The sequence below is a fragment of the Polyodon spathula genome, chromosome 7 (genome assembly GCF_017654505.1).
Source record: "Polyodon spathula isolate WHYD16114869_AA chromosome 7, ASM1765450v1, whole genome shotgun sequence".
NCBI lineage: Eukaryota > Metazoa > Chordata > Actinopteri > Acipenseriformes > Polyodontidae > Polyodon > Polyodon spathula.
In genome coordinates, this window is record NC_054540.1 from 17464338 (window position 1) to 17591237 (window position 126900).

The following is a 126900-nucleotide window of genomic DNA, read 5'->3' on the forward strand; positions in this document are numbered from 1 at the left end:
AGAGATGTTTATTTTTAGTTTTTTCTTCCAGTTTTAAAACGTTACCCAGAACTTAAGTTTCTTTGCACAGTACAGCACTAAGCTTCCCCTTCTGTGTGTGTGTGTTTAAATTTGTTTTCTGAAATATTTAGTGAGCATGGTAACTAAGCTATCTAGATATTAAACTGGAAAATAATCAACTATAAACAACATCTGAATATGTAAAGTATACCTTTTTAAATAGAAAAATGAATGGATGTATTTTTGTCAGATAAAATGTTTTAATTACCATATATAGACAGTGTGGCCTATAATATTTGGAATTGACTATGCAGTTTTGTTTAATAATAAAATCACGGTATGGCTTCCTGTGCAAGTGTTCTATGTTTCCTGCTTTCCCTATGGTCTTCTAACTACTACAAGTTAATTAGCTGGACAAACATGTAATACATAACTTTTTAATTATTGTATAAAACGGTGGCTGTGTGTTTCTTATATTTTGAACATACTGCAATAGATAAAATGTTCATATAATATAAATATGTTACATCTAAGGTTGCAGTTTAACTTCTTGATTTCAGAACAGCTGAAACACAACCCAGCTATCCTACACAATACTAATCAATAGTGTGCTGTAGTGACTGTGTTTATAATATCTGATTTTAATTTTGTGACAAATTCATCAATACTTGTTTCTTGGGCTTACATGTGTGTCTGTAATTGTCAACATCATGTCTATACTGCTGAGGAGCTTTCAGCCGATCAGTGAGTTTTGTGTGCTGTATGCCAATTCCCATTCATTGTACTGTATGCCAATTCCCATTCATTGTACTGTATGCCATTCCCATTCATTGTACTGTATGCCAATTCCCATTCATTTGTACTTTTCTTGTCAATATTGGCATGGTTCACCTCACCAGCCTCACTGGTCATGCCCCTAATGATTGCATACATCAGATCTAGCAACAGTAAAGTCAATTCAAAACAGTGAGTGGAGAAAGATTGTTCACAAGAGAAAGGAGGGGGTAACAGAATAAAATGCCTTTGATATTCCAGGTGAATTTCTTAGTGTGACATTTTGTAATTCAATTTTTTAGTTTTGTCTTAAGTGGTTAGTTTCACAGACTGCAATTAACACTCATTTTGGACTAAGGTAACATTAGAATGTCCTAGATTAGTGCCAATAGCGGTCTGTGAACCCATCCGATGGTGTTGTGTGTTTTTTGGGTTTTTTTTAATGCAATTTGACAGACAGATATGCTACAGCAGATATTTAGGACTGCTACTTGAATGGTAAAGCAACAAGGCTTCAGAGGTGCAGCCAGCTGAGATCACTGAGATAGGTTGATACTGTGCCACTGACAACCTTGTGAGTTAAATTAAACTAGTATTACCCCTGAAAGCCAGATGTAATCAAAATTGTGTTCAGAGAATGTAGTGTTGGGGAGCATTCAGGCTGTTCAACTGAGAAGCAGCTGTAGCACTGAAACTATTTAATTAGTTATTCTGGTGCTTAGAGTAACTAGTCCGTTATTTCCTGTTTAAGACTGGAGGCTGAATTCCCTTGCTGTATACAAAGATGTTAATGAGAAAGGATATACTACAAAGTGGCTTTTAGTATTACTGTAAAACAGCACCACATATCAGAGGTTTTGAAATGTCAGTATTGATTTAAAAAATTAAAACTGCAAGATTGGTGATCTGAAAGTGTACCGAATTGTTCACAAATAACAAACTCAAAATAATCAGATTCTCTCTAGAATAGCTGGCTTTAAAACTTTGGTAAGTTCCCAACAATATGATAAACAACTAAAGTGGTAAATATTAAAATTAATTTAAACATTTTTATTCTTGAGATATCTAGTGAATTGGATAGCTTTCCTTTTTTAACCATTTATGTATGTATTTATTCATTCTGTTTATTTGAATTGTCTGCATGTGTAGCACTATGGCTCATGGTAACTAAATGTCTGCTAAACAGGTCCCTGTCCAGGTCTTGAGGTCCCAAAGGGTCAAATGAACCAAGTTGTATTACTATGTTGAGATGCCCCAAAAATAACCCCGGCAACTGCAGGGGTAGTTTGTGATTCAAAAAAAGCGGTTACACGTTTGTTTTTGCCATGTTTTTTTTTCACCGCTCTTATAGCTGCTGCTTGTTTTTTTTAACAGTGCGAATGAGCTTCCGGCATATGACTCAGTGGAAGAGAAGGTAAATAAAAACGACTGCAATGACCACTCCTACTGTATATGTAGATATTGCTCTGTTTGACTTCTGTGCTTAAATTTAACACGGGGGGGGGGGGGGGGGGATTAAACCTTCTTGTTGTAAGGAACTAAAATACCACAAAAGCATGCACATTATTGCATACCTTACCGTGATTGTGCTAATTGTTGCTAACACCCTTCCACTCCTTTTGACGATGCGTCATAGCAGAGCAGATTGAGTTAAACCAGCAGTGAATTATGTTTGAAGATACTTGAAAATGGTTGATGAAAGGTTAAGGTCGGTTCCAATAGCCAGTGCAATCCATAATTTTGTTTAAGCACCTAATTAATCATACTTTATTAAAGCTACAAGTACACACTACATTTGCGAAAAAAAATCAGCTTGGAGCTGGTGACCTTACTGTCCACTTAAAAAAAAAAAAAATAGTACCTTGTCATATAACTGTTTATACAGGCATGTAGAGATTTATTTATTTTGTACTCCGTGCAAAGGTACCTGAATATTTTTATGTTGTCAGATGTTAATTAGTGAAAGAATGGGGAGTGACGACTAAATTTAATTGTTAATTTTAATTGTTAGATGCATTTACTAAACTTTTTTTTTTTGGCAGCAAAAACTTCAAGAAGTTGAGAGAACTACAAAATGGTTGAAAATGATGAAGAGCTGGGATAAATACAAGAACAGTGAAAAGGTAATTTGAGATTCAGTTGTCCTCTTTTGTTTAACTCCTTTTCCCCACCAGTAAGTGTGTATTGAATCTTTTTTTTCTGTACTTGTACAGTACATCTCTAAAATGTGTTAAGTAGGGTTTCAGACACCTATTTCTCATTCTCATCAAATTTTAAATGTCAGCTCACTAATGTGTAGCAATTGCTTTATTTCTGAAGTTATGTGTTGGTGAATGTGGTATTGACTTTTCATTTAAGAAACTATAATGTAGAAAACAAAGTAGGCTATGCATTCAGGAAAAACAAAACATTGATAATTGGTATAATATACGGTGTTTCCTTTTCTCCTTGTAACATTTAGTTATTTTTGCAATATACAAATCAAGGCATACACTATTTTCTTATCTAGGCATTAGACAGTGTTACTGTGATGTCATCAGACATTATTGCTTAATAACAATGACAAGTGTTAACCACTGTACAATGTATCCAGAGTTGAATTTCGTGAATTCAATGTACCTAACAATTTTTATACCCGCAATGAATGTAATTTGTTGAAATGCCTTGTGGTTATAATGCAAATCTGTAAAAATTACTGTCTTTGCTACAGCTTTATAGCTGCCCTTCAGTCATGGAATATAAATGTTGTGCTTTGTATCATTTTCAATTCACTAATTAACTTGAACAGTATATCTTTTCTAACCAGTTTATTTTAGGAATGCCATCATATTGATAGCAGCAATGGTATTTCAGCAAGTTAGTATGATCTGGTTAGTTTCATTGATAGGATATTGCCTTATTACACATCCTGCTCTAGATTGATACATTTTTTCATTTCTTTTAAAATGTGGAAATAAGAACATATGTAGTATACTGTAAGCCATACCTATTTTACAAAATCTTTGCCCTTTTCGTTTTCATGACCACAATGGGTGGTATTTTCGGTGGATCACACCACTGTGATATAAACTGTGATGTAGAAGTAGACATCAGTATGCATGTATTTTTTTCTATTTTTCTGAATGTTACTGACAAAGTTGGGTGGTGTCACCTGGAATATCAAAAGCATAAGAGGAAAAACAAGGTGCAAGTTCATAAAACCCCACCAAGACCTCTATTATAAATGCCAAATTGCAGCAATGTTTTTTCATGGATGACTAATTTGGAGATAGGAAACTGCACTGGTTAAACTTTCTTAAACACAACGCCAGACTGGACAAGATGTTACAAACGCTCGTCTTTAACGCCTCTGAGGGAATTTTTTGGGTTCAATCCCCAATATGATGTAAAAAATATTAAAACAGTAGCGATTGTGTTAAAATTACAAACAACAAGCAGAGGCAGAACTCGATCTATTGAAAATACTTGTCTTTTGGGGGCTTGTGTAATAATTATAAGTACACTTACACTCATGGTGTATCCTCTATGCATCTAATTTTCTTTCAGCTTTTGAGAAGAATATATAAGGGAATCCCAATTCAGCTTCGAGGGGAGATTTGGGGTTTGCTTCTTGACATACCAAAAATTAAAGCTGAGAAGAAGGATTTTTACGAGGTAAGTCAACCGTGAAACATACAAATCATACAGTAGCTGAAGTCTGAAACCATACCAGTGAGTTAATGTGAATGTACACACCCGCTTAATATGAATTACTCATATCCAAATGAGAAAATAGTCATGGTGTGTTTAACTCTTAGGATTGCTTTACTTTGTTGGATGTCATCAGCTATGCAGCCAGTAGTGTATCTCTCTAATAGTTCTGTCTTTTTTTTTTTTTTCTTTTAAGAAACTAAAGCAGAGGGCAAGAGTGCTTTCGCCAGATATCAGGCAGATTGATCTAGATGTGAACCGCACGTACAGGGACCATATCATGTTCAGAGATAGATATGATGTAAAGTAAGTTGTTTGTTTTGTTGTTTTATTTATGTGTAAATATTAATTATACTAAATATGACATTTTCTTTAGGAGGGCTGGTGTAAAATAGACTCCTACTGTATTTAAATATTTTTATTATGCTGAACTGGTGTGTGCTACCATTCTGAGTAGCAACACTTTTTGAAGTACATTTTCAGAGAGGAGCAACACTTTTTTGTTTTTAATGTTGCAACATAGCAAGGAACTACTCAGATCAGTAATTAAACTGCTCTTTACTACAACTGATTTGTTTCATGCTAGTTTTATAAATACATAAGGCCCAGCATATTTAAAAAATGATACAGAAATCCCAGTGGTGCAGTCACGTGAACATGATAGTTACTCTTTTATTTTTATATTTGCAACTCTCAAACTAATATGCTGCAGAGCATTCGATTTAATTTCATTCTAATAAAAGTATCGGTGAAGGTAAAATAATTTACACTTGGCTCTCACCTGCTAATGTGACATACAAAAGATAAAAACAGAAAGTAGGAGAAAAGTACCTGTAACTCATGGATAACATCATAGAGAAATGGTGCTCCTCCAATCGGTTCTGTCGACACAGAAGAAATCATTAGAAGACAATGAAATTGTCTGAAGAGATTAAGTAGAGGGACATGGCTAACTTGACTGTGGTGCTTATTCACAGAACTTTGAAAGGAGATGCTACAGCGATGCAATAGGTGGTTTTGGAGTTTGGAGCTGCATCTCAAACTGGGATGGAGATCTACAGTAATTAGGACTTTTTTAAAGGACAATAGATTTTTATTTTGCCACACTCCTTCAGTCATGCTTTTTACTCTCCTGGCCTAGCCATAGTTCATTTGTGCATCTAGTTCTAGGGAAGGTATAGTTTTAAAAAACTCAATCATGTTACCAGGAGTCAAATTAAGTATGGTGACAGCTTTGAGATTGGAAACTGTAAAGACCTCCCCCTTGTGCAGACTGCATGCATGGTGTTACAGTGCAACTGGGAGTAGAACTATTTTTGGTTTGATGAAAAGGAGCTTTCCCTAGGGCTTTTACAGTGCCTCACTGTTTTTGTATTTTCCAAGGCATACCAGCAATAATTGTGGTCTTATAAACAAGTGCCATTATTAGTCCGATCATGCTCTGTGGAATAGTACCAGATTTGCCTCCTCACACTGATGGCTTTCTTCCTGCAACACAATAAGCGCTTGTTTCATAGCAGAATAATATGTGTTGAAATTTACTGTAAATAGAAATTTGAATGAGGGGGAGGGATAAACTATCCTAAATGAATACTGAGTTCAATGTACAGTATATGATATTAATACCAATGCCTTAATTTATATTGCCTCCTTTAGTTGCCAATTTAAAGCAAATGTTTTTAGATTAAACTGAACTAAAAAAAACAAAAAAAACAAAATTGCTGTATTAAAAAAAATCAACCTCTGCAAAAAGCCACTTTTATATTTTATTACAGATATACATGTGTTCATGTATTGACATTTTAAAGTAAAGAAAATAAATAATGAAATTGAGGTTATAATTGACAATGTAATTTTCTAAACCTAATTTTCTATAACATTGTTTTTTTTATAAATGCTTTTCAAAGAGAATCATAATTATCTGCCAATTTTGAAGGAAGGGATTGATTACCTTACGATATGTGTACTCATTTCAATATAATTTTCTGTGAAGCGATTGTTTTTTTGCTTTGATATTCCACCATGAAATAGCATTTTGTTTTTCAAGTGCTACAGGAAGTTGTATTTGAAACATGATTGATTTTTCCGGTGGGATAATCTCTTGTACTTTTTTTCTCTCAGTCACTAGAAAATCTTTATATTGAATTGGTGTGCTCTTGGTTCTGTTTCAGTTATTATGTCATGCATAAATATATTTAAATCTTTATCTATTCATGGTTATTCAGTTTAATTGCATTACATTAGTAATGTACAGTTCAAGATAAAGTACCTAACCACTTTAGTTACATAGACATTGCAGTCTCAATAATTCATAGTCATGATTCCTGTGAAAATGAACTTGCTGTCCCTCTGGCAGGGGATGCAAGTCCCAGGCTGTCTGTTACTTTACTTTAAATGTATTTTCCAAGGCTTTCCCATGTAGAAGTAGCTTTGGACATACATTGACTTTGACTTAATTAGCTCGCTCTGCAGCCTTCAATATCACAAAACCAAAACCAAATTAAAGTTCATTGTTTGGCTTAGGGTGTTCGTAATAGTCTTGACAGTTCCCTTACTCAGAGCTGCATTTAGTTCTAATGTCCAGGCCCTAACAGCAAATTACACTGTCGTCTTGGTAAAAGCGCTGCTGAAACCAGTTCCCTGACGCAAATAGCTTTAATGTTGTTTAAACTATTACATTTTTTTTATCAACTTTTAAATTAATGAATAAATAATATACCTCTATGTTTGTTGTGAGTTAGTGTATATGCTGCGATTCTTGGGTTTGAACTGTGGTAGAACTTGTTTTTTATAATAAGACCTTTGGACATCCAATTTAAAACTAAACTTCCTCTCATGTTTTTGTAATTCCCAGGTTTCCTTTCCCAAGTAAATTATTTGATAATTCTTCTTAGAATGTACAAAAGCCCCTAAAGTAGAAATAATGTAGCAAAGTTGTTGCCATAGTGATTGCTATCTTCAGATTTTTTTGTTTTGTTTGAGGACATTCAGTAGGATCTATTGCTTGTCTTCAAACCTTAATTGAAAATATATTTATAGCATCTGTTTGTTGCATCAAATGATGACTATTTTATAGAGGTAATTAAATACAAATATTTCTTTCTTCACAGACAACAAGCGTTATTCCATGTTTTAACTACATATTCCATGTATAACACAGTAAGTGAGATGTTTGAGTCTGTTCATCTGTATCCTCTTTAAATATTTAATACTATGATTTATTCAGCATTTAGAAGCCTACTGTTTTTCTTATGGAGAAAATTAATTGAAAAAAGATATGTTGCTATCAACTAAATAATCTTTGGCTTGCTATCAGCGGAAGGCTCCCATCTATCCCAGCACGTATGTTCCATTGGTGTAGTTAATTATGTTTTTGTTTATGTGGGTGGGTTCCTGTGATTGCTATCTAAAAACACTTTATTGTACTAATAACATACTTTCTGGTCTGGCTTAACAAATTTTAGGTTTGAAGGTACTGATTTAGACCCAGGTGGCTAATTATGATTAACTTGCAATATTGGATTTCTATTCACAATTGAATAATAGTGGACCAGAATCTTAATGTTGAAACAGTCCAAAGTATTGCAGTTCCGATAAAACAAGGACCAAATGTACTGAAAGAAAAAAGAAGGAATTACTTCCTCTTTAGGTGCTTATTAGGTCACTTGTGGTGCAAAAATGTGCTTTAACAAAATATTCTGTTGTTGTTGCTTGCAAATTAATAATTTTACTGCACAATATGGTCATCCTCCACTCACTTACAAAATTAATCTTCACCCAACATTTAGTTTTTTTGACAGCATGTTAATCCAAAGAACAGTTTATTCTGTTTTAAATATGGAATAAGGTCTACAAATTTAAATATTTCTCACCCACGTACCATTTGTTATTTGGTTTCCAAATCTTGTATTGTTTCTGTTTTTCATTAATCCATGAAACATATTTTTAAAAGGTTTGAGCTCTGCGTGGTTCATAGCAATATTTTCTCACTAAAAGAGTCTTCCAGTTTGTTCCCCATAGCGGCTGTTTGCGTCATCAATGTGAGACTAATTTGATTGATAATTGAATAATAAAGGTGAGGGAATGATTTAGTTTTGTAAACCTGTTCAGTGGCTTTTGCAACTGGTTTTATCCAGGTTTGACTGTATTTTTAACTGCATGTAGAAGGTTTATTTGATACTGAACTTTTCTCTCCCTGTTTGCACTGTAGGAAGTGGGGTATTGCCAGGGAATGAGCCAAATCGCAGCTTTGTTGCTCATCTATATGAATGAAGAGGATGCCTTCTGGGCCCTTGTGAAACTTCTATCTGGTCAAAAACATGCAATGCACGGTAAGCATTTTGAACTGATACTTCACTTTGCCAGTTTGTGAAACTGCAGCCAATGCTGACTGTATTGCCTTACTGAAAAGAAAAAAATACTTCTGGGAATAGAAGCTGATATTGTGTAGTTCTAATTTTAAGTGATGTAGTTTCACATCCAAAATAACATTTAGTCCAGTCTGCTTGCATAAGCCCAAGAACAGTCATCACCAAGTAAGCTGGGTCTTATTTTACCACAGCAATATGATTATTATTGGTAAACCGTGGCCTGCTAGTTCAGGTATAATATTGTATTAATAGAACAAGATGCAATAAAATGCATGAGGCAGGACATTTTGGAATGAATCTGTATTTGATAAATGCTGCTAAGTTGTTTAGTATGAAATGTAAAGCTAGTATATAAATACCTTTGCTTGGGGAAAATCCATAGGAAGTTGGCACATAATTTGTTTGTCATTTCTTACATTTTACAGTAAAAATGTTGTCACAAAGCTGGCACTAAACGTACACTTGATTTGAGAAAATGGTTGCATTTAAAATGCTTTGGAGCATACAGTACTGTTTTGGACATCCTAATTTAATCAGAATTTTGAGTACATTTAGAATAAATGTTTCTTCAGTAGTAGACGTTGTATCACTTCCAGGCAAGAGATTTTATTATGACTTTTCACTGGAAACAAACAAATACTTTTTTTTTTTTTTTTTTACTTACCATTGTTTTCTACATATGGAGCATGGGGATACATTCATCTTCGTGCTGTTAAACAAGAATTCGTTTTGAAGAAATAATTTTTAAAAAGCTGTAGCAAGTAATTTATTACTAGCCGGCTCCTTCCCTCACCCCCTTAGGGATGAATATGTACGTATTACAAACCAGACAATGTCCACCCAGTTGTGATGGAATGTACAATAACTCCTGGAATACAGTTATACAAAGCAAAGGTGTCCTACACTTTTGGATTTCCTGGTTTTCTACTGTTACAATTTGAACTATATTAATCTGTTCAATAGCTACTTGGCTTCACCCAGATCAAATACATGTTTCAATTATAAGACGTACAGGACCAGTACTATGGGGAATGCATTAAACTGCATGCATGGCTCATATATTAGATCAATCATTGACTCTGGCATTGTACTAAAATGGCAATTCTCTTCTTTCACTGCTCTTGTCACCTGAGCAAAAAATAAAAAATAAGAGATACACTGACAGCAGTTTTTAGTTCCATGCAGGGTTGGGGTCAATTCCTTTTTTCAATTTCTATTAAAATCCAATTTGATTCCCATTCCTTTTATGACATAGCCCATTGAAAAAGTTGCTCACCAGTTAGTAAAAATAATATCTGTATTGTTAGATAACCAGTAAGTTTCAAAGCATGCATATACATATATTCACAGTCATAAAATGTACAGCAGGGGGTCTCTAATGCATTCTAAAAGCCCCTATTGATTGAATATTTCAGAAACAGACATTTTAAACTCGCAATTGTCTGTGTCCTTCAGTTATTTTAAACAATCTGTACTGTGAAACCTGTTATCCAAACTAATTGGGACAAGAGGGTTTTTGTAAAATCAGTTTATTTAGGTAATTGACAGTTCCAATTACGAAACTTCCAGAAACAAATTGCTTATATGTTTTTAATATGTACAGTTCTGTACGAAAAGCAGTAATTAAATTTCGCATGAACGATCAACAGGGGGCTGTTTGGAAACCAGTAAAATTGTGGATAGTCTGGATAATGACAAAGGAAAATGATGATCCAGTACAATACAGAAGTTAATTATCTTATACTTTAATCTTTTGTGCAGTTATATGCATTATGTCTGATAACGCCAAATACTAGGAAGGGGTTGTACAGTTTGGGAAATGCCACAATACTCGATGGAATTGGCGTTTTATCTTTGACTGTGTCCCAGTATGCTTTCTGATACCGGTAGAATTAATTTATTTGAGTTTCCAAAAATTGTCGTGTCAAATGACATGTTTCAAAACTGCTGTCGTGTGTGTTTTTTTTTTTTTTTTTTTTTTTTTTTATTTAGCACATATTGTATTGTAATAAAATCTAAATATAGTTCGGAAAGGAAAATTTTAATTTTTTTGTATTCATGAAAAAGGGGTTCCCTATCAATACAAAATGTAACTTGGGTATTTACCCTTTAAAGACCATAAAACCTGGGCTCTTGAGTGGGGCATCCAGTAAAGGTGCTCAGCATGGAGTTCAGGATGCCCTATAGCCCGGAGATCGTAGGTTAGAATCCAGGCTATATCATTGCCAAACGTGACCAGGGGTTCCCTGGGACCAGAACACAATTGGCCGAGCAGTGCCCGGGTAAGGAGGGCTTAGGTTGGCAGGGCAATCCACGGTTCACCAGCGACCCCTGTGGCTGTCTATGGGTCTGCAGTGGAGCTGTGCAGATCTGTGTTATCATCCTGCACTATAGATCTGGTGGCTTCACTGTGGATCTGCAGTGCGAAAAATGGGGACATTATGGCATCGTGACTCATTCAGCCTGCAGCAGACCCTACAGAATGCCAGAGTTGTGTCAGTGTGTTTCCAGTATGGGTACAAGTGTGTCGTTTTTCAAATGTGGTGCCTGCCCAAGGGTTTTGACCCTATGACCTGTCCCATGGCAGTGATACTGCAATTCTTATAGGACAAAGAGGACATTAAAGGTCTATTTGGCAGCTATTTTGGCTTGCCATAATAAAATTGATTGAGTCTCTCCAGGACCTAATTTCCTGGCGGAGCAATTTTTAAAGGGGGCTTGGCAGCTTCAGCCGCCTATGAAGGACATTGTCCTTCATTGTAGGCTTAATGTGATGCTTGAAGCTCCTCTGAAGCCCCCTTTTTGAGCCCTTGCATTCAGCGGAACTGAAATATTTGTCTAAGGGTGAGTGAGATGCAAGCTTTTTCAATTGCAAAAGCCTGCTTAATTTTTGCAGAAGTCAGTGCTAAGTTAAACTTTTCCCCAATCCTGCTTTTTTGCCGAAAACTCAGCATTATGTTATGGGCTAAGTTCCATGGGAAAGCTCCATCTAAACAGAGGCTGTCAAAATGGATCACAGTCACAATTAAGCGAGTCAACTTGCCCCCTGCCGAAAAGCTCACTGCCTATTCCACCAGTGGCATGGCAACTTTGTGGGCTTTGTTCCAGGGCGAATCTGTTAGGGACATTTGCGGTGCAGATGTGTGGGCTACTCTGCATACTTTTATGCGGTTTTATTGGCTGAATATCGTGGATCCACAAAACCTTGGTTTTGGAACGAGGGTGTTAAGGGCTGCCTCAGGGTCTACCCTTGCAGCATAAACATAGAGGAGTTCTCCCTCAATTTTATAGCCCCAGCTACTTCTACTGGGGTTCCTAATGGTAACGCGCAAGGTAGCCTTGGCTTAGCCTTGTGGCATTCTGGCTGGTCTGCAATATTGCCTTGTGACAGCTTTGGTATTCATACCCATTAGGTAATGGTTACATTTTGTACTTGATAGGGAATTTTAGGTTATTATCATAACTTCCCTGAAATAGAAATGTAGCCCTTAACATTCAAGGTGGCCTGCGTTGTTATTGCAGCAGTCTTGGAGGAAAAATGATGATGATGTTATGTCAGCAGTCTTTTCATGCACTAGGGGGTGGGCGTGATTGCGTCGCAGGCACTGTGTGCAACTTTGATATTTTTAAGGATAAATACCCATTAGGCAAAGGTTACATTTCTGTTTCAGGGAACCAGGGTTATGATAATATCCTAACAACGTCTCATAATCTTAAATGGCATTTTGAATAAGACAATAAGGCTTTTATGATAACTAACTAAAAAGAAATGTCCAAATTCAGGGTTTTTTGTTCCTGGATTTCCAAAGCTCTTGAGGTTTCAGGAACACCACGAAAGGATTTTGAAGAAGATGATGCCTAAACTTAAGCAACACTTGGTAAGAGTCTGAAACATGTGTTTTGCACAGAGGCACTGAAAAGACTATGTATGTGATACTTACACCTTAACTAGGTGGTGTGAAAATTATGTGTCTCATTTTGTTGTAGTACAGTGAGTGCGTTAAACCAGCAAACTTGTTTTAATATCTGATTTGCATTTTTTAATTTAAACTGGCAAAGCACTATTTACTAATCGCTGCCTTGTCATGGAACACAAAATAAAAATGGAGTTACATTGAAGCTATTTATATACAAAACAAGATAAAGGAACATCAACAATCAAAGTGTTAATCCCTGTGAGGGCTTGTCGTTGTCCAACTAGGTGTATTGGATTACATTTTTGCTTCCTGTAGCCTGCTAGTATTTGTATTATGTAGGTAACATTTTAAAACCTATAGATACCTAGTATGTGCATTTTTTCTATTGTTTTTTTTTTTTTTTTTTTCACATAAGTGCAGGAACACAAGTAGGTTTTCTGTATTTCACTGTGCTTATTTTCACAGGACAACCAAGAAGTTTTCACCAGCCTTTACTCCATGAAGTGGTTCTTTCAGTGTTTCCTTGATAGAGTAGGTTTTCTGTTTTTTGTTGTTCTATTTAAAAAAAAAAAAAAAGTAACTATTTAAAATCCTGGGCCCCGTTTCACAAAAGTGATTTGCGACGATTCACGTTCGCAAGCACCTTGCAATTTAAAAATTGGGTTTCATAAAACTTTCTCTGGGCTGCGACATCGCAGATTTTCACCAGAAACCTGCTTCTACCAGACAGCAACCGCAAGTAGCAATTTTAATGGCAGATCCTGTTTTATGACATAACGTGCCGCTCATACTACTATCTCGCTGTGGAACTGTACACTTTATTGAACAGATTTCTCAGGTAAAACATTCTGATGACAATATGAATTGATTGTCAGACATGTCCCCAAATAAAGACTAATAAAATTGTCAAGGTAGCGAGTGTGCTTAGCTGGCTGCATAACGTTTCGGCCAAAAGCCCATTTTCAGCTGTGTAGAAAGAAACTGACCCCTGCATCCACGCAACCTTATCGCAAGCACAGGACTTTAGTGAAACAGGCCCCTGCACAGCGCATCTCAGGGGTTTATTGTTAAGTGAGTCAGTACTGGAAATGCGCTGGTAAAATCTGCTGTTCAGTCTGTCTTGAATATAATGGTGGGTAGCTTGGGATATTTTAATTCTAGTCTATCTTCCCCACAACAAGGCTAGGTTTGTTTATTGCAGCAAGTTCTTTTGCTGCATCTCCTGAGATCTGTGAGACTTCCACACAGAAAACGGGGAATCAAGCAGAGTGGTCAAGCGCACATAGAAATACTGTATTCACAAAAGTGTGTGTGTGTGTGTAGAATGCTTGAATAAAAGGCATGTTGTGGTATTAAAAATAACTTATGGAGGTAATGTGATGTGTCCAAAGTACAAGTCAAATTGATGTAAACTGGTCTTACAATACAATCCAATACAGTCATAGAACATCATTGTTGTTGTTTATCTGTCTTGCAGACTCCCTTTACTTTAACTCTAAGGATATGGGATATCTACTTACTGGAAGGAGAGAAAATCCTTACAGCCATGTCTTACACTATCCTTAAACTCCACAAAAGTAAGATTGTTACCAAACATAGTGCTTAAGAAATACCTCATTTTAATCTGGTCAATAATAAAAATAGGGATTTATTTTAATTTAACTATGCTATATGTATCAGGTTATCAGCCTGTACTTAAAATGTAAAATGTATCTGTAAAAGCAATTATTTTGTTAGATAGATTGCTGCTAATTTGTAACAAATTGTGGGGGTAGACAGTAATTCCTTACATTTTATATTTACTTGTTTCGGTGGCAACAAAAGTAGAAAAAAAAACAGCTTTAATATCCTTGATTGTGTTTTTCTCTTAAGAGCACCTAATGAAGCTGTCAATGGAAGAGCTAGTGGAGTTCCTTCAGGAAACACTGTCCAAAGATTTTTTCTTTGATGATGACTTTGTGATAGATCAGCTTCAGAACTCTATGTCAGAGTTAAAACGGTCAAAGTTAGAACTGCCACCACCAGGTAAGAAATTTGTATTTGTTCTGTAGTTCTATTGAGGTACTTATGCTTTTTTTTTACTTTTCCTTTCAAGTGTGAACATGATCCTGACCCTCCCTAATAAAGCAGTAATACTACATAAGTGTTTTTGCTACTAGATACTGCTGACTCCTGTAGAAAAGTTATGTTCGGAGGCTTGATAGTCCAGTGGTTAGTGTTACCAGGAGTTTCCCAGTTCAATCCCAGCTCCACCACTGACTCTTTGTGTGACCCTGAGCAGGTCACTTTTGTGCTCTGTCCTGAGTAAAACCAAGGTCCTATTGTAAGTGACTCTGCAGTAGCAGTTGTGATACACAGTTCTCCCTCTAGTCTCTGATAAATGACTAATTAATAATGTGGATTGCATTTTATTGTAGTCTGCTGACACAGTTACTGCACCAACTATATACATTTAAAAAATGACACACAAGAAAGCACAACTAAATTCAACAAACATACTGGTACAGTCTAAGTAGCTGATGGTATTGTCCTTTCTTTCCATGTGGAGCGGATCAGTTCTGGACCCTGTCCATTGTTGTCTGCTTCTGCAATCAGAGAAAATACTTAGACCAAGTTACAATGTAGGGCAATGGAACAATCATGCATGTTTATGCTATAAGCTGGGAAGAGCTAAGCTGGATATTTATGTTGGTAATTCACTTGCAGGCTATGAAACAGGTCTGGTATCTGTTTATCAAGCCTGATCAATTGTGAAACATTGTATAGGAACTTCAGACCTGTCCTTCACAGGTGGAAAAGGACATTTATAAAAGAAGCAGATATGGTCTATAAAATAAATAAAGATTTCTGAACAAATGCAGTTTAGAATGATTCTTCTCTTCTTGTACAACTTTGCTAATTTATGCATTTGGATAGATTAAAGTTATCTACAAACAAATCCAGGAAGGATCTTGCCATAACTCCACTAGGTGATACCGGTGTTTGTATTTCAATTGGTTGGTCCTGAAGTGGATGGTCCTGCTAGCGTTTCATTGTGAAGAATAGACAGTTTGTAAACCATATTCAGTAACACATTGTTGCATATTTTAATGTCAGTTAAAAGACAAAAATTAGCTTTAAAGGGTGCATGTAATGTTATTTACTGCTATACATAAAATGTGTAAATCAATATGTACAAGTCATCTAACACAAGCCCTCATCACCTACTAAAATCAAATACCACCTTTTGTTAAATTGCTTTACTCTATTTTCATTAACTTCCTTTCCTGATTCATTGCCAGCCTACAAAAGTCTTACTCTGCCTGGAAGTCACACGCCCACGTACAACAGCAGCTGGTGGGCAATACTTGTATGGTTTTACATGTTTGCATCATTCATTTGGCCTATTTGTTACTGCCATCTTGGAGATTGCCATTTCTATCTAGTCATTCGTATATTTCACTGCTCTCCCCAAGAATAGCAATAATAGATAGTTTGATATTGGTCATGACAGTTATCCTAGAATTACCATAGACAGTGCAGAACTGTTCTAGCATCATCAGAAAAAAATAAATAAATAAAAGCAGACACTCGAACTGCTTTGGTACTGCAGGAGAGTTTCACTTGACTTCACTGCACTATGTTTTGCTATAAAGTGTGCTCAAATTTAGTTTGAGGGGGAAGAGTACGCTTGTCACTTTGCAGTATGTGGTGCTTTGACCATGACCTTCATTTGAAATGGTTCACTGTCTGCAGAACTGGCCTACATATGTCCTCACGATTCCTGTTTTGCCTTTACAACCCAGCCTGTGCCTTTTTAATGTATACAATTTAATATTTTGTTGTGGGAAAACATAAAAGCCCCATTACAATTAATCATTCCTTTTTAAAATCTAAATTTAAAAAATGTCTAAAACTTTGGCTACAGTACATCAGCCAGCACCATGCATGCATCACATGTCTTAAAATGTTGTGCTTTGTGAATTTTTAAACATTCTTAATTTGATTAGTATTTTGCATTTTGTTTCACTTTTTTTTTTTTTTAAGAATACATACAGTGGTAAAGAAACAAAAGTTGGATGACTAACTAAACACTTCAGGTTCTAAAGTAATAAACTGGATGGCTACGCTGTTTACCAGTAACAAAAACACTCCTAAATGCACACAGTGCCTTTTGCCTACACAGGTCACAGCTTTCACACAGACTTCTTCTCTACAAACATCTGACCTGCTTTTATATAGGGTGTGCTCCAATTAACTTTAGGTTAATTAGGGAAACCTAGTTAATTCCAACCCCATGGCATTCTAGGGGATGTAGTGCTGCACCAGCCCCTGGACTACATCTTTCCTCCCCCTACTCTGCCACATTACATGCATACATACAGTCACTTTATTGGAATATAATGAACTTCGTGGGTTTCAGTTTGTTTCTTTTTAACCACACTGTATCATCATTTGTAAATTCTAATCCGTCAATCTGTTTGTTTTGAATTTGATTTAGTTTTTCTGGCACATGCTGTGTACTTAGCCATTGTAACCAATAGAAAATGAAATAGTTTTTTTTTTTTTTTTTTAAATTTAATACAATTTAAAAGCCTAATTTATGTATTGAGAAAGTCATTCAAGGTTTTAGTGTATGCTTTCTATGTCAGTGCTGTACTCCAGCTAGGTGTTTATTGCACCATGATGCTATGTTTGTAATTGTTTTTTGGTGTTTTTTTTTTTTTTTTTTTTTTTTTTACTCTGTAGTGATTGCTATTAATTTGCATGAAATGTGTATGTTAATGTTGAGATATATTTGTATCTGTAAAGTTTTAACAATTTGACCTTTGTTGTTGGTAATATTTACATGCCAGGTATTCCATTTTTTTTTTCTATTTGTTGTTTTATAGGTAAAGAGGATGAAATTCCTAAGAAGCCACTGGGGCAGATGCCACCAGAGCCACAGCCTGTCATCTCAAATCATATTGTCAATGGGCAGAGCAACAGTGCTAAGTCAGAATTGCACTCTCACTTGAGGAAAAAGTCCTCTCCAGAGAAGGACAAGGAGAAACCTTCCAATGTCAGGGGGAGAAAGGACTCAGTTGAAAAATCCACAGCTAAGCAACAAAAACCTGATAAACATGAAGGCCGGGCTCGAGGTTCATCAGAAGCAGAACTTCATAAACAGCATGGTGTACCAGCACCTCAGACTTCAGGTCAGGACAGCTCTAGACAGTTTAACAATGTAGCGGCTAACCATAACTCAAATGCTACTTCAAGCACAAGGAAAGACTTTGCACCCAGATGGAATAAACCTTCTGAAATTAAACTTGTGGAGGCAGCTGCAAAGGCTGCTGCTGATGGTAGGAGTAGGGCTGTGAACTACAGCATTCCAAGTTCATCCAGTCCAGATGAAGCACAGATTTTTTTTGTGAGGCCAAAGACTAGAGGTTTGATTGTTGATGAAACCAAAAGGGGATCGAATGCATCACAGTATGATAATGTGTTTGGAGCTGAACACGACTTTGAAAACCGTGTAGATGGACTGCTGGAAAGGTCCACTACACGCAGTCCAAGAAATGAGTCCGCTTTTGTCAATCCGTCACTGAAATCTGGTAGTCCAACAAAAATGTTGAACAGCGTCAGTGTCGGTGGTCAACAGAGATCTCACATGCACACAGTACAGTCTGATAGTCCAGACCAAAGATTCCATGGGAAACCCCCTCCATCTTATTCTGTTCCTCCTGGTTATCATGGAAACTCTCCAACTCGAGCACAGTACAACTACAGCATTGATGTCAGGCCTGACGACAGAAAATATGGTACCATGCTGCCCACTCCTGCAGACCTATCTCCTGAAAAGACATATATGAACTCCTACCCTGTTAATAGCCATCAGTTTTCCAGCTCTTCCAAGGCCAATCGTATTATGGTCACCCCTGCTGACAGAAATGCACAGTATGATTCTGTAAATTCCAGCAACTATTTAAGACAGCCTACGAAGTTGGTTGGTGTGTCAGTGTACCCACAAGTGGACTATATGCAAGAAAAAAGGAAGCAACTGAACCAGGTTTCTGCATACAGACAGGAGCACCATGGGCAGCAATGGAGTCAGGAGGTTGATGCTCGGTACATGGGAAGTGTGCCAAGGTCACCAAGCTTTCAGAGGGCACAGATGGACCCAGTTCAAGAGTTTAACTATTCTGCCGCATCTATAGATGCTTCACTTCGATACAGGACTCCATATCCAGAACCACCGGCTCAGAGTAGACCGCTGCACCAAACCTCTTTGAATACACAACACTACAGATATCCTACAGATGGGCATTCAGCGCAAGAGTCAGCGCTGCTGTGAAGAATCATTAAGTTCTAGTATCGCTATAAAGCAAAGGCAAACAGTAATCATAGAGATTTTATTATGTTTACAAGCAACATACTGATCTGATAATTACGTGACAGAAACTCTAAGTGTGAGTAAGATATTTTAAGTAACTACAGAGGTAATGTTTCATAGTAAATTCATAGTTGGGAACAAGTTTATCTAAAATGTGGTTAGAATTGTATCAATGCTTAAGCTCTTTTCTAGATTCTGGAGAACTATGCTTTCCTAGTAACGGTAGCAAAAATTACCTGGAGGCCAGCTGCTGAAGTGTTAGGTGACACTCATGTTTGTTTTTTAAATTAGCATTCAGTGTTCTTTTCATAAAATATTTTGTCTTGTGTTCTTGGGTGTAAATGTCAAACAAAAGGAGGCTGTCTAGATTGAAACTTCTTTATTCAAATATGAATCTTTGTGAGATAACTTGGTGCAAAGTAAAAAAAAAAAAAATCCAAAAATCTAAGCGTGATTTGTATATATATTGTGTGTGTTTTTGGTAAGAGGGTATCCTGCTGAGCCATGAACCATATGTGTGGACCATATTCATTACCAAATAGGTAGACATGTAATTCACATAAGCATTAAGTTATCTCATCCAACTAATTATGTTGTCTCATAGAACTAATATTTTGATAAACATTACATTTAACGCAGTTACATTTAATAAACAGTGGGCTAGATTCTCAAAAGCTATTTACTCCAAATTTGTCACTGGTGCAATTTTTTTCTGAAAAGAAAAAAAACACTTCCAATTCTACAGTGAAAAAGAAACGTAACTACTGACAAGTTCCTGTGTTAAAAGTCTTAGTTGTTTATTGCTGGTTAACTTTATTGGTTGTGTTTCTCCTTTCTGAAATAAAACATGTGCTGCTGATGATTTATAGTAAAACATAGTTTTGAGAATTTGGCTCATTGTGTCTTTTACTTTGCAATGTTCTTTGTTTAAAAAAAAAAAAAAAAAAAAAAAAAAAAAAAAAAAAAAAAAAAGGTACATTATCTGAAAATATTTTCAACAATTGTATGCACATTATTGCTGCTGTTTACTGCTTGTGTAAATGATTTATTGTTTGCCTTCTTTTAAATTCTGTTTTACTGTAAGGAGTTCAGATATGTGCAGATATATTTTAAAATGTCAAACATGTTGTGTTCGTATTGCTTTTGTAAACCTCACACATGGAAACACTACATGGCACCATTTTTATATAACTGAATATATTTTATTTTAACTGAGAGGAATTCATTTTCTCCCCACAATATCTTTCATCCAAGAATGGTATGTCTTTTAAATTTATTTTTAGTTATTAGGACAGAACAATCTGTGTGTTTTTTTTTGTTTTTTTTTAATTGATTTAGTGCATATAGCTTGTGCTAATGCCTAGTTCTGTTGGCTGACATGATGTATCACCCACCCAGTAAACTTTAGTTTAAACACAGTGATGTTCAGGAAGGGTGTCTCTCAGTTGAACAAATGATAAAATGGTACAGGGGTGATTTTTTTTTTTTCTCTTTTTTTTTTATATAAAAGGAACATTTTACAAATAACTTCAGACATTTCATTTTTGCTGTTTTTTATGTAAAATAAAATGGAAATTAACCCAATGTTTATTAATGTTAGATTGTATTTCATCATGTACAAAATGTATTTTAAATTAAAACTGACGTTTAGATTGTGTAACAGCAAAATGCAAAAAGTTCATTCCTCACTCATTTTATTTTCCTAATAAAAAACAGGTTAATGTAGTAAAAATCTAATTGGCAAAACAGCTTCAACTTGTTTTTGTTCATAAATAGAGGGGTTAAAGTATTTACTGTGTGGCGCAGCTGTAAGGCAGCTAATGTATCTATTCCCAAATGTGTGTGTGTGTGTGTGTGTGTGTATGTCTATATATATATATATATATATTTTTAATGTATAAAAATTACATATTACACACTCTTACACTGAGTGTACAAAACAATAGGAATACCTGCTCTTTCCATGAAATAGACTGACGAGGTGAATCCAAGTGAAAACTATGATCCCTTATTGATGTAACCTGTTCAATCCACTTCAGTCAGTGTAGATGAAGGGGAGACAGGTTAAAAAAGGATTTTTAAGTGTTGACACAATTGAGACATGGATAGTGTATGTGTGCCATTCAGAGGGTAAATGGGCAAGACAAAAGATTTATGTGCCTTTGAACAGGGTATGGTAGTAGGTGCCAGTCCACCACCTAAAGGACATCCAGCCAACAGGCCAGTGGTCGAAAACGGCTCATTGATGAAAGAGGCCAAAGGAGCCTGACACGAACTGTGTAGAGCAACAGACTGGCTACAGTTAGTCAACTGACATGTCCAACATTGGTGCCGAAGGACCCATAAAAGAATGCACAACTCGTCATACCTTGACACGAATGAGGTATGGCAGTCGATGACCTAACAGAGTTCTACTTCTTTCAGCAAAACACAAGAAACTGTGGTTGCAGTGGGCTAAGGAACAAAAACACTGGACACTGGAGGATTGGAGAAACATTGCCTGGTCTGATGAATCCCAGTTCTTGTGGTTTCATGCTGATGGGAGGACTAGGGTATGGAGAACACCACATGAGTACATGCATCCACCATGCCATGTGTCAACATTGGAGGCTGGTGGTGTGGGGTGTGTTTTCATGGCACACATTGGGCCCCTTGATAAAAGTGGAGCGACGTTTGAATGCCACAGGATATCTGAACATCACTGCCAATCAGGTGCATCCCTTCATGGCAGCAGTGTATCCATCTGCTAATGGATTTTTTTTCAGCAGGATAATGCCCCATGCCACAAGGCTAGGATTGTCCAGGAATGGTTCCACGAACATGACAGTAAATCCGGCTTCCTGCAGTGGTCAGCCCAGTCACCAGATCTCAGTTCAATTGAGCATCTGTGGGATGAGATGGAACAAGTTATTTGGAGTAGAGATCCACTACCAGCCAGCTTGACACAACTGTGGGTAACATTGGAGTCAACATGGGCCAGCATTCGACACCTTGTAGAGTCCATGCCCCGACGAATTGAGGCTGTTCTGAGGGCAAAAGGGGGTGCAACTCAATATTAGGAAGGTGTTCCTAATGTTTTGTACACTCTGTATATAATAAATTGTGGCAGAGTGGTTTGCAGTGCGCAGGTGTAGAGGTGATGTGATTACGAAACAAGACAGACAAAAAAAGTTAATGATCCAAACAGACGTTTATTTTGTAATCCCAGTCTGGCAACCATAAAGAATAATCCTAGGCAGAACACAGCAATGTGTATTGCACTGTCCCAAACATAAGAACATAAGAACATAAGAAAGTTTACAAACGAGAGGAGGCCATTCGGCCCATCTTGCTCGTTTGGTTGTTAGTAGCTTATTGATCCCAAAATCTCATCAAGCAGCTTCTTGAAGGATCCCAGGGTGTCAGCTTCAACAACATTACTGTGGAGTTGATTCCAGACCCTCACAATTCTCTGTGTAAAAAAGTGTCTCCTATTTTCTGTTCTGAATGCCCCTTTTTCTAAACTCCATTTGTGACCCCTGGTCCTTGTTTCTTTTTTCAGGCTGAAAAAGTCCCTTGGGTCGACACTGTCAATACCTTTTAGAATTTTGAATGCTTGAATTAGGTCACCACGTAGTCTTCTTTGTTCAAGACTGAACAGATTCAATTCTTTTAGCCTGTCTGCATATGACATGCCTTTTAAGCCCGGAATAATTCTGGTCGCTCTTCTTTGCACTCTTTCTAGAGCAGCAATATCTTTTTTATAGCGAGGTGACCAGAACTGAACACAATATTCAAGATGAGGTCTTACTAGTGCATTGTACAGTTTTAACATTACTTCCCTTGATTTAAATTCAACACTTTTCACAATGTATCCGAGCATCTTGTTAGCCTTTTTTATAGCTTCCCCACATTGTCTAGATGAAGACATTTCTGAGTCAACAAAAACTCCTAGGTCTTTTTCATAGATTCCTTCTCCAATTTCAGTATCTCCCATATGATATTTATAATGTACATTTTTATTTCCTGCGTGCAGTACCTTACACTTTTCTCTATTAAATGTCATTTGCCATGTGTCTGCCCAGTTCTGAATCTTGTCTAGATCATTTTGAATGACCTTTGCTGCTGCAACAGTGTTTGCCACTCCTCCTATTTTTGTGTCGTCTGCAAATTTAACAAGTTTGCTTACTATACCAGAATCTAAATCATTAATGTAGATTAGGAATAGCAGAGGACCTAATACTGATCCCTGTGGTACACCGCTGGTTACCACACTCCATTCTGAGGTTTTTCCTCTAATCAGTACTTTCTGTTTTCTACATGTTAACCACTCCCTAATCCATGTACATGTGTTTCCTTGAATCCCAACTGCGTTCAGTTTGAGAATTAATCTTTTGTGCAGGACTTTGTCAAAAGCTTTCTGGAAATCTAAATAAACCATGTCATATGCTTTGCAATTATCCATTATCGATGTTGCATCCTCAAAAAAATCAAGCAAGTTAGTTAGGACACGATCTCCCTTTCCTAAAACCATGTTGACTGTCTCCCAGTACCCTGTTACCATATAGGTAATTTTCCATTTTGGATCTTATTATAGTTTCCATAAGTTTACATATAATAGAAGTCAGGCTTACTGGTCTGTAGTTACCTGGTTCAGTTTTGTTTCCCTTTTTGTGGATCGGTATTACGTTTGCAATTTTCCAGTCTGTCGGTACAACCCCTGTGTCAAGAGACTGCTGCATGATCTTGGTTAGCGGTTTGTAAATTACTCCTTTCATTTCTTTGAGTACTACTGGGAGGATCTCATCCGGCCCAGGGGATTTGTTTATTTTAAGAGCTCCTAGTCCCTTTAACACTTCTGCCTCGGTTATGCTAAAGTTATTTAAAACTGGATAGGAACTGGATGACATGTGGGGCATGTTGTCAGTATCTTCCTTTGTAAAAACTTGTGAAAAGTAATCATTTAACATATTTGCTATTTTTTTTTCTTCCTCTACGATTTTGCCATTTGTATCTCTTAAACATTTAATCTCCTCTTTGAATGTTCTCTTGCTGTTGTAATATTGGAAAAACATTTTGGAATTGGTTTTAGCTCCCTTAGCAATGTTCATTTCTATTTCTCTCTTGGCCTTTCTAACTTCCTTTTTGACTTGCGTTTGCAGTTCTGTGTACTCTTTCTGCGTACTTTCTTTTTGGTCCTTTTTAATGCTCTGTAAAGTGCCTTTTTTCGCTGAATATTTTTTTTAATTGATCTATTAAACCATTTTGGCAATTTAGTTTTACATTTAGATTTGTCTACTTTAGGGATGTAATTGTTTTGCGCCTCTAGTACTACATTTTTGAAGAACAACCATCCTTCTTCTGTGGGTGTTTTCTCTATTTTACTCCAATCTACTTCTGTTAGTCTCTGTTTCATACCTTCATAGTTTGCTTTTCTAAAATTGTAAACCTTAGCTTTAGTCTTTACTTTTGGGGATTTAAAAAACACTTCAAATGAGACTTCTAAACAATGGGTTAATGTCCTGAAAATAATCCTGTCTAGTAATCCAATAAAAATGTCCTGAAATAATAAACACAGTATAACATACACAAAGACATACACACAATCATAAGTCCAGAGTGAGTGCTGCAAGTGACACAATTAGACATGACAAAACAAACAAACACTAAGGGTTACTTTTTTACTCCCCTTCATGGGTTCGCTTGTAACCGTTTAGCCACGTTCCCTTGGTTAGCAAGTGCAACCGTTTCTCCAAACCGCTTCCTTTCTGGGTGATGACTTGGTGTACCGTAGCACCACCCCCTTTCTAGATGGCTGACTTGCACATTTCCCTGAGATGAATTGTAAGACCATCCAGTCCAGGGCACACTGTTCCCTTTACACAGCGCCCCCACAGGTCGGGATGTAGATTTATAACCAAGATTCATTCTTTCTCTGTCACAATAATACATAAGCTATTTTCTTATGTCCTCTTAGAGTGGTTTTGTATCACTGTTTTCTATTGTATGTGACTAGCACTTCTAAACATTACAATATTATTAATTGGGAAGATCTTGTTTTCAGTATGTCTTATTTTCAAATTCCATTGGTAATTTAGTAATAAGTCAATGAGGTGCATGATCTCTTTTTTTTTTTTTTTTTTTTTAAGTATCCTTATAAATAATCTGAAGAAAGGGGCAGGGGTTTGGTTGTCTCCAGACTATCCCCATTTCAAACTAATTGTAATTAGAAGGATGTTCAGGCTTTTGATTTTATCATCCTACCACATCCACAGCGCACTTCTTTTATTAGCTTTGGGACCAGAGAAATTCAAAACTGCAGTATCCCATAATCCTCTTCTGTTTTATACTAATCTCTTGGCATTTTTTTTTTTACTACATTGTTCTTCTGTTTCGTTTTCTTGCATTTTATTAGAATTGCAAGTCGAATTTGTTTACATCCTTCAAAGATGGAATAAGACTAGCTTTTGTATGTTCATATGGCTTTCTGAACTTATCACATTTCCACCATTTTTTCAAGGAAACATAATCTATAAATACTGGGTCTCTGATTTTAATCAGATGTTGTTACCAGGACTGCCAGGACTGCACTGACATGTTCTGAACCCAGGTGTGTGTTTTCCCCTTTTACAATGTGTTTTAATGTCAATACACACATGCAGTGCACAAGAATCAACACTGTTATATTTGAGACATAAAACGCATTTCAGTATAATTTGTATGAGCTCTCTAAATTTAGAGAGAATTAAGCATTCGTCACAAGAATGAGGCATTATTCAGTTTTAAGTAAAGTTAGTTTATTGAATAAGAATTGTCACTTATTCCTATTCTTCATTCCAACAGTGCCTGCATGCAGTAAGGTGCAAAGGTAAATATAAAGGAGCGTGTTTTATCTTGCATCAGGAATCCATACAGCTTATTCTTCATCCTAGTAAATACATACAAGTAAACGCTAAGTTTGATACTGTATATTTGTGCATGCAGAATAACAAACACTGCTATCATTGAAGTTATATGCTTGCATGTGTTACTATTTTGCTATTTTGGATGGTTTGAAATGTTTATAATTGAAGTTTAAATTGCATAACCTACCGTACATTATAGGTTTTGTACTGGCGCCATCTCCTGAATATAATAAAGACTGCTAGCAGTAATTACGTAGTCCGCCAAGTGTAGGTGTCGCTACTGAGCCTACAATAATTAAATGATGGCTTAGTACGTGCTCTTAGATTTTTGTTCTTTCTTGTTCTTTGGAAAACAAAATATGGCTTCTCCAGCAGTGGCGTTAAAGATCTGTCTTTTTAGAAAAGTGTTGCTGTTTAGCAGATTGGCAACGAAAACATGTGTTTATGATGCTGGGATGAAGAGGCCTCTCGCTACCCACGCTCAGTCTGAAAAACTGACAGCCAGGGTTCAACACAATGGAATAAGGTTAGAACACATAATTAGGGCAGATACTATGTGTGATCAAAATATAAAGTACGGTCCATGCATTGTACTTTATGCTGACATTTTAATAATTCATACTGAAAATACCGTCCTGCTGACGTTAAATATTATATATATATATTATAATATATATATATATATTATATATATATATAAATATAAATTTTATATCATTTAGTTTTACATTTACATTTAAGTATGGCTTTAAATACAGAGCGCACAGAGATCATGGTTGTGGAACCGAATTAAATGGATTCTATTTTTGAAAGCGTGTTTAAAGCGTGACTACTTTCTGAAACATTATTTGATGCATTGTAGAAAGGTTGAAATACTGTATCAAAAAAGCACCGCACATTTCACGGATTTTTACTGTCAATAGTAAAAAATAAAATAAGAACTCTAACTTAGTGGGGTTTTTTTTAGTTGTTTTTGGGTTTTTTTTGGGTCCCCCCCCCCCCCCCCCCGGAAGGGGGGGGATTTGATACACAGATAGTGTGTAAAAAAAAAAAAAAAAAAAAAAAAAAAGTGAAAAAGTGAGTTCGTTTTTTAAACGACTTATCAAGTACTGAGCAATTGGTTCATTGCCCCGAACAGTAAATATTCCCTTTTTATAATCAATTTTTTTGTTGTTTTGTTTTAGGGTTTTTTTTTTATTATTATTATTATTATTATTTTTTTATGGCTACCTTATTTACTCATTTATAAATCAACTGATAATATTTGGGGGTTATACAAGATCCCATACGATTTCTAAGCTTGTTGTATTTTGTTTTTGTAGAAGTATAATTCTAAATAACCCCAAGAAAAGAAATGCTTTGTCGCTTGCCATGCTGAACTCTCTGCAGACTGACATTCTACACGAGTTAGAAAGAGAGGACCTCAGAGTTATCATTATTTCAGGTATAGTTTTGCTACTGGTAAGCATATTGGACAGTACTGGCTTCTTGGAATGTATTGTACTTCAGCAACGGGGGGGGGGAATTAATGAAATCCATTATGCATGTGAGCAAAAGGCACATACTGTAACCCCCAGCTGCCCTTGAAATCATACATACAGTAGTGGTGTCTCTCTCAATGGATGGTTTGTGCTTGGCACTTCTATAAGAGACCCAGTAGAAAGGACAAGCCTCCAGTTAAGCCAAAGGTAGATAACTGGGCACAAAAATCAAATAAGAATTTGTCTGGCAACAGCTTAGTTGTGCCCTGTATGTCTTTGGGCAAAGTATTTTATTTATTTTTGGTTTTTGTAAATGGTCTATCAGATCCTATTACAAAGTTTTTCAAAAGGTTTTGCTGTATCCAGCAGGCTGATATTAATGACGTGTTCAATGTAACATGGTTATTTTGTATCTTTATGTTAGCCCACATTACAGTTAGTTTTGTAACACTTTTGTGTTCACAGCTCATTAAAAACTGATATTTTCTTTTGCAGCTGAAGGGCCTGTTTTTTCTTCTGGTCATGATTTGAAGGAGCTTACCTCCACACAAGGGAGGGAGCATCACAGCAAGGTGTTTGAGGCCTGCGCACAGGTGAGGGTCTTGTTTACTACTGTTCAATGTAAATCATTGTTTATTTAAGAAGTTCAGTAGTGCCTGTTATTGTATTACTGTATTGATAGTTTAACTGTAAACCACCACGCTAGATAAATTATTGTTTTCATTGTTACTTATAGCTCTATTCTCATATCCATCAGGGCTGTATTTGTACCTAAAACTGACCAAATACACACCTCATTACCACCACATACACAGGGGTGTAGCGTACATTGAGGCAGCGACATGTTTTATCAGCAGGAGTCGCCTGTGTTTTGCTCAAAACTCTACTCTTAAATCCCATTATGTCAGCAAAAGTCATGGCCTGTGTGTGGTTACTGCAGTCCCTGTCTGTACCCAGCAGGGTTTAGGACCCAGGGGCGCCCTGTGGCAGGCATGCATTCAATGTGGGAGGCAAGCCCAAATACTTGACCATCTACGATGGCTTTGCGTGCAATAAGCCCTCCTGGTAATAAATAAATAATAATATTGATGCGAATTTCAAGCTTCTTACACAACAGCATAGTCTCACATAATTCTAAGCAACGCTGGAAAAAGGCATACTTTCTATAAATTATGCATGACTGATTTTAACGGTGGGACATGGGAGAAAGAGTGATGTTTCTGGTAAGCACAACACCACCAAAAAGCCAGTGACACTCAGAAAACCAGCTCTTCAATTATAACATCTTTTGTTGCCAAAGACAAAATGGAAGTCAAGAAAGTTACAAATGCAGAGACCTTTGCATGATGTGACTAGTTCAGCAAATCTGTATTAGACATGTTTCCAGACTCACAAATTGCAAAGTATTCTGCAGGAAAGTCTAAAAGTCATAGAAATAAAAACAGGGATTTTACGACAATTGCAGCATCAACTTTGCTTTAGAAATTCAGCTTGATTGATAATGTGTTTATATACAGCCGTAGACTATTAATTTATAACAGAACCAGTTGATAATGCAATGCTTCAGACAGTTGTATTATTGATCTGCCACATAGGCCTATGTGCAGTGTAAGGAGTAATGTTCCAATACCATGTTGTGTATTTTGGCTTTTTTAAATTGACTTATTGAAGCAACTGATGTCATGGACAATCAACTACAGTGGACCTGATCACAAAGTATTGGTTGGTGCCAAATCGTCTACTTACAACTACAGTGCATTAACAACCACAGGGGTCAAGAGAGAACTGTATTGTGAAGCATCTCATGGTTGTTTTTCTGTTTTGATATTCCTTTTTAAAAGCAATTGGAGGGAGCACCATATCGCAGTATATCATTTTGCCAAATAATAAAGTGGATTAGTTGTATGCCTTATGTAGGTATTCACTTCAGTTCGGGCCAATAAGATTTCAATTTACAAAAGCTCCCTTATTTTGAAAACTCGATGTTGACAGGTATGTACATTTTATGGTATTTTTTTATTTGCCATTTCTTCATAACATAACTGTAATCTCAGGCTCACAATATACAAATTTGACAGCCAGGGCATTGAAACTTCACGCCACACAGACATGTTCGCTTCTCATTGGTCAGTTTCCATAGTTATGCCATGCGTAGCTCCAGAATTGGATGAAGAGTATGGATCAGTGGAGCCTGATCCAGATCCGCTTAGTACAACGCCTTCTCGTGATCCGACTCCAGTGAATTTGGATTTGATCCCATTTTTTATTAGTACAACCAGCCCCTGGAGCTACGGGTCATGTAGTCCCGTTGATGGTTCGGTACTGTACGTATTCAAAGATGAAATGAAGAAACCAATCTGTAATACATTTCTTTCAGAAGAAGCCAGCTCTGGGTATGAATGTTTAGTGATTGTATTTCTTATGTTAATATTGTTTTTCTGCTGACAGTCCTGTGTGATATTTAGCTGTGATACATTTTGATAAATCAGTGTTTTTCTTGCGCAATGGCAACGCCTTCCCTCTCCCCGTATTAAATGATTCATAGCTCTTAGTTTTCAGTACTTTCCATGTCTTGTATTTGTGTGCGATGGCCCGATGCCATGGGCTAGAAGAATTGGAGATAATTCTACCCATAAATTCACTGTTTGGCACCAGCAGTTTTAAAATATTTATATTTTCCTAATGTTTCCTTTAGAGAAAAAATCCAAGTACTGTTATTAATACTGATGTGTTGTAGAAGATTTGTAAACGAGGTGGCTGAGTTTGTTTTATTTAAATGGGTTTATTTATTTCTCACCACTTTAACTGCACACTGATGCTCTCTCCAAGTATTGCCCTACCTGGCTTACATTTATAGCTTTATACAGTACTGGCTAGTGCATGGGGCCATATGTATTTGGCACACAGGCTGACTCCCTACAGTATTGTGTTCTGGCAGTAGCAGCACCAGTCTTGCCAGTCTCAGCACTGGCTGCACCAGTCTTATCAGATCCAGCAGTAGCAGCTGAAGTTCCAGCAGTGGCAGCACCAGTCTTGCCAGTTCCAGTTGTAGCATCAGTGTCACCAGTCTCAATATTAACTTCAGTAGCAGTGAACCAAGCGCATGTCTCTCAATGAAGGTATAAACCCATCTACTTATTCATATTTATAAGTCCTATTCTTCTTGTCCTTTTAATGTCACATTTCTGACAATGAATATGGTAATTTTAGGTTGGTGTTTTTTTTTTTGCGGGGAGACAGTTTGTTTAAAAAAAACAAATGTGGGTCATGAAATTTCAAACATCATCCAAGGTGGGTCATGGCTGAAGAGTTAGCGACTTATATTGCTTTGCAGTTTGCATTAATAGTCTCCAGGCTTTATAAGATGCAAACTTTTACCTTCATAACATACAGGATATGCAGGGATTTTTTTTTTTTTTTTTTAGACAAAAATTAGCCTCAGTAAAAACCTGTTCCTAGCTACGCCCTTGCTACACACCTGATTACCACCACATACACGTCTCATTACACCCGCAGTGGAAGGGAGTTATAAAATAGTCTCTCCACTGGGCCATGTAAATGTGATTTGTTAACTCTAGTCATTTGAGGTATATTTTACATTAGGTAACATGGGCCTCATTGTTTTCACCATAGTTATTCCATTCTCAAATACTCTGGGCCTGTTCATCTGTATAATCTATTTTATTATTGCCACTCTTACTAATGATTGTCTTTATAGTTATCGCTGTGTTTGCTGTCCATCATTGTTGTCTCAATAACGTGGGTCAAATTTACAGTTTTAAACAAATCATTTGAAATGACCATCTGTTATCTCCACCTAATTATAGTTATGATTTTTGCATACAGGTCATGAACTTGATTCAAGATATACCTGTGCCAGTTATTGCCATGGTAAATGGCATGGCCACGGCTGCCGGGTGCCAACTTGTTGCCAGCTGTGATATTGCAGTGGCTTCTGAAAAATCCATGTTCGCCACCCCAGGAGTAAACATTGGACTGTTCTGTTCAACACCTGCTGTTGCTATTGGCAGAGCAGTGCCAAGAAAGGTAAGTTTGAAAAGCACCTAGCGACACCTACAGTGTTCATTTGTCTTTTAAAATTCAGGAATTAATTACTGCAGCTGTTTTATTTGAATGTCCCCCAAAATATAACTAGATCATAGAGAAATGTGTGAGTAATGTTTATTTGGGACCACGTTTACAAAATTAACTCAAATGATTAGACTTTACTGATTGATTATTTCATATCTAATTCTAGGTAGCTTTGGAAATGCTTTTTACTGGTGCACCAATATCTGCCCAAGATGCCTTGCTCCATGGCCTGGTTAGCAAGGTTGTACCTGAGGAGAGGCTAGAAGAAGAGACCTTGAAGATTGCCCAAAAGATATGTGACACAAGCAAGCCTGTAGTGTCTCTTGGCAAAGCTATGTTTTACAGACAGATGGCAGAGGGACGCAACACAGCTTACAGCATGGCCTCCCAGGCCATGGTGGACAACTTGGCATTGAAAGATGGACAAGAGGGGATTAAGTCCTTTATTGAGAAGCGCCAACCTGTGTGGACTCACACCACTGACAAAGCACACAAATAATAAAGAAATCCCACTTCTTCATGTTGTGTTTAAATAATATCATTATAAGCACTTTCTTATTATTTTCAGGATTTCCTGAAGTAATTGAAAGCACTTGCTGGTTTAATGCCAACAAATTTTTTTTTTTTTTTTTTTTTCTAATCAATTGTGTGTAGTGAATTTGTTTTAAAAGTTATAGAGACTTGCATTTTTCACAGTCCTTCAATTTAGCTGTAGTAAAGAAAATCTGCTACAGATGTTTCAGAAGGGTTTGTGCAGAATTTATTTTCTGTCATTTAATTAGTTTTAGAAAAAAATAGGTGTTTACTATGTGTATCATCCGTATGTATGTACCAAAGTTATTTGTTCTACCAAAAATGCATTTCATGGTTTTGAGTTTAGTTTAAAAAGAGAGAGAAAAGAATTGAGAGAATGTTGCATCAGAATCTAACGTGTTTCCTTCTACTTTTAGCTGCTAGGGAGGCTTTTCCCTGGAAAATAAGATAAATAAACACTATATGAAATAAATAATTAGCCTTTTCACTGGTCCCCTTTTTATTGTTTTAAAATATTTAGATTCCTTAGCTTTTAACCACATCGACAGGCATCCCATTCTTGGGTACCGTAAGCACCCGTTCGGGAAAGGAAAACCTAAATAGCCAGTTCCCTTTCTCACCACAAGATGGTGCTGCTGCTGCGCTAGTAATTGAAGCCTAATGCCAATGCAGTACATTATTTGGTTTCAGTGCAATATGTTCTGAATACGGTAAAGGTAGAATGTGCAGCAATTGCAACAGACCCACCGGTAAGTTGTGCTTGATCCATGTCCAAAACCTTTATGGTCATAGTTTGTATTATGCAATCCAGGATTTCGAGGGTGTTCCTGGCAAGCTTTAGATGTGCCAAGGTGACTCAAATCACAGTAACTCAACACTGGTTTCCAATGCGCTGGGAGCTACTCATGGAGTGTTATAGTCAATATCTGTTGTATGACATGCATTTTCCTAATATTGTGATAAAGTTCCTAAAGTTGCAGTGTCCTACAAATAAGTGAAATGGAGCTTCAACATAAAACCAGGGCGCATTTTGAGGACCCTAACCTGGGGATCTTGTAATATGCATGTCGTAGTTAAATATGCCTCAGATTCAGAATTTACTTTTCAGACTAGAGAGGCATAGGTTTAGAATAAGCTAATTTGATCACAAGTCCATGAAAAAGGGCCTTTTATATTAAATAGTTATATGTGAATACCAAGTGTTTTGGTAGTAAAATGGCTTTTGCATTTGCGTGCGCCCTGGGTAAGGGTGACTGCTAAGAAATAAATAATAATAAAATGTGAGGCATGAATATCAGACACGTTTTGGAATGAGTTGGTATCAGCTATTAGACCTATACATTTGTGGCATCGTAAAGCAAGTGAAGATGTAATAAAATTGTCTCACAGGAGATTAGTTTAAAAAAAATAAAATAAAATATTCTATCAATATTGGTTCAGAAAAGTAGCTGATAAGGAGAGTTATAAAGATGTTTGCTCTTGATTCACTTGTCTCCTGCCTTGTCATGGATGCGTTTGGCTGTTTTATGCAACACATTGTATTTATTATCCCTCCTACACTTTTGCATATATCTGGAAAACTTTTTTTTTTCAGTTGTCATAATTACCATTATTTAGCATAAGCAAATATCAGATTCTGGGGGAGAAGGGTGTCCATGTATTCATTACCAATTCCACTAGGATTTCCAGAAAAAAATAAACCCCAAACATGGCTACCAAAAATCGATAAAGACAGCTGCACAAAAAAGGAAAAGGATTAAATGTAATCCATGAAGAAAACCTTCTGCCAGATACTGTATAGAACAAACATGTAGTTTTGGTGTATTTAAGAAGGTATAGCTACATGTTGTTCTATAATAAGCAATAGAACGGGTAAATTAAATGTTATTTAAGATCATATTCAAAATATTAGCTCTGGGTACTGTATTTGTGTAATGTTATAAGTGCCAGTATTACAAAAATAACATTAGGGAAAAAAAAAACTAGGAAAATGATATTTACAATGCCTTGCTGGCAGTAGCAGCAGCTGGTCTGTGTAGTTCAGAGTTACAGTGTAGCAGAAAAGTCCTCTGTACATTAAATAAAACACATTTCAAAAGTTTTTAAATCTCTTTGGGGTATAAACTGTTGTGTTTTTCTGTCTGTTAATTCATTTTATCATGGTAAACTCCAGAAGTAATGTTCTGGACATTTGTATTGGATCTACTGTATATGTGGGTGTCACAGCAATATAAAATAGAAAAGGTGCATACTAATTATCTCAACTGTAGATCCACATGGCTGATATAGAGATGGTTTCATCAGACCTATTAAAGCTAAATATGATATCTGACGGCATCACAGGGTACTTTTATAATGCTTTATTTTGAACACAAGGTCAGTTTCTGAAAAATGAGAAAGGAAGAAACCGGAAATCAAACAAGATAATGAATAACACACCCCAATCAAGAATGGAAGTTTTATTCTTATGAATAGATAGGTTACCATGACCTACATTCAGTAGAAAATTACATTTTATTTATTTATTTAAGTGTTTCAGAAGTATAGCCAGCAATAGCTAAGAATATCAAGGTACTGTGAAAAGTGATGTGTATGTGGAATATTTGTACCCTATGTCCGTGCAAAGTTTCATCACATTTGGCACTTACATAAATTATTCATTAGCCCAATCAGAGGTCAGAACACAGCTTACCATGAGTTACATGTGGATTCTCTCAGCAGGTTGTGCTAAGGTAGGCTCATATCAAATATGTCATAACAATTGGATGACAGTCTGATTTATTTATTTATTTATTTATTTTTCTCAGTCACAATTGCTGACCTGCTGCATTTACCTCAGTATCAATAAAAACCTCTGGGTCCACAATCATGCACAAGATGCTATATGAAGCAAAATCTCCCCAACGATCCAAATGAGACAAGATTCAGCTGTCACTGATGTTGTCCTGCTTCAGCTCTCCTCTCACCCATCACCCAAACAACTATAAACGAATTTAAATCATTATGAGAAGTACTTAAACATATTTTAAGTATTATAGAGACAAAGTACCTAAAAGCATTATTTTTGTATACAAGTTCAGTGTAAAATATATAAATATACAAGGCATTTCTGTTTAGAAGTTTGTGATCCCAACCAAAAAATAAATAAAAATACAATATTATTGGGGAATATATTATATATTAGCCAACAGTATTAACCTTATTTTAAAACATAGCACTTCTGTATATCAGGATCCTTCAAATGTAACTTATTTGGGGCATCTGTCTCTTTAACGTAAACATGCAGGCTCGTTTGAAGTTTCTGGAGAGGGTGGAGAGTGGGTTAGTCTTTCTGCGCCTGCGCGTTTGTCTAGCAATAACACTGGTTTAGCTGTCTAGTTGTTGAAACGGGCTGCTATTGAGGAGGTAGGGTTTATAAGCTGTAAACCTTTAGAAAACAAGGAGACGACAGTATTTTAAAGTGCCAATATTTTTGTAAATGCAGCGACTTTGATACTGTTTTTTTTGGGTATAGGTCCAAATAAATCCAAATATACTTTTCCTAGGTAAGTTGCGTTTGAAAATGTCTTATGTTTTTATTTATGTTTTATTAAGGATGTCTGCTTTATAGATCTATTTATTTAAACAATAATGTATTATACAGAGACTTGTAACTTACCTTTGCGGAATTTCACATGCAACTTTAACTATATTTCCTCATCTGCAGTTTTAAATATCCATTCGTCTTTATATATTATAAGACAAAATTTCTTCTTTCAAATGTAACTATAGTCTGTCAACTTTTTTTTGTGAAGTTCATAGTTTTTTTAAATTAAATTATTATACAACTGCTTGCTACTGTTGAAATAAAACACGTTTCAATGTAGGCGGAGGACAGCAGTTTTTTTTTTTTTTTGCCATCTTTGCATTTAAACAAATTTTATTTTGAAATCTTGTGGTTCCCAGAAAGGGTTTGTTTATATGGTGATCTAGAATAATATAGCCTACAAATATTTTATGCAGAACGCGTTATGTTGAAGCTAACTAGTACTGTAACTTATCTGACCGAGTAGTTAATTACCAAAGACGTTTGGAAAAATTGGGCAGTACTATAACACTATCTATCTGTGTTTGTTATCTACATAATAGACTTTGCAGCTTAATCTTATTAAAAGTCATTTATTAGAAATAAGTAAATGGTCTCCCAGATTCAGAACAAACCTATTGCTGTTTGTGTCTACTGCAGTGTCTCAGCAGGTGCGGACGCTGCCGGACAACACAAATTTAGATACTGTAGCTTACCTGTACCGCTGATATTTCTTGAAGTTGGGCGATTTCAAAACGCAGAAATACGTATACATATTTCATCAGACCTATTAAAGCTAAATATGATATCTGACGGCATCACAGGGTACTTTTATAATGCTTTATTTTGAACACAAGGTCAGTTTCTGAAAAATGAGAAAGGAAGAAACCGGAAATCAAACAAGATAATGAATAACACACCCCAATCAAGAATGGAAGTTTTATTCTTATGAATAGATAGGTTACCATGACCTACATTCAGTAGAAAATTACATTTTATTTATTTATTTAAGTGTTTCAGAAGTATAGCCAGCAATAGCTAAGAATATCAAGGTACTGTGAAAAGTGATGTGTATGTGGAATATTTGTACCCTATGTCCGTGCAAAGTTTCATCACATTTGGCACTTACATAAATTATTCATTAGCCCAATCAGAGGTCAGAACACAGCTTACCATGAGTTACATGTGGATTCTCTCAGCAGGTTGTGCTAAGGTAGGCTCATATCAAATATGTCATAACAATTGGATGACAGTCTGATTTATTTATTTATTTATTTATTTATTTTTCTCAGTCACAATTGCTGACCTGCTGCATTTACCTCAGTATCAATAAAAACCTCTGGGTCCACAATCATGCACAAGATGCTATATGAAGCAAAATCTCCCCAACGATCCAAATGAGACAAGATTCAGCTGTCACTGATGTTGTCCTGCTTCAGCTCTCCTCTCACCCATCACCCAAACAACTATAAACGAATTTAAATCATTATGAGAAGTACTTAAACATATTTTAAGTATTATAGAGACAAAGTACCTAAAAGCATTATTTTTGTATACAAGTTCAGTGTAAAATATATAAATACGCAGAAATACGTATACATATTTTAATTAGTGCATGTCCTGTACAATAGTGGACAACTTAATAATATAAACGATTTGATTACATGGTACAGATTATAGTCCCGGCGGAACTGAATGTGTTTTGATTGTCCCCAGTCAAAGACGCATACAAATGATGTTTAGTACTTAAGTGATATATAATTGCAATAACAACCTCCACGTGGGGAAGTGGAAGTATTGTTTCCAAGGTTTCTGCTATTTGTGACCCTGTGATTTGTTATTTGAGAGCACTGAAAGAGGTAACTACAATGCGTGTAATCTTCACATGCAGGGGTGAAATTCTCAACAAAAAAGTGCAGGTACTCATATGCACAGCCGGGTACAAACATATAAAAATGGAGACAGTTTGAGTCCCAATGAATAAGTACTTTTTAAAAATATACATCTTGATACACGATACATTTAGAAACACAAAGTAAGCCTTAAAAAAAAAAAAAAAAAAAACTGATCAATTAACCAATTCACCATAAAACAAGGAAGCTGAAAATACTGTAAGCATTGTAAGCATTGGCAAAAGACACATTTTCATAAAGTAATATCATTATTATGGTTTACTTATGCCTTTTTTTTTAGATGTACATGCAAGTGAAAACTCACATTTAACAAATAAACTCTTCAAAATGTTTTAGAAAAGGGGATATTGTACAAAGAAGAAACACCTCACCGTTTTGGTTTTCGTTTTACAGCCCTCATAACAGAAAATACTAGGATCACAACAAAACAAAACGTTGATCACTATGCTTAACGTGTACCTTGCAAGTTGGGCCAGTGTTTGAAAAGCGTGAAGCACACCTCTATCTGTAGCCCGATTCTGACTTGCTTACCAACTCTGAAGCAGCACTTTGATTCTTTTTTTAATGTTAATCCCTACTATTTATCAACTATGTAATTAATTGTGAACACAGATGTGGATTTTTGGCTTCAAATTCATGTGCAGCAATGATCGTTCAAATATTCAGATGGTTTCTTCACCACATTAAAGAAAATAATTATTACTTCATAATAATGATAATTACTCCGTACCGCCTTTTTCATGTTGCACTAGTGCTAAGGTCTTCTCCCGTTGATCAATGAATGAGCACTGACACAAAGCGAAATAGGCGGAGATTTGTGAAATAAGCCCAAATGAAATCAGATCGTAATGAAAGCTCGGCCAATCAACATGCACTGATTATACTGACGTTAATGGTGGCCAATAGCAGCTAACAGAAGCAGTGTGGAAACAGAATGCGAGCAGCACGAACTTTGCTGGATGAAAGCGCATTTGAGAAACGTTGCGCGAGTGGATGGAATGCATCCTCACTGGATGAAAAGCAGATTAAATAAGTCCCGGTTCCCAGTACCGGCATCAAAATAAGTCCCGGTACTGGTGAATAGTGGCAGAATTTCACCCCTGCTCACCTGTCATTAGAATGTGTTATTAGGACTGTGTCTATAAGTTCCTGCCTCTTGTTTCTTTAGAATAAAAGGTCTCTGGTTCCATCCTGCTCTGCAGCCCTGAAACAAAACCTTTTTGATCAAGACTATGAATGTACTTGTTTGAGCCGTGTCTGTTTTTAAATTGCAGAAAAGTATATGAACACAATTCTCTGTAACACTTTTCATTTTCAGAAGCTTGGTATGGCACAGTGGGCTTGAAGAAACCATTTGGAGTACAATGCCAAGACAGTATATTGACTCCAGTTCAGAAACAATGGAATGTCAGATTGCCTCCAAAACTCGGCTGCATTTTGGTATGAATGGAAGCCACGACGGCCTCAGAAAAAATTCTCTTTCACAGAGCTCCACTCTTGTAAGTGTTCAGACTTATTCATGAGGAGTTCCATTTTCTAAAAGCAATACAAAAAAGTTAACTGGATAATTTCAGTGACAGAAACCCTTTGAATGTGGTATTATACAGTTAAGCTATGTTTTAGGCCAACTCTGACTTTTTTTATATTACCCTCAGTGGTGAATGGCATTTTATAATGCAATACAGTTGGAATGTTTCCTTTTAGTAATTTTATGACTCAGTGGGTTTAATTGGTGACTGTGTGTGTGTGTGTGTGTGTGTGTTTTTGTAAGTTATCCACAAATAACTTATTATCCCCCACTTGTATTTTAGGTATCTGTGATGAAACTTCTGGGAGTATCAGAATTTAGCTTGTAACCTACTGTATTTGTCTTGCTGTCTTGTGATTGGATAATGAAGGCAAAATTTTTACTGGCATCTGAATGTCATACTATTTGAGCACACATACTGTAAATGAAAGCAATGGTATATATTTCCAGGAATATTTCATACTTTAGCGAGCGCTTGAAAATCACTTCAAGGCTCCAGATCGCAAATAGGACTACATTTATTTATAATCAATCAATCGATCTTTATTTTATATAGCGCCTTTCATAGTGGACCGCCATCACAAAGCGCTTTACAAGATGCAGTAACAACAAGAAAAGTCATAATACTTCAAATACAGAGAAAAGCATAATACATGATATACAGTGGAAAGTACATAATACATGATGGTAGCATAATACATGAAATGGTACAATAAATGCACTGGAAAGTGCATAATACATGATAGTAACATAATAGTGAAATAGCAGCAGCAGTTAATAGCAGATATCAGGCTTAAAGAGCACTAAAAGCAAGAGAGAACAGGTGGGTCTTGAGAGTTGATTTAATGCAAGTGATGGTGGGAGCATCAAGCCCCAAAGCTGGGAGAGAGTTCCAGAGAGTCTGAGCCATGAAGCTAAATGAGCGTTGTCCAAGTGTGGTGCACTTTTGCTTGGGGATAACAACCAGGCCAGAGTCGGAGGACTTCAGCTTGCAGCCAGGAACATAGTGGGTCAGAAGGTTAAGGAGGTACTTAAGGACCTGTGTGATGAAGGGCATTGTAAGTGAGCAGGACAGTTGTGAAAATAATCCTGAACTTTACAGGTAGCCAGTGCAGCTGGGCAAGATGGAACCTCAGAACAGTAATTGTGTGAATGTAGTAATTGTTACAGCTGCGTATAATGGTGTTTAAAACAGGATTCGTTTATCTGACTTTTTACTTATCCACTTTGTGGTCCAGCCAGTCATGACAGACTACTGTATATTTATGATTTGTCGTGTTTGCTGTTTGCCGTTATATATTGTTATATATATATATATATATATATATATATATATATATATATATATATATATATATATAGATATATATATATTATAAACATGTGATCGCTTATTGATAGTTATTTAGGTAGATGATTTACTTCAACAAGTCAGTCTTTTTTTGTCAGCATGGGTTTGTATTCTTTTTTTATAATTTGTCAGGGTACTTTATTTTTTTTTTTACATCAAAGATTGTAAAATGACAGCATGAGGAGGAAGAACAGTAACTGGTTTTAAAAATAAACAATCAAAACAAAATGCACAGCTTTTTTGCCGTCATATATATCTAAATAAATCATAATTCAAATATAAAATACTACATTTTATAACAGGGCTTTGCCCTGCCCCTTCTATTTGTGTGCAGGGCTCTTGCTGCGCACAGTGTCATGTGTTCATTGCTGACTGCAAAAATAGTCACAAAGTTTCATTCACGTTCTCAATTTTATCTCTCTCTCTCTCTCTCTCTCTCTCTCTCTCTCTCTCTCTCTCTCTCTCTCTCTCTCTCTCTCTCTCTCTCTCTCATATATATATATATATATATATATATATATATATATATATATATATATATATATATATATATATATATATACATACAGAGAGAGAGAGAGAGAAAGAGAGAGAGAGAGAGAGATTTGTTTTTGGCAGCTTTGGAGTTAAAGGCAGTCTCACCACACCAGGTTATTTTTATGCTTTGGTTTTATGCATTTTTTTTTCTCTTGCTAGCATACTACTTTGAAATTGCATTTAAGTTGTACAGGGTTTAGTTTGAACCCAACAGGGTTAGCTCTTTTTTGTATTTACAGCAGTATCGGGAGAGGATTTTATAGAGCGTGCATTATAGTGTACTGCTTGCTTGTGCCTTGGAAGGTCACTTGTTTCTCCTACAGTTTTTCCTGCCGATTTTGTAAAAGGGTTTTGATTTTATTTTTTTATAGGTGTACAAAAGAAATATTAGAAATGAATAGAAAATGCATTAGTCTGACTGGTGGGGGAAAGGGTTTACCTTCATTCAGTCCCTTTGGCTATTTAACTGGGTACTGGCTGAAATACATTGTTAATGAGATGAGGAATGTGAGGGTTATTTTGTTTGTTTTATTTTAAAATTTTGGCAGCATCTCTTAAAATGAGTTCATCATCTTTTTGTTTTTGAAAGGGTTTTACTGAAGGTTGACATTCTCATTTGTAATCAATAGAAAAACACAAACCACCCAATGCAGTAAATATTCTTCTTAAACAGTAGTCTAATGGACTCTGTATGCCTAGCTTACAGCATACTGCTAATGGAGGGATGGGGGATCTTAAATTCAACAGGAAAAGAAAAACCCAGCCAGTTACTGCATGTACAGTTCCACTTATCCCTGTCTTTGTTGGTACCTGTATCACTTAACCTTGTTGTAGATATTTCTTATTCCTAACACCACAAGTTCAAACTTGTAACTTGATACCTTGTGTAGAGTTTCAGCTTTATGAATGTAGCTTTGTTACAATAAAGATTAATACAGAGATATGACATATTGTCTGTGGAACACCTGCTTTATGTTTAGCTGTAACTTCAGTTCTGATAACTAGGGTCAATTAAAAACCTTTAATGATGGTCTTTGTATTTCAAGCATTTAGCCATTTTTTACATAAATATAATCTTAGAGATGGTAAACAATCAAATGAATGCTGACCAATGAGTTTGTGCTTGCCCTGCACACCTACTGATGGTCTTAACTTTCCTTTGCCTCACAAAACATTGTGTTTACCCTATGAGGTGGCACAGTGAGTGAATGCACATTGTTGTGACACAAGGATGCATTTGAGACATAGTTTTATAGATTTTGTTTTTGTAAACCTGTTCTCTGATCTGTCTAACTTTTTTTTTTTCTGTTTTGGTTACTAGTACCCCTTTCGCACAGACGAGTTATGACGGCTCAGAATTGACACTGATGCGGCGTTTTGGTCTGTGTGACTTTCCTGTACCTTCGTAGAGCTGTCATATTTTATGCCCGCTGTGAGCCGTCTTTTCACCTGTGTGAAATGTTGTGCTGCCACTGAAGCGCTATAGTGGGTGTGGATTAAAAGTCAGCATCTCACGTGACTGCATGTATGCCGGACCTGTTGGGTATTTTTGTCGTTGGTGTTACATGCTTCCCCACTTAAACATATTTTTTTCAATTTTCCACATATGTACAGTGCCTATAGAAAGTGTACACCCCCTTGAACTTTTTTCACATTTTGTTGTGTCAGTGCCTCAGAGTTTCATGCATTTAAATGAGGATTTTTTTCCACTTAGCTACACACCATACTCCACACTGTTAAGGGAAAAAAAAGTTTTTATTGAGAAAAAGATTATATATTGAAAATACAAAACTGAAAGATCATAATTGGATAAGTCTCCACCTCCTGAGTTAATACTTGGTGGAAGCACCTTTGGCAGCAATTACAGCTGTGAGTCTGTTGGGATAGGTCTCTACCAACTTTGCACACCTAGATTTGGCAATATTTGACCATTCTTCTTTACAAAACTGTTCAAGCTTTGTCAAGTTCCTTGGAGTTTTGATGGACAGCAATCTTCAAGTCATGCCACAAATCTTTGATTGGATTTAGGCCACTCAAGGACATTTACCTTTTTGTTCCTTAGCCGCTCCAACTTAGCTTTGGGTCGTTGTCATGCTGAAAGGTGAACTTCCTTCCCAGTTTCAGCTTTCTTGCAGAGGGCAGCAGGTTTTCCTCAAGGACTTCTCTGTACTTTACTCCATTCATTTCCCCTTCTATCCTGACAAGTGCCCCAGTCCCTGCCGATGAGAAACATCCCCATAACATGATGCTGCCTCCACCATGCTTCACAGCAGGGATGGTGTTCTTTGGGTGATGCGGTGTGTTGGGTTTGCGCCAAACATTACACTTTGCATTTAGGCCAAAATCTTCCATTTTGGTTTCATCAGACCACAAAACGTTTTGCCACATGGATACAGAATCTCCTGTTTTTTTGCATACTTAAAATGGGATTCAAGGTGGGGTTTCTTGAGTAAAATACAGGCCAGATTTATGGTGTGCTTGGGATATTGTTGTCACATGCACACTTTGACCAGTCTTGGCCATAAAAGTCTGTAGCTCTTGCAAAGTTGCCAAATCATCCAGTTTGGAGAGACGGTCTGATCTGGGCAGGGTCTTGGTGGTGCCATACACCTTTGACTTCTTAATAATCGTCTTGACCATGCGCCAAGGGATATTCAAGACCTTCGATATATATTTTTTTTTTTATACCTATCCCCTCATCTATGCCTTTCAACAACTTTGTCCCAGAGTTCTTTTGAGAGCACCTTGGTGCTCATGGTTGAGTCGTTGCTTTGAAATGCACTACCCAGCAGAGGGAACCTACAGGACTTGCTGAATTTATCCTGAAATCATGTGACTCACTACAGTTTAACACAGGTGGAGGCCACTTAACTTGGTGTGTGATTTTGAAGGTGATTGGTTACACCTGAGCTAATTTAGGATTGCTATTACAAGGGGGTGGACACTTATCCAACCAAGCTATTTCAGTTTTTATTTTTAATTAATTTAATACAAATTTCTATAATATTTTTTTCACTTGGAAGTTGTGGGGAAGGATGTGTAGATAAATAAAAAAAAACTATTTAATGCATTTTAATTCCAGGCAACTAAAAGGTGAATTTTGAAAGGGGGTGTAGACATTCTGTAGTCACTGTGTGTGTATATGTGTGTGTGTGTGTAATATATATAATGTGTGTGTGTGTGTGTGTGTGTATATATATATATATATATATATATATATATATATATATATATATATATATATATATATATATATATATATAATGTGTGTATGTATCTAATAGAGGACAAAGCGAGCACAGGGAAGTTTACAGTACACTACAGTTCTGTAGCGCCATTCATTAAAAGATAAAAAATTGATATATAACATTCCTTTTTTTAATAGCTTACCCACGCTATTCTGCTTTTGTTTATTTGTTTTGTTTATGTTGCCATGAAAATGATGTGTTGACTGACGATGGCTGTTTATCTGTTCAGACCATTGACCACCTCAAGCAATGTAAATATGACAAAGTGGATAAGCATCAATAAGTTGATTTTAGGCCCATGATAGAGGATTGTTCACTCTTCAATCTGAGGAGATTAATATGGACTGAGACACCTCAAATATATCAAGTAACTAAAATTGTTTTTGTTATCTTGTTCCTACAGGAGGATGATGCCCTAAAGTCCCTGACCCATGAGGAAAAGGAGTGCCTAATGTTCTTTGAGGAAACCATCGATTCTTTGGAAACTTGTTTGGAAAAACAAGACCTGTGTTCTGGGGACAGTACTGCTGTGAATGACAGGTCTACCCCGACTTTTATAGAGGAAAGAGCTCCAAGCCCAAATGCAGAAATCATTGATCTGGTTCAAATAAACCCTGCACAAGCAGAATATGGAAATACTATTAACCATTCCCCATTGCCAGGTAAAGATATTACACAAAAAAACATTTGAACATAACTGAGCAACCTGAATTGTACAACTGTGATCTAGTTGGATCATTGTGGGTCTTGCAGTTTGATTGGTTTACTGCTTCATAATGCAGTAGACACAGTGATATAGTAGGAACCAAATAACATCAGGCTGACAAGAATATGATGATTAGTATTACATCTGGTTAATTGTGGAGAAGCAGCCCCTTTGTTTGTTTGGTCATTCATATATAAAGTGTGTGTTCATGGCCTACTTTATTTATTTATTTATTTTCAGTTGAGAAGATCTACACAAAGCAGCGGGATGAATTTAAACTAAAACAAGAGATAACTGAAAACGACCACCCTTTAGACTATTACCCTCCTCCTCCGCCTATGGTAACATCTCCAAATCGGGACAGACCCTTGCCAGACACTCTGACAGACCACAGCCAACACTCATTTGCTTTTTTTCCCCCTATAGGCTCTATTCCCACTCCTGTCGTAATTGCCCAGAAGATTGCAGAGAGACAGGCAGGGAACGGGAACACGTCTCCAAACTCAATTCAGTATGACAGGAGAAGGAGTTTTGAGAGGGACAAAAGCCCTCCCTTATCTGCTGATGACTTGGGCAAACTAGGGACTGTTCCAAAGCCTGGTAGGTTTCCAAGCAACATCATTATCCTAGGGAGTGGCAAGGAATGTAACCAGACCATCTCAAAAGCCTCTGTCAATGTGCAGGAACGCAAAGTACAGATGCTAGCCAACCTAACCGGGGCTCCTCACTTCTCTCCTGAACTGGAGGAAATTGCAATGAGAAAGGCACCAAACAGGAGATTATCCTTTAGAGACCCAGCACCTGAACAAACCAGGACTGAAGCTCTGTCCAAACTGGGTCTCATGAAAGAGAAGAACGTAACTGATGACCACAGGCAGACTGGCTACAACTCCATATTTGTGAAACCCGGTCAAGTTCTTACAAGCAAAACTCAAACAGTTTCTAATGAACCTCAAAGTGATTGCAGCAGTGCCAAAAAAGAAGCTTGGGTTGATCTGTATGTGCAGGGTGATTACAAGCCCATGATTGTGAAACCAAGCCAAGCCTCTCCTAGCAAAACTGAGGCATTGTCTGATGGACCTCCAAATGATCAAAACATTGCCAAAAAAGGAGCCTCTGCTGATCACCATGCGGGAATTGGTTACAAGTCTGTGGTTGTGCCTCCGAGTTACAGTCCTTCAATCAACACTGAGATTATGTCCAACGCACCTCAAAACAGTGACAGTAGTGCTGAAACAGGAGCTCTGCCTGCTTACTCTGGGGTGAAGTCAGTCACATTTGAACCGAACTCTCGTTCCACAGGAATGTTTTCTCACCACAATGGATCCAAGAGTTTTAGTGGAAACAAAAGCTCGTTCCTAGACATAAAGAGGACTTGCTCTATGCCCACAACATCTGGTTTTAGACCACAAGGAGTTACAGTTCAGTTCTCTGGCCGCGGTTCCACTGATGAATCAAGAAGGGAAGCCCTGAGAAAACTCGGTCTTCTAAAGTAAAAAAAATATTTCTTTATTGGAAACAGAAATATACATACTGTAGAGTGTGTGATTTTTGGGTCAACAGGTGCAGTGGTGTAGTCATGAAAAAATCTGAAAAACAGGCATTGAAAACTGGATGATGAAAATGGAGATTTTACTGCATCCTGCCACCTTTCAGGGTTTACCAAAAAGACCTATCTGAATAATTTAATTACATCTGTTACTATGCAACTTTGTGTATATATATATATATATATATATATATATATATATATATATATATATATATATATATATATATATACACACACACACACACACACATATATATATATATATATATATATATATATATATATATATATATATATATATATATATTATATATATGCATATACCAAGCAACAAAAGAAACTTATCACTATTATAACACTTATTTTCAAAAAAAAAATTCATCCTTTACCATGTCACGCTTGAGTGACTGCGACTGAAGCACATGCACTTAAAAACCTAAATAGTGATCCAGTTGATTGGACAGCTGTTGAATTGCAAGCTTGAATAAACGCAATAAAGAAAATCACAGGAAAAAAAAGCCACATCTGTCAAGAGAGCAGTGCATTTGTGAAATCGGCATGTTGGAGGCTAGACTAGGGCAGTGTACTGTGGCTTACTGTCTTGGGTGCTCACAGCCAGCAATTTCAAACCTGACGAGATGGTATAACCAGACACATTCTGTCAATGACAGGCCAGGAACTGAGAGAACAAGAGTCACAACCCCTGCCCAAGATCGACAGATCATTTTGCAGCATCTTCGTGATGTCAGTTGTTAATCGGTACAGTAAAAAGTCACTACACCTGCTCTAAAACAGTTTGTCATTTTTCAATCACATCTAGTGAATTTTATCCAACTATAAGTGATACGTTTCTTTTGATGCTCAAACATTTCATATCTTTCTGTATTGATCACCAACATTGTTGGTAACAAAATGCAACATGTATTCATTATTATATTGGTTTCACCTAATATATTTTTTTTTTCCCCACTGCTAAATATCTCTTATTACATAGCAGTTAGATCCATTCCTGGTTTTATTAAGTTTAACAAGACACCCCTGAGGTTGTTACCAATATATTATGACATGTCAGGTTTGTATTAAAACCTGAAATGGGTGAAACTGCTATGCAATAGGAGTCTTTTTCCCCCATGGCTGTCTCTGGTCATCTGCTGTCAGACTGATGCTACATCTCTATATTGTATGTGTTGATTACCAAATCGTACACCTAACTGTAGCACTGAAAACAGAAGCAAGTTTAATCAATAGATATAGATAGATCGATCGATAGATGGGCTTCAATGAGCTACAGGATAATAGATGGAATTGTTTTCTGTCTCACTAAAGAGGCCCATCTATTATTATTTTTTTTTTTATAATGCATGGATACCCTTGTGATGCTAATATTAAAGAAGATGAGGTTCAGCAGTACAGTTTTTTTTTTTTTTTTTTTTTTTTTTAACGTAGTGTTTCAGTGCTGTACCAACGTTCTATGATGTTTCTATCTGTTTCTCTAAGATACGAATGTATCAGCTTTACATCATTATTTTTTAACATATTCTCATTTTGTTGCTCAGTGAACATTTCTGTACTGTGGCTGTTGTTGAGTGATTGAAAACGAGACATTTTGTGTTTGAATTGAAAGTGATTGTCTCGCAGTCAAAAGGGTCAAAGTTCAAGTATATTTTCCTCTAGAGGTATTATCACTTGATGTGACTACTGTGGTATTATGCCTTTCTTTAGAATGGCTTTGGATGCAAATATAGCCATATTCCATGTATTTTGTGTGTGTGTGTGTGTATATATATAAATAAAATGTGTGTGTAACACATACATACACACACACACAGTTGTAGTCAAATGTTTACATACCCCAACTGAAATTTTATAGTTTCTTGAAAAAAATAATTTCAGGAAAAATCTTTTGTAGCAAAAGTTTTGGTTTGTGGATGAAGAAAAAAGTTACAAGTTTCAGCAATTGCAAAAATGCTCATTTAAAAGTATGCATACCCTTTGATGCTATGGTAGTATTGTCTATAAGGTGCTGGACATTTCAGTATGATGATGCAGAAATGCTGGATTGTAGGATTGTAACATTCTTAGTGTATAAAATGGTTAGGTGAAATGAAAAAGTAAAGTACTATCTGAAGACCTCAGGCAGACCATTATTTATTGTCATAAAGCTGGAGAAAGATACAAGGAGATTTCCAAGCATTTGACTATCCCAATGGGACTGTTTTTCCTCTAATGGCACAGGAAATTTAGCTCCAATACATGGTAAAATGGATTACAGAGCATACCAAAAGATACTGGCCATTTATCTGAAACCCTCCATTACAAAACTTGGTTTAAAGCGGAACTGGACGCTCCAACACTACAATCCAAAGCACACATCAACATCTGCTTCAGAATGGTTAAAGAGGAATATAGTCAAGGTTCTGGAATGGCCTAGTCAAAGTCCCGATCTAAAAAATTGCTGAAATAAATAATTGTAGACATCCATTTCTTAACACAAAAGCCACACTTTTACTACAAATAGATTTTTCCTATAATTGTTTGTTTTTTAAACATTTTTGGGGTATGTAAACTTGACTCCAACTGTATATATGTATCTTTAAAAAAAAAAAAAAATACATTATTATTCTAATAGGCCCTTCTAACATCCTAGAAAATATTTGTTTTTATAAACAAACTATATTTATTATGAAAGGTATTATACTTTCATACCCATATATATATATATATATATATATATATATATATATATATATATATATATATATATATATATGTGTGTGTGTGTGTGTGTGTGTGTTCTCCGTATATTGCTTTAGATGTATTTTCTTCATAAAATAAAGATTTATTAGTGGAATATAAAGGGAATGGTATATATACACACATACGTACATCTACAGTCTCTGTGTGTGTGTGTGAAGGGGAAAATGAAGGCATCAGAAAAAAAGCAATTTACATATATCTGGTACTATTACTTGTGTATTCGCTTTTAATAGGTAACCTTACAGGCCTGCATTCTATTTTGTAAAATATAACTTTGTTATTATCAATTTCACTTTATAAACAGTTTAATACATTTTTTATGTTTTTGTGTAATTATTTTATTTAGAAAATGTATGTTATTTTTATATTTGGCCTAATGTTACTAAGAACCTGTGATCTTGGGTTTGAATATCTGCAGTGTGCGTCTTGTTCCATATTTATTTAAGTCAGCTGGAAGAGAGGTGGTTATGAATATGTATTTTTGCTTTGAAATTTAAAAGTATGCTGTGTCTGTAAAGGTAGCAAAGGAAGTCAGAATCTTACATGTCAATTAAACTTACTACAGTAAACCGTTGCCTAATTAGTAAACATATCATACCAGTATTAGATGTTAAACTCTTAGATTTCCAAATAAAATAAAATATGCTTGTTGGACTACTGCATTCTGTACATAGTCTATGTAGGAGGAGCTTTTGATAAGTCCAAAGGCTGTCCCCTAGGACTAAAAAGCCTCTTTTCCCTTATAAAAGATTACTGTGATACAGAATAACATGGTATGAGCATAGCAATGTTTAGTACATTATTGTGAAGTATGGAAAAGCAAAGGAAAGCATGGTAAATATCTGAGAAGTGGTAAACTTCAGGTATAAGCACATAGGAAAAGTACAGTACATTTTTTTTTAGACGAGAGATGCATAATCAAAAGAGGGATAATCTGTTTTAATTCATTTCTGACATGCCATCAGTTTTGCCTGACGTTATCTTCAGTATTCTTTTAACAGTGCCTCATTCAAGTGTTGCTCTCTGGTGAGATAGTTATTTAGCCAACTAGGTAGATTTGAGGGAAATTGTGCTGTAATTACTGTTGCCTTAAGTATTGGAACAATATTTTAATTTGTTAATATTTCCTAGATTATTCTGAGGCCTGTTGTAAATGGGTTTCATTGAAATCCCAGCCAAGACTCCTTTGATGAGCTGCTGTTTCTGTGCTCTCTACATCAAACAGGATGGCTAGACATTCCTTGGCAGCCTAAAATAAACAAGGCTATAAAAACAGAAAAACATGTTTGGCTCGCTTCAGTGAAGCACTGAGATGGTTTGAGGTTTAGCAAGTGGCAATTTTACTATAGGAAACAAAACATCAAACGGACAGATTTTAAACCAGTTTTTAGAAAATTTGCTGGTATCTGTAACAAGTATGTGATTCCAGTCTGTAGCTACTGCATGCATTTTTTGTAACTTTGATTGTGCATAAGAAGTAGGGTTTAATTTAAACCGATATACTACTATAACTGGTGTTAAACCAGACCTTATTTTAGTACCAAGACAGTGGTGAAGTCTGTAGAACCTTAACATTCACACTAGATGTTTAATTGCACTGTGTAAAATGGACTTCAGTTTACTAGTTCCACTGAACCAGGATAGCAGGTTGTTTTATCCTCCATGGCCAGTAGCAGAAAACCTGCCTTGATCAGCTTCAAAAACAGCTCTTGGAATGTCTAACAGGACATGCAGTATGACCCGGTGTAACAGATACAGATAAGTGAAATATTGTACTGTACTATTTAAACAAACAATAAATCTGTTGAAAAATAACCTCAAGTGATATTGTTTTTGTGCTGTATAACATGGGGATTGCATTCATGTAGGTTCCATTTTAAGGATATCCTGACTGCTTTTGCGAGATGGAAAGCATTCATGTCACTGGCTTTGTTTCATGTGATACAATTATACTACATACCAGTGTATAGGAATCATTTCATAGTTTTCACTCCAACCAACCCATTTACTGCACTTCATTAAATAAAATCGTACAGCTGTCTGAAATTACAGGACAGTTACTCTCCCAATAGACTAAGAAACGCCCATTTATTTTTAATTGAATTGGGAGGTATAGTACTAATCAAAAGAAACATTTCAATGGCTTTCCTGTTATGATATATAATGGTCCTTATCAAAACAATATCTAACTGTATAGTGAATAGTAATAACTGCTATTTATAGATAATGATAAAAGCTTATGTTTGAATAAAGAGAAGTTGCCATGTTACACTTGCATTCTATAAAATAGACTCCTGGTAACCCCTCAGCAAAGGTTCTTATCCAGCTGTGATGGGTCTTGGTTACAACATTCTTTATCAGAATTTAAGGATATAAAGAACATGCGTGGGCATTTGTAACACATTTGTACATGTATAGTATTCTACTTTTCCAGAAAACTGACAGCTGCAATTTTGTTTTTACAGCCTTGAAGTAGTAGATATGTTACTAACAGGTTTGTGAAATTGAACTGAGGCAGTCTTTCTCTGGTTGGAGACAGCAGGTTGCATTTAAAACAGACAGATTTTGTGTTTGTTTAATCCAAACTCAGTAAGACTGCAAACAGAAACCTGCTGATGCTAGAGCACAACCTTTTGTGAACCCCCAGGTTTTAAATAAAGTTGTGTAACGGACACTATCACTCTCATAGTCCAGACAGCCATCTGCGTGGCACAGTTTTAAAGAGACATGCCAAAAGCTGTTCTTAGTTTCCTGGAACATAACATTTTTGTCCAACAATGTGTTAAAATGTTCCTATTGATTATCATTTGTGAATACAGTGTCACTATTGCTATAGAAAGAACTACTGTTGGCATTCTATATTACTTAACATTCTAAAATACATTAGTTACTTAAATATTATACTGTTATAGGTACTGTGATATTTATATCACTGTATTTATTATTACCTTCTATAGTAATCCTGTTGTTTGATGGTTCATACTGTAATTCTGTATGGATACAGGCTGTATTGACTAGAGTAGCAAAATCTAAGCATTGTGGTAGTCATATCACACAGTATAATCAGTCTTTTCTCCTATCCAAATAGACAGTAGAGTTTAGACACGTTTTAGATTATTAACTTTGTCACAGAGTACAACAAAATAATTTCAATTAAAGGTGTTTGTTAGGAATTTATCTTTCATTCCCAAACATTTTACCGATACTGTTGCTTTACTGGTAAAACTAAAGGGATAAAAAGTAACTTGGTTAGCTTACAGTACATGTAAGACCTTAATAGACTAAAAGCAGTTATAAATAAGGCACACAAAAATGATATGTATGTCCTGTAATTGGAGAGGAGAGACATGATCATAACCTTTCTGTCTGTAGACAGTTTGCATGCCAGTATTAAAATTCGAGCATGCTATCTGATGAAATCTGAAGTCAGCAGGAAACTTCCACTCCAACAGGTTGTGCCAGTCCAGCAGATAACAGGGCTTGTGTCAACATTACCCATGTGAAACAGCACAGCAAAGACACTGAATAAATAGAACATTGTGTGGCCGTTATTTAAAACCATGTTAATTAAAACCATGTTAACTAAAACCTGTACAGTTGTAATGACAAGGCTGATTGTAGTTAACTCCATAAATGTAACCATTCAGAACACTTAGAAGGAACAAGGAAATTATAAAATAGGACTCCAGGTCACCAAAAAAAAAAGGACCACACCTTGCCCAAAAAGAATCAAGATAAAAAAAGCTCTACAAGACTTTAGAACATTTTAAATATTGGTTAAACTTTATTTAAAAAAAAATTGAATTTGTCAAAATCCACAGACATTCTGTTCACTGTCTATATCTAGTATATCAGTGTTTTTTTTTTTTTTAACCTCTTGCGGCCATAAACATGTTTTGGACAGATATACTGCGCATTTGCTCCAGAAAAACATTAATTTTACTCCAGAACTGATTAAGTTGCTGTGAAAGTAAGTGAAAAGAATATAATTGTAAAACTTCAACCTTTGCATTCTCTGGAACTTGTAGACAGTAGATGTTCCACGACATCAGCAGATCTGAGAGGACTGGAGTCTCAGGTTTCTTGGATCGAGTAACATTCTAGTGTGAATTCCTTAACTAAACGGGCAGAGGCATACATTCTAATGTTTATTGAATTGGTTTAAGGATAAAATGATGTGCAAGTTATTGATTTGCATGTACGCCATTCCTAATGTTTATACTTAATGCATCCTGTTTACTATTCATAACGTATGAACCAAGGAGTCGCAATAATGATTATGATTATATATATATATATATATATATATATATATATATATATATATATATATATATAATATATAATTAATTATGGAATGGCGAATAGGAATAACTATACAATGCTGTTTGAAAACTGATAGAATGAGTTAGGTCAGAATATATGTACTGCACATTAAGTACTTCATGTTTAAAAATAGATTGGACAGATAGTAGCAGATAGTAGCAAAAAATAAGTGTGTTTCCACAACATTTTTATAGGCTACAGTAGATTTTTGATCGTTTAAAGTTAAAGCTAGTAACTCCTTATCCCCTGTTTTATTAGTGTGACATTTAAGCAGAATTTCTTGGTCATTCCTTTTTTTCTCACAAAATCAAAACATTTCCAAAAGTGCAGTCTGACCTTATTTGTGGTTGTCTACTTGCCAGTTCATAAACTGCTGGTCACTGAAAGGCACTTTACAACCTAGCAGACATTACTTGTGTCACATTTTGTGTGAAGAGTACCAAGCATTGGTTAAGCCAACGGACTCAAGACTGAAGATGATGAACTCCACTTGTTTTCATATAACATATTATTGACTTTTAAGTTAAAATAAAAATAAAATAATAATAATAATAATAATAATAATAAATAATAATAATAAATAAATAAATAAACTAACAGAACATAAGGAAATGAATATTTGGAATTGAAAGTAACCATAAGGCGGTAAACTCACCACATTGCAGAAGATCAAAATTGGCTAAAAGGTATATGGATTTAAGATTTATATCCTTAATGACAAGTTCAGCTGTTGGATGGAAACAGGCAAACAACAAATGAACGGGGGACATTTTCAGCCACTAACATTTTGTCTTTATCAAAAATTCAGTTTAAATATTGATTTGGGCCTTTGTGTTAAAAGTGCACTTAAAATATGAAATATTGATCCTAGAATTTGTATTTGTCTAATGGAGGGCACAGGTAATAATACATACAAATATATTTTCAAACGATTTCACTGCACAAAAATTATTTTTATTCATCTTTCTCAATCTATATGTTTAGGGGGTTGGACTAGACACAGACCTTTCCCAATAACAAGCATATATTCAATATTCATGGTTTGATACTTTAACCTACACTTTTAATGAGCTGCACAGGTATCCTTAAAAACTGCATGCTTGGTAGAAAAAGCTCTGCTCAATGTCATGAATGTGAATATACCTTTACATTGATTTGTACTTTTGCAACACAAGTGAGCTTAACTGTGCTCAGACTACAATGCTAACTACTATAAAAGGCAATGTTACAATGATTAAACAGCTCTGTTTCGAATTGATCATTTAAAAATGTTTTTAAAAATCAACAGCTTTATTTTACTTTTACTGGCGTGTCATATTTGTTCAACATTATTTTTAAGCAGACACAGGTATAAAAAATACCTTACAGGGCAAAACAGCTGCATACAATTATTTATGAAGCGTGCCTTTGTCTTTATAATCAGATAGGGTCATACTGCTACTCTGTTACATTCACAATTATGTTAATGAACACTAATTTTAGTTTAGTGCAGTTCCTTTAGCGAAAAGAATGACACAAGACTATTTCTGTCATAACAGTTTACTACAATATTGGCAGGTCACAAATGTTTACAGCTGATGAGTAAAGCCATGCAGCTCTTGAATTAAACAAACAATAACAACACTTCTACAAGCAAAGACTTTAACATGAAATGAAATGAAAATATGTATTTTTTCAACAGAATTTACAAAGTTGGAGTTGTATTCTCAATGCTTGCATGGCAGTTGTACTTATTTCAATGGAACTAGGGGAAAAAAGCTGTAGATGATTTATTGAACCCATTTAATCTAATTACAAACAATTTTTATTTATTTATTATTTTTACAACTAGCTGGTTGATGGACCATGATGGTTCTCTCCCTTGAGACCAAATTTTTACACAGTTTGTAAAGTTTGTAACTTAAGTGTACATCACAGTTCTGTCCCAGGGTGTAGCACACTTATTTTAAAAGTGTACACACAAATAAGTCAGTCAAATTCTAAACACAAACAACTTGAAGCCTTCTTTCACTTGCAATATACCTATCATTCTAATTTGATATAGCCATAAGCAGCAGAGGAAAAAAAAAACGTGGTAATGCTTCCTAGCTTCTGCTTTCCCTTTGATCAACATACCTGCTGACAGACCATTGTTAACTCACTTGCACAGTTCATTAGCTGCTGGTTAGCCCTTACCTACATGTATACGTATACTTTCCCTCTCTGGTGAATGTATTTTTCTCAGTTTTTTCTCTTACAGGAGCATTAGTATCAGAATAATGTTAATTTGTAAAGATTTCTGAAAACAAAAGACCAGTGTGTTTAACTCGAAACGTCTTGGACACGAGAAATGATCCCTCTGCGCGCCTTTACTCTTCTACCTCCAGTCCAGCTACTCGGGTATAATTGGGCTATCTGACAAATGTGCTCATTCTCGCGATAAGTGTAATTGTTTAGGATGCCACTTTATTCTGCTGTTGGTCTGGCAGGAATGACCCCTAGCTTGGACGAAAGGGAGCCCCCCGTTCTGATCACTCTCCAGCCATGGTGAGATGTGTCTGCTGTTCTCATTCAAGTGATTGAGGACGTCATTACCCACAGTATTAGAGACAGAGTGGGTAAACTGAACCAACACTCGCTGCTTCTATCAGCGTCTCCTGAAAAACAAGTCAAAACAAATATGGTTAAGGTGTGAAATCAGCTTCACCAGCTATCGCATCTCCAAGTTCTTGCCAGCACTTCACAAGATCTGCCAAATCCTACCGATGGTATTCCTGAAGATCTTCTTTCTCTCCTTCTGATTTGCTGTCTTTTTATATTTCACGTAGGGTTAGAAATGTGACTAAACCAAATGTTGTTTCAAATACAGAACCCAGTCTGGTGCGTTCTTTAAATCCTTATTTCATCCTGCAGCAGTTTAATTCAGTGTTGTGTTTTCCTGTTTTTCTTAGCCACTGCAGTTACGCCTCCCACATACTGCACCACTTTCCATCTCCAATCTTCCACAAGCTTTTTGCATTTTTGTATATAATGCATTCATCAATACAGACATTAAAAAGTTGTTTGCCCATCACAGGTGGTCATATTTCAAATACTTTATTTTGGCAGCGTAATCATTTCTGATACAGTTGGAGGTCTTGAAAATGATCTTACTTAATAATAATAATACATTTTAAATTGTGTTTTTGCATGAAAAGAAATGCTGAAATAATTTTTTCAAATGACAAGCTTCAGACTTCAATAACAAAACTATGAGGGAGAAACAAGCAAGCCAAAATCAACTGAAACCAAGTCGTGTTGGACATCAAAAATAGAATGTAATAAAGCCATGGTTGCAAACACCAACCGTGTTACCGTGATTGATGCAACAATAAATTTCTTTTTTTTTAGATAATATATATTATATATATATATATATAATATATATATATATATATATATTCTATATAGATATATTTATATATATATTTGTAAACACGAGGTCCATTTCCATATTAAAATAATTATATTTAAAAATACAACTACAATAACAACAATAAAACAGACATTATAAATATAGTGAAAACCACTTGATTACTATAGCTAGTTAAAGTAAACTTTACATTATATTTACCCAGTACAAAATTATTTGTATTTTGCAGGCTACAAAAAGTTTTAAATTCCCACTGGTCTGGCAACTTCACACTGTACTGTTTACAAAAATGGCCACAGTAATAGGTTTTTCACTGTTAATGTATTTTATTCACATAAACTTTTCTTGACATGGAAGTAAATACACAGCTCACCAATCAAAACATTGTTACTTATGTTTGTTAAATGGCTGACGCAATTATACACTATATCCTATATAACCCTATTGAGCACAGCACTACCTTAAACACATGGCTATGGGGAGGGTAAAGATGCTTTTAGGGGATAAAGTTGTGTACAATGCTGGCACCGAGTGTGTCTGCTTGTGCTTCTTCCTTACCATGCCTTAGTTTTGCCATATTTGTCAACTGTTTATTCAGCATAGATATTCTGATACGGATAAACAGGGACTGCTGTACCTTTGTTTTATTTGTATGTTCTACTAGCTTTGTAAACAGGGATTAACACCATATTTTTTGGAAAAGACTCAAAATATACAAAACACAATTTTCAGAAGCTCACATACAATTTATTTAAAGAAAGCATGAAAAGTATGCTTACAAAGAATGTAAAGGGGAAAAGAACAGTGTGCAGTGAGTGCATACATACCCTGAGCACGTTACTTTTTTTTTGTTGTTGTTGAATTTATGCTGAATCTGACACTAGGCAGTAAAGCAGCTTTTATTGCCTACACTACTGTTGATGTTGATGGATCAGCTTTCTTTTTTTTTGTGTGTGTAATTGTACATGTAAAAAGAAATAAGGGAAGGGAATGTGGCTTACAGGACAACTACACATAAATGCAACACCTGTAAATAAATACTTTTTTTCATTCAACTGTGCAACCAATGTATAACGTTTCTTTCTTTACAAACTCCATCAACATGATGACATTCATGATGCCATCAACCTGTTAGTGCAGCACTATATTTACACTACCAATATGCCTCACTATTTAAGGCAAAAGTAGAGGCATTATAATGTTTATTGGATGAAATTCTTAACAGTATAAAAACTAAATATGATGAACAGTATTGCAGCACAGTGAGCAACAGTACCTGGATTAGGCATACGAAGGGACTCTGCAGACACCAGACAGGCAGTGAACACAAGGTGAAGACATTTCTACACAACCCAGGCTTACAAACAATCCTTAATCAATTTCAAAAAGTCCTGTTTTTATTTCAAAACACTTAAGAAAATACGGTCATATGAAAACATCTGTTGCCTCTGTTCACTTGTATGTGTACCTGAAAAACAGAGGTAAATCATCTTTCTTAATGTACTTTTTTACAATAAAAGAAAACATAAATCAGTTACAGCACCTTTTTCTTTTTTACTCTGTGCATACTAAATTGTGAAAATGACTGCTTACTACCAAATTTCAATGAACTTAAATATTTTACTCAGCAAATATGATTTTGTAGTTTGTAGTGTATTATAGTGGATCCATGCTGTAAATGTTGCATACTGTAAATAGTGTAGAAATGGAAGATAACAGTTTACAGTTGGTATCAATTAAATCTTACTATAACAGCAACATGTTCTCATCATGACAGCAAGTTTAAAAGTTCTCCTACCTTCCTCCAGTCTTGAAGATGAGATCGGCGTTCGGCGCTCCTTTGGGATGTTGGTAACGGGGCCTCCTTTCCCGGTTTGTGTTAGCAGGGGCTGGGCGCTGTGCTAGGGATTGCAACATCTCTGCAAACAACAGAATTCACTTTTAAAACATTTAATGGATCCATAAACTGAAGCCATGAATACCAAGAAAAAGTTCCTGATGGGCTGTGATTGATGTTTTGTGTGTCAAGTTGTCAATCCCATTACAATTGTATGGCTATGGTTAAAGCCACTTATTCAAATCGGCAAACATCATATTTAAAAACCTAATTGTTAAATGTCTTTATTGAAAGTAAATATGCATGACGTAAAAGAAAAATATACACCTAAAACAAGGATTTGCTGTTTTATACCTTTCCCTGGATTGTGTATCCAGACAAACATGTTTAGTCTGTCTTCCAATTTGTGTTAATCTTTAAAAAAGCATGCATCCAATTTTCTGTACAATCTACATCTGCATGTGATGTCATACTGCCCCTACACTTATCCTTCTGACGTTACCCAGCTGAACAACATCTGTACCCAAGACTCCCCATTCCAACTAATAAAATAAATCATCAAAACACAGCAAGAAAAATCATTCCTTCTTTCTGATGTTGCCTTGAAGCTAAACAGACTGAAACAGTAACTTATTAAAGGGGGTCATAGTTAATTAAACTTGCAATTAAAGTCTGGCAATAGCAACTCTTTACGTGTTGCTCAGTCACATACCAGGGCAGTTTACATTCCCATTCAGTTAAATTACACCTCTTTTCAAATTATCAAAAACAAAAAGAAAAGACCACGAGGAATCAATTGTTTGCAAGTTCTAGGTAAGTATCATGTATTTAGCAGTCCTGTTTCAGCTTTCTCAGAACTTGACAATAGTTAATTTAAGATATGTTGTACCATTAAAAAGTACATTTTTCAAAGCATTTTTGCTGCACAACCACTGCATCCAGTGCCCCATATCAAATGTACTTCATTTAGCTGTATGGTTATACAAGGAACTGCAAATCATAAGCCAGATAATTGTGAGCCTTTTCTAATCTTCCCTTGAAAATCCTATTTTGAATGCCTGTTGCATGACTGGGGTGCTACCCAAATACAAGTGCAATGGAATAGTCACCCTGATAATCCTCCTGCTCTTGCCGTTCATTAATGTCCAGGGTGAGTTTCTTCATGCGCATCCTCTCCTCCTGCTCCACTTGCTGCTGACTGAAGTGGTTGGCAGCAAGATGGGATGACAACGGAACATTTAGGATCTTAAACTGCAAAAAGAAAACAAAAAAAAAATTAACAAAAACACTGGATAACAGAAAACTTGCATGGATTCTATTTCTCATTTAGAAAACTGTTTCATTAAGATGGAGAAACTTTTTGTAGTTTTCCCATCACCCTCCCCACACGTTGTCTTAAACAGGTTTGAATTAATTACTGAACGCACATTTACTGAAAACATCATGCTGTTTATTAATCAAGGCTAAAATATTTCTAAGGGCAATGTGACAGCACAGACCAAGAAGCTATTACAGTGCTAAATACAATTGTGTGTCAGATTACCAATAACGGTCAAGGACATCACTCGTAATAAGCAACCACATAAATAATTGAATCTCTCATTAGCCAGAATGAAGACATGGTTCAATTAGCTGTTACCCACAGACAATTTCATGCTCTCATAACTCTCCAGATTACTAACACTAAAAAGTTTCCCCGAGGGCCTTTGACTGGCAGACTGACTGACTGAAGTGTGTTATTCATAAATTAGTTACAAATGCTACCATGCATTCCTAATTACAAAAAACAAAATGATAAAAACATGATATTTAAACAAACAAAAAAAAAACAGTTGGTTAGTCTTACTCTAAAATAGAAGTCAGTGACTTTAAATGTACAGCTACTTGGCATGAACCCAAAACTGTACTGAACCACAGTGGCACACACTTTAATTAACTTGTATTTGTGTTATATGTTACAGTTGAATATGCTTGATCAAACAAACAATAATATTTTTTGTTACTTATAACCAGTTTATTTAGAAGAAAAACACAAGGAATAAAATATAATCAGGGCAGTGCTATCTTTATAACAGCTTTTAAAAAGTACCAAATAACAAAATATGAAAAGTGCTTGCACTTACTTAATCCTAACTCTACGTAAAGTGCCAAAACCCATCATTTACCATCATTAGAGGTAATTTGTTTTAGGATAGCAGCCTCTTAAAACTAAAACTGAATTTAAAAGAGGTTTAAAGGATAGCAGATGATGCTATGAAACTGTCTTAAGCAAATGTATTACAGTTTAATAGTCAGACATCAGGCACAAATTATGTACTTGCATAATGATATCATTTGAATGCAAAGTTTACATCAGGGGAATGTTAACAAATACTTCAAAAAGAACAAGAGATGGTACTCTAGATGTTTACCCAGCTAAATAATGGTTAGGAAAGAGCCACAATCAACCCTAAAATGTGATCCATCATTCTCTGGACAGTTAATCTTGTTTTCATATGAAACAATCCTGCTTGCCTTCTTCTATCTGGCCCTATGTAGTTTACTTACTTACGTGTACCATTGATCAAACTGAGAAAGCACCCTCAACCCTCTGACCAATGTTTTTTTTTCTTTTTTTTTCTCAATTTAGTTTTGGCGCTTACAGTTCCACATTTCTTATTATTTTTTGCTTATTTGTGCAGGAAAAGCCAACTCCCTTTACAGCAACATTAAAACACCTTTTAGAACAAGACATGGTTTCAATCCCAAAACCACAAATTCCACTGCAGTATGTTTTCTTGCAATTTAATAGGCCGTAAAAGAAATCAAGATGTCTGTGGAAACTGAAAGTCAATATTTTTACAAGTCGAGTGCACAGTACTGGTCCTGTATAAAAAGCACACAATAGAAATGTTTACATACAAATTCTCTCTTTTAAACTCTGCTAATCACTCCAGTTCTGTTTAACCCACACGAAAAGCATTTAATTAGCTTTAAATAAACAATGATCAACTGTCACTTAATATTAATTTCAACAGAGATAAGAGCATTTGACTCATTAGCTTTACATCGACCCGAGGACAAATGTTAATCCCCTATAAAAAATGACTTGCTCTTTTCAGCCAATATGAGGCCTATCTTCATTTAAGTACATTTTTTTTCCCATGGTTATTTTAAAAAACTGAACGCTGTAAAAAGGAAAGAGGGTTAAATTTTTGTTTGCAAGCTTACCTAGAAATCGAATATTTAAACATTCTTAAATGTTTAATTAAGTTTACATTTATTTAATAGGTACATTTTTGGACTAGAAAGGGTTGCCAATGCGAAAATGTACTTAAGATATTATTTTTAAAAAGGCAAAAGCTTATAAAAGGACACCCTTTGTTAGGGCGTACATGTGGCTGCATTTTGGATTTCGGATATATACAAGCACTCCCACTGTTCTAAAGAAGGAAAGAAGATTAAGATCTAGCATGGGTGTGGTTCAGGAAATTCTACTGACCGAGTGCCCTAAACTAAACGGCCAAAGAACGTGAGGAATATTTTTCTTTTTGTGTGTGTGTCATTTCATTATACGGAAAAAAAAAAAAAAAAAAGTCTTGCAATTCCTTCACTCAGTGATTTCAGTTTCAGACTCCCTAGTATTCTAGGATCTCTCAGGGCAGTTATTTTCTCAAGTTTCTATTTAATGAACAAAAATTCACACACACACACACACACACACACACACACACACACACATATATATATATATATATATATATATATATATATATATATATATATATATATATATATATATATATATATATATATATATATATATATCAATTCAAATTCTAAATATATAAATGTTATTGAAGGATGAGGTGATATTTACAAATGAGCTGCCTGCTCTTCTGACACCTGGATGTCCTTCACAAAAAATATAATCTGGATGAAACTGAGTGGAACTTAATATTATTTGATACAATTATAAAAATTACAGTGGCAAATAACTGCAATAATACAGAACAAGTGCCAGCACACATATAGCCCCCTGACAATGTGGAATAACTTATTTTAACACATTTCTAAGCTTTCAATACAGTCTAAATCAGTCAGTACCATGAAAAAGCAGGTCTGGTATTCATGACACCGTTCATCTCAATTGGATGGAAAGTTAAGATCTAGGTACAAATGTAATTGTGAATGCATAATTTAAATTTTCAAGTTCTGTATCCTCCTACAATAATAATACAAAGAAAAAAAGTTAATAACACTGTACCTGCTGCTTGTTGCCCTTCCTCGTTAACATCACAAACTGCATGGTGTCTACAATCTCAGTGTCTCCTTCCCCCCCTCCTGTAGGTGGGGGTCCTTTCTTTAGCTGGCTCTTCAGCTGCAGAGGAATGGCTACATCCAGCTGGTGTACTTTTACTGACTCGCCACTGCGTTGCTAAGAGAACAAATATATATGTATGTATAGTTGTTACAGAGAATAAATATCTGATTCAAGCATTATATACTTCAACCCCCCTCAGAGGGGTAGCAGTTACTACAGCCATATAAACTGAACAGAGTCAGTGTTTCAGATTTCACGGCCTCAGCAATAAAGTGGGTGAGGCAGAAACTGCATTTGATTTCCCAGGGTAAACCTATTTACCAGCACAGGGGAAGTTCAGAGAATTAAGAAAATAAAACAGACACTAATAAAAGACTAATTTCACAATTCAATAAATTAACTGTGGTGGTTATAATAGCAACAAAATACCATTGGAGTTTTACCATATCATTCTTACAGATGTAACTGTTTATTTGCATATCTGCTGCTTGGCAACATATGTTAAGTATTATTACCTGAAGGTTCTCCAGCATCATCTTATCCAAGGCCTGGATGAAGTCTTCATCCTCTGCACAGGCAACATGTTTGAGACCTCCACCCTTTATCGTTACCTCCTTTCAGATTGAAAAACATAAGAATTAAAAAAATACAGTATAGTCAACAGGTGTTCAGTCATATTTAATAATAATAAAAAAAAAATCCTAATATTGAAAGGCTTTTTAAAGTGGACTTCATAACTAATTTCACCATACGTAAATACTTAGGGTGTAGGGTGTCTCTTATTGAATAGAGTTGTGAAGTAAAGCTGAAGTAAATATTGAACAGAGTGGTGAAGTAAAGCTGATTGATTTGGGGTTTTAAAATTGGATAAAATCAAGAAACTAATATCACAAAAATCAATATTGTAATCTGGACAAATCATAACTTTTTTTTAAAAAGTTAAGAAAACAAACATAATAATTGGAACAAACTGTACACATTTTTCATAGTTTGGATGAGACTATATGGTTCATGTTTTCAAATAGATCGATTTCTAAACAAGATTTTATGTGTACTTACATTGTTTTCTTCATCAGTTTCGTTTTCTTTATTAGAATCAGTCAGGTAGTCAGTGTTCTCCTCCTCTTCCTCCTCTCTCTCACCCTCTTCCTCCTCGTTCTCCGATCCCTCCTGTAAAAAGCAAAAGGGTAATTTACAGTACACTCTGCAATGTTTCTAGCAGCATTCCAAGGTTGAAAATAAAGAAAATGTTCCTTAGCTCAGAGTGAATGAGCAAAACAACTGAGTTATAATTGGCTCATTCCACATCATATGGATCCACCTCACTGTCTCAGATTCTTATTTCACATATGAATGTACCTGGAAGTGTTTTAGGAAGAATCCCAAAATATTAACTCTAATAGATATCCAAGGGATAGCAGATACACACTTGTGCTTTTATGATATCATAAAGCTATGGGAGGGGGGGTCAGGAGTTCAAGCAAGTACAATATGGCATTTTTATTGACATCATTGCATTTTGTTTTCTAAATCGTTTCTCTTTACATTAACATATATTGTCACCAGTTGACACAATACTAAACTTGAAGAGTAGCTCTATGTGTGCAGCACACATCAAGAAGATATCTTGACTAATTCGAAGATCTGACTTTTCAAACATTACCCCTTTTCAGTACTCGTTTTCATCCATCATGGGCACCTCCCCATTATAGGCCACAACTTTCCATAAATTAAGAGCTAATATTTTGGGATTCTTCCTAAAACATTTCCAGGTATATGCAATATCAAAATATGGTGAGTTGGGGAAGATCACAAAATGTAATCCCTTCAGTGTGGAATGACCCAATTTAGCTTTAATCCTGCTTATTAAAACCCTAAATCCTCAGTAAATCACCATTTTTGATCAACTGACATTTGTTTTTAATCTGAAATTTGCATACACTATTTTTATTTTATCTGATTATTGCCACTCACGGAAAGCACCTTTCAGACTTCTAAAAACTGATTTCCTGCTACTGATCAATGCTGTTAAAATGCTGTTTGGTGACTTTCTTACAATCAGCTTTTAATGATTCTATTTGTTTTGAAATAATTATGGGTTTGTTTCCTTAAACAATACGCTACATGAACACTACTATAGTTACATGTTGAAACTGTAGTCTGCTACAGTATTTATACAAAATAAGAAATACACAATGGAATCCCTCATGTCCTTAAAGATAAAGCTTTGAGATTCTCTCAAAGGGTGTTTACTGTATTTTTATAATAGGCTATGGCTCTTTATTTGCATGAACCACAGATGCATTACATCACTGGCTTTGGTCTACATGCTAGATTCAGTCTTTCTAGTTGAAAATACTAAATGCTGGACTAGAGATTAAACAAATGCCACTGGTCTTATCGACCCAAGTTGGTAATGTTGATTCCAGAGCTTTACAGCTCAAACCTACAATTGCCCTAATGAAACCATTGCAAAGCATATGCAAGTTATTGGTCTTCCAACAAGTTCTATATCTGTACACACTCCTGAAACTATGTATTTTCATTTAAAAAAGATAAGTATACATAATCACCAAAGACAGTGTTATCATACAGTTTAGGATCTGAAAATATTATAAAAACAGTAAAATAATATTAATTTATTTTTCTTAATATACAATACAATTATAGAATTATTCTTGCTTTTAAAGTCTAAAATGGACAGTTTCTAAAATTAAATATATTACATGGAAGTATTATGAACTGGCTTGCCGTTAATTGTTTTCATCTATATAATATCTTACACATGTATAACATTTTCTTGTGTTCAATGCTGTCTCAATGTTTATGGTGCTTACTGTAGATTATCAACCTATGCAGAATGACTAGACAAGCTATTTGTTCTTCATTTAACCCTCAAAATGAGTTTCTGGAAAGGTGAAAGCAAAAAGTAGTACAGCATTCAATGGGTCTTGCCATTGCTCAAACCATACCTCTTCTTCAGGCTCATTCATTTCACTCTCATTTCCAGACTGCTCCTCAGTCTCACCACCTTCCTCATCATCATCTTCATCTTCCTCTTCCATGGCTTCTCCTTCTCTAATACCGCTCGAATCTTTTGAGTCTTTGTCATTAGCTAGCCCTAAATAAGTTTTTAGAAAAGAAATATTCAATGTCAACATTTCAGTTCTGAAAAAAGGAAATATGTTAGCTGTGAACTTCAGTGATGAATGGTTTGTCACATCAAAACAGAAGAGCAAACCCCAACTGAAATCCTAATTAGCCAAGGGAATGCTTTTCTGGGGAGGCCAGTGCTAAGGAAAAGCATACACAGAAAGCTAAATTTCAACTACACTTATTGTAAGGCTGAAAACAGGTGGAGTGAACTTCTGACAAAAAGCAGAATTATCCTTTGTACTTTATTTTAAAGAGGACACTGTGTACTAACCTTTAAAGAATAGTAGTGGCATGCAAATAGTTATGCCTTGTTTATGACTTTTCACTGAAAACAGATCTTAAACTTGAATAATACTTGAATGTACTTGTCTATTTGTAAATATTAATATACCGCCTTTTTATTTCAGTAAATCATCTCTATTATTGCTCAGGACATTTGATAAAGTAAATAAATACATGCACTGATACAACTTAAGAGTTTGAATCTGATCTCTCAGTCAGAAAAGTCTGATCCTTGGTGATTGTAATAATTATAAAAGCTACATAAAAGAGAAAAGACAGATCATGCTACAAAAAAAGTTTTAAAAAAACTATATATATGAGAGAGAGAAATAGAGAGAGAGACCTGAAAAGAAACAAATAAAAAGCAAGAAATCACCACACCTGAAGAATGTTTGACCTTCACAATGCAAAACCAAAATAAATAAAAGATCCCATTGTAGGCTAAACAATTATTCAGAAGAAAAGGAAGAAAAACATCAGATGAAACAACAAGACACATACCTTTTTAGCTGGAAAAATACCTTAACAAGGTTTCTAGAACTTCTCTGTACAGTACATTAACTTAACCCTTCAAGTGAGCTGTGAGTGCACAATGTAGTGAAACATGCCTGAATTGAGTTGAACCTGTCATTGCCCACTTCTCATGTAAATATATTGTTACAGACCAGCACCATGAGACCTGCAAGAATTCCAAGAAGAGATATTCCCTCTGGTAGAAATATTCTGTTTTTTCAATACTCAATATATATTTTTCAGATTTAACTTTTTTTCAGAACATCAAGCATCTAACATCAATAAGCAAAACAAGACCTAGGATAATAGAATTGACATTTTTTAACTTTTTTTGTGTTTGTTGTAAACACTAAAGGGTGTTCAGTAACACTTTCATTGGGCACCAATTATATGAATTGTAAAACTACTGGAATGTGCTCACCTAGTTTAACCAGGAACTCACGCTCCAAGACAGTCACTTGCCGAACAGCCTCTTCCAGAGAGCAACACAGTTTCATCTTTGGTCGCAGCAGCTCTAAGGTATCACTGAGCATGTAATCAATATCAATAGGGAATGGATGGCCTTCGGTCCAGATATCTAAACTCTTCTTCCACCAGATATAACGCTAAAACAAAAACACAAATCCAACAGTCCAAAAAAAAACCTCCATCATCATCATCATCATCATCGTCAATCATAAATTAAACAGGATGATAACCCTCTAGTATCTATCTCAGTTCCATCTGGTTTTGGGGTACTCTGTGTATTTGCATGTATTAAGAGGCCAACTCTTGACCATTCTACACCATTTAGAAGTACAGTAGGATTCGGGGAAAAAGCAACAAGTTTCTCCTCTACTTTCAAAGATATAGTAAATATGTATATCATCAAAATCTACATCCATTTTAATCTTAAAAGATTACTGTTGTACACAATTAAGAATATATCACATTATTTTACTTGCATACCTGGAAGTAGATAAGAAAACAGTCAAGTTTTCTTTTGCTTGATCCTCTGTCAAAGTATTGTCCACATGTATCCAGAACAGTACAAACCAAACGGATTCGGAACAGATGCTCTGGAGGATCTAGTGGACTGGCAGTTCCATCAGGACTTACACCAAATGAAATAAAGGAATACAACGTCCGGAAGATCACTGCTGATTCTACCATTCTATAGTTGTACAATTCCCCCAAAAATTTAGCACTGCTGATTCGTCTTTGATTGAACTTGGGCTGGTTAACCTGCAAAAAAAACAAAAACAGTATGATTTTACATTCTGCATAAAAAAGAAAATACAGTCAAACCTGTACTAAAGATTACAGGCTATTTTTAAGTGTACAAAAGGGCTTGCGATTCTGCTTCTCTATGAAAAAGCCCCATCTGTCTGCTGTAACCACTCTGAAGAATATCAATAATTACTTACCACGCAAGACCACACACTTATTACTTCCAGCAAAAAAAATTTAGGAAATTATGATTATTTGTTCTATAATGGACCCTATTATGATATACTTAATAAACCACCAAGGTACACGACAAATAAGCAGTACATCTTTTTTTCTTCCCCTCAGGAGAACAGAACAATATATAAAACAAGTTCACCTCCATTCCCAGTCTGATGTCCTCAAGCACCCCATCCACCACATGGATGCCCACATCCTCCTGATATGCCACCAGCCCTGCTAGCAGGTTCGCTACACAGTGGATACTGTTGTACTTTAAATTCCAGATGTTAACCATACAACAGATTAAATAATTTTTTGCCTCTGGTTCCTGCCAGGGCAATTTTCTCATCTGTCGTAGCACCTAAAATCAAGAAAAGATAAACATTTGACTAATTTCCTTTGTCTGGTCCTCAGCGCTTGTTTATTAATGATACTCCAGATCCTACTTAGCTGACAGGTTTAATTATTAGAACCTTGAGGTCAATATGGTGATTAGGAGTGTTTGAGACTGAAATTGCAGTATGTGAAATATGATAGGTCCGACCTGTGAGACCAAAAACTATTTTTCACTTTTGTCTGTCATCTAGTGAATTATTATTTGTTTTTTTATTCCCCCCCCAGCCTGTATATAAAATAGATGACAATTCTAGCTATATTTGATTAGCCAGTTAAAGCAAAGACAGCCTAGATTAAAGCAGATGTCATAATATAAGTTTATATTCTTGTATCTGTGTTCAACACTATGAACAAGCTGAGCCCTTTTTCTCAAGATACCCCAGTGCATACCTGTATAGGACTGGACTTTTATCTAAATGGATTATCTGGCAAACAAAGACAGCCTGATTACTTACGGCAATACATCCACTTATATCTTTTGTAATGTTTTTACCTTTTCTGTGGTGACTTTGGACAGGTCCTTGTAAAGGAGTTTGCGAATATACTCTTGAAGTGGTGGTCGCTTTTTCCTCACAGTTTTTTCAACTGGTGGTGGGTTACAATAATAATATGCATTCTCTACCATGGTGACATAGCGGGCATCTAAGTGCATGGCTTGTTTCTTCCGCATCATTTGTTCCTGCACAAACAGAAAAATGTAATTAGTGTCTTGGTTCTGTGAACATCTAGCTATGTAACTGGCAGTTTCTGACCTGATACTGTGCTTCTATTTCAATATTTTTATAACAGAAGGGCAGAAAGCCAGAACATACAATCATTATCTTTGATAAAGGAATCGTATTGCCCCAAACAAATAATGGGAGGAAGAGAAATCTGTCAAAACAATTATTTGGGTATCAACCAAACCAAAGATGGAATAAAATATGTATTTGAAAAGATTCAAAGAAATAGCTGACAAAAACACAACATTTGGAATTGCAATCCAATAGCATGACAGGGGGCTATTGTTGGGTTCTATCTAAAGAGGTTCTGCATTAGGTTAATGGAAACAAACTGCTAGCATCAGAAACCTATTCTGTGGTAACAAATAAAACATACAAAGTATACATTTTATAGATCATATGTTTCTCTGACTTTTATGTCCTTGAAGGAGGTTTTTCTATTTGCACTTGGGGTACTTAGAAAAAGGGCTTCATTGTCTCAAACAATGCAGCTTTTTTAGACCTTTAAAAGCCTTCATTTAAATCCAAAATTCCAAACAGACAATAGAGCCTTCCAGCTATAGAAACAGAACATACACCCATGTTAAATATTGTCATTCTGAATAGGTAAAAGAATAAATAAATGACAACATGGACCACAAGTTTCTGACGACTACCTGTTACATGATGACACTGATAACTGCTCATTGAAACATTCATCAAAATGTTCCAAATGGAAATAACCCAATAGATGTGACAAATTAAGAAACTTAGAAACCACGATAGTTGCCATTTATGAATTCATCTGTTACTGACAAGTAATACATTAGAAAATGACCCCTTTATTTGTCTGCTCAAAAGAAAATGTTTCCTTGTCAGAATGAAAACTAATAAACCCCAATTGGTGGTTAGATTACATTCTTACATTAAAAAGTTAATTTCCTTCTGTTATTATGTATTTGACTATAAACGACCTATTGCATAATTTGAACCAATTTTCACCAGAAACTAAAGAACCGATTTCCAATAGTTTTCAGGTCTTCTAATTAAAAATCAACTTCTACTGACAGACAAACAAATGTTTAATATTTGAAATATTATCTGCCATTGGATTTAGATTCATGCCCAGAAGGTATTCTCCCGCCTTCTGAATTTGTGTCCAATGTGTTACTTTATCAGAGGCCTGTATGTAACTGCTGACAGTGTGTTTAATCATTTTTGGAAATAAATATAAATGATTTGCTGTGTTGTCCTTGAAAGTAAGAGGACTTACCCGAAGAACAAGAACATATTAAAATAAAAAAAAGAAAAAAGAAAAAAAAGCTTTTACAGAAACTGGTAATCCATAAATGTGTTCTTGTTTTTTGTTTTTTTAAATAATAAATGTACAGTTGTTTTTTATTTTCTATTTTTTCTTTAATACTGTGGCAGAAATTAAGCTTTTAATTATTTTCTAGATCTTTACTGTTTATCCACTGCAGGGGTCAAAAAGCAAATTTTGGATTTAACATTTGATACATAAGGTTATATTTTACAAAATGCAATTCAATACACATTACATGAATCTAAGCATCTAGCTTACCAAAAGGACACTGGTCCTCAAGTGGGATTCTGGTGTCCTGAAGAGAAATCGGCCAGATGTCTCCAGAAGTGTACAGGCCATTTCAATGTGGTGATGAGAGAAGTCAGATAGTAGCATCTGTGTAAAAATAGCATTGAGAATAAAGGTATTTTTGTTTGTTTTCAACAAATCCTCAGCAAGATGGTAACAAAAAAATGATTGATAAATGGCTGAACAAAAAAATACAATTTGCAACCTACAGCTTGGAGATCGCCGGTTCGAATCCATGCTATGCCACAGACGACCATGGACAGGAGTTCCCAGGGGGCGGCGCACAATTGGCCAAGCGCTGCCCATGCGGGGTAGCGGTTAGCTTGGTTGGGGAGTCCTTGGCTCACCGCACACCAGCGACCCCCGTGGCTGGCCGGGTGCCTGCAGGCCAGCCTGTACGCAATTCAGAACTGTGTGGTCCTCCGACGCTGTAAGTTCTGAATATGGCTATGCAGCTGGCTTGCAGAGCTAAAAAGAGTGGACGGCTGACGCCTAAACAGCTGACTCGTTTTGGAGGACGTGAGTGCTCGGCCTCATCTCTCTTTGGTACAAATTAGCCATTTATGAGCATGATGAATTTCCATTAAATACATACTCTTTACTCTTCCTGTCATGAATATTTGCTAGAGTGAGTCAAAATACCAATAAATGTTAAGATATGTTCAGGTCTCAAATAACTATATAAACTTTCCAAGCTCTTTACTTAATCTGAATTCAGGACAGATACTACACATGCATCCCATTGCCAAATTTTGACAGTGTTTAGATATAACTTGTTCTGGAGGATTCAACTACTCACTCAAATTACAACCAATTAATGTGTCACAAATCAGTTTTGTAATCAATTACATTATAATAGTTGACCTCTTGTCGACTAATGCTAAATGAACCTCTGCTACTCAAACTGGCCTATTTCTATCCCATGATGGGAATCAATATGTACAGGGGCATCAAAATGTTAATACAGTTCATAACTTCTGACATGAACTGCATTTGAGAAAGTCTGCATTTAAGTGCAGCATTATACTCATTTAAATATATATATATACACATAATTATATTATATAAATACACAAAATATTGTCATTTAGAGCATTTATTTGCAGAAAGGAGTGGCATAAAGTCACCCAACATCAATGTGAAAGACTGGTGGAGAGCATGCCAAGACGCATGAAAGCTGTGCTTGAAAATCAGGATTATTCCACCAAATATTGATTTCTGAACTCTTCCTAAGTTAAAACATTAGTATTGTGTTGTTTAAAAATGAATCTGAACTTATTTTCTTTGCATTATTTGAGGTCTGACAACACTGCATCTTTTTTGTTATTTTGACCAGTTGTCATTTTCTGCAAATAAATGCTCTAAATGACAATATTTTTATTTGGAATTTGGGAGAAATGTTGTCAGTAGTTTATAGAATAAAACAAAAATGTTCATTTTACCCAAACACATACCTATAAATAGTAAAACCAGAGAAACTGATAATTTTGCAGTGGTCTCTTAATTTTTTCCAGAGCTGTATATATATATATATATATATATATATATACACACACACACACACACACACACACACACACACACACACACACACACACACACACACACACATATATATATATACACACACACAGTGCCTCTAGAAAGTCTACACTCCCTTTCAAAATGTTCACCTTTTGTTGCCTTATAGCCTGGAATTAAAATGCATAGACATCCTACCCCACAACTTCCAAGTGAAAAAAAATATTCTAGAACTTTGTAGAAAATTAATTAAAAATAAAAACTGAAATAGCTTGGTTGGACAAGTGTCCACCCCCCTTGTAATAGCAATCCTAAATTAGCTCAGGTGTAACCAATCGCCTTCAAAATCACACACCAAGTTAAGTGGCCTCCACCTGTGTTAAACTGTAGTGATTCACATGATTTCAGGATAAATTCAGCAAGTTCTGTAGGTTCCTTCTGCTGGGTAGTGCATTTCAAAGTAAAGACTCAACCATGAGCACCAAAGCGCTTTCAAAAGAACTCTGGGACAAAGTTGTTGAAAGGCACAGATCAGGGGATGAGTATAAAAATATCAAAGTCCTTGAATATCTCTTGGAGCATGGCCAAGACGATTATTAAGAAGTGGAAGGTGTATGGCATCCAAACTGGATGACAGAGCAAGAAGGAGACTGATCAGAGAGGCTACCAAGAGGCCAATGGCAACTTTGCAAGAGCTACAGGATTTTATGGCCAAGACTGGTCAAAATGTGCATGTGACAACAATAACCCAAGCACTCCACAAATCTGGCCTGTATGGTAAGGTGACAAGAAGGAAGCCATTACTCAGGAAAGCCCACCTTGAATCCCGTTTAAAGTACGCAAAAAAACACTCAGGAGATTCTGTAGCCATGTGGCATAAAGTTTTGTGGTCTGACAAAACTAAAATGGAACTTTTTGGCCTAAATGCAAAGCATTATGTTTGGCGCAAACCCAACACAGCGCATCACCCAAAGAACACCATCCCGACTGTGAAGCATGGTGGTGGCAGCATCATGTTATGGGGATGTTTCTCATCAGCCGGGTCTGGGTCACTTAAAAGGGATAAAAGGGAAAATTAATGGAGCAAAGTACAGAGAAGTCCTTGAGGGAAAACCTGATGCCCTCTGCAAGAAAGCTGAAACAGGGACGTAAATTCTCCTTTCAGCATGACAACAACCTAAAGCACACAGGTAAAACTACACTGGAGTGGCTAAGGAACAAAAAGGTAAATATCCTTGAGTGGCCCAGTCAGAGCCCCAACCTAAATCCAACTGAAAATTTGTGGCATGACTTGAAGACTGTTGTCCATCAATGCTCCCCAAGGAACTTGATAGATCTTGAACAGTTTTGTAAAGAAGAATGGTCAAATATTGCCAAATTTAGATGTGCAAAGTTGGTAGAGACCTATCTCAACAGACTCACAGCTCTAATTGCTGCCAAAGGTGCTTCCACCAAGTATTAACTCGGGGGGCGGGGGGACACTTCTCGAATTTTGATCTTTCAGTTTTGTATTTTTAATAAATAATGTTTCTCAATAAAAAGCTTTTCCCCCCTTAACAGTGTGGAGTACGGTGTGTAGATAAGTGAAAAAAAATCCTCATTTAAATGCATGAAACTCTGAGGCACTGACACAACAAAATGTGATAAAAAAAGTTCAAGGGGGTGTAGACTTTCTATAGGCACTGTATACCATATATATAATATATATATATATATATATATATATATATATATATATATATACATACACACACACACACACACACACATATACATATGTTTATGAAACAGCCTGTAAAAAATGTGATGAAATAAAAAATGTTGGACAGACCTGAACAGCTTTATATTAAAGAATTCAGAACCACCTTTCATTAATTAGAAATAAAAAATGAACTGAACCAATAGTACAGCACTTCACCACTCAAGACATGAAATGATGTAACGTTTGTAGTATTAGAACAGCTAAAATTAGACAATGCGACATATAGAAGAATAAAAGAAAGTAAATGGATAAACAGACTGAACACAATTATACCAGCGGGACTCAACAGAAAAGAATGAACTAATTAATTCCAATAAACTGTATAAAACTTAAAAATAATTAAATAAAATTAATTAAAAAGTTGTGCATGCTGATGTGCTGGGGAGCCAAATCAAGGCTGATCCTCAGAGCCAGCATTGCATGATATATATATATATATAAAGTAATGTTACATTTTCCCATTAAATAAATAAATAAATAAATAAAAAAAAAACATTTGTTCAAAAAAAATAGTCAATTAGAATTAATATAGATTTAAAGATACCATTTAAAATGATGTCATAATATACAGAACACCCTTACCTCAAGTATGAATAAATCATGGATTTGAATATAAACAACAAGTAGTTGTCATGCCGTCAAAGACCTATGTTATACCTATCCAATGTTTTGATTTAAAAACACAAGCTCCCTTGAGAAAGATACGTACAACACATCGAAACAATTAATATACAGATTTCAATTTCATGGGTCACCAACACATTCTGTATACATGTTTATAAAACCAAATATGTACCTGAAATGGTTTCTATGATCCTACTGACGTGAAAGGTTTCACTTTTCAAGCACTGTACCACAAACTAATACCTAAACATTTGTTGAAAAAAGTAAATTAAGCCACCAACCTTTAAACAGTGAAGAGTGTCAGATTTAGAAAACATCTTGAACTTTGTCAGCTCTCCTATAAATCTTACAGTCTTGTTTTTTGTTTCAATATTGATCTGGTCCTTCTTCCGTACCTTAAATAAAAAGAGAAAAACAAAAATAGAACTCCACTACAATATGGTATTTTTCCAAATCAGGCTGTCCCTTCAAACTGGATGACCGAGCAAGAAGGAGACTGATCAGAGAGGCTACCAAGTGGCCAATGGAAACTTTGCAAGAGCTACAGGCTTTTATGGCCAAGACTGGTCAAAGTGTGCATGTGACAACAATATCCCAAGCACTCCACAAATCTGGCCTGCATGGTAGGGTGGCAAGAAGGAAGCCGTTACTCACGAAAGACCCCCTAGTATCCCTATTGAAGTATGCAAAAAAACACTCGGGAGATTCTGTAGCCATGTGAAATAAAGTTTTGTGGTCTGACAAAACTAAAATGGAACTTTCTGGCCTAAATGCAAAGCGTTATGTTTGGCGCAAACCCAACATAGTGCATCACCCATAGAACACCATCCCTACTGTGAAGCATGGTGGTGGCAGCATCATGTTACGGGGATGTTTCTCATCGGCAGGGACTGGGGCACTTATCAGGATAGAAGAGAAAATGAACGGAGTGAGGAAAACCTGCTGTCCTCTGTAAGAAAGCTGAAACTGGGATGGAAGTTCACCTTTCAGCATGACTATGACTGAAAGCACACAGCCAAAGCTACACTGGAGTGGCTAAGGAACAAAAAGGTTAATATCCTTGAGTGGCCCAGTCAGGAACCCGACCTAAATCCAATGGAAAATTTGTGGCATGACTTGAAGACTGTTGTCCATCAATGCTCCCCAAGGAACTTGACAGAGCTTGAACAGTTTTGTAAAGAAGAATGGTCAAATACTGCCAAATCTAGGTGTGCAAAGACCTATCCCAACAGATTCACAGCTGTAATTGCTGCCAAAGGTGCTTCCACCAAGCATTAACTTAGGGGGGTGGAGACTATATAATTTTTTTCTAAATAAAAACTTTTTTTCCCCTTAACAGTGTGAAGTATGGTTTGTAGATAAGTGGAAAAAAATTTAAATGCATGAAACCGAGACACTGACGCAACAAAAAGTGAAAAAGTTCAAGGGGGTGTACACTTTCTATAGGCACTGTATGTGTGGGTTGGAAATAATTTGGATGGAAAAAAGATTAAATACTCACATGAAATCTGAAGTCTCCTTTTAGCATAGAGCAAAGGTCCTCTGCAACATCAGACATGCAAGGATGCAATGTAGCAACAAGGCGAGCATAAAACGGAAGTAAATCCAGCCTGTGAAAATGATAATTTTCAATTGGTCAAATAAATACAAGTTACAAACCAAATATCAACATGAAATGCAAATACTGGTTAGTGACCAGTTCACTGATTGACTCATTTATAGTTTTAACCAACGTATTTTGCAATTCTATAAAGGTATTTTGTAAATATATAAAAGGTTTTTTTTGGATCTACCCTACAAGCCCCATTTTTAATGTATAAAGCCCCTTACAGTATGTGGGTATCCCCAAACATTTCAGCTTTTTCTCCTTTTGTTGGTTAAACTGTAAAAATGACTAGTCACTGCATATTTCGAGAATGCTCCCTTAATATGCCAATGATCAAGGCTGTTTTCTTAAAAAAAAAGGAAATTTTACAGATCACTTCTGCGGGCTAATAGCGAAAACGAGGGAACAGCACAAAGAAAAGGGGACAAAAAAACAATTATTTAATTCAAGTCTACCCAACACTCTCCCTGGAAGGTGACACTTAGATTCTAGTATAGTAACCAAGCTTGTTAAATTTGAAAATGACACAAAAATAGGAGGAGTGGCAAACATTGTTGCAGCAGCAAAGGTCCTTCAAAATGATCTAGACAAGATTCAGAACTGGGCAGACACCTTGCAAATGACATTTAATAGAGAAAAAAGTGTAAGGAACTGCACGCAGGCAATAAAAACGTGCATTATAAATATCATATGGGAGATACTGAAGAAGGAATCTATGAAAATCTATGTCAGGGTCTGGAACCAACTCCCCAGTAATGTTGTTGAAGCTGACACCCTGGGATCCTTCAAGAAGCTGCTTAATGAGATTCTGGGATCAATAAGCTACTAACAACCAAAAGAAAAAGATGGGCCGAATAGCCTCCTCTCATTTGTAAACTTTCTTATGTTCTAAGTCAGCAACAGGTCCTTTATGTACTTTTCTAGTTAAACCATATTGACTACGCGTAGTCCATCAAGTTGCAAAGTAAACTTAGACAGAGAGAATTAAATCACTGAAAAAGTAGAGTTGGTTACAACCTGGTCAAAATAATTAGAACAAAGGATTGCTTTAATCCAAAAATTGGAACACTGTAACATAGGAGAATAACAGCATACCATAACAGCATTTCCAAGTGGTTACTATTCAGATTAATTATGTTTTATTCAACAGGGACCACATTAGGACGATATCTTAAACTATTACAAATAAGACAACAAAGACTTGACAGCAGCCATCTTTTTCATAGTCAACATCATCAGGAAACTTTGGAGATCAAAAGTTGCCATTCCAGTTTATATATACCAGGGATGTAAATAAGACTCCTATTACATAGCAGTTTCACCCATTCCAGGTTGTATTATGTGCCTGATTAGCCCCAGTGTATAGGTAACAAATTCAGGTGTGTCTTATTAAACATAGTAAAGCCAGCAATGGGTGTCTTATTCTCATCCTTGTACAATTACATGTTATGTTGTCCTTTCTCAAGTTTGACTCAGCACCTTGGTACATTCAGTACTTTATTTGTAACTATTAAGAAACCGCACAGTCAAATCACAAAGCAATGTTATGCAAAAGGGCAGAACCACATTACATGCAAGTAATCAGGTGTGCCTGTAAGGCATTTAGGGCCTGCTGGTGCCTGATCAGTGTGAACATCTGCCATCTGGAAAGGCAAATGACCAATAAGGGAAGATGACAGCTGCTATGGATATTATGCACAATAACAACACACTAAATGCAGGTAGTGAGCAAGGTGTGTGACGCCAACATCTATGTATAAGGAGTTATGCAGGGTGTGCCACCCACCATAAATATTTTTTAATTCAGTACTGAAAGGAACCTTACCAGGTAAACACCCCTCCCTTCCAGGAAGAACCAAAATGCCTCACAAATCTGGTTGAACCAGTTAGGTAAGACATTAAACACAAGACTAAAATCAATTTCTGTACCACTCATTAGCACTAGCAGCATTCACACCTGTATCTTTTTTCACTCCATCTTTGCTTTATGCTTCTACTTTGTTAGTTTCTCTGCTTTCTATTAACTTCTGTCTTATGGTCTATCTCAGGGCTGTCTAACAGATGGCTCGCTAACCTCCTCTATCTGGCTCTTCAGATTTTGAAGGCTCTTAATGACTATGAAAAGACTACCAAGACAATCTGTAGTTTCTAGTACAAGCAAGTGCAGTCCAAATGCAAATAAATAAAGTTGTGTTTAAGTATATATTTTTCGTAGATAAATCATGTTATTTGTGCTTATTACAAGCACAACTTCAGTATAACCGATTATCTTGACTTTTTGCCTGTCACAGCTTAATATAACCTGTTTGGCGTTTCATAAGAAAAAATAATGACTGAGATGACAACAGATTATCATTGCACTGTTTAAAACACCCGGTACAAAAAAAAAAGAAAAATTGGTGTATATCCAATAAAACACTGGAAAAACACAGGAAATTGTTACTCAGTTCATTGACTTTACCCCTTTCCCTGCAAAAACATAAATAGAATACAGTAACCTACAAAAAACAAAAAATAAAACTTTCAGTGAAGTTGGGCAATGTCCCTCCTTCCTGACTTGTATCTTGCATTGATTCGTTCTGAATACTTTAAACCCACCCCACTACTGTGTGGTAGCACATTCCTACATTTCTATTGGAGGACTGCAACATGTGTGCAAGATTTAAAACAAAATTACAATTATTATTAGAAGAGGATTGTTCTTGCTTGTGAGATTTAAAGCTATATTACAGTTCCATCATAAGGTGTATCTACATGCTCGTGGAATATAAAAAAAAAAAAAGCACACAGAAACTCCAGAAGAATATGGCTGTCACCATAAGGATTTTGTTTTGGGAGACAGCAGAGAAGCAAGAAGGTACATTTGAAGTGTGCAAGTACTTTCGACTTCATACATATTGTGACAGAAAAAAAAAATGAAACTATAACTTTGGAAAGTAACCGAAAACAATAATTTAAAAGATTTACATTAAACTTGAAAATAGCTAAAAATAAGCACTGAAAATGTAATTAATACAAAAAATTAAAAACAGAAGCTCTAAATATGCCACAGACCAACTGAAATTATTACATTTATTTTTTACTCATTAGCCATGGCCTCTGTGACGTCACTCGTGGCTTGTGGAGTGGAAGAAACCATGGCTAACTAATAAAATAAACAGAGTAGGTTCAATCCTCCAATCTCTATCTCTCCATATGTGTATGTATATCAGTGTATAAGAACTCTCTAGGTCATTGGTATGGCTCTTTTATACATACCGAGCAACAAAAGAAACGTATTACTTATATTTGAGCATCAAAAGAAACTGATCACTTATATTTAGATAAAATTCACTAGATGTGATCTAAAAATGACAAACTCTCTTTTAGAGCAGGTGCAATTTTTATTGTGCTGATTAACAACTGACATCACGCAGATGCTGCAAAACGATCTGTCGATCTTGGGCAGGTGTTGTGACTCTTGGTTTCCCAGTTCGTGGCCCGTCATTGACACAGTGTGTCTGGTTATACTGACCCACCAGGTTCGAAATTGCTGGCTGTGACCACCCAAGGCCACATTACGCTGCCCTAGTCCAGCCTCCAACATGCCATTTGCATGAAGGCTCTGCTGTCTTGACAGACGTGGCATACTGTTTTTGTTTTTTTTTCTTCTGTGATTTTCTTCATTGCTTTTATTAAAGCTTGTAATTCAACAGTGAAACCACTCCATATCCAGTGTCCAATCAACTGTCTCACTAATTGGGTGATTAAGGGCATATCCTTCAGTCACAGTCACTCAAGCGTGTCATGGTCATGGATGATCGTGATTAAAAAGAAACCAAAAACATTTCAATGTCCATCATTTATATACCTCTTTTAATAAATGTGTTATAATAGTGATACATTTCTTTTGATGCTTGGTATATAAAAAAATGTTAATAAAAACCTTGGAAAGCTCTGGTCTAACTGCAATCAGACCATAGACCATTCAGCACAAGATGTACACAGATACCAGGAAGCAACATGATTTCCATTACATGAGAGCAGATGTTGAACTTCATGCTGATTTGAACTTGACTCTCGCCAAGATAAGCACCAACTAAGACGTAACTTTGCAGTAAACTAATGTGATCCATCTGCATCTCCATCTATTTGCGTTGTTTTCCACCTGATGATGTAGATATCCTTCTGTCTGGTGTTGATTACTGAAGTGTAATGCTGGCTCCAGGGATCAGCTCATTTTGCCTCCCCAGTGCATCATCACAGACAAAGGCTGAAATGCTGGCTCCGGGGATCAACCCAATGCGGTCTCCCCAGCGCATCAGCATGACAACATATGGTTTGAGCTAAGTACGGTACATCTTTGGGGTCTTCAAGTGGGCACCTTCCATCCTCGGTGTTTCGTTGACTAGCCCACGACACCTCAAGAGGGCTCAACAGTGATTCTGGCGTCCCAGCATCACCCCCCTCCATCCCCAACTCAGGAAGGTGGCAAGAAAGAAGCCATTACTCAACACCATCCCAGTGAACACCATCCCCACTATCAAGCATGGTGGTGGCAGCATCATGTAATGGGGATGCTTCTCTTCAGCAGGAACTGGGAAACTTGTCAGGATAGATGGGAGAATGGATGGTGCAAAGCACAGGCAAATCCTTGAGGAAAACCTGTTTTGAGTCAGCAAAGACTCTGAAACTGGGGAGGAAATTCACATTTCAGCAGGAGAATGACCCGAAGCACAAAGCCAAAGCCACACTGGAGTGGGTGAGCAAGAAGGGAATTAAATGTTCTTGAGTGTCCCAGTCAAAGTCCAAATCAAAAATTTATGACGAGACTAAGATTGCAGTCCATCAACGATCCCCAACAAATTTATCAGAACTGGAACTAACAGAGACCTATCCAAAAAGAGTCATAGCAATAATTGCTGCAAAAGGGGCTTCTACCAAGTACTGACTTAAGGGGCTGAATACTTATGCAACCAATAAATTTCATTTTGTACATTCTTTGCAAGTTTTGCTTACATTTAACCTAATCGTCTTGTAACAGTATTCAGTTTAACCACTACAGCTTTGAATAAAAAAAGTGTGTTTGAAAAACTGCATACACTATTTGTAATTCAACAAAATGTGACATTATTGGTAGGGGGCGAATACTTCTGCAAACCACTGCGTGTGTATATATTTTCCCCCCAGCAGGGTTGTATATTCAGATTTAAAAGTGAAAAAAGCACAACAAAATACAAAATTGATTTGGTTTTTGGTTTTTCATGGTAAAAAGAATATTTAAAAAGCTTTTGTTATTTTTCAATCATTTGTAAAAAGAGTATTACCGCTGCCTGGGAACTGTGAAAAGGGCTCGGACAAGCTTTCTTCTGTTAGATTTGGTGTTCATATTCATACAGAAATCCATTGCAGCCTGTGGAAAACAGTACAAACAAGACATTGTTATCCATTTGTGAAGCTTTCCTAATTGTGCAAGATATACAAAAAAAAATTAGAAAAATGTCAATAATTACTCAAAAAACACATTACTTGTAGAAAGCCCGGGCTATGTGCGGCAGGCTTAAGAGGTTTGAATTTGTTATTTTGTTCATAATTTATTTTACTGAAGGGAAAAAGGGAATAAGCAAACTAAATTGCACCTTGTCTATCAAGTCTCTGTTGACACAGTTTGGTAATTGTTGAAGAAAGGCATCCACTATCAGCTTCAGGTGGGAGCCTGTGCTTGCTTCTTCATCTTCTTGTTCTAAAAAAAGAAATAAATGGTCACAAAATAATCACTTCATAGAATAACACTAGAATAGCAAACCATAACTGATCTGAATTCTCATCTATATATAATGTGTTTACAGACATGCTTTTAGATGTTTAACAATCTATTGTATTTATCACTAATAAAACGCATGTTATAATAACAGTGGATTAAGAGTTGCCAAAGAAGATGCTGCTTGCCAATCGACAATACAAAATACATACTGCATACAAGGAAGCTTCACCTTGTTCATCAAGTAATTTTTTTGTAAGGTCATCCACCTCTGCCTCATCTACTGCTTCCATCTCCAGAGTATCGTCATTAATATCCAGGGTCTCCAGCTCCATCTCCAGCTCTTCTGTACTTGGCGCATCTTTGTTATCCTTCCCATCTTTAACTTCTGGTAAAAAAAAAAAAAAGTTTCACACAGATTCACTTCAAATGCAATAAATACACAATTCATTGCACTGAAGTGACAGAATATTCTAATCAGCTTAAAACAAGTATAAATGATAGACCACTTTTTAGAGACCTTTTTATGCTGGCAATAATTGGAAGTAGTATAAGACTTATGACTGATAACCAGATTATTTTCACCTTTTTCTTCTTATACAGAATTGCCTATTTATATGCACAATCTAATCAGATTCAAGCTACCTTTTTCAGGATTTGATTTCAAAATCCTCGATATATCCTACATGGAGTTTTAAGCTGGAATTGGATTTGGGGTATTGCCATGGACTCCTCCAAACTTGATGGAGTTTGTCATGTAAATGAGGCGCAATTGTTTTCCAATTAATTACAATGAATTGCAAAATGATTCATTCCTTGTGCGTTTAAACAGACAGACATGACAATTTAGTTTCATTTAATTTGAATTCCGGAAATAAAAATGCATGCTTCGACAGAAAATGTCTAACATTCAACAGAAATATTTATTTGACTAAAGGTGACAAATACAAACATACATTTTCTATTATGTAAAATGTTCAATCAGGTTTGCCGGGTTTGGTAACACAACAGGCAGCCCTGATTTTCTACTAATACTTCAGATTTTCCATGAAATCACTGGAAGTTTTTCATTTTAGACCTAGCCCGGTCTAAGTTACATACTTTTAGCTGTGTGTATCACCAATGCAAAGCCTATTTTGGTGAACTATTCATTTAAAGAAATAGCCATTGGCATTAAAGACCAATAATGATTTCAGGTCACTATTCTGTACCTGTTAAATGTTTCTAATTATAACTTATCACGCAAAGGGTTTGTATGCAACTACCTTCTTTTTCAAAGTGCACGATTCAATTTTAAAACAAGACAACACTGTCAGCAATTTGCAAACTCAAGTTTGATGTTGCGGTTATCATGGAATTTAACATTTTTATACACTTAGAAACACTATGAATACCTTTTGCTTCTTCCTTGTTGTCTTTGTTCTGAGAACTCTTCTCGTTATCTTTAAACAATATTGCAGGTACAAAGGCTTTCAGATCGACCATATTTTCATAGAAGTTGCGTGCGTCTTCATCCTCCCAGATTCCTCCTTCCAGGTCATACTCTCCAGGCTTGCCAGGAGTAAAGATGTCAATGCCAGGACCATGCTCTGTGAAGAATACATTTCAAACAATTTAACAAGAACACAAACAAAACTTATGAATACAAAAAGGCAATAAGGACCAACAAAATAAGCCTCTTTTGGTTGATTTTTGTATCTTCACTTCCATACTTTCTCCTCTTCTTTCTAGTTCTCTTTTGAAACCCCTGGTAGAAAAGTGCTTGTAAAAACGTATTTGTTGTAATATAGAACAGTCTAATAATGAAATCTATATATTTTTTTAAACCAGGCAATATTTTTGTACTAGCCTAAAATCACTGATAAACTGGAAAAAGGAGCCATCTAGTGGTGCCAAGGCATACTGTAGATTGTAGAAATAGGAAACATGATGACGCACTTAGGCCAGTGGTGTTGTTTTAAATAAACCACAAGTTATGTGGCCTTACTAAGATGACAAAAGGTAATAAGCTACTGTTTCTTTAATAAAATACCCACTAGGAATCAGTAATTATTTCTCCACCCATTGACTGGAGCCACTGAATGCAGATTTACTAGATTAAAGTTTAAAATGTGGCTTTTCAGCTAATTAAAACAGAGGAAATGGCACTATGCAGAACCAATTCCCACCCAAGTCAAGTACTTGAAATAGCAGTGATCAGTGAGATTCAGTTAGTTTGTAAAAATGAAAGAGATAAGAATGCTGTTATCCAAACTGAGTGAATATAGCATGTTTCAGAACATAAATTCCCTACAACCAGGTACAAAATAAGAGCCATCTACATGACCTAAATCCACTGTAAATAAATACCAGATTCTGATACTCTCAATAACATGTGCTAATACACAGATTCACTACGTGTAGATGCTACCTTCTTGTACAGTTTTATCTTGTGGAAGTTCTGGCATGTTTTCATCCAGAAGGTCTGACAAAGACTGAGTGTTAGCAAGCAGCTTTTGATAAGATGTAGCAAACTCTTCAAATTGCTTGTGTCTGTCTTCACTCAGCTCCCCCTTGGAATGCAGAATACGCCTGCGCAGATACACAAGAATCCATATATCAGAATCTCAAGGCTTTACACAAATAAAATATATAAATACAATTTGGTAAATTGCAGTTAATATAATGCAGTTAATGTTTATTATCTAATTTCAGCTATGGACACAAATTATACACATGTTATTATTATTATTATTATTAATAATAATAATAATAATAATAATAACAACATGTGTATAATAAATAATAATTATAATAATAATAAGAAGAAGAAGAAGAAGAAGAAGAAGAAGAAGAAGAAGAAGAAGAAGAAGAAGAAGAAAGTACACCGAACTGTGCATAATAAGGCTGTAATTCTATCGAGGACTTCTGGTGACATGAATCACGAGAGTGCTAGCACACACATAAATAATGTAATCACCTGTTTTGTCTCTCTGTGTTCTGCAACTCTCTGTGGTCTTTCTTCAGGTGTTTGGTCAGGGAAGTGAAGTACTCCCTTAGCAGGTTCTGGAAGGGTTGCTGCTTCTCAGAATTGATGATCTCACTCAGAGGGAAACTCAAGCTAAACTTCTCAGCAGCCAGTTTCACCTTCCTGGGCACAAGCCCAGCAATGTCATCCCCACAGTGCTTGCAAAAACTGATCACCACTGAAACATGCATGTGTGTCTCACGGTCTGTGTTGATGATGTTTTTCAGCTGCTCATAGATGAGGGACAAACCCTCTTTATCAGTAAAAATCCCGACAATCGTCAACTCAGCGATGAAGCGGAGGTCGGTTCTCAGCTTGCTTACATTGGGAGTTTTCTCCTCTTTTCTTGCTTCAAAGTGCTTTTTCCAGGATTGGAGAAGCAAAGATGCAAATTCAGCATAGCGCTGGTGGAAGAGAGAACACAGATGAACAGCACAGTTAACATCAGATATTTTTAACTTTGCCTCCACAACGGAGCCAACAGCCTCTGCAATATACTTGCTAAGGTTGAGGCTACTGAAATCACTGGAGAGAGAGTCTCTCTGCTGCTCTGTCATAGTTTTCAGCTTCTTGACAAAGGCAGTGTTCTTCTTGAGGCTAGAATCAAGCCTGCTGAAAAATGTTTCCTCAGGACGGCCATCCTGGGCATTCTGGTTCTTGCTGCGAAGCTCTTTCCGGGATTGGTGGCGCTCCCACGCCTCCTGATGTAACTGATGTGCTTCTTCTTTTTCTCTAAAACAAATTGAGAAGACATCAAGCAAGATTTTTAATTTGTCATTTAATTTATTAAGTTTGAGTATTTCTATATTTCACTCAAATAGACCACCAAAGAAAAAATAAAGTAAACCTTACACAGTAAGGTGTTTGCAGCAAGTACAAGTCACATCAAAATAATTCTATACATTAAAAATATTAATAAAGCATAGAGCCGATCATTTATTCTGGGTCGCACTTTTATCAGTTTAAACTAACTGCATTCCAATATGACGATTCTTATATGTATGCAAAACATTAGATCCAATTTAGCACTAAGTGGTCTACTAGTTTTAATATTTACAGTTTCTCCATGCAGAAAAAGTGAGGGTAAACCTTGCAGTAGTGCAAACACAATCTAGACCTGGGCAGTATTTACTGTAACATGTAAATTGAGCTCTTACTTTACTTGTGCTGCTGCTTCTTCATGCTGTCTTCTTTCTTCTTCCTCCTGCAGCCTCTTTTCCTCCTCCTCCTGCATTCTTTTCTCTTCCTCCTCTTTCTGTTTCTGGTCCTCTTCAGCTTTCAGCTTCTCCTCTTCTTTCTTCTTCCATTCCTTTTCTTCCTTCTTACGCTTCTCTTCCTCCAGTCTCCTCTTCTTTTCCTCTGCAGCCTTCAGATTGTCCTTCTTGCTGCCGAGTTTGCAATCATCCTTTCCCTTCTCCCTAGTGGAGGCAGGTCGCCTATCTCCACTCTCTTTGTCTTTGCTGCTGACAGAACTCGCCTCTTTCTCATCCATGTTTACCAACTTCTTGCGTTCTGCAGGCATACTGTAAAAAATAACAAACAACATACCAAGGTAAATACAAAAGTGTTTAAGAAATGTACACCACATACAAGCCATATCCCTGCAGGATTCAGCCCTTTTCAAATGCACCCAGTGCTGGGGGTTACAAGTAATACAGATGAACAACAAAATCAATTTCTGATGTAGTAGGCACCAAAAGCATGACAATACAATATCTTGCTTTGGTCAGGTCATATAGAAATAAACTAAATTAAGACAAATGGTAAGACTTTTATTAAAACCTAGCCATGGAGATTATTTACTTCTAAGGTCCGTTTACTAAATGTGTGTCATAAGTTCCCTTCTCTGCATGCATTCAGGTAAGAGCTCACCTACAGTATGAACTCAGAAGGTAGCAATTCTGAAAAGCAAACCTGTTAAAAAACAATAACATACAGAAGCTATTTAATATACTTCAGTTTATATTTCGAGAGATTGAGATACTTATATTATGTAGTTTGTTTCTAGCTTTGTCATTTGTTTCTCACTTCAACATTTGCATTTAAAGACAAGTATGGTAGGGGGTCCGTTGTAATTTCAATTACAATTCCCATTCTCTTCTAATCAATTTCAATTACAATCCCCATTCCGTTTTAATCAACTACAATTCCTTGCAGGACTTGTAACTGAAATTGATTTAAAGGGAATATGAATAGGAATTGATTAAAATATATATTGTATGGAATTAAAGAAAAAATGCTTTGAAAATACAGCACACACCATACAGTGTTTTCAATGGGTGTCTTGGCATGTTATGAAAAACTGACTGGAAGCTGCCAGCTACTGCGGAAACCAAAATGTGAACATGTTGCATTCATTTGTAAACTAAAATGCAGAACTAATCGGATTGAAAAACCGACTTGATTTTAATTAATTTGCACTTAACCACACATAAATACAAAAAAATACACGACAACAATAATAAAAACAACAACAATAACAATAATAATAATAACATACGTATAATGCGTATTGACTGCCATCGAGAATTAATTGGGTTTGTACACACTTTGGATGTATTTATTATGTTTCTTTAAAATGTCGCTCACTATCTGTTTTGAAAATAAACTAAGAAAAGGCACTACACCAGTAACGAAATCTTGCCTCTCGATCTACACAACATGAGTACGGGGGAAAAGAATGTTATGGCAAACTTAACTTTTACACAGTAGCTTTGATTAAAAATAGTTCTACAACTGCCAGACCTGAATAACTGCGTTTACAATACAGGCCTTGTAGTAGTAGCAATAAGGAAAGTAAAAAAATAAATAAATATGTATGGTAGTTATCTGTTTTTGTGATTTGCACTTCAATAAAGTAACAGTGCTGCATGTCAAATGTCAAATCAAGCTATTACTATAATGCAACAAATAAACAAATACATACAACGTAAAATGTAATCAATATTAGAATAGGTTTACCTTCAATTTCTGTAAACATCAGACTTGTTTCCAGGTAAATAAAAACCTTGTTAAAAGACCTCCACGAACGATTACCCAAAACTAGTGCCTGAACTAAATAAATAATAGTGTAAACAATTACTAAAATATATCCCATAAACATAGACCAAACATAATTTTTTTCAAATACAGATTATTCTTAGTCACATTTCTCCTGTATCGTTATTTTTTGAGAGAACTGTGTCTTAGACATATAACAGGCGCTCCTTCTGCCATACCCTGCAAAAAGGCCCGAGAGGAAAAAAAATACTCAATAGACGAGAATAGTGATGTTATAGTTCTGAGCATGGTAATGGTGCTGGTATTGGATGGAGACAGCGTTGTAACAAGCATCTGTTTAAACAGATATTTTAACAAATTAGAATGTAAAGCATACAGTACTATATAATGCTTTGGTCAGTACGCATTAAAAAATTCCAATTTACCGCTGTTTGGCACTAACTCCTCAGTATCTATTTTCATACTTTTTATTTATCCACGCACATATTACTGGACACTTTTTTATAATATAATTTACAATGCATTACATGTACTGGTATGACAAACAGAACATCATAATATTAAATATTATACAAATATAATTATAGTATACATATATTCTACTATAATTATAAATTAATTTGTGTCTGTTTCTTTTTTTTGTATTTGATTTAAAATGGGTAACATGCATTTCTGTCTGCAAACACCATCTTCGGGGTAACAATGCATTCTGGAAAAAAAAAAACCTGCATTTATGCTAGAATAAAGAACTAAAGCAGAATATATGGATTTTCTTTTTTTTAAATCTATTTAAGTATGTTTCTCACGTAACTACAACTCAGGAGCTCTCTATTACGTTCATTTTAATAACAAAATAAACATCAAAGATAATATACCAGAGAAATAAACCAGTGTGATTCAGACAGGTCCTCTTCTACTGTAGGTGTCGCAAATCTCTTGTCTTGCGTGTAAAAATATTCCAATGCACATTTGGCCAATCAGATTTGGAGGTGTTGTCTGCTTTGTACACGGTTGAGGGATCGGTTATGGCTGCTTGACTCGAGAGTCATTATATCAGCACAAGAATAGTACAAATATTTAGGCAAAAGCTGTATCATTAAACATGTCTGCCTTTTTTTTAGCGAAAACCTGCAGTTTAGCGGCAAAAAGATCCCCAAATGCCATTCGGCCGCTTTTACGTAATGTGTATCACACTCAAAGAGGGGTTTATGGATACAAACCCACGAAGACTGAAAGCGGTTTGAAATTGAGCAAGACAGAAATGAACAATGCCTGCATACAAGGTCAGTGTATTATGTCATTAATCGAACTGTGTCAATTTAATTAAAGTTGTGTATATGTCATAAGAAATGTGTGTGAAATATGTGTGAACTTTGGAAGTTTTCGCTAGTAGAAACAGACACATTATTTCCACGTTGGAGTATCAAAAACTGGACTGGACTTCGGTTTGTTATACTGGACAAATATATGCCACATATCATTTGGTAAATTGATTAAAATAAACCTGTTTAGTTTTGCTTCAATTTTAATGTGAATGTAACTGTTCTAAATTCTATATGAGTATGTTTTGAATGTGTTAATATTAGTAACAACAGTTGACTGCTCGTCAGTGTCCTAAGAGTAAAAAATAAACTCTTTCAGAATTTGAACTGTCAGTATGATGAATAGAGTTGATTACCATGACTCGTATATCATCAGAAGTAGCAATGAAATGTCCATCTGTATGTCACACTTTGCCTATATAATCCTCCCCCATCATAAACTGTTACAGTACTTGAAGTCTGCAACACAGACAATCATTAACATAGAACAGACCGATAGCAGGCTTCAGTCGTTAATAAAGATTGTGTTCCATGTTTTGGTAGATCATGGATTGGCTCGGCTAGTTGAAGCGTACAGAGCACACGGGCACAAAGCAGCAAGAGTGAACCCTTTATTCTCCGGAGAGGCAGCGATGGATGTAGTGCCCGAGGTTCAGATCTTAACAGAAGTCATTGATGGACCTTTCAATACAAGTGGTATATAGCTCTGTTTAATAAAAAAAAAAAAAAAAAAAGGAAACCACTTTTTCATGACTACATATGTGTATGATACTATTTTTAAACAGCAATAGACAGTAGGTGTTCGTTAGATGACAGTGACCCTTACTACATTTAAAACACTTGATTTGTTCATTTTATAGTGATGCTTGCAGAACCATTTGATCCATACCAATTCAGAGTATATATTCACTGATCCAATAAAATGTTGTGCGTTGAAATGGTTTACAGTTTCAACAATCATTTTGGTAGCTCAGCATTGTTAAACATGTTAAAATAATCTATTACTACATCTGGATCATTTTAAATACATCAAATACTTATCTTTTGTATGCCTGTGGTTTGTCTAAAGGCTTATTGCATTTTGGGAAGGCAGAGGGTTCATTAGAAGATGTGTTGCAATACCTCAATCATACGTACTGTGGCCACATGTCCATCGAGACGAGTCAACTGCAGACACTGGAGGAGAGGGAGTGGTTTGCTCAGAGGTTTGAGGAGCTGAAGAAAGAAGTATTCACTCCACAGGAGAGGAGACAGCTGGCTACATTAATGCTCCAATCCCAGGTAACACTGGGAAGAATATCAAAATCGTTAGGTATTCAAAAATTAAACTGAATTTGATCCCAAGAGCAAACTTGTCAAGAAAACAAATAGAGTAATTAAATATTCCAAAACTAATGAGAAAATATCTCTATTTACAAAGTTGTTCCCTGGATATAATGCAGAACTATTTTAGAAAATAATTCAAGTAAAAGACAAAAGCAAAATCCACTGGGGGCTCCCGAGTGGCACATCCAGTAAAGGCGCTCCACATGGCATGCAGGATGCACCCTATAGCCTGTAGGTCACAGGTTCAAAGCTAGGCCTATACAACCAAAACATTGGCGACAACTAAATTTAAAAAAAATAAATAAATCCACCTACAACAATATGCTATTAAAAAGTAGTGCAAATTTATAAAATTAAGTCATATGTCTTGCATTTGAACTCAACTTCAACCACTGCATTTTATCCAGACAAAGGGTCATGGGCTTATATTTGAAAGCAGTGGTAACAGCTTTTTCAAATAAGCCACTTTATACAAAAGTATTAGCTTGTGTGCCTTTTTATGTGCTAATAAGGTATCAGTACTGTACTCTACCACACATATTCCATTTAACTCATAGCATTGCCTGCATTTAAATTATATTGTTTTAGGAATTTGACCACTTCTTGGCTACCAAGTTTGCCACAGTGAAGCGGTATGGTGGAGAAGGGGCAGAGAGCATGATGGGATTCTTTTATGAGCTCTTTCGTCTCGCTGCTTACAGTGGAGTGACTGATGTCATCACAGGCATGCCTCACAGAGGAAGACTAAACCTCCTAACGGGCCTCCTTCAGTTCCCACCCGAGGTGACTATTTTGAGGATTGCAAAGTACACTATTTCTGTATGGGAAACATTTATGTATTACCATTTTTGTTCTGTTTTAACAACTATAATATCACTTGGGTGGCTTTCATGAATAAATTGAACTGTGATTTTCTTCCTAAAGCTGATGTTTCGTAAGATCAAAGGGCTGAGTGAGTTTCCTGAAAACTCCCCAGCCATTGGAGACGTGCTGTCGCATCTGACCTCCTCTGTGGATCTGGATTTTGGCTCTGGGCACCCTCTCCACGTGACCATGCTGCCTAACCCTTCTCACCTGGAGGCCATTAACCCAGTCACTGTGGGAAAAACTCGAGGAAGGCAGCAATACAAGCAAGACGGGGACTATTCCCCTAACAGCTCAGCTCAGCCAGGAGACAAAGTCCTCTGCCTGCAGGTAAGTGTACTACAAATTTCATGGCTCTGTGGTGCCTTGGAAGTTTTCCTTGTGTCCACAATTGCTACAAAAAAACTAAATGGATTTTTTTTTTCAAATTTTAGTACTGTAAGTATTACCTATATAATTTCAGAAGTGATCGTTTTAGAGATGACTCGAATGTTCGTTTTGTGTATAAGGTGTGTGCTTGAAGGTACAGTACAGTGCTTGCATGACAGGCACTTTGTAAATGCAAACATTGTTAATGTATTATTAAGAGTTTATGAGGAGCATTGTCCCTGGGGATAAATTAATAACTACAATAATAATACAAGAATAAACAGCACTGCACATACCATAATATCTTCTTTTGTATTTAATTACAGATCCATGGAGATGCCGCATTCTCTGGCCAAGGAATTGTTCCTGAGACATTCACTATTTCAAACCTCCCCCACTTTAGAGTAGGTGGAAGCATCCATCTGATTGTAAATAACCAAGTGGGTTATACCACTCCAGCTGAGAGAGGAAGATCCTCATTGTACTGCAGTGATATTGGTATGTCCAAGATCAGTACACTGCTTCTTTAAAATGCAGTCAATTTCATATATCAGTTCCATTAAACAATACAGTTACTTCTGTTCATGTTGAACAGGTAAGATGGTTGGCTGTGCTGTGATGCACGTTAATGGAGATGATGCAGAGGAAGTGCTTCGAGCTACCCGATTGGCCATGGCATATCAGCAGAGATTCCGTAAGGATGTGATTGTCGATCTGCTGTGTTACAGACAGTGGGGTCATAATGAGCTGGATGAGCCTTTCTTTACCAATCCTGCCATGTACAAAATAATCAGGTATGCCGCCTTTCAATCTGCCTGGAAGGGAATAATCTGAAATGTAAAATGTTAGCTATTTTATTAAATAGGGCATGTTATTAAAACCTTACTTGAAGTCGCAAGCTAATCTACCGTAACTGTTGGACAGTGGGGGAGGAATGGTACTGTAATTTAACTTGGTTAAAATCATTTTTCAGTGTATTTTTTTTCACTCCCCTCTCATCTAAATAAGAAAGCCTGTAAACATCTTTAGAGGGGCTATCAATATCCTGAGTAGCTTTTTTATGAAACAAAATGCTGCGTGCAGGTAGACCACAGATGTTGTATCATTGTCATTAGTGGCAATTGCAATCTGTTCTATTATGTGGCAAGGATCGTGGATTCCTTCCTATTTATTTTGTTATGTTTACACTGCAGATCCCGGAAGAGTATTCCTGACTCATATGCAGACAGCTTGGTAGCAGAAGGACTCCTGACCGAGCAGGAAATTTCAGAGATAAAGACGTCGTACTACACCAAAATGAACGAGCACTTGACCAACATGACACTGTACAGCCCACCTCCCACCAACCTGCAGGGCCATTGGAAGGAGCTGGTGGAGCCTCAGGCTAAGATCACGACCTGGGACACGGGGCTCTCCACTGACCTGCTGCAGTTCGTGGGAGCCAAGTCTGTATTCATCCCTGAGGATATCCACCTCCACAGTCATCTTCACAGGACGCATAAGCAGGTGAAGCCTTAACGAATCAGACCTGAAAGTCACTGTAAAGGTCACTAGAATACATAAAAGCATATGCCACAATGTAGTTTACATATAAATTGAATCACTTTTTTTTTTTTTTTTTGCATTTATGCTACAATCTAATAAAATAATAATGACCTTAAAATTGCACAAAATGTATGAAAGTAATGACTATATCAAAGTGCTATTTAAAATAAAACTAAACAAATGATTCTACAATAGTGATAGAGCAGTACGTCACATTGCGCACGTCACTGGTCTGGACAGAACGTGTTGTGTACTGAAAAACACAGTCTCTTTAGGGGAACAGGAATTTATATCACAGGAAAAAACTGCAGTTTACTGCAAAGTTTGTTATGCATAGTAAAGAAAACTGGGGTGTTTGGATGCAAGATATATGCAATGATTTTAATGTTGAAACAGCAAGTACTGTAAAAAGTAAACTTTCATATCAATATTCACCTTAAACTTTTTTTCAGGCCAGACTGCAGAAACTGGAAGAGGGAACAAAATTAGATTGGTCTACTGTTGAAGCAATGGCATTTGGTTCCCTTCTCTGTCAAGGTATGATTGTAACACGGAGGATTACATTTTGTTACATGCCCATCGAAAGACTAATTTAAAATCCCTCGTTAAACCGAGTACAGTTTGCCTGGGATAATTAAGTGTCTGGTTAAAAAAATAATAATAACGCATTCACATTTATGTTGCTTCATTTATTTTAAATGTATTTCCCTTTTTGCTGCTTCGTTTTGCTAAAATACAATTTCTGTGTTGTATTCTTTGTACACGTTACATTAAGAATGTATACTGTACAGTATACAAAAAGTAAATCAAATGAATATCCAGTGAATTTTTTTTTAACTCTATCCTATTGGCTACTCTAAATAATAACGTTAACACACAAAATCAGTAAAGCCTTCTGTGAACACATTACTGTAGAATTTGGAATGAATAAAATATTATTTTAAGTTGAAACTAAGGGAATTTAGCACACTTTTTACTCAACTACTTAATAGTATACAAAACAACAAAATAGTTCTGCATTAACAAGCTACAATACCATACAGTACCTTACATATACTGCATACAATAATGAAACAATACATTTACATAGAGTAGTTTAGTGTAGGCGTGGCTACAAGAAAAACACAAAGCCTACCTGCTATTTTCTAAAATAGTCCACAGTTGTTTTCTGTTAGTATGATAACCTTAGTGAAGCATATTTTGCACATACAGTACCTCCATTTTCTTCAAGAATACTGAAATAGATACTGAGCATTTTTCTTTTTTGTTAAGCTGTTTTAAAAGAGAGTGCTCACTGCTGCTTTCACTCGCCGCCTTTTCTCAACGGAATCATGCAAAAGCCTCACAGCCATCTTTAGGGCGGAAGTGGCGGCCGCTCCAAAACACTACAAGACATACTAATTAAATATTACTAGAACAGATAGAATACATGGAATTACATGTTGAATAATTAAACAAATACATTTTAGCATACATTTTATAATGCGATTTAAAAAAAAAAAAAAATTGTGATTCCTGTTCAATACGATATTACCGATCGTAAACCGCCCCAACCCTACAGTACACTACCAAAGCCTTTTTTACTTGAGCCATTCCTGTCAATTTTAAATATAATTTCTCTTGAAACCTACAGAAGAAAATAACCTTTTGCCAGAATAAATAGCCATCAACTGTATTTTAATTGCACACTGGTGGTAATTAAGCAAAATGGTCACACATTATTTTTATTTTAGCAGCTACAACTTGTTTTTTTTCTCCTCTAAAGGGTTTCATATACGTATCTGTGGACAGGATGTTGGACGTGGTACTTTCAGCCAGCGTCATGCAATGGTAGTCTGTCAGGAAACCAATGATATGTACATCCCTCTCAATGACATAGTGCCTGAACAAAAGGGTTTCTTGGAGGTAACATGAAGATCTTTGCAACATTGTGGTATTTGGAGGAAATGTACTAGTAACAATATATACTTTCTCAGTTTATTTTGGTAGAGATTTTTATTTAAGGGTTTTAAAAATAATTGATTGATTAACATGATCTACCTAAGTGCTGGCTCAAAAAAAAAAAAAAAAAGTGCATGAAAAAGAAATCTTGAAAAATAGCAGAGGGCATTTCTAAGACCTTGGCAAAAGGGCAACTGGAAGGTATACACACTATTTCACAATATCTCAGAATAAAAAAAAAAAGTCAAAAAATGAACTTGCAGCATTTGCTCACTGTTGCTTTCCTTTCACGGCAGTACTACAAGTTTATCATATCGTAGTCGCAAGTAAGCTGATTTTTCTTTTTATTCAGCATATTTCTTTCAGACAGTATCAAAAAATGAACAGCTATAGTGTAGTTTTTCTTCCGCTAATCTAAATAAAACAGCACGCAGTAAGTTACCTTTGTTAGTGAAACTTGCAGGATTAAATACTGTATTCTGTGTTGTAGTGCAACTGGTCATTTATAGTAATATAAATGCTATTGATGTGTTTTTAGTCTGTTTCTTTTAGACATGGCACTTGGCGAATGAGCAGTGCAGCTTAAAAGAAAATGTCAGATTACATCACTAAAAGTGATTACTTGTGATTGTCTTTCAGTACAATTTCACATCACTAGGAAAGGTGTGATACATCAATCAATAGAACGGATGATTCATTGATCAATAGAATATTTCAAGATTAAAACCCCTAGTATTATTTTTTTTTATCATTTCTGTAAGTAAACCACATTCTTGTGTAATTAGGTATGCAACAGTCCTTTGTCTGAAGAGGCTGTCCTTGGTTTTGAATATGGAATGAGCATTGAGAGCCCAATGCTGTTACCAATCTGGGAAGCCCAGTTTGGAGATTTTTTTAATGGAGCTCAAATTATATTTGACACCTTTATCTCAGGAGGTAAGAAAAATTAAAAAATCCACCCTGATATTCATGTGATACAGCCATTTGAAATATATTTGCATCAGATAGTTTGTGTCAGATGGCTTGTATCAAATAGTTTGTGAAAATGACATTGGCAATGAAAATGGTGTTGCAGTAAAATTACCAATACTATTTAAGTATACCTTTTTGACTACATATTATGAAAATATAGTAAAAAAAAAAAAAAAAAATTTATATATATTATATATATACTATAGATATATATATAATATATATAGATATATATATATACGCTAGTCAGTATTTATGAGCTTGTGTCATACAGCACCCTATATATTCCATATGTAATGATTTTCTTCTGCTATATGCCAAAAGAGCATCTTCCTTGTTTTATACTGTTTGTTTGTAAGTTATAAGTCCTCCCCTTTTATTCCAGTAGTTTGAATGTTATCTTAAGATTTATTATCTTTGCAATATTTTGAGAGAAAAAAAAAAGTGCCTCCTTGCCAGCCTACCCCTTTAGACTTGCTCGAGTTAAATGAGGTTTAAGAATGTAAAGGCTGGTTTCACAGATCCCCAGAACTAATGTTAATCAGGGTCTGTGAAACCAGGCGAAAATCTAAAAATTATGGCCCATGCTAGTTTCTAACCAATATAGTGGTTTGTGTTTGCAGGTGAAGCTAAGTGGCTGCTTCAGAGTGGCCTAGTTATCCTGCTACCACACGGATACGATGGTGCAGGCCCAGAACATTCCTCCTGTCGTATTGAGCGGTTCCTGCAGGTAAGTTCCTTGAATGTGTCTGTTTTTGAACAACCAACCAAGCCATGTTATACTTTGTGAAAAATCTTGTAATATTCTATGATGAATATTATTCTATGATGAATATTATTAGAGAGGAGGCATATCATTTATAATATAATATAGCATTATTGTTGGACTTTGGCTGTTTAGATAACACCCTGTACAATCTGAATGTCAAACATAGCAGGGAACCAAGAATGTACTAAGTATGTAAACCATTTTTTCCCCTTTTCCTTTAGTTATGTGACAGTAAAGAGGAGGGTGTGGATGGAGACAATGTCAATATGTCAGTGGTAAATCCCTCCACTCCTGCGCAGTATTTTCACCTGTTGCGTAGACAGATGATCCGGAACTTTCGCAAACCCCTGATTGTTGCTTCTCCCAAAATGCTCCTCCGCTTTCCGGTGAGAGTTTAAAACTTCTTCATTTATAACTCAATTTACTCTGAACTGTTTGGTCGCTGTTCAGTACAGTGCAACAGACTTTTCATTGAGGTTATATATACAGCTCTGGAAAAAATTAAGAGACCACTGCAAAATTATCAGTTTCTCTGGTTTTACTATTTATAGGTATGTGTTTGGGTAAAATGAAAACATTTTTGTTTTATTCTATAAACTACTGACAACATTTCTCCCAAATTCCAAATAAAAATATTGTCATTTAGAGCATTTATTTGCAGAAAATGACAACTGGTCAAAATAACAAAAAAGATGCAGTGCTGTCAGACCTCAAATAATGCAAAGAAAATAAGTTCAGATTCATTTTTAAACAACACAATACTCATGTTTTAACTTAGGAAGAGTTCAGAAATCAATATTTGGTGGAATAACCCTGATTTTCAAGTACAGCTTTCATGCCTCTTGGCATGCTCTCCACCAGTCTTTCACATTGATGTTGGGTGACTTTATGCCACTCCTGGCGCAAAAATTGTCCTGCTGGAAAAACCAATCCTCAGAGTTGGGGAACATTGTCAGAGCAGAAAGAAGCAAGTTTTCTTCCAGGACAACCTTGTACTTGGCTTGATTCATGCGTCCAACACAAAGACAAATCTGCCCGATTCCAGCCTTGCTGAAGCACCCTCAGATCATCACCGATCCTCCACCACATTTCACGGTGGGTGTGAGACACTGTGGCTTGTAGGCCTCTCCAGGTCTCCGTCTAACCATTAGACGACCAGGTGTTTGGCAAAGCTGAAAATTGGATTCATCAGAGATAACCTTACTCCAATCCTCTATGGTCCAATCCTTATGGTCTTTTGCAAACCTCAGCCTGGCTCTTCTTTGCTTCTCATTGATGAAGGGCTTTTTTCTAGCTTTGCACGACTTCAGCCCTGCCCCTAGGAGCCTGTTTCGAACCGTCCTCGCCGTGCACTTCACCCCAGCTGCCGTTTGCCATTCTTTTTGTAGGTCACTTGATGTCATTCTACTGTTGCTGAGTGACATTCGAATGAGTTGGCGGTCATCCCAGTCAGTGGAGAGTCGTTTTCACCCTCTGCCGGTCTGTAGCTTTGTTGTCCCCAATGTGTGCTGCTTGACCTTGTTCTTATGAACCGCCGTCTTTGAAATTAAGGATGGAAGCAACCCGACGCTCACTGTATCCCTCTGCCAGTAAAGCCAGAATTGAACCCTTCTTTTCTTCACTCAAAATTTTCCTTTTCAACTCTTTGGGCATAGTCAATAGTTATTTTTTGATTCCAATTACTTTTGAGGTACTACTAGCACTGTTTTGCCATCCAGCTGGCCCTATTGCAACAGGATAGTGATGACCACAGGAGTGGTTTTTATACTTTTCCTCATTAAATAAGATTTGGTTCAGTTTTTCGAGATTTACGATTATACTGTATTTACAGTGTAATCGTAAATCTCGAAAAACTACTCACTTCTAAATCTTTTGTAGTCATTTTTGTATTACTTTAGTATAAATACATGTTAATTTGGATTCATATGTTGTTTTTTTCTGACTTTATGTGAACGAAAAGACACACATTTGCCCGTTTTCCCATTGGAAATAGTGATATTTTGAAATATCACTGTCCTGGTCACAAAAGCAAAGTTTGTGGGGAATAATAGACATTTTTTGAGGCATAAGCAATTAGGGAATAACACTTACTACCTAGGAACAAAAAAAAAAAAAAAAATTGTTACATGGTGTAATTAGTACCTCATTCAGTAGAATGAGGTGCGCCTGTGTTGGAATTCAACAGACACTGGAATGGAATGGCTGCCATACATGTAGAGATGCTGATTTAAGAAAAATTTGCAGTGGTCTCTAAATTTTTTCCAGAGCTGTGTGTGTGTGTGTGTGTGTGTGTGTGTGTGTGTGTGTGTGTGTGTGTGTGTGTGTGTTTAGGGGCAGGAGCCAGAGAAGAACAGCTGGTTCCAATTGAATTAATGAGGACCCTGCATAAAAGGGTTTGAAACCCTGCAGACAGGGCTGTGTGCCGGGCCGAGGAAGCTACATGTGCTGGGGAGACCTGTTTGGCAAAAAGAAAAAGGTACTGTGTGAACCTTGAGTCAGCTGTGTAAACTTGTTTGTGTAACAGAGTTTATGTCACCGGTAAGCCGTCCAGCTTATAGTGAGGGATTTGAAAGGAAAAAAAGTTTAGTTGCCGCTCCGTTCAGAAGTTAGGCTTTTGTTTGTTTGTTTGTTTATTCATGTCTTGCAAATAAACAGCGCTACAATATGGGCGTTATAACGAAGAGCATTATAAACAGGGGAGAGGGTGGGGAGCGCCGCGGGACACATACATCTAACTAAAATGCAAAATATAATTACTCCTGCTCTATAATGCACATACTGTATAATGAAGAAAAAATTTAACTTTCCATGAATTAACACCATGTAATCAATGCTATATTTTTTTATAAAAAATAAAAGGTAACATTCCCACTCGTGGATCATTTTAATTAGCAGTTTTTAAACTATAAATAGCCTGGCGCTATATATATATATATATATATATATATATATATATACTATATATATATATATATATAATATAGAATATATAATAATTTTTTTTTTTTAGAAGTTTCAAAGAACAACCTTATTTCTGTTTCCTGCTTGTTCCAGGGTGCTGTGTCAAGCTTTTCAGAGTTGGCTCCAGGGACAACTTTCAGACCAGTTCTTGGTGACCCATCTGTGGATCCCAAAAAGTAAGGGGTCATAGTTGATTTTTAAGTTTAATTTCAAGCTGTCTAGTCAAAATAATAATTTGATAACTTCCTCTTGGATCTTTAAACATGTGATTGCAGTTTTTAATTGACAGTAGCTTGTGACTTAAGCTATTCTTGAACACTTGCAACATTTTTTTATTTTTTAAACAGTCCTTTGTTTTGCACATCACGTATTTGTCTTTGTTATAGTGTGAGTAGAGTGGTATTGTGCTCCGGCAAGCACTACTATGCCCTGCTTAAACAGAGAGAGGCGTCTGGAGAGGCTCAGAAAAACACTGCCCTGATCCGAGTGGAGGAGCTTTGCCCATTCCCTTTGGAGGCGCTGCAGCAAGAGCTGAACCAGTACAATAATGCAAAAGGTCAGGTTTGAAACCAATTCTGTACACACATGTTCTATGATTCCTTAATTCAAGTTTGATTGTGGGTGTCGTACAAAAAAAATCTAGAACCTTTCCTGCCATTTTTTTTTTGTTTTATCCAAAGCTGCCACCGTCACATTGTCAAACTGTTTGAGTTAGTGACTTCATATTTGATGGGTTATAAAAGCCATGCTTAGTCGGGTGCTGACCATAAAATTGACCTGTGACCTAAAGGGCAGCCATATTAAGGTCATGATTTTTTACGTTAACACTAGAACCACCACGGTAACTTAACACTTGTAAAGCACTACTTCAAAAAATGAAAAACTATAATAAAATAAACATTTAAAAAAAAACTAGTGTGTAAACAGGTATATGTATAAGTAAATATGTACATACAAAACTGTAAAAACTAAACAATTGTTTAATTTAAAACGAAAGTAACATGTTCTCTCTTGCATGTGTTACTCTGTGTGACACTGAAGGTTGAGCTGCAGCAGCCTGCTGCTTTGCAGTTTTCTGATCGAAATGTTTGATATATATATAAAAAATACTGTAGTTTATATTCAAAATAAAAAGGAGGAAAAATAAAAGGAGGTCAATTACTGCTTTGGCGGTTCTAGGTGGGTGGGATTATAAATTCCTTATTTTTGTAATCCTGCCTTTCAAACACCGTCAGAGTATGTTATACGTATATTTAGGAAAAGTTATAAATGGACAGCCGCATAACTGTAAGACACGCAGAGTAATTTCAATTTGAAAACCTCAAACCATCAGAATGACTGCCATGACTGTTCTAGTGTTAAAGCTACATAGAAACAGTAGACTTTTACTTATTGTCTTAATATTTGGTACACAGCTGTATCCTTTGCTTTTCTTACTTAAGTTACATTACCAGTGTTGTCCAGAAAAAATGAATTCTCTCACTGCTGATCACACTTTGAACTGCATTATAGATTTTATTTGGAGTCAGGAAGAACCTCAGAACATGGGACCATGGTCTTTTGTAGCCCCAAGGTTTGAAAAACAGTTGTCATGTAAGGTAAGTAGATAATTAAATCCTATCACCAGAAACAATGTGTACATATATTTTACTTTAAAAAAAGATATTTTACTGTTCTATATATATAAGATATATATATCTATATATATATATATATATATATATATAATGTACACCTACAAAAGTTTTTGCCATTTGTTAATTTTGCCATTTTTGTTAATTTGCATTCAAGATCTTGGTAATTTAAATTAAATGTTCAATAATAGACCCCACAATCCTTGTCCCTTGTGTGGTTCTGTTTCTTCCCTACAGCTTCGGCCTGTCAGCCGGCCTCCTCTGCCAGCACCTGCCGTTGGGATTGGAATGGTCCACCAGCAGCAGCAGCAAGCTTTACTGTCTCAAACATTTTCTTAAAGATATATTGGGAACCCCTAAAGCTGTCCGTACTGTGCCTGCTAGAGAAGATAAATCATAGCATAAACCTCAAGGTTGGATAAATTCAAACGCAGTCTGTTTTGTTATGGAACATCTGCTGTTAAAGTTGGATTTGGAAGGTTTTTTTTTTTTTTTTTAATTGGAAGCTATTGGGGGAAATAAAAATAAAAACTGAAATTTGATCTTTTGAGATACATTGCATCCTAGAAATCTGCTAGGGATTGGATTAAATCCAAACTAAAGGTGATACCATTGTAGTACTTATATCTGCACCAAAAACGTCCTAGGCATTTCCCAAAAGCAAAAAGAAACAACTGTTTCAATACTAAAACTCTTTGCTCAAATCAACCCAATATGGATAATGTCTCAATTTTACCCATAGTGCAGTTCTATTTACAATAGACCCATAATAATGTACTGTTGACTGCCTTTCTCCCAAAGAGGCCCTGAGTCTAATAGTTCATTTTTAACAACAATAAAACAAACACATACTCTATGGAGTTAATAAATACAACTGTATACACATTGCAAATCTTGCTCAAATCTAATCCCACATTCGGATAATTGTATAGATGTTCACATTCACTTGTTAGCAACTAAAGGTTTTATTGAATAGAGCCCTTAGTCACATTAACACAACAGTGCTAGAAAAGTCTCTGAACATTTTGGTTCTTACATAAACGTACTGCTTTCAGAGCCTATAGAATGTATTTGAAAGGATTAGTAACATCAATCTTCCCTTGAACAATAAGGAGTAATGTATTCGGAACTTTACCACCAACATGCACTTAATTGGAACAGAAATAAAATACATGTAATACATTGTCCCTTCAAGTAATAGCTATTTATAGGCCACAGATTTATAAAAGGTGTGAATAGAAGTTATTGATACTATATACAGTATGTATTATTCAGAAAGATAGTGGAAGTTAGTTTAATTGGTTTTCAATTTAGAATTTAACAAATTGCTTCAGGATTTATTACGGAAACAAAAGAATGGAAAGATCTGTTGACATATATATGCTATATATATATATATATATATATATACCAACAACAACACTTAGAGTGGCTTTATCTGTGGTCTATGTGTGTGTTATTTATCATTTCATTTGTGTATACACTGTAATAAAGTTGTTACATTATAATTTGTGAATGTAAAGACTGTTTTAAACTGAATTGCAAACCAAATATTCTGTGAAAAAAGTAAATGCCGCTTATCCAAATTGCATTGAGTTCTGTGATGCAGAGCTTTGTGAAAAATAAAGACATATTTTAATGTGTTCCATTGTTGCTTTACTTTACAGTGTACACACACACACACACACACACACACACACACACATATATATATATATATATATATATATATATATATATATAACCAGTTATGTATGTAGTGACAGTACATTTCTGAAAATGTATTAACTAACTTTAAGAACCTGGATGGAACAAAGTCTACATATGGAATTGAATAAGGGCCAAGGTTTTACATGAAACGGACGGGAGGGATCTCAGGAGACATGATCCTAGGTAAACTGTACATAGGTCTAAATTAAGCCTCTGCTGGTACCTCGCTCAACTAAGGTGAAGTGGGCTTATGATAAATTGGTCCCAACTGAAATTGAGCCAACAGCAGTCTTTCCCACTCGTTTTCAGCATCAGGTTAACCCCCAGTTAAACCAGTGGCGTGGAACGTTTCAAACGATCCTGCGTGTTAAATACGAAGTCATTGGTTTAAACAATCTGTAAGCATTTAGCAATTCACACTGAAGATACTAGACGAGGGATAGTAATCTTTTTCACGAACTTTATACAGTTACTACAGTTACTACATCTTAACAATTAATGTGACTACAATATGCATAAGCCAGATATGACATTTTATTTAAAACCACAGTAAATTATTTCAAATTCGCCGCGACCACTTCTTCCAAATAAGAGCGAGGGAGCTAGCAAGGGTCCTGCGCAATTTGCTGCCGTCACACAGGAACCTAGCCTACTGTTAAACTGAGATTGGTAATCGTTTCAGTGTTAGATCCTACTATTTTTTAGAGAACAAAAAGTGGTTTTAATTTGTTTAGAATATAAATATACGATAGTAATAATATTAGTTTTATCGTGTAATAGTACATATGTATTTTAACAAGCTGTCTTTTATTGCCTGGAAATATTTTTGACCTAGTGCAAATTTTATATAAAAAAAGGTTATGTCTTATTTGACTGAATTAATAAAGAGTATTGTGTATGTTGAGATGGGAATTATACATACTAACAATTTGCACTGACGTGTTACTAGGTGGGTTGACCTTTCCAAGACTAATCCTTAGGCTACACAGCCATTTTGTTTGGAAGCATCACGTGACGTGTCCTTTCCTTTTGGCATCCCCCAGCAGAGAGAAGGGAAGAGAATCGGCAGAACAGCAGAGTGGGGCATACTTATATTTTACATTCTAAATGTTAATTCATCAAGCACTTTTAAATTGTACTTTCAAACATGGGAAGTAAGTATATGATTTTTGGTATACGTATGAACCATAATGTCGTTTTCGTAAAACAGGTGTTGGTACAGTACAGTAGTGTAGCGTGATTTGGTTTCTGTAAAACTCAATCACAGTGCTGCTAACCACTCAGTTACTAAAATTAAAAACTGCTGCGAGAGTTGAACTAACCCGATTCACCTTTAAGCCATTTTTCTACTTTCTGTTTTTTATACAGCAAGTATGTGGGTTCGAAGAAGTAAAAGTAAATAATAATTAAAAAGCACAAAAAATGTTGGAAACAAAGTTTCATGGAATTGAACCGAATTTAATAAAATTACACAGTTGTGTGTTACAGTACTTTGAGTTTGGCTTAAAAGTTATGTTTATTTTCTTATATTCCATCCACCTTATCTCAAACTTTTTCAGCCGACCGTTGCGTTGCATCAAACTGAATGTTTGAGTGTTATTTTTTTTTCTTTTGTCTTTTCAGATTGTATGTAAAGCAAACGTTGTTTTACTACAATGGGAGTGCTAGGCAAATCCCCAATTTGTGTTTAAACTATACTATGTATTCAGTATATTTGACTGAAAATCGCAATTTCATTCTAATAATTAATGTTACATTTATATGCAGTCAGTATATGATGCTGGTGGTATTTTGCTGTGATTATTCTTTTGTCACATCACACCAGATAATTAAAGTAGAATTACTTTAAGTTCGCCTTCAACAGTGTGTGTGTGTGTATATATATATATATAATATATATATATATATATATATATATATATATATATAATATATATGCTGGCATTGTGATACTACAAGGAATAAATTTATGGGTTGAACTAAACGTTATATGTAAGAATATCACTTTGATCTTCTATATAAAATGTATTTTTTCCTTTTACTAGTTAAGTTTTTAGAAGTTATAAAGCCCTTCTGCGTTGTTCTACCTGAAATACAGAAGCCCGAAAGAAAGGTAAGAATATATTCTCTCATTTGTTTTAACCTAAATTGTGGACATTTGGGTAAAGATGAAAATAAAGCTGTCCATGAAAGGAAGAAAATGTGAAGAGCCAACAGATCATCAGCACAATGGAAAATTTCTTTTAAACAATTGTTAGTACTGCATTAAGTAAACTTTGCTCATGTGTACTGTGTAATTAGGGTCTAATTAATCTGTGAACTCTTTTTTTGTGTTAAGGATCAAAAGCATGCCCATTCCTTACCTAATAGCTTGGGGGAAATAAAAGCCGGGCGATTTTATTTAAGATGTGAAAGCTCAAGTTTCCATTGTAGTATTAATATGATTGGTGCTCTGTAGTTATAGTGTGTGTGTTGTGTGTTTTTTTTTTAATCTAATCAAATATTTTGTTTTCCAGATCCAGTTTAGGGAGAAGGTGCTATGGACGGCTATAACGCTTTTTATATTCTTAGTATGCTGCCAGGTAATGTACATATTGGCAAACACTGTTGCAGCAGCAAAGGTCATTCAAAATGATCTAGACAAGATTCAGAACTGGGCAGACACATGGCAAATGACATTTAATAGAGAAAAGTGTAAGGTACTGCACGCAGGAAATAAAAACGTACATTATAAATATCATATGGGAGATACTGAAATTGGAGAAGGAATCTATGAAAAAGACCTAGGAGTTTTTGTTGACTCAGAAATGTCTTCATCTAGACAATGTGGGGAAGCTATAAAAAAGGCTAACAAGATGCTCGGATACATTGTGAAAAGTGATGAATTTAAATCAAGGGAAGTAATGTTAAAACTGTATAATGCACTAATAAGACCTCATCTTGAATATTGTGTGCAGTTCTGGTCACCTCGCTATAAAAAAGATATTTCTGCTCTCGAAAGAGTGCAAAGAAGAGCGACCAGAATTATTCCGGGCTTAAAAGGCATGTCATATGCAGACAGGCTAAAAGAATTGAATCTGTTCAGTCTTGAACAAAGAAGACTACGTGGCGACCTAATTCAAGCATTCAAAATTCTAAAAGGTATTGACAGTGTCGACCCAAGGGACTTTTTCAGCCTGAAAAAAGAAACAAGGACCAGGGGTCACAAATGGAGATTAGACAAAGGGGCATTCAGAACAGAAAATAGGAGGCACTTTTTTACACAGAGAATTGTGAGGGTCTGGAATCAACTCCCCAGTAATGTTGTTGAAGCTGACACCCTGGGATCCTTCAAGAAGTTGCTTGATGAGATTCTGGGATCAATAAGCTACTAACAACCAAACGAGCAAGATTGGCCGAATGGCCTCCTCTCGTTTGTAAACTTTCTTATGTTCTTATATACTTAATATACATTTTTAAAATCCTGTAGTTACAGGTGTTTTAGAATTTGGCGGATGATTAATGGATGAATTGTCTTGAAAATAGTGCTGCAGACTGTTTTACTATCAGATTGTATTTGTGAAGCATGGTGATGTAAATCCATAGTTTCTGATGAACTACCTACTAACGCAAGATGCTAGTAATTTAAATCTCATATTTTGACCACTGTTGGACAGAAAATGTGATGGCTTTATAAAGCTGTAGAATGGGGTGTTTTTGTTTTAATAATTTCATACAGTAAAAGTAAAATATTAGATGGCTTTTATTTATTTTGCAGATTCCATTATTTGGAATTATGTCATCAGATTCGGCAGATCCTTTCTACTGGATGAGAGTCATCCTGGCCTCCAACAGGGGTATTATTTTCTTGTTCTAATGCTAAGTTTATTTACAATATGAATAAACACTGTAGTTTGCAAGTGGAATGATTTGCATCCTGTGTTTTTGTAATAACCTCTATTTTAACTTTCTTATTGAAAATATACCTGTTTGAAACTGTACCTGGCTGTAGGAGATGGAATGACATCAGTTTTACATATGTTTGCAGGTACCCTGATGGAACTTGGTATCTCTCCAATTGTAACATCAGGCCTGATCATGCAGCTCCTAGCTGGTGCTAAAATCATTGAGGTTGGAGATACACCAAAAGACAGGGCTCTATTTAATGGAGCACAGAAATGTAAGTATTAAATAGTTGAATGAGGAACCACACAAGCTTAATACAATAAAAGCTGCTGTAATGCATGTTTATTTGCATGCTTAATTGTATTTGACTAGTAATACATAGCATTGGGAAGAACCGTCTCCCAGAGTTGTATCTAATTTAACCTGACATCCCAGTTATCAGTATCCCGATTAGGCGGCGCTGACTGTAACAGTGAAACATTGCAATTTCTGCATGATATATTAATATGTTTTTCTTTGTTTTATTTAAAAACAAAATAAAACAAACTTTTCTTTCTACCCACCAGTGTTTGGTATGATTATAACTATTGGTCAGGCCATTGTGTATGTTATGACTGGAATGTATGGAGATCCTGCAGAAATGGGAGCTGGCATCTGTCTCCTAATCATTATTCAGGTGAGTGATGTCATATAACCTGTATAAATGTAGTTTATGTTGCAGAAAAGAATATCCATATCCAGTATTGGTCCAAAAAAAACACAAAACTGACAATTTCAGTTCCTTGCTTTGGACCTATTGGCTGTATTATTTACTACACTTTTGTAGTCTCACATTATAAATACTCAAACAAGCAGTATACATCTAAGCAGTGGCTGAGTCGTGGGTTTATAGCACCAGAGGTTTCTTGCTTGAGTTAAATCCCAGTTTAGATCAAGTTTTAATGAGGCTTTTTTGTTTTTTAGCTGTTTGTTGCTGGCATGATTGTGCTGCTCTTAGATGAATTGCTTCAGAAAGGATATGGTTTGGGATCTGGAATTTCACTGTTCATTGCTACAAACATTTGTGAAACCATTGTCTGGAAAGCTTTTAGCCCAACCACAATCAACACTGGACGAGGTATGTATTCCTTTTAAAGGAATATAATTTTCCAACAGCAAAGCACCTAAAAAAAAAACAGAAAATGTATAACAACCACAAGCGTGTGTGTCTCTCTCTCTCTCTCTAGCTTTCGAGTTAAGGTGAGAAAGTAGTAGCTATGGAATAACGGGTACTCAAACTACAAGAGCCAAATGAAATCATGTGAACATCATATATATTCTGTTTTTTTTTTCTTTTTCTTTCTAGGAACGGAATTTGAGGGTGCAGTGATTGCCCTCTTCCACCTGCTGGCTACTAGAGCTGACAAAGTCCGTGCTCTTCGTGAGGCTTTTTACCGCCAGAATCTGCCCAATTTCTTGAACCTGATTGCTACAGTGTTTGTCTTTGCTGTAGTTATATATTTTCAGGTGGGTTGAAATATAACACGGTTGTTTAGTTGTTTGTCAATGCATTAATCACGTTTAAGTTTTATAACTAAAGTTTTGAATTGAATTTTTCAGGGATTCCGGGTAGATCTTCCAATCAAGTCTGCCCGTTACCGAGGACAGTACAGCAGCTACCCCATTAAGCTTTTCTACACCTCCAACATTCCAATTATCCTTCAGTCTGCCCTGGTCTCCAACCTTTATGTCATCTCTCAGATGCTGTCTGTTCGATTTAGTGGGAACTTTCTGGTCAGCCTGCTTGGGCAGTGGGCGGTAAGCAGAGCTATTTGCATGTGTTTTTAATGTTTTAACATTAATGATTTTGTAGTTGTACCCAAGTAAAACAGTGTACAGGATAGCATAGTAAATTTATTTGGACAAGTGGTTTAAAAAAAAAAAAAAAAAAAGTTTTTTTTTTTTTTTTTTTTTTAACTTGTAAAAGTACATTTAGAAAGCAAATTATTGATTATCTGAAACCGCAGGGTGTTTGTTGACCACTGTACTGTATAGCTTGTGAACTGCTTGCCTAATTTTGTAACATGTTGAATTTGCAGGATGTAAGCGGAGGTGGACCTGCTCGTGCCTATCCAGTTGGGGGTCTGTGTTACTACCTCTCTCCTCCAGAGTCAATGGGTGCCATATTTGAAGATCCCATTCATGTTATAATTTACATTATTTTCATGCTGGGATCATGCGCTTTCTTCTCCAAGACATGGATTGATGTTTCTGGTTCGTCTGCAAAGGATGTAAGTGAAATGGAATGTATTTTTTGGAAACTGGATTTTATGATATGGTTGTAATGTAAAATACAAATTATAGTACAGTTGGGTTTTCTCTGCTACCAGTTTTCTTAAAAAAAAAAAAAAAAAAAAAAAAAAGTTTTTTGACATTGGCCTTGCAAACTTTGTTATATTAACAAAATATATTGCATTATATTAACCTGCCGTATTTGTATGTATACACTAAAGATTTCATCAGACTGTAACACAAACTATATTTATAACTATAGGTTGCTAAACAGCTGAAGGAACAACAGATGGTAATGAGAGGCCACAGAGAAACGTCCATGGTCCATGAGCTCAATAGGTAAGATAATTGTATACACTACTTCTTGCTGTACTTTTAGTAAGGATTAAGTTTTGTTTGGTTTACATTATGTTCTTCTTCAGGTATATTCCTACGGCAGCTGCTTTTGGTGGTCTGTGCATTGGAGCCCTCTCAGTTATGGCCGACTTCTTGGGAGCCATTGGATCAGGCACAGGGATTTTGCTTGCTGTTACCATCATCTACCAATATTTTGAAATCTTTGTCAAGGAACAGGCTGAAGTTGGAGGGGTGGGGGGCTTATTTTTCTAAGTGCCCAATTTGGAACTCCTCCTTATTTAATGCAAAAGGGATTTTTTTTTATGTTTTACATCAGTTTTTCTCTAAAAGATTGTTGTAGTTTTTGCTTATCTGTGCCCCATTTTGTAATGGGATATTAAGCACAGCCTGTGGGCAGCATTTAGTGCTAGCTGCCTTAAAATGTTTACATGAACTTCTTCAGTATCAAGTGTTGCCTGTAATGCTAAGAACCAATGCATTTACCTGTTTAAAACACTACAGAATTGCAGTGAAATTGAGTGCAATCTGCCAAAAAGGTTTCTGAACATAGACTAAATAATGCTTATTTCCATATGTAAGTGCTATGGTAGCACTTGCGCATGTAGTGACTTAGGATATGCCTCTTTTAAATTTTCTATTTATGCATCAACTTTAAACTTCCTTTTAAAAAAAATTGTGTTAAAAAACCATTGTAATTGTTCTTTGGAGGTGATGAGATTTGAAACAAGGCAAGTAGTACTTTGTTCACAGTGATTGTGAGCACTTTATGTGCAGATATTTCATAGTACTTTGTTCTACAGCAGTAATGTACTATAACAAATGTAAATAATAAACAACTGTTTAATAACTTGTGCAGAAGTTATGACTGAAGAATACATGGGAAAGAAATGGTGTTAAGTCAGTTACATATTAAATTTTGTTTGCAAAAATGTTGCTGTTAAGGGGTGTAATTATTCAGGGGGATAATCCACTTCTATACAATTGGAAAGTAAGTTTATAGTGTAAAAACATTGCATTCACAAAAAGAAAGTCTTAGGCTTTTCTCTTAAACTGCCTTTTCAAACGTGATATTTACACACATGGTGGTCACACGTGGTAATTGCAAATTAACACTGGGCACTGATTGGCTTGTTTGTGTGACATGATGATTTGCAGTTTTATGATTGATTGCGAACAGCCAATCATCTTCCAGATCTAGTGGGCGTCTACTTTGCATTTGAAGTGCTTAACTGAATTAAATTTTAAATCAATCTGCGCTTGATAACATAAAAAGCTACTTAAACATACTTTCTGACACTGGTCTTGGCACAAGCAAAATCATAAGTCTGTGACAGGACACCGTAATGAAGGCTCAATTCGCAGCTAGTGGAGAGCAAATCAACAGGAAAGACACAATTGGTCCACAATTCTGCCATCGGCTGGATCGAAACAACACCCTCACTCAAAGCCATCCAGTCAAACTGCCAACCCTGTCTCAGTTCTTTCCGCACCAGCCAATCCACTCCCTGCCAGCTTGAATGACGCCCCGCCTCCAACAACAAGTTTTGAGTCCGGCGCAATACTACACAGACTACTCAACAATTGTACATGTCCAGATAAATTAAAATAAGAAAGAGTAAGACCCCCCCAAAAATAAATGTTATCCAAATAATAATTTTAGTAATAAAATTCTTTACGTGTGTCGTTTTTCTATTCTAATTTTGTTAGGGACTATTTTCCTCAGCGGAAAGTTACACCAACGACATATCATAAGTTTGAGGTAAACATAGGTTTTAAAGGTTTTTTTTTTTTTTTTTTAATTATTTAAAGAGAAAATAAAGAAATTGTTTTCTAATAAAGATAGAGTCCTCTCGATGTGGGCTCTACCATGTGGTGAATGACCTTGACTTGCATTAGCACCCTCGCCTATGGGCCCATAACTCCATCCGTGGTCATCTACCACACGGTAGAGCCCTTATCGACAGGCTTGATTGCTTTATATATATATTGCTGGGTATAGTGAAAACCTAAAAAGTGCCATATAAAGTACAGAAGATGAAAAACAATGAGCCAGGTTTCTAATGATGACTTAAAAGTTGAAAACACATGGCACCGTAATCTTAACAGATAGTTTTAATTCTGGAATTGTGGCAAGATGTATGTATTTGTTTTCTTTGAATTGTGTTAAGAACTTTATTTGGATCCATTACAAATATGTAAAAGAGGAATGTCGACTTATTCAGGACTTCAGAACAGGCAGTTCAGTTGGTTTTGATTTTGCATGTGTCCTCCCCATGGCATAGATATAAACTCTTGCATCCAGCACTACTTGTTTTTTCTTCACCATTTCTTAAAAAATCAAAACAATGTATTACTTCAATAAAGATGTAAGGGCTGGTTGAACTTTTGAAACACTGAATTCCACATGCTTGAAATTACAAAAGCAACCCTGATGTTTATGATCAACATGTGTAAAATAACAGCAAACTTACCATCAATTTTCTTCTGCAATTTATTTAGAGGAACTAGAACTATCTCCACAAATTCTGCAAGCAAACATAAATATATCAACAGAAGTAGTGCTCAGATGTTCAGAATAAGTAAATAAAAATTAGGTTTTCCATGCGCATGCATAATATAAGAAAAATTTTTACCTCCACATCTATATATATATATATATATATATATATATATATATATATATATATACACACACACATGCACGTCAACAATTACCTTTGTTTATTTGTGTATTTTAAATGTTCTACAAACAAAACAGAAAAATTCTCCAGCTGCTGCATTATTTACCTGCACAAAACAAGTACTCGGTGCGATGAGTTCACACAGTCGCTTCATCAATCACTTATCAAATCTTAAATGGCGTTCTTTGCAAATCCTTCCGTAGCACTGCTCTTTATTCAGTTTGTACTGTACCAGCTATCAATTAAAATAATGCAGTAATAACTGTGTTTTACACAAAGTTATACATTGGTTAGCATACAAATAAAACAATCTAATTTTGAGCAGCTTCAAGAACTAAGTGTTAAAAAATATCTTGGCGGAACACATACTGAATGCGTTCGGTTTTGGCGGAGTGTTTTTTCAATCGGACAGCTATTTCTTTTTCCTGTCGCAAGAAGCATGAAGAAAGAGCAGGTTGTAAACTGTCAGTTTTCTGTCTGGTATCCGACATTTAAAAAACACACAATAAAAAGGTAATATGTACTATTGTTCATATAACATTCACTAGAGAAGAAACCACTGGGCGGGCGTGGAGTGACAATATTATATATATATATATATATATATATATAGAGAGAGAGAGAGAGAGAGAGAGAGAGAGAGAGAGAGAGAGAGAGAGAGAGAGAGAGAGAGAGAGAGAGAGAGAGAGAGAGACAGACAGACAGACAGACAGACAGACATAGATAAAGCTGGAAGTCTTGATTATTTACACACTCAGAAGTATCACTCTGTAATTAATATAATACGTCTCCAAGATACATAACAGTGGGTTAAATATTGTACAATTCAAATAGTTGCGTGCAGACAAATAACAACAGCGAGCGAGTCACCGAGCTGTATAATTAATGATAACGTGCCATCTTTTACAGTTTAATTCTTCCACTGCCACAGAATGTCATAGATTATTTGCTGGATGACGGAACACTTGTAGTTTCTGGGAGGTAAGTTTGCTCCTTTTTTTCATATGTTATTTTAGCGACTTCAGGTGTTTTATTTATATTGGCATCGCTAACAAGCACTAGGCACTATTAATCCATATTAAATGTGAGGGAACATTTCTGTTTGCCTGGCAACTAGTTTGTGGAACAACAAAAGTCAGTCCAGTCCAGTGCAGTGCAGTGTAGTAAATGTGTAACTTAAGTTTATTGCAAAGCTTCAAAACTTCATTATATATATATAATTTGTTCCAGAGAAGAGCCGCCAAGTCACTCTCAGAATAACGACAGTGGTGAGGAAGAAGAAATACAGGTAAATGCTTTTTTTTTTAATTTAATTTCAGAATTAATACTTTTTTTTTTAATTTTATCAATTTTGTTTTGAATAGTAAAAAAAGTAAATAGTAATTTTGACCCTATTATAATTGACATCTGACACCAGAGAGCTTCAGTATTGGAATCCAAAGTCATCACCAAAATATATGATATATGGTATTAATTTAAAAGCTTAGCTTAAGTTAATTACAATTTCTTGATTTCTAGACATATATTTATTGTATGATAAAAACAACATTTCCAGAAATCCATTTTTTTTTTTTTTTTTCCTAATACTAGTGGTCAGATGACGAAACTACGGCAACTGCTACAGTAAGTACTAGAAAATCCGTGTAAATGTATAGTTTTTTCAACTTAAATTGTATTTATTTATTTGTTGGTCAATTTATTATATCAGAATAATAATGTACAGCATTGCATATCGTGAATTAACCTGTAACTGACCTTACAATATTCCCCTTTAGGCCCCTGAATTTCCAGAGTTTACATCAAAAGTACAAGAGGCGATCAACACTTTGGATGGGAGTGTCTTTCCCAAACTGAACTGGAGTTCTCCAAGGGTAAGAGTGGATGTGAGGGATGCTGTGGGTTAAAAAAAAATATAAAAAAAGCTGTGTGACGTCTTGCTACTTCATTGATCGATAGCTTTAGTGGTTCCAAATCGGGTTCCTTTCAAAACGCTATTATATTTGAGGTCATGTCTTTTACAGGTCTTATTGTTACACATAAAGGAAAAGGCATTGTCAGTCAGCAGAATATTTTTTTTAAATGTTTTATTTTATTCTTAACATGGTCTGATGATCCATTTTATAGCATTTGAGTCATTTTTTATTTTACCCAATAGGATGCAAACTGGATTGCTATGAACAGTTCATTACAGTGCCAGAGCCTGAGTGACATTTTCCTCCTCTTTAAGAGTTCAGACTTCATTGCACATGACTTAACTCAACCGTAAGTAGTCTTATTAAGCTAAATACATACATTTTCTGGTGACATAAATCATCATAAATTTATCATCAGTGGTCCGTCGCGTATCAGACTGCTCTAGTGCCACAGTAAGGGTGGATATTATAAAAAGGAAGGGGTTGGCAGTTGACTCCAAGTAGATTTTCTAGTCTATGCAACAGAAAGATTAACACTGGGGCGGTTTTTTTTCTCGCTCGATCTGGCGCTTCATTGGTGCACTATGTGTGTTCACGCCTGTTGTAGGCGTGGTATGGTATCAATTCCACTGCGGGGTAATAACGTTAATAACAAGAGTTTTTTTCTGATTTTGTTCTATATTTAAAATGGAAGTCAGGTTTGGTAGTATTTTGAGGAACTGAATGAGAAAACAGTGGAATGTAAATAATTATGCCAAACAAATTGTAGTTTGACAAAAACAAAAACGAAAACATTCAGAATTATTGTGGCTGGAGCTACTGATGGCAATAAAAAGAAAATACCCATAACAACATTTGCTATAGATTTGGCCGAACAAGGCGTGATCACGTTATCTCCTATGAGGACAGTGTGCGTGAATCGTGAATGCAGCAGTTTTGAAGTCGATGTAAGATTATCCCAATACTGTGCTGACCCATAAAACAATAACAGCAAGGCTGGGAAAACTTAAAGAAAGTCGTGCTACAGCTTTTCATACAAAACTTTCAAAGGGAGCAAAAGTTGCAATTACCACAGACTCGTGGACTCCATTCCCCAATCTTCCCACAGGCGGAAGGCTTTTTTCACTTGAAATTGTTCTGTAAGCTTTTGGACCGAACGGGCGTTTGTGTTTAGTACAGTTTTTATTTGTATGTTGGAACTACTGCACTAAAGTAAAGGACCTCTGAGACTTCGAACAGGCAGGCCAGGCATCTCTTTTTACAATTTAATGTCAAGTTGTATGGCTACGTGAATTTGAATACTTTACGTTATTTAGTAATACTTGACCATATGCAATTAACTGCACAAATATTGCATTAATGACTTAATAGATGACTTGTTTGTGTGTTAGTTTGGCATTTAAAATATGGCTTGTGGCAGTGTTTGGGAGGTTTGTGTACACTAGTACAGTATGTAGAGGAGAGTGGCGTTTGATTAGAGTACTCGGAAATTGTAATACTCAAGTCCTCGTCTCGAGCGGTAGATCCACCCCTACTATCAAAGACCGCAAAAACCTGTTAAGTCTCTGAGGCAGACTTTTTAATATCAATCACAGAGCTCTTTACAATTCCAAAATATTGTGCTGTTTTGTCGCTGGTAATTACCTTTTCCAGAAGTGAAAGTATTTCCAATTTTTTTTAAATTGTAAGCAGAACTCGCTTTCGCTTTCCTGTAGCCATTTTGCATTAGCACTGTAGACGTGGGTGATGTTCATCCCTTTTTAATTTCTTTTAATTATTATTTTTTTTAAACCATATAATTTTGGGCAAAGTTACTTCTAAAAAAACAAACAAACAAACAAAAACGTAATAGGTTCATGTTTTGTTGTTATTAAATGAACCTTTAAGAAATGCACTATTCTAAAAACATGCTGTCCGAAAATGTATTCACTATTTATATAGTTATCTCCACTAGCAACTTTAATTACAACCATAAATATAAACATTTCAATATATACTTTGATGTATATGTATTTTGTAAGTCTTTGCAATGTTAAAATGTTATTTGCTTATTTAGGGTTTATTTGCTTAGAAAACACTAACCAGGGCTGACAGTATTAGAATGTAATGTAAGAGTGTGTGTAGATATGGTTTAAACGTTCATACAGATGTAACAAAAGCACATCCATACCCTTGGTATTCAGTCCTGGCCCTCTCTTAATTGTGCTGTTTTGTGATGTAGACTAATGCTCACTGGGGTCCAGTAAAATAATTCCACTTCTGACCTGAGCAGAATCCAAACCAAGGCATCCAGTCTTAGAAAGCTAAGATTATATATTGCTTAAATATATTTAACAAAACATATATAGATATTTTTATTGACCAAAACCCCATATTTAATATAATATAATACTCAATTCATGTGTCCGTTAGTGGAAAAGGTCGCTCTGTATCTCTTGATTTAGTTGGGATTGGGAATGACCTTAGTCATCCTTGTTGGCTTTTTGCTTGTATTGATTCTGTGCTTGGTTGAATGCAGGTTTGCAGTGGCAGCAGAAAAGCAGTGCATTAGATAGAGACTGAGGAGTCTTGCGATTTAGAGTGGGGGATACAATAGGGACATGTTGCAGCCTTTTTATGTATACTACATTATTATAGCACATTTACATATTTCTGTATTTTGGGCATTTATGCAGTTACTAAGGCTCAGTAAAGGCTTTGACTGGACAAAGAACAACCCTTTACTTGCAGCTTTGTTTGATTTAAATCATTAGCTTAACTCTTGAGTAAAATATGTTTTGTAACTTTTTTCAGATTTATTCATTGTAATGACGACTCCCCAGATCCACAGATAAACTATGAGGTAAATAATTATTTTTAAATATAATATATTGTCCCATATCATTGAAAATATGTTTTTTATGTTGTTGTTTTTTCAGTTCTAAAAGTGTTTCAAATTACAATAGAACACCTTTTACATAATAGAGGGTTATATAGTACTTCTAAAAAAAAAAAAATTGAATAATATAAAGTTTAATTATTTATTTTGTTAGCTTGTTCTTAGAAAATGGTGCGAGTTAATCCCTGGTGGAGAGTTCAGGTGCTTTGTCAAGGAAAACAAACTTATAGGTATGTAGTGAATTTTCATTTTGTTCTTACAAATGCACTGTAGACTCAAAGTTTATCAATTTCTAAAGCATTCACAGTAATGCTCATCACTCACAATCTTTGACATCCATTCACATCCTAATGTTTGTTTGTGTGTCCAACCTGACTGTAAATCAGATTTTAGAATGTAAAGCTTTACAGATAACTAGAACCATACTTAACAAGAAAAATTAGGATTGGGCTAGTTCTGTTGCTGTCATTTAGACAGACGGAAAATGAGGATCTATGCACACCTTGTTCCGGGTTATGACCGATTTTACCATCCTTCATATTCTGCAGATGGCCAAGCTGAGGTCTCCAGCTACATTTTTATTTTTTAAATGCATAATTTACCCAGGATAAGACCATTTCTTTTCATGTGTTCCGTAGCAAGATTGTAGTTTAATTTGAAATCAGTAAAGTGCAAAAAGTACCCATCTGGTCAGTGAAAAAGGACAACCCAGTACAAAGCAATGCACATTTTGTCTTTTTTTCTTTTTACACATGTAAAGCAGCACAATAAAAGTATTTACTGTATTAACATGTGTGTGAAATAATATCTGTAAAGGATAATGGAAAAGTATTTCCCCTGAAATATAAAAAACAAACAAACTCTTCTTAGGTATCTCACAGAGGGACTACACGCAATACTATGATCACATTTCCAAACAGGAAGACGATACCTGTAGATCGATTCAGGATTTCTTCCAGGAGAACATACAGTATAAGTTCCTAGATGAAGACTGTAAGTATGTACAGAAAATACATTTATAAAAAATATATTTGAGTATTCCTGAAAGTTTTATAGCTTTTCACAAAAACTGAGTCTAACTTTACACTGATTGAAAACTGTTTCAGGTGATTTTAAGCTGCTGTTAAAGGTGATCCTGAGAAATTAGCTAAATGTCCGTTCTTTCTTCAATAAACCCTACAACTCTGTTTAAATAGGTTATATAACAGGATTTAACCCCCCTTTTTTTGTTTCAGTTGTGTTTGACGTCTACAGAGACAGTAGGGTAAGTAATTAAAATACAGTTTAAATTACACTCCTTTGCCCTAAATACAGTAATTGCTGTCCATATATACAACTGTTGTATGCGTTGCTTTACCAAAGCAGCCAAGGGCCCTTTAACTTGATGTAGCTGATGGTTTGTAATTGTTTTTCCTTGTAGGGTCGGGTGTGGCTTATAGATTTTAACCCCTTTGGTGAAGTGACAGATTCACTTTTGTTTACTTGGGAGGAGTTGACTTCAGGAACCAATCTTCGAGATGAAAACTGTGGCGGAGAGACCACAGAGCAGGTATTTATAATCTGATTAATAACCTGTAATAGTTAAACAAAAAACATTTTATTGTGTTGTGTAGTACATGTAAATACTCGTACTGGACTGCAGCAGCGCAAGCATCTCTAAATACAGAGCATCACATTAAAATGCTCTTATTATCTCCAACTGTGCCCATAAATAATCTTAAATGGTTTTAGACGAGTAGATAGTATACAAGACTATAACCTGCCAAATACTGTATCTGGGTTTTAGAAACTGCTCTGTAACAAGTTTAGAGTCACTTTTTAATTTAAGGTAATTAAATTATGTATTGATGAAGCAAATCTACTACAACCCCTTTGACATAAAATTGCATTTACAGGGATTGATAGTTTAATAATCAAACATGACAGGATTTAATCATTGTTAAGTTGTTCAATATTACATTGGTTAAATAACTGATTTTGTGTAACATTTTAATGCCTCAGTTCCTACTGTTTTAATGCAGTATTTCTCCCCATTCCTTGTTCAATTGGTCTCTTGTACAAATTTCCAAAGATAATCTTTGGCGTACAACGTACTTGTTGCTTTGTTGATTTTAAAAGGACTCTCCAGCATTTCGCTATACCACCAGCGATGTGACAGTCCAGCCGAGTCCCTGCTTGAGTTATCGGATACCCAGGGACTTTGTGGACCTCTCCACTGGAGAGGATGCATACAAGCTTATTGACTTTCTCAAGCTGGTAAGTGTCACCTTGCTCTTTAGCTGATCTTTGACACTAATAAGAGAATAGGCTTTGGTTAAGCTATTACTTGGTCACATAGGTTACTGTATGGGATGTTTTGACCAGATAACTAAGCTTTAAATTAAGAAATAATAATAATTTTTGTTTTTATATAGTGCCTTTCATAGTGGACCACCATCACAAAGCGCTTTACAAGATACAAGACTAGGGTGTGTGAACTATGCGTCAGCTGCAGAGTCACTTACAACAACTTCTAGACTAATTAAAATGGGAAAGCTCTATACTAATAATACGTGTGGATCTCGGAATATTAAATGTGTATTAATATATTTCCGTATACTGTATTTCCACTATTGCTCTATTGAGTTTGTCATTTTTTTTTTTTTTTCAGAAAAAAAATCAACAAGATGATGAATCTGATGAAGATGTGTAGGGAAAATTGTTCCTCAAAGCAGGATTGGGAATGGCTAAAGTTTATTGCTTTTTATTTTTGAAAAAAATAATACATAGCAAGGGGTACTGTAAACATGTAGAAATGTGTCTTTTTGGAACCGTGTAAAAAAAAAAAAAAAAAAAACCAAAAAATTATGGGTGCATGAGGATTTTTTTATTTCATACACCATGCAAAAATATACGTCTGAAACTATTTTACAAATAGAGAGAAAAGAAAACTGAAGGATAGCACCGGGGTTTTTCAACCAGTAGCTGCGCTTGATATTGTTTTAGTTTATTTATTGATTAGTCTGAACATTAATTTAATAGCTTGGTGTATTCGTGTATGTTTAAAAAAATGTTTCTTAAAGTACAGAATAAATTAGGTCTACATTTTGTTTGTCATTTGCTTGAAAACAACGGTACTGTAGCAAAGAAAATGAGTGATTTGTTTTTTATACCTTTTGAAAGAAAAGGTATTTGTAAATTGGGTAACTTAATATAAAATGGTCATGGATACATTTAGATGTACAGATTATTAAACATTCATCTTTCACAGTGTTGGCTTGAACTTAAAAAAAAAACAACTGCTGAAACAAAACTAGTAAGTGTAAAACTACACATTAAAGAAAATACATGCATAGTACAATTATTGTATATAGACCTGCACTTTACTTTTTATGGTTATAAAGACTTAACATAGTGTGTTTTGGGACAAGCTAACCATCTTTATTTGTAAATTGAAACATATTTAGCATGTTTGTAATATCACTTTATCAGCCTCATGTTAATAGTGTTGTGAACACAGATTTGTGTACCACAATATGGAGGTTTGATTACAAAAGGCTTTGTTATATCATGCTTAAATATAGTTAACTTGATAAATAAAAGCAAATGCCTCTATTTTGTTCTGTCCATATTTGATTGATTGATTGATTTATTTTGTATCATCAATAGTGATAATTAGTGATGTAAACCATGGTTACTATTATTTAAGTAGATTCAAATTTTTGAAAACAACGAAGAAGCCATCAAATAAATGACAGTGCTGCAGTGCTGTATTATTGATGGACAGCCTGAACCATGCATATCTACTGTACTACTCCTCTTTGAAGAGAATTTTTTTTTTTTTTCAGCCACAGGAGGGAGCCATTCTTTCACGAACGATGGTCTTTCAATTCTCAGGCATTGTGTGGATGAACTTTTCTTAGTTTTTTTAATATGAAATTTTTACCATAAGAGAAAGGCTTCTAATTGAAAAGTTTCAGAATTTTATTATGTTTTTTATAGTAATATTTAGTAGTTTGTAGTTACAGTTATGCAGTTGTTCTTAATAAAGTAAAATTTCCCTTAATTTGTAAAGACACATTTATGACAAATGCAGTGTTTTAAATGTGTATTTTTAAAAGCTTGTCTCCCTCTCGTGATTATGTTCCCTCCAGATATTTTGTTTGGCTGATTTCTTTTTTAAACTTCTGATGACAAAAACTCTAAAGAAGAGCTTACATTTTCTTTTGTATAGATTGAAAGCTTTCTTAAGGATTCATACACCACACAGCATGCATTGCTGTCCAGTAGATGATGCATTGGAACTGCTGCCAGAAGTATGAACTTAAGTTATATTTTACTTAAAACTATAAAACAAGTAATGTCCATTTACTTCCTAATGTTGTATTTAGAAGTAGAAATCCTAATTGAGACTTGCACATACTTGAGTACAGTTAAGCAAGAGAATTTCATATATTAAACACAAACTGCACTGGTGATGTAAAAAGAGTACAGTAAATACAAAAGTAATTGTAATGCAAACTTTATAACATTAGTTTATAATCAAAAGAAATATCTGCTCGTCTGACGGGTGAAAACAGTTCAAAAACTACATGCAGTATTGTTATTAGGTCGGCACAGATATAAACTGAATAAAACGTTGTCTTTTCTTGGAATGTATAACCGTTTAATGAAACTAACTTATAGCATTAGACGTGGTAATGCTTTTGGAATATATTACAAGAATAACAAAGACCTGTATTGATTTGTGTTTGTATGATTGATAACTTAGCCCAACTCTTTATGTATTGAGAATAGGGGGTGAATACATTTTTGTGGCAAGACCTGCAGCAGTTTGCAACTAGAATACTGTATTTAAAGCAGCACAGTAACGCTGTTCAAAATAAGACATATACTCATACTCCAAATACAAAAAATAGCACTCAAACAAATACAACTTCTATATAGACTTAAACATTTATGGATGGAGTAAGTTAACAGTGATGGTGACACTTTAAAATAGCTGCATTCTGAAGTAATTAATTTTGAATTCAGTAGTGTTAAGTCATCATGATTTAGAAACATTTAGGTTCCAAATTCCCCTCCATCTGTTACTAATTAATTCATTTTTTATTCTTTACTAATTCATACCCTCATATTTGCCCACCAGGGGATTGTGAGAAATGTGAATTCATGCATGAATGCATGCATTATACATTTGATCAACATATTTTGTTACAAAGGAACCTGCATATGTCATCAGCAACCAAACCCGCTTCAAGTTTGCAAAGCAGAAGTTGCTGTGATAAATTTTACTATCAAAATGGCTGTCACAAATTTTACAGAAACGTGCCCCTAACAGCAAACTACGTTTATTTGAAAGCCGCTTGACCAACAAACTCCAAACTTGGTAGGCGTCGTCCTGGTGACAATGGAATACAAATATGTCAAAATGGTGATGTTTTTAAAAACAATATGGCCGACAGACATATATTTACATCTTAAATTTAAAACCGCCTCAGTTGACAAACTGTTTACTTGACTAACTCCAAATTTCACAAGCAACATTCCTGTCACTGTATCAATACAACTGACTCAATAAAAATGGTGTTGACCTGAACCAAAATGGCCGTCTGACAAATTTTTTTTTTTTTAGCAACCTTTCGAAATCTTCTTGGGAAGCAGTGAAAGTGATTGATCTGAAACTTGGGATATATCATAAACATCCAAATTTGCTTCAAGTTTTGGGAAATAGAATTCACTATGATACAACTGAATATCAAAAAACTGCCACCAAATTTGACGAAACACCCACCAAACAAACTGCTTCTGCTTGAAAACCATTTAACCAACTTACTTCCAACTTGGTAGTCGTCATCCCGGTGACAATAGAAATCACAAAATGGTGTTGTTTTGTTAAACAAGATGACCGTCAGCCCTACATGTCACTTGCTAAGCTGTTTGCCTGTTAAAAACATAAACACACAGTTTAACATAGAAGTCAAAAAGGTTCACACAGTATCTTTTGTGTTACGATTGAGCGCACCTTCAATCGGGCTCCTTCACACAGCAGCAGTCCTGAGCAGACTGGCTGTTTTCTTTAAATGCCCTGCTCCTGGCTCTATTTTACAACAATAGACAGGTGCAGGTGATGAGTAACAATAAAATTATAATTAAACAATTAAACAAAATACACATTTTAGGCAGGGAGTACTAATTCATACCCTCATAAAATAAGCAAACACGTTTGGTGTTCACCAAAAGGCATGTGGGAGACTCACCAAACATATGGAAGAAGGTACTCTGGTCAGATGAGACTAAAATTGAGCTTTTTGGCCATCAAGGAAAACGCTATATCTGGCGCAAACCCAACACCTCTCATCACCCTGAGAACACCATCCCCACAGGGAAGCATGGTGGTGGCAGCATCATGCTGTGGGGATGTTTTTCATCGGCAGGGACTGGGAGACTGGTCAGAATTGAAGGAATGATGGATGGCACTAAATACAGGGAAATTCTTGAGGGAAACCTGTTTCAGTCTTCCAGAGATTTGAGACTGGGACAGAGGTTCACCTTGAACCTAAGCATACTGCTAAAGCAATGCTTGAGTGGTTTACACAGTCACAGTCAGCAACTCTGGTTTGGCATGAACAAAGGGCTTGAAGAATCAAAAGCACCTTAATATAAAGTGTTACCGTATTTTACATTAACAGGTGTAAGTTGGTGTGACAGGATAGCTGGGAGGACAGAGACTCGGAGACAGTCAAACTGCAGCTAAAGCGCTGCTGCGCTGTTTTAATCAACAAAAATAAATAAAAAAGACAAACAAAACACTGCTCACAGAGCCAAAAATAAAAGGTCAAACAAAAACTGTTCAGAGCCTTCATTGAACTTTGTAACACAAAACAAATTTAACAACACAGAAACCCAACACAAAACACCTCCAGCAAACAAACGCATTTCCCCCTTTTTATAGCATGTGGCTGGAGCCTAATTACTCAATTAGCTCCAGCCACATTCTCACATGTATTTTGGCAGGGATAGGAAATTAACCCCATCCCTGCCAACCACCACCAAATCACCACACAACAATATTTACAGACAGGGCCCTGCCCTGCCACAGTTAGGTTCAGTCATTTTATGTTATGTTTCTTTTTTTACTACTGTATTGTACTATTTGAATTGTATGTATTTATCTGGATCTTGTTCTATTTTGTTTTTGTTTGCAATTGAGAATAATTGTTTGCAATGTAAATTTAATCAGATACAAAATAGTAGTAAATTGGTTGAAGATTCTTACATTTTTTTCACTTTTGAGTCATTTATTAACACGTTATTATCACTTATGTTTCCTATACAAAAGAGGCCACTGTTTAAAATAGAAGACCTTTAATGATGTTTGTATTGTGTACTACATTTTTATTTTACAAACCGACTAATATATTGCATATGTACAAACATGGAGTATCAGGAGATCTTTATAGAGTGAAAACATGCCATTAAAATAATGATTATTTTCAATCATTAAATAATTTTACTACCAGTTCTTACAGCTTCTAAGACATCCTGAGACACTGGATCTGGCTGTTGGGCCTGTGTCCTTAATTGGTCAAACTTGTCTTTTGTCCTGATCTTTATACACAATACCTGAAATACATTAACATATCGTTTTGTACAAATTGTCCATCAAGCATGCGTACAGACACAAGTTTTAAATGTAAATGTTGTATATTAATGTTAATGTTATTTTCTTACCATTTCCTAAATTTCTGAGTGCAGCACAAACTAAAATAATCTTGTCTATTACTGCCATGTCTGCATTGTCAGCCTCATCACCTAAGAATTGCACGAGTTGTATGGGAAGGATACTCTTTAGAATCCTATTAGAAAGGGAAAAACAAAGGGAAAGTATTACTTCATATCTTATTTCTTCTCTTGCCATACCAGTTTTTTTCCCACCTATATATAGAATGAACGTACTGCATTAAATCATAAAATAATCATATGTGTGCCTGTTCCTGACCCTACTTCTTACTGCATTCCTGACTAGGGTTTACCATTTGACAGTCCTTGTCAAGGCCCTCTCAAACCTTTTGATCTTGTTCTCATCAACCTCTTTGCTCTTTGCTACTTTGTGTGGGAACAATGATGGAACATCATCTGTATGCTCTGGATTGCTGTTATTTTTTCCTGGAAAACCAAAAGCAATCATACACATCTTGATAAGGCTCTAGCCCTCATTTAATCAAATTTAAGCATGATATGGGGACCCACCATATTATAATGGTTATATTGTGGTAAATACTTCATAGTAAATTATTACCTTGAGATATGCACGCATTGAGGGTGTAAAGGCGACTGCATTACTTTTGTTTGGATTGGAACATTGCTTTGTTGTCCAATCTGGTTCAAGCAGGTTACAACATTCCGCTTGTTTTCTGTTTTGTCTACGTCTTTGATTACAGCTTGGCTCCAACACAGCACGAATCATGTAGCATTACATCAAGCTACTGTTTTCAAAGCCGTGCCAATCTTCGTACACACTCCTCAGTATACAATTCCGCCTTACGACTTTCCACACCCCCCTTCACTAGTTCCACCAGCTGATTTAAATAAGGGCCTGCTACCCATCATGCATCGCCTGATTTCACTAGTGCTTGTGGGTCTTGTAGTGTTTTTTTTTTTGCCTTTAAACATGTGCTGCATTTAGACTGTTTTGTGGCATTTTTTGGCACATTACCCTGCGCAATGTTAACAGTGGATCTATTTTTATTATTGTATCTTCACTATACCACCTTCCTGCCACTATATATATATATATATATATATATATATATATATATATATATATATATATATATATATAATATATACACACACATACATACAATCAAGCATGTATTTTTTCTATAGTACCCCATATACATAATAAAGTGTCTCAGCGCGTCACAAAATCTACTTAAAGACAAGAAAATATCTAATTATAAGCCCAGTCGAACAAAAAAGTCTTCAATTTAATTTTAAACAAAGAGATTGTGGGAACACTCCTGGTTCCAAAGAGAGTTCCAAAGCTTAGGAGCGAGAC

At 35.7% G+C, this 126900-nt stretch overlaps 7 protein-coding genes and 1 long non-coding RNA gene across 16 annotated transcripts in view; 6 read left to right on the forward strand and 2 right to left on the reverse strand.

Annotated features, from left to right (window-relative positions):
* Nucleotides 1-20056, forward strand: part of LOC121318267 (USP6 N-terminal-like protein) — a 55269-nt gene extending 35213 nt beyond the window's left edge. For all 3 annotated transcript variants that reach the window (XM_041254762.1, XM_041254761.1, XM_041254763.1), the window contains 11 exons: nucleotides 2149-2188; nucleotides 2817-2897; nucleotides 4321-4428; nucleotides 4661-4770; nucleotides 7575-7623; nucleotides 8675-8795; nucleotides 12618-12712; nucleotides 13217-13282; nucleotides 14229-14328; nucleotides 14624-14776; nucleotides 17623-20056. In XM_041254762.1, the coding sequence (XP_041110696.1) occupies nucleotides 2149-2188; nucleotides 2817-2897; nucleotides 4321-4428; nucleotides 4661-4770; nucleotides 7575-7623; nucleotides 8675-8795; nucleotides 12618-12712; nucleotides 13217-13282; nucleotides 14229-14328; nucleotides 14624-14776; nucleotides 17623-19067 (2368 nt within the window). In that variant the 3' untranslated portion in view covers nucleotides 19068-20056. The remainder of the gene's footprint in view (nucleotides 1-2148; nucleotides 2189-2816; nucleotides 2898-4320; nucleotides 4429-4660; nucleotides 4771-7574; nucleotides 7624-8674; nucleotides 8796-12617; nucleotides 12713-13216; nucleotides 13283-14228; nucleotides 14329-14623; nucleotides 14777-17622) is intronic.
* A 6262-nt stretch (nucleotides 20057-26318) lies between these two features.
* Nucleotides 26319-33141, forward strand: echdc3 (enoyl CoA hydratase domain containing 3). Its single transcript, XM_041254764.1, has 5 exons — nucleotides 26319-26516; nucleotides 27313-27434; nucleotides 27967-28064; nucleotides 31318-31518; nucleotides 31730-33141. The coding sequence occupies exons 1-5, from the start codon at nucleotides 26350-26352 to the stop codon at nucleotides 32060-32062; spliced, it is 921 nt and encodes a 306-aa protein (XP_041110698.1). The 5' UTR covers nucleotides 26319-26349; the 3' UTR covers nucleotides 32063-33141.
* Nucleotides 33142-35471: 2330 nt separating this feature from the next.
* Nucleotides 35472-46709, forward strand: LOC121318269 (proline and serine-rich protein 2-like). 3 transcript variants are annotated; one of them, XM_041254765.1, is made up of 4 exons: nucleotides 35472-35642; nucleotides 38894-39074; nucleotides 44643-44901; nucleotides 45186-46709. In XM_041254765.1, exons 2-4 carry the CDS (start codon nucleotides 38940-38942, stop codon nucleotides 46439-46441), a joined length of 1650 nt encoding a protein of 549 aa, XP_041110699.1. In that variant the 5' UTR covers nucleotides 35472-35642; nucleotides 38894-38939; the 3' UTR covers nucleotides 46442-46709. The 3 variants fall into 3 exon arrangements, with proteins under 3 accessions (XP_041110699.1, XP_041110701.1, XP_041110700.1); XM_041254767.1 differs by lacking the exons at nucleotides 35472-35642; nucleotides 38894-39074 and adding an exon at nucleotides 42321-42371; XM_041254766.1 differs by lacking the exons at nucleotides 35472-35642; nucleotides 38894-39074 and adding an exon at nucleotides 42386-42516.
* Nucleotides 46710-54878: 8169 nt separating this feature from the next.
* LOC121318270 (regulator of nonsense transcripts 2-like) lies at nucleotides 54879-89414 on the reverse strand. Of its 5 annotated transcripts, none has more exons than XM_041254771.1 (22): nucleotides 88421-88630; nucleotides 86617-86982; nucleotides 85412-86191; nucleotides 84863-85023; nucleotides 83847-84041; nucleotides 82685-82840; nucleotides 82331-82434; nucleotides 82019-82104; nucleotides 76608-76716; nucleotides 75388-75501; nucleotides 71170-71286; nucleotides 69380-69565; nucleotides 68648-68851; nucleotides 68011-68286; nucleotides 67484-67667; nucleotides 66084-66232; nucleotides 64171-64281; nucleotides 63627-63725; nucleotides 63055-63225; nucleotides 59918-60059; nucleotides 58770-58890; nucleotides 54879-56216 (listed from the first exon to the last, which is right to left on the reverse strand). In XM_041254771.1, exons 2-22 carry the CDS (start codon nucleotides 86979-86981, stop codon nucleotides 56207-56209), a joined length of 3840 nt encoding a protein of 1279 aa, XP_041110705.1. In that variant the 5' UTR covers nucleotide 86982; nucleotides 88421-88630; the 3' UTR covers nucleotides 54879-56206. The 5 variants fall into 5 exon arrangements, with proteins under 5 accessions (XP_041110705.1, XP_041110704.1, XP_041110703.1 ...); XM_041254770.1 differs by lacking the exons at nucleotides 54879-56216; nucleotides 88421-88630 and adding exons at nucleotides 57697-58439; nucleotides 89335-89414; XM_041254769.1 differs by lacking the exon at nucleotides 54879-56216 and adding an exon at nucleotides 57697-58439 and having other exon boundaries at nucleotides 88421-88628.
* Nucleotides 89415-89441: 27 nt separating this feature from the next.
* Nucleotides 89442-103805, forward strand: LOC121318271 (probable 2-oxoglutarate dehydrogenase E1 component DHKTD1, mitochondrial). Its single transcript, XM_041254774.1, has 17 exons — nucleotides 89442-89742; nucleotides 90325-90477; nucleotides 90851-91062; nucleotides 91696-91890; nucleotides 92032-92301; nucleotides 92667-92838; nucleotides 92936-93134; nucleotides 93534-93846; nucleotides 94338-94422; nucleotides 95651-95790; nucleotides 96612-96762; nucleotides 97422-97528; nucleotides 97789-97953; nucleotides 100622-100704; nucleotides 100915-101084; nucleotides 102041-102126; nucleotides 102400-103805. The coding sequence occupies exons 1-17, from the start codon at nucleotides 89562-89564 to the stop codon at nucleotides 102499-102501; spliced, it is 2784 nt and encodes a 927-aa protein (XP_041110708.1). The 5' UTR covers nucleotides 89442-89561; the 3' UTR covers nucleotides 102502-103805.
* A 1110-nt stretch (nucleotides 103806-104915) lies between these two features.
* LOC121318272 (protein transport protein Sec61 subunit alpha-like) lies at nucleotides 104916-111312 on the forward strand. Its single transcript, XM_041254775.1, has 12 exons — nucleotides 104916-105026; nucleotides 105918-105985; nucleotides 106389-106454; nucleotides 107630-107708; nucleotides 107900-108031; nucleotides 108324-108433; nucleotides 108721-108874; nucleotides 109103-109263; nucleotides 109357-109554; nucleotides 109836-110027; nucleotides 110291-110367; nucleotides 110451-111312. The coding sequence occupies exons 1-12, from the start codon at nucleotides 105020-105022 to the stop codon at nucleotides 110635-110637; spliced, it is 1431 nt and encodes a 476-aa protein (XP_041110709.1). The 5' UTR covers nucleotides 104916-105019; the 3' UTR covers nucleotides 110638-111312.
* A 736-nt stretch (nucleotides 111313-112048) lies between these two features.
* Nucleotides 112049-113417, reverse strand: LOC121319052. Its single transcript, XR_005950644.1, has 3 exons — nucleotides 113173-113417; nucleotides 112857-112910; nucleotides 112049-112713 (listed from the first exon to the last, which is right to left on the reverse strand). It is a non-coding gene; the product is annotated as an uncharacterized LOC121319052 (long non-coding RNA).
* Nucleotides 113418-113483: 66 nt separating this feature from the next.
* LOC121318273 (cell division cycle protein 123 homolog) lies at nucleotides 113484-121451 on the forward strand. Its single transcript, XM_041254776.1, has 13 exons — nucleotides 113484-113579; nucleotides 113976-114047; nucleotides 114297-114354; nucleotides 114657-114689; nucleotides 114842-114937; nucleotides 115222-115328; nucleotides 117773-117821; nucleotides 118012-118087; nucleotides 118728-118850; nucleotides 119093-119121; nucleotides 119278-119406; nucleotides 119976-120113; nucleotides 120508-121451. Exons 1-13 carry the CDS (start codon nucleotides 113506-113508, stop codon nucleotides 120547-120549), a joined length of 1026 nt encoding a protein of 341 aa, XP_041110710.1. The 5' UTR covers nucleotides 113484-113505; the 3' UTR covers nucleotides 120550-121451.
* Nucleotides 121452-126900: the final 5449 nt, after the last annotated feature.

Bases quoted from the DNA above. Each gene is read 5' to 3' on its own strand.
- echdc3 (XM_041254764.1), top strand. From the start codon at position 26,350: ATGGCTTCTCCAGCAGTGGCGTTAAAGATCTGTCTTTTTAGAAAAGTG. The intron at 27,435-27,966 runs GTATAGTTTTGC...TTTCTTTTGCAG, and splicing joins CAGAGTTATCATTATTTCAG to CTGAAGGGCCTGTTTTTTCT. The intron at 28,065-31,317 runs GTGAGGGTCTTG...TTTTGCATACAG, and splicing joins TGTTTGAGGCCTGCGCACAG to GTCATGAACTTGATTCAAGA.
- LOC121318269 (XM_041254765.1), top strand. From the start codon at position 38,940: ATGCCAAGACAGTATATTGACTCCAGTTCAGAAACAATGGAATGTCAG. The intron at 39,075-44,642 runs GTAAGTGTTCAG...TTGTTCCTACAG, and splicing joins TTTCACAGAGCTCCACTCTT to GAGGATGATGCCCTAAAGTC. The intron at 44,902-45,185 runs GTAAAGATATTA...ATTTATTTTCAG, and splicing joins TAACCATTCCCCATTGCCAG to TTGAGAAGATCTACACAAAG.
- LOC121318270 (XM_041254770.1), bottom strand. From the start codon at position 86,981: ATGCCTGCAGAACGCAAGAAGTTGGTAAACATGGATGAGAAAGAGGCG. The intron at 68,287-68,647 runs GTGAACTTGTTT...TTTTTTTTGCAG, and splicing joins ACATCAGACTGGGAATGGAG to GTTAACCAGCCCAAGTTCAA. The intron at 63,726-64,170 runs GTAAGTACACAT...TCAATCTGAAAG, and splicing joins AAACTGATGAAGAAAACAAT to GAGGTAACGATAAAGGGTGG.
- LOC121318271 (XM_041254774.1), top strand. From the start codon at position 89,562: ATGTCTGCCTTTTTTTTAGCGAAAACCTGCAGTTTAGCGGCAAAAAGA. The intron at 94,423-95,650 runs GTATGATTGTAA...TCTCCTCTAAAG, and splicing joins TGGTTCCCTTCTCTGTCAAG to GGTTTCATATACGTATCTGT. The intron at 101,085-102,040 runs GTCAGGTTTGAA...ACTGCATTATAG, and splicing joins CCAGTACAATAATGCAAAAG to ATTTTATTTGGAGTCAGGAA.
- LOC121318272 (XM_041254775.1), top strand. The intron at 105,986-106,388 runs GTAAGAATATAT...TTTGTTTTCCAG, and splicing joins TACAGAAGCCCGAAAGAAAG to ATCCAGTTTAGGGAGAAGGT. The intron at 109,555-109,835 runs GTAAGCAGAGCT...TTGAATTTGCAG, and splicing joins GCCTGCTTGGGCAGTGGGCG to GATGTAAGCGGAGGTGGACC.
- LOC121318273 (XM_041254776.1), top strand. From the start codon at position 113,506: ATGAAGAAAGAGCAGGTTGTAAACTGTCAGTTTTCTGTCTGGTATCCG. The intron at 114,355-114,656 runs GTAAATGCTTTT...TCCTAATACTAG, and splicing joins GTGAGGAAGAAGAAATACAG to TGGTCAGATGACGAAACTAC. The intron at 114,690-114,841 runs GTAAGTACTAGA...ATTCCCCTTTAG, and splicing joins AAACTACGGCAACTGCTACA to GCCCCTGAATTTCCAGAGTT.